At 48.4% G+C, this 124,300-nt stretch overlaps 5 protein-coding genes across 11 annotated transcripts; 2 read left to right on the top strand and 3 right to left on the bottom strand.

Annotated features, from left to right (window-relative positions):
- Positions 1–3,869: 3,869 nt before the first annotated feature.
- Positions 3,870–15,735, bottom strand: SIX5 (SIX homeobox 5). The gene is made up of 3 exons (XM_061597211.1): positions 14,902–15,735; positions 8,148–9,433; positions 3,870–7,201 (listed from the first exon to the last, which is right to left on the bottom strand). Exons 1-3 carry the CDS (start codon positions 15,672–15,674, stop codon positions 6,576–6,578), a joined length of 2,685 nt encoding a protein of 894 aa, XP_061453195.1. The 5' UTR covers positions 15,675–15,735; the 3' UTR covers positions 3,870–6,575.
- A 9,034-nt stretch (positions 15,736–24,769) lies between these two features.
- DMPK (DM1 protein kinase) lies at positions 24,770–67,625 on the top strand. Of its 5 annotated transcripts, none has more exons than XM_061597053.1 (15): positions 24,770–25,392; positions 47,493–47,584; positions 48,606–48,689; positions 49,933–50,028; positions 51,578–51,726; positions 54,468–54,561; positions 56,391–56,591; positions 56,709–56,957; positions 58,390–58,475; positions 60,081–60,189; positions 60,292–60,434; positions 62,217–62,314; positions 64,010–64,086; positions 64,637–64,713; positions 65,894–67,625. In XM_061597053.1, exons 1-15 carry the CDS (start codon positions 25,233–25,235, stop codon positions 66,042–66,044), a joined length of 1,866 nt encoding a protein of 621 aa, XP_061453037.1. In that variant the 5' UTR covers positions 24,770–25,232; the 3' UTR covers positions 66,045–67,625. The 5 variants fall into 5 exon arrangements, with proteins under 5 accessions (XP_061453037.1, XP_061453036.1, XP_061453038.1 ...); XM_061597052.1 differs by having other exon boundaries at positions 56,709–56,972; XM_061597054.1 differs by having other exon boundaries at positions 56,709–56,972; positions 64,633–64,713.
- Positions 67,243–79,320, bottom strand: DMWD (DM1 locus, WD repeat containing). Of its 2 annotated transcripts, XM_061597051.1 has the most exons (5): positions 78,741–79,320; positions 77,265–77,447; positions 75,118–76,371; positions 71,605–71,687; positions 67,243–68,204 (listed from the first exon to the last, which is right to left on the bottom strand). In XM_061597051.1, the coding sequence occupies exons 1-4, from the start codon at positions 79,179–79,181 to the stop codon at positions 71,640–71,642; spliced, it is 1,926 nt and encodes a 641-aa protein (XP_061453035.1). In that variant the 5' UTR covers positions 79,182–79,320; the 3' UTR covers positions 67,243–68,204; positions 71,605–71,639. The 2 variants fall into 2 exon arrangements, with proteins under 2 accessions (XP_061453035.1, XP_061453034.1); XM_061597050.1 differs by having other exon boundaries at positions 67,243–71,687; positions 78,741–79,318.
- Positions 79,321–79,860: 540 nt separating this feature from the next.
- Positions 79,861–104,115, bottom strand: SYMPK (symplekin scaffold protein). Of its 2 annotated transcripts, none has more exons than XM_061597049.1 (27): positions 104,010–104,115; positions 103,360–103,524; positions 101,887–101,952; positions 100,829–100,882; positions 100,512–100,585; positions 100,222–100,348; positions 98,914–99,163; positions 98,046–98,216; positions 96,736–96,975; positions 96,459–96,613; positions 95,943–96,093; positions 94,878–95,094; positions 93,831–93,981; positions 93,513–93,748; positions 93,242–93,323; positions 92,407–92,520; positions 91,270–91,417; positions 90,594–90,754; positions 90,367–90,475; positions 90,054–90,154; positions 88,868–88,958; positions 88,586–88,687; positions 87,848–88,035; positions 87,074–87,250; positions 81,868–82,008; positions 80,521–80,832; positions 79,861–80,198 (listed from the first exon to the last, which is right to left on the bottom strand). In XM_061597049.1, exons 2-27 carry the CDS (start codon positions 103,471–103,473, stop codon positions 79,995–79,997), a joined length of 3,936 nt encoding a protein of 1,311 aa, XP_061453033.1. In that variant the 5' UTR covers positions 103,474–103,524; positions 104,010–104,115; the 3' UTR covers positions 79,861–79,994. The 2 variants fall into 2 exon arrangements, with proteins under 2 accessions (XP_061453033.1, XP_061453032.1); XM_061597048.1 differs by lacking the exon at positions 104,010–104,115 and adding an exon at positions 103,866–104,003.
- A 688-nt stretch (positions 104,116–104,803) lies between these two features.
- On the top strand, positions 104,804–114,364 carry LOC133370569 (homeobox protein MSX-1-like). Its single transcript, XM_061597058.1, has 6 exons — positions 104,804–104,822; positions 105,892–105,936; positions 108,343–108,725; positions 110,700–110,866; positions 113,308–113,473; positions 114,187–114,364. Exons 3-5 carry the CDS (start codon positions 108,395–108,397, stop codon positions 113,446–113,448), a joined length of 639 nt encoding a protein of 212 aa, XP_061453042.1. The 5' UTR covers positions 104,804–104,822; positions 105,892–105,936; positions 108,343–108,394; the 3' UTR covers positions 113,449–113,473; positions 114,187–114,364.
- The last annotated feature ends 9,936 nt before the right edge of the window (positions 114,365–124,300 follow it).

Genomic DNA, 124,300 nt, shown 5'->3' with positions numbered 1-124,300 from the left:
TAGGGCTTTATGCATCAAACCCAGCAACTTGCAACTTGCTCAGCTGGGAGCACTGCCTCCCCCGCTTTGCTGGGCTCCCCTTCCTATCCCCACCACCTAATCTCCTGCAGTAATGATGAGACTCCTCTGTGTTCAGCAGGTGACAAACGGGCAGTGGTGTCTCAGAGAAGAGGAGCAAGGCACCGCTCCTTACTGCCGCAGAAAGAGAGAGAGAAGGCAGGCAGCTAAAAACATTCCACCAATGATCTCAAGGTTGCCAGGAACAATATATTTTAGCCATCAAAAGCCTGAGTAAACAAGAATGTTTTTATATTCCTCCTGAAAGTAAATAATGAGGGAGACAAATATACCTCACCAGGGAGGGTGTTCCACAAATGGGGAACTGCAACTGAGAAGTCCCTCCTGTTGCAGGTTGTAGTCCAAAATATCTGGAGGGTACCTGGTTGATGAAGGCTGATTTAGGGGAACATGCTTGAAAGGAAATAATTTCTGCAACCGCTATACATAATGTGAATGTACATCTGCATGCCTGATGAACACGATTTGTTCTGCTTCCACTAGACAGAGCTCTGCTTTCTCTTACTGCTGGAAATTGAATTAGGTCCTCTGTCCCATTGCAGAAAAAGATTGTTTTAATATGATAAATTCTGCACTCAGTATTGCTGTTGGCACTTGGGTGTGGACCAGAGCTGTGAAAGCCTGGGAAAAAATAGAAAAATGTAGAACCCCTCCCCCGTTTCTTCCTTAAAAAAACAACAAAGAAGGCTTTGGGGGAAAATGTATTCTCCCCCCCCCCAAAAAAAAAATTTTTTTTTTCCCCCAGACCTTCACACCTTTAGTGTGGACAATTGCAGAGTACATGTAGATTTGGCCTTTTCAGCATCTTTAGACCTCCATATACCTTAATATGAGTCAAGTAGCTGGGCCTTCTTGTCCCCTCACTGGGTACTGCTACCTACATACCTCAGTCAGTGTGCTTTCCGCCTCCTCCCGCAGCTCCCTGCTTTATTTCAATCTACCATCCCTCCTAAAGTCATTTTGCCAGAGAGGCAGGGTTAAGCCCCTTCTAAAGTATTACAAAGGGTTAATCTTGCCTGATGAGGTCTGGTTCCCTCCTCCTCCGCGTTCCCACCTACTTCAGGAGACAAGAAAAAACCCCTAAATACTCCCAACCCAGACGGTGTTGCTTACACAGCCATCCGAGTAATACTATCCAACCTGGATCACCTTACTTCTTCCCAGCAACATGGCAGCCTCTCGGGAGGGGGAAAGCTTTGTTTTGGAGCCCAGACAGCAGCAGCTACAGCAGAAAACCTGCTGTGCAGAAAATTAGTCGAAAGCACTGGCTCCGTTTCCATAGCCTGTTTTTCCAAAGGAGCCAGTCAGCCTCTTGTCTTCCACCATGATCAGACAAATGCCTGGCGGACAGCACTTTCAGTGGCTACTAGCCATGATGGCTATATTCTGCCTCCACTGTCAGAGGAGGTATGCCTCTCTGAATACCTGTTTCTGGGAATCACAAGTGGTGAGAAGGCTGTTGCACTCGAGTCCTACTTGTGGGGTTCCCACAGGGGCATCTGTCTGGCCCATGGCCACTGATAGCACAGGATGCAGGACTAGATGGGCCCTTGGTCTGACCTAGCAGGGCTGTCCTTTTGTTCTTTCTCTGTTGCTCCTGAAGGCCACCTTGTACCTTTGCTCCAGCCTTACTCCTTATGCTCATGTATCTCAAGAAAAGAACTATTTAGCTTGTGAATTTCAATATGGCATGGCACAGTGGCAGCTGGTGGCTCCATGTCAGTGGGACAGTGGAATCCACTCCAGGTTTTAGGCCAAACTGCTCTAGCACCTTGGACAGCTTCTTGAAAGTTTGAACTAAAACCCGGCGCAGATTCCACTCTCCCCGACACGAAGCCACCAGCTGCCACTGGTTTTGGCTGTTTTAAAAAGGGCAGTTTTTAAAAACTTCTAAATACATGTTAGGCCAGGGTTCACCAATCTGATCCCCTCCGGATGTTTTGAACTACAACCAGATTGGCAAAGGCTTCATTAGCCAATGAATGCAAAATGTCCACATTCAGAGGCAGCATCCCTTGAGTCCTAGTTGCAGGAGCCGCCCCTGGGGATAGCTATTGCCTTCCTGGCCTTCTTCAGCTTTCAGAGGTCCCCAGCTAGCTGCTGTTGGACATACAATGCTTAACCTTGGATCTGATTTAGCAGAGCTCTTAAGGTCTCGAAGTGTGGAACCTCAGTGGCTGGCACCCTTGGCAAAGCAGTAGGTGCAGTGGACAGAAGATGGTGTTGGGGGTAGCAACTCTGCATGGAGTATTGAGGGGCTGCTCTAGCCATTGGTCAGCAGCAGTGTTTCTCTAAAGCTGCAGTGGGAACGTCTGGTCTGCGCCCTTCAGATCTGGCTCACCTCCTTCCTCAGCCCCACTCCCGGCCCAGAGCAATGCGGCTGGGGATGGGCGAGTCTGATGCTCACCAATGGTGGGCCCTTTTCTCCAACCCTAATTGCTGCATGGGGGGTGGGAGAAAAGGAATTTGGAAGAGACCAGGGGAGATGGAGAGAGCGAGGGAAAAGCCAGAGCCTCAAATGACTTTTGCCTTGAACTTACATTTTGTATAAGCTAAACTCCTGCATTAGCCTTTAGCGTCCTTGGCTTTCACTGTAGTTTCAAGCTTGTGCTTAATTTCCCAGCAAGCGAAGTCTAACGGCTATTAGAGACCAACATGTACCCAGCTGAGGGAAGGCTTCTGGGCGGGTAAAGTCCAACAGCCCCAGCCCTCATCAGTCGCCACACCAAATGTATGTTTGAGCTTCTTTGTTGGTTCTGCACAGATGAAGTGCCCGTACCGCCAACTGCATAGACAACAAAAGAACTATGGCAGAGATGGGAGACCTCTTTCAGCCAGAGGGCCACATTCCCTTCTAGGCAACCTTCCGAGGGCCACATATCAGTAGCGGGTGGGGCCGGAAACAAAAGTGAGCAGGGCAATGACTGCACATGCTACATTTATACCAATGGAGACTGGTGACTCCAATGTCAGCGGGGCAGTAAATCCGCTCTGGGTTTTAGTCCCTTTCAGCACCTTGGACAGCTCGTTGAAAGTTGGGACTAAAACCCGGAGTGGATTCATGCCCCACTGACATTGGAGCCACCCATCTCCACTGCTTTATACAGCAGGCTAGTTTCTACAGAATGCCCTTCTCTAGCCTCCATCCAAGGGAGATTGTGAGACTTCAAGGACACATTCCAGCCACAAAAAAACCCACTCAAGCAGGGGCAGTGAGGAGCATGACCTGGGGAGGTTCAGAGGGCCAGATAAAGAGGCCTGGAGGGCCACATTCAGCCCCCAGAACTGAGCTCGCCCACAGCTATGCAAGCCGTTCTTATCTGTGCAGCCTTATGGAGTCCATATTTGGAATGAAAACAATAAAACCCTAAGACAGCAACTGGATTCAAGATCCTGGAATTCCTGCCCCATACCAGTTTCTGCACTTGTGATTACACAACAGGAATGGGAGGACCGGTGGCTCTCCAGGTGCTGCTGAACTCCTGCTTCCATCAGCTGCAGCCAACATACCCAACAGCCAGGAGTGATGGAGCTGGTACAGGTTATAGTCCCAACCATATCTGGAGGGCACCAATTTCTCTATAACTATTGTAGAATATACACAAACCTGAAGATGATATTTAAATACTGGGAATAGTCCTTGAAGTGGAAAGGGGATCCCAGCTCTCACGTTTGGCTTATTATGTGAATTTCCAACAGCGCTCGATACAAGAGGAGTACACACAAATACACAGACAGAGCTTTAGGATAAAATATATTTATATATATAAAATATATATAAAAGACACACACACATAAAAAAACCAAAGAAAGGATATAAAAATATCTTGTAGAAATGATTGCTTCTCACAAACTGTGGGAAAAGGTGTGATGCTGTAGTACCTGGTTGGAAAGGGGGTGGGGTGGGGAAGACCCATTCAGACAACTGGAACACTCTGCTTGGATCCCATCACAGAGACAACAGCTGCGGGAAAGGAACAGCCATCCCATCATGTTGCAGTAGTGAGATGCGTACTGTAACATTTTCCCGTTTCTTCAGAATGAAATATATCAATTGACACAGACTGGGGAGCCCCAACTGACAGCTGTTTTCAAAGAATGTGCCATCCAACCTCAGTGAAAAGCTTTGTGGATAGTTCTGTAACAGGCTCTCGTTATGGCCACAAAACCAAGAAGAAACTCTAGCCAGGAATTTCTGTCCTGGAGGACTGAGACTATTCTCTTCTGCAGGACTGTCTACACTGTCATCTAGTGCTAAAGCGTTAGGGAGCTCCCCCAGGGTACATTCTGATCACTGGTCTACTGAGCTTAGTGGCCACAATGGTGCCCCCCACATGTTACTGGGCCGCAACTAGCCATCATCTTTGACCATTGGCCCTAATGGTGGGGGCTGAGGGAAGTTATCATTTAAAAACATCTGGAAGGCACCAGGTTGGCGAAGGATGGTCTATGCTGACTGACAGAGGCCCTCCAGGGTATCAGACAGATTTTCCCCAGCCCTACCTGGAGATGCTGGGGATTGAATGTGGGACCTTCTGCATGCAAAGCCACAGCCCTACAATAATTTAGAACAAGATATTTATAAATAATGTGCTATTTTTAAAAAAATGCAAGGGAGGAAATCATGGTGTTTCTGGCAGAGAATAGAAGGGAAAGATGAAAACAGCCTGTTGTGATTCTTGGTTACACCATGAGGCTCAATATCCCCACCCCCATTCCAAAACAGGCTCAATGGAGGCATTTTGAATTTATGGAATATTCCTCCAGGCCCACTCCAGGGTCTTCAATCTCCTACGTTGCTCATGATTTAAAGATTCCCCATCAATTCCATGAATGTAGCGTGAGACGTTATACACCTTTAAAAAAAAATCTTTTATCCTCCTGATGACAAGACCATAAAATATGATGGAAGTAGAGAGGCCACTGGCTTACAGAAAATGAGGAGAAAGAATGGATTTTAAATTACCTTTTTTCTAAAAAATAGATTATTAAATATATTTATATAGAACTTCTTCTCTAAAAAGTCAGATCACTTGCTAAATTTAGCATTCAGAGATTACAAAGGAAATGTTAGCCCCAGGGAATGTTTGGGAGGAACTCAGGTTTGCAAACCATATTTTATGGGGGTAATTCTCCGTTATGTCTGACTGCATGACATTTCTGTCTTTTAGGATGGCAGCACCCCCAGCCCCAACCCTGAGTGCCCCTGATTAACGTGTGGCTTCTGCTCCCAACCCCAAAGATTGGGGATTTTTACAGTGTGGTTAAAATTCATCTTACTGTGGCTTAAGAGACTGCAAAACCCTATCTAAAGTTGACTTGCATGTACCTTTGATGGCAGGACTAACTTGTGCTGAAGCCAATCCCACATTAACAAATGTGCTTCTTACACTGCTCACACCCAGAAAGAACCGATTAGTCCAGACTCTCCTTTCCTCTACTGCCTGCACTGAGTGCTGTTCCACAAACAAAGCATGGGCCCATAAAGAAAAAAGAGACACTCTAGCCAGCAGACTTTTCTGCCCAGAGGGCAGGAACAATGTACTACGTTGTTTTCTAGGGCTGAAGCATTTGAATTTAGAACGTGGTATTTCAACTCTCTAGGACAGCACTGACACCTCTAAATACAAGAGTAAAAGCCAATGAGAAGCAATGCATGGACACCTGACCCCCTCCCCGTAACACCCCTCCAAGCAAAGCCCAGTCACTCCCTAACTGGAACAGGAGACAGACAATGGGAAGTTGCTTATTCTCTTTGCCCCTCTGAAGTGAGATCAGACTAGCAGCTGAAGCCCATCCCTAGCACCATGGATGAGGGACAAGGAAGATTCTTCTTATGGTGTAAGCCAGCCTTCGCCAACCTGTGCTAGCTGGGGCTCATGAGGGTTGTAGTCCAAAACACTTGGAAGGACGCCAGGTTGGCAAAGGGTGGTCTAAGTGCTCCCTGCCCCAGTTAATGGAAATTCCTAAACTTTCCCACCTGCATCACGACTTGGGCAACCCTAGACAAGTTTCTAAATAGGCAGGAAGGCTCAGCAGGGAGTGAAGGGAGAATACCTTAACATCCCGTGTGAGCTGGCAGGGAGGGCAGCGAGAAACAAGGCAAATAATAAAGACCTCCAAATAAAAAACAGGTGAAGCTAGTGTTTGCTACTCTACTGGTAACCACAAGGTGGCACTGGAGTTGCTGGACAGGCAGTTGCACAAGGTGGTTAACATAAAGGGGGGTACGGGAATCGTCCCTGTGTTTCTCTTACGTAGTGCTTGTTCACCCCTGCAAAAAAGAAAAAGGAAGATGCAGCTACAGCCCTGACTGCAGGGGGTAAGGGCTCATATAGGAGGGAAAAGGTTTCCCTTATCAAGGCACTTCTAGCATTCCCAAGCCAGGACCTGGTCTGGAAAACAGCACGAGAGGAGGTCCAAGGGCAAGAAGTGAAAAAGACTGTTCCACGGGCAGGTTGATGATCCTTCAACCCATCTCACTGGTGCTGCCTGTTTTATAAGTCCAGAGGCTCCTCCACTGGCACCGATTGCAGCTGCGTCAGCACTTTCTCATCTGAGTCAAGAGCTTCAGGGCCCATGGGGTCACCCCCAGAAGCATCCAGCAAAAGGCCTTCGCCCTCGGAAAGCCGGAGCAAGCCGCCCTGCTCCTCCATGGAGCTCTTGTCCATCTCGAACAGCCCCACGGAGGTTGTCCCTTGGAGGTCCATGCTGACGGGGCTGGACCATACCACCTGCTGCTGGGACAGGGTCAGGCTCTCTTGCTGGGAGAAGTTTGAAAGGAGGCCGGCGGGGCCAGAGTCTGTGCCAAATGCCAATCCAGTTGGCCCAGGGCCCTCGGCTGCGGAAAGAGGGGAGGCTCCGGACGGGAGCACAGCAGGAACCCCTGGCAGCAACACACCACTACCGTCGCCTTCGCTGGCCCCCAGAGTTGCTGGTGCCGTTGCCACCACTTCCTGCTTGATGGGGAGGGCCAGGGCTGGGGCTGCGGAGGCTGAGAGGATGGGTGTCATCAGCATGCCAGCCGGGAACGTGGCAGTCAGGATCAGCTTGCCCTGCTGCAGAGCCATGCCAGTGACGATGGTGCTGCTGCCTGTTGCCGGGTTAGTCAAGAGGATATTACCTAAGTTGGAGGCAAAAAAGGAGGGGAATCCAACCCATGTCTCAAAAAAGGAAAGCTGGGCAGAGCCCTAACCTCCTGCCTCTACCCATCCACCCAACCTGTAAATCTCTCTCACTCTCCAACATGGTCCTCACCTGTCTGCCCAGTTTTAACTAGTGAGGGTCTTTGGAGACTTATCTGTCAGGGCAACATCATCAGAGATCCTCTAGAGTGGCGCTGCCAGGGATCTGGTACTGAACTTCCTACATCTGCCTACAAATTAAACCTCTTCAGCTGTGCAGCTGCATCTTTAAATAAAATAATTTTGTTATTATGTTATTTGTTATTTTTGTAAATTGCATTGTTTTTATTGTATTTTTATACCTGTGTTTATTTTTCTTTGTAAGCCATCTTAGGGGCTTTGGCTGAAAGGCGGGGTATAAATAAAATAATAACAATAACAATAACAATAATAATCTGCCTTTGCTGGCCTGGTGCCCTTCAGAGGTTTTTGACTATAACTCTTTTGTCAGCCACAGCCTGCACAGCTGTGCTGGCTGGGGCAAATGGGAGTCCAAAACATCTGGAAGGCACCTAGCTGGCAAAAGCTGCTCTACGTCCAAAGCCCACGTTCTCCAATGGAGCTTTCCCACCTCCACCTATTGGACCTGTTGCAGTGGGCCATGCCTTGCTTCTGCACCCTGTTAGCCACGCTGGTCTATTTTATTGTTGCCACTCTTGCTTCTCCTTAACAGTCAGTCATACTGCCTGCCTGTTTGGCACAGGGACTGCCGTGCTGGTGGCTGCAGCCCACCCTGCATAGGGTTTTGCAATCCTCATCAATAAAGTTAGGATTACCGTCAGAGGGTGACTAGTCCCCACTCCCCACTGAGAGTCCTTGACTGAGCACTGCCATCGCCACAATCAACTCCCTTGCCATGCGTTTAAGCCTTCCCACGGTGGGTACCTGGTGTGGTGCCCGGAAGCTGCAGTGCCGTCATGCCTACGTTGGCATTGATGAGATGCACGTTGCTCTGGCCGAGGTTCCCACCTGCCGCCATTGTTGCCTGCGGCGTCCCTGTCATGGGCCCCACTTTGATGGGGGCAGCGCTCGTCAGGATCTGGATGGGGCTGCCCAAGCTCTGTTGCAGTGTCATGACCTGGGAGGTGGGCACCACTTGTGGCAGAGAGATTATCTGGGAGCCTTGGGCCATTTGGGGGAGGGAGAGCAGCTGAGGGGCGGGTGCTCCCTGGGGCACCGTGTAGATCTGGGTGGGGGACACGGGCACCATTTGAGATGGGGAGAGCACCTGGGTCCCCGAAACAGGCTGGGACAAAGGTACCACCTGGGAGGAGGGCGACACTTGGGCGATGGGGACCAAAGACGGGGCAGGAACATGGAGGACTGTGGCCTGGGCTGAAGAGGACCCCGGGATGGAAAGCAGTGGTGTGGCCGCCGTAACAGGAGATGGTGTTGCCTGGGTAACCTGCCCACTGACGCTTGCCACGGTCATCTGGGGAGCGGGCAGGGCTTGAGTACCAGGGACTAATTTGGCGAGGGGAACAATCTGAGGACTGGGTGTGGCTGCTGGCTGAGGTGCTGCGGGCAGCTGAGCGGCTGTGGGGGCCTCTTCGTTCGATGGGACTACTTGGGGCATCGAAACAGCTGCCAAGAGGGCCCCCTTGTGTTCAGAGAGGAGCGTGGAGGTGTCAGGGAGAGACAAGAGAGGCGGGACCGCCATCTGCCCATCTTCCGACTTCACTTCCACGCCAAATGCTAGTGCCTCTGCGGTACTTTCTGACTTCACTTCCCCCTGAAGAGCTGCTGGGCTGAGGATGACCGTGGCAGGGGGAAGGGACTCCGGGGGAGCCTTGGACAGCTCGTGGCTGCTGGGGGTGGAGGGCTTGCCACTCAACAGGGCGGTGGAGCCGTTGAGGAGGATGGGTGGGCTGGGAGCGGCCACAGGGCTGAGGGTAATGGTCTGGCTATCCCCTAGAGCCAGCCCATTCAGGATCACCCCTCCGCTGGGGGTCTGGATAACCGATCCACCGTTAAGGAACATGGTTGGGGAGCTGGCTGTTATGAAGTTGCCGTTGAGAAGGATGGAAGAGGCGCTGGAGCAAGCAGCTGGCAGGAAAAGGCTGCTGGAGGTTGGGACCCCTTCGGGCGTAGTGGAAATCCCCACGGGAGCTTCAGTTTCCTCAGGGCCGTGACTGGATTCATCCTCCGTGCTGGGGTTCCCATCAGATTCACTGGCGGAGGAGAGGAGAGAGACAGCTGATTTATATTTTGAAAGCAACTGTGTTAGTGTTTTATACATTTGCAGCAACAGTCTAACGGCATCTCAGAGCAGCCTTCCTCAATCTGGTGCCCTCCAGATGTTTTGGACTACAACACCTCAGCCCCCAGGACTGGCTGGAGCTGATGGGAGCTGTAGTCCAAAATGTCTGGCGGGCACCAGGTTGAGGATGGCTGCCTTGAAAGACTCAGGGCAGGTTCATATGAATATCTGCTTGAAGTTAACAAACCTCAGAGTGAGGGCTGAGCAGGACAGACCCTTCATTCATTCCTTGAATGCTACCAAAGTGGGGCTGACTCTGCCCTGTTTCCAGAGCATCCACCCCAGAGAAATCCCTCCTGGAGAGGTAACTCTTTGCTCTTGGTCCTGTGAATGCAGCCTGACTGGTCTGTTGTGGGATGAGCTTCCATGGTTGGCAGAAATCACAAAGTGAATGAAGAAATGCAGAATAGTGCTTTCAGTGTCAAGGCCGGGAGATCAGAAATCCTGACTCAGCCATGAAGCTCAATGGGTGACCTTGGGCCAGTCAGTCTCTCTCAGCCTAACCAACCTCACAGGGTTGTTGTGAGGATAAAATAGACAGCGGGAGAACTATGTAGGCCACCTTAAGCTCCTCGGAGGAAAGGTAGGATATATAAACATAACAAATAAAACAAATTGAAAACGGACAGAATAGACAGTCTAGCACCCTGCCAATCAGTGGTGGCCCCCCAGTTGTGGAATGCTCTTCCCAGGGAGGCATACCTGGCACCTTCTCTGTCCACCTTTAGGCGCCAGGCAAAGACCTTCCTTTGCACTTGGCCTTCGGTATGCTGTCTTAGTCCTTTTTGTTTGGGTTTTTTAATTCATTTTATATTGTATGTTTTTACAATGTGTTATAAGTTGTCTAGAGACCACTGGGTATGAGGCGACGAACAAATTAATTAATTCATTAATTAATAATCAAGGAATGACTCATCCAGATGATAAGACACTCTCCACTCTCTTTTATATCTACATGTCCTCTTTCTAACCTTAGATAGCCACCCCATTCCATTCCCCCTCCCATTTGGTTTCCATTTTCCCCCCTCTCAGCCGTCAGTTAGCATTCTGTGCCCACTGCACGTGCTCAGTCCTCACTGGGTTGTTTTTTGCCCCCGCTCATTAGGGTTTTTTCCTTCTAAAAAAAAATTAATGCTTCTGCAAACCTCAGGTTTACTCCGAGTCTGTACAGGGCTGTTGCTGTTTTGCCTATGCAACTTGGGAGAATTGAATCGGAATTAGAACAGAGGATGATATTGCCTCTGAGAACAGAGGATCAATTTAGGTATCATGGTTAATAGCCTTTGACGGACATCTCCTCCATGTATTGGTGTAATCCCTTTTTAAAGGCATGTAAGCTAGTGGCCATCATTACATCTTGTGGCAGGGGATTCCATAAGTTAATTACATAGTAAGGCCCTTCCTTTTGTCTGCACTGAACCTCCTGCCAATTTCACTTAAAGGCAATTTCCAGTATCCTGAGAGAGGCGGAGGAGCCTTCCTCTCTGTCCACTTTCCCCACACTGTGAATCGTTTTTATTAACCGTTTTTGTCTTTCCCCTCCCCCACCGCTGTTGTCAATTTGATGAAACCAAATTGCTCAGGGTGGCTGAAACAAAAAGGGATTGCAAAGAGCTCCAAAAGAATAGCTTCAGACTATGGAGTGAGCAGCAAAATGGGAAATGCAATTCAATGTAAGCAAGTGTAAAGTGATGCATATTGGGGCAAAAAAATCTCAGTTTCACATACACGCTCAGGGGGGTCTGAACTAATGAATATGTCAACCCAGTGTGCGGCAGCTGTGAAAAAGGCAAATTCCATGCTAGGAATCATAAGGAAAGCAGCTGAAATAGAACTGCAAATATTGTAATTCTCTTATACAAATCTATGTTGCAAGCACAGTTGGAATATTGTGTACAGTTCTGGTTGCCTGACCTCAAAAAAGTTATTGTAGAGCTGGAAAAGGTTCAGAAAAGGGCAACCAGAATGATCAAGGGGACGGAGCGACTCTCCTACGAGGAAAGGCTGCAGCATTTGGGGCTTTTTAGTTTAGAGAAGAGACAAGTAAGAGGAGACATGACAGGTGTATAAAATTATACACGGCATGGAGAAAGTGGATAGGGAAAAGTTTTTTCTCCCACTCACACAATATTAGAACGCAGGTACACTGAATGAAGCTGAATGTTGGGAGATTCAGGACAGACAAAAGAAAGGACTTCTTCACACAGCACAGTTAAAACTGTGGAATTTGCTCCCACAAGAGGCAGGGATGGCCACCAACTTGGATGGCTTTAAAAGATTAGGCAAACTCATGGAGAATAAGGCTATCAGTGGCTACTGACTCTGATGGTTATGAGTACCAGTTGCTGGGAATCACAAGTGGGGAGACAGCTCTTGCGCTCATGTTCTGCTTGTGGGCTTTCCAGGGGCATCTGGTTGGCTGTGAGAACAGGGTGTTGGACTAGACGACCATTGGCCTGAGTCAGTAGGCTCTCCTTATGTATTTCTCTCCGCACAACTAAAAAAAGTTCCATAGCCTGCCCTTGTAGGGAAAATACTGCAAGCCTGTGATCATTTGCCCTTTCTTGCGCTCTTTACCAGGTCTGCAACATCCTTTAGATGAGAAATTGAAGCTGGATTTCTGAGAAATGCTACTCAGAATGCTCCTCCATGCATACAACTTCCCTGCACACAGAAAACTAGTAAATCTGGGGGAAAGATTTCCCCAAGTATTCTTCTCTTCAGTGTTGTTTTTCTGTGTGAATATTTACGCACACCACACACAGACACTGAGCATTCAATCAGGTGAGCCCCTACCTGCAATCTAAGTAGTGCAGATACAGGTTTTCTGTGGGAAGGGCTGTTGCTCACTGCTAGAGGCCTCGCTTCACAAGCCAGAGATAACAGGTTCAATCCCAGTTAAAAGGATCAGGTAAGAAGTGACGGAAAAGACCTCTGTCTGAAACCCTGATTGCTGACAGTCAGTGTGTGCTGAACTAGATGGAGCAATCGACTGACTGCAAAAGTCAGCTTTGTATGTACTACCCCAGTGAGAAGTTGGGAGATGAAGGCCGGGTTCTGTCGGCAAAGTGGCGGCTGAGGCTGAGGTTTCGGCCCTCCCAGGAGGAAGGGTGGGGAGAAAATAAAAGGCCAAAGGAAATTCAAAGCCAGGGACTCACATTTCACAACAAAGGGGAAGAGTTAAGAGCCTGCCCCTTCCACGTTGCTCCTGTTAACTTCAGGCAAAGTTATTCTCCTGGGGGAGAGAGCCAGCTGCAGGAACATCTGGAGCAGCCAGCTTTGCTGTTCCCCACCCCCTTGAACGGTTTGTAACAGAAGAACAAATGAGAACTTTCTCAAACTTAAGTGCTTTCTCCTTTTTCTTTGTGGAGGGAAGGGGGGGGGCGAGCTGGCAACGGCAGCCTTTTTTGTAACCTCCTCTGTTCCCAGGGGAGGCAGCTAGAGGAGGCCTTCTCCTGCCTTCTTCGTTCTTACTTCTGAATGGGCATGTCTTGGGTTGCAGCTGCAATCCAATACATGTCAACTCAGCTCCATTGGGTTCCATGGGACTTACTCCCAGGTAAGCGTGTACTGGGTTGCAGCCTAATGGCTTGAAATGGAAATGGACTGCCTTCAAGTCGATCCCGACTTATGGCGACCCCATGAACAGGGTTTTCATGGTAAGCGGTATTCAGAGGTGGTTTTACCATTGCCTTCCTCTGAGGCTGAGAGGCAGTGACTGGCCCAAGGCCACCCAGGGAGCTTCGTGGCTGTGTGGGGATTCAAACCCTGGTCTCCCAGGTCGTAGTTCAGCACCTTAGCCACTACACCACACTGCCTCTCTTAGTGGGCTTAAGCCTTGCAAAAACAAAGCTGTGTATGTGTATTGTCTCTCTACCAGACTCACACACAAGGCAGAGTTCGGCTTCAGAGTATCAAGTCTTCGCTATACCTTGCTATTCTTGATTTGACTAGAACTGGGGAGGACGTCACCACTGTGCATGCAACAAGGGTAACTTACAGAGGATACACCTGCCTCTGCTTTGCATGCAGACGGACCCAGGTTCAATCCCCAGTCTGGCAGGGCTGGGAATGTCCCCAGTCTGAAACCCCAGAGACTTGCTGCCAGGCAGTGTAAGTAATAATGAGCTAGATGGACCTGGTAGAACCTGAGATTTAGGAATTCCTCACAGGATGCCACAATATATTTCTCCAGCTCTGTAACAACAGGCTTTACTTTTGCTGGAAGTGACTTTCTACAACTGGTTTTGGAGAGGCTTCCAATGCATACAACAGAAATCCCACAAGTTACATTAAAACAAGGGTTCTTCACCTTTTTGGGGTCATGGACCCCTTTGAGAATTTGATGAAAGCTATGGACCTCCACAAATAAATAAATAAAATCTATTTTATTGCATTGGAGTTGATCTTGTGTGTGTGCCTGGTTAAGAAGCCCTGCATTAAAGGAATCCTTATAGCAGGGGGTGGACAACGCGGTGCCCTCCTGATGCTGGACTGCAACTCCCATCATGCCTGACCACTGGCCATGCTGGCTGGGGCTGATGGGAATCACAGTCCAATAACATCTGGAGGGCACCATGTTGCCTACCCTTGCCTGAGAGGGATAGTAACTTTGTAAGGTCCAGAGTCCGTTAGAAATTCCAAAAAATATGGGGGAGTCCCCTAACAGGCTCATATACCTCCTCTACCTGGAAGTGTTTACACGGATGTACCTACAATTCAGGGATTTATCTCCCTCCCCTCACCCCAGACTTTTTCTGGAACTTGAGAAGATCCTGGAGGTCTTCAGTCTGAAGGCAACTCATCCCAAAGAAACAAGTCTCCATGGGGAGTTGGGTTCAAGTGTCTCTAGGGCATGGAGCCTTCCACACACAGGAGAACTGAGTTCCACACAGGCCCCCAAATCCTCTGGAACTTGTAAGATCCTTGAAGAGAGTACAGGACCTCTTCTCTGCCATTCTAAAAACCAAAGACACTGGCTTCAAACTTGTCTGCAAGCCCTGGCCCCTGTCTGTCTGTGTAGGAAGTGCTGTGTATGGTCTTTAAGAACATTAGAAAAGCCCGACTGGATCCGGACCCATCTGCATCGCGGTCCTCAACGGATCTCCCCAAAAGTAAGTCCTGCCAACTCCAACGGGACTCACTTTCTACTAGGGATGTTTAGGTCTGCCATCCCCGTAGGAAACCTTCCTGTTTCCCGATAGTGGCCAAGCAGATGTGCATCTGAGAGGCAGGCACTATACCCTCCCCGCAACAGGTAGCCTGCTTTTGTACGCGGAGGCTCCGCTCGGCTCTCACATGCCCAGTGGCGCCGAGCGATGATTCCGGCGGCAAGGGAGGGGCGGGAGCAGCGCTCTGCCCATGCCTAGGGGCGCTCACCTCTTGCTGGGCGTGCCGGCGCCTCCGCCGCCGCTGCGATCCCGCTGCCGCCGGTTCTTGAACCAGTTGCTGACCTGGGTGAGGGAGAGGCCGGTGTCGCGGGCCAGGCGGCGCTTTTGCTCGGGGCTCGGGTAGCGGCTGCGGCCGTAGGAGTCGCGCAGGGCGGCGCGGGAGCGGCGCTTGAAGCAGTAGACAGTCTCCTCGCCGTCCCAGATGGTGCTGGGCAGCGGGAACTTCTTGCGGAGGCGGTACTTGTCGACGGCGCCCAGCGCCCGGCCCCGCGCCGCCTCGGCCTCCCGGTAGCGGGCGCGCAGATAGAGGTCCTGCAGGAAGGGGTGGTGCGGCGCGCCGAAGGGGCGGCTCTGGACCAGGCGGTACAGCTCGGCGAAGTCCCCGCGCTGGAAGGCCAGCAGCGCCCGCGCCTTGGCCAGGCTCTCGCCCGCCTGCGCCTCCAGGCACGGCGCCTCCTCGTCGGCCGGCAGCGAGCCCAGGAAGCGGCCCAGCCGGCCGGGGTCCCCAGCTTGCAGGAGCGCCTCGCACACGCACGAGACCTGCTCCGCCGAGAAGCGCGGCGAGGACGGCGAGGACGCGGCGGCCGCAGAAGAAGCAGAAGCCGCCGCGCCGTCTGGCTCGCCGCCGGGAGGAGCCTGGGGCGACGGGGCGGGCGCCAAAGTTGGCCGAAGTTTGTGCGCCGCCGCCGCCTCCTCCTCCGGCTCTCCCGCGGGTGCGCCTCGGCCGGGAGGCTCCGCGGGATCCGCAGGGAAGGAGGCCATGTTCGGGCGCGGGATTCCGGCCCCCCCTCGCCTGCCTCCGGCCGGTTCCCCTCCCCCTCCTCTCTCCCCTAGCCGTGCGGGTCCCCTCCCCCTCGGCCGCCGTCCCCTTTCCACATCCTACAAGCCACGATCCGCCTCCCCCGCCTGAATTGGGGCCCTCCCCGCGCCCGGGGCGCCCTCCCGTCCCTGCCCCCCTTCTCCAGTCCCTGAAACTCTGCGCCACGCCGGGCTCGCCCCCGCCTCGATCTCCCTCCTTGCCAATTCTCCCCCCCCCCAGCGCGCGCCTCCCTCTCGCCTTCTTTCTCTTCTCTACCCCCCCCTCCCCCCTTTCCTCTTAACTTTCCTTTCCCCTCCCTTCGGCCTTCCTACTTTTGCGTCCGGGGCTCCTCCTCCTCCTCCCCTTCCAGCCGGAGCTTTCCCTACGGCTCGCTCGGGCGCCGCAAAGGCCGACTAAGAGAGAAGCACCTCCGCCAAAGCTGCCTTCCAGCTCTGTGCAATTTCCCCATCCCGGAGGGATCCCGCTCTCTTCCCGCCCGCCGTCCCTCCCGCTTTGCAGAAAGTGACCATTTTGCAAAATCCGAGGCTGTCAAAAAGGAAGCAAGGCCCTTTGAAGCGGGGGGGGGCTTTCTTTCCCAGTAAACGTGGCAGAGGGGATAGACTGGCCGTTGCTTTTTCTGCATCCGGCCCAGAGAATTGCACCGTCGCCCGTTGTAGACGTTGCGGATGAAAGAAATGCGTGCGTGTGGGAACTACACCAAAGCTACGTGCAGGCAGTTTGCGACCGCCAGGCTCCCTGGCTGCATCTTCAGACCTTGCAAATCCTAACATGGGTCTTTCCGCGCTGCCGTTGCCCTGTTCGGCATCTCCCTTTCACTTCTGTGGTGGGGCTCCTGGGGGAGAAGGTCTGGGTGCTTTAGAATCCTTATGAACAAGTAGGGAGCTGGAGAGCCGGTTGTATTTTCTGCCTCAGGTACTGAAATGCAGAAATGGTGGCTCCATGTCAGTGGGGCAGTGGAATCCGCTCCAGGTTTAGCTGAAGCCCCTTGGATGTTTTGGACTAAAACCCAGAGCAGATTGCACTGTCCCACTGACATGGAGCCACCCCTTGCCAGTCCTCAAACTCTCCCCTCCTCAGCAAGTCTGTCTCGCGCCTTCTGTCACAACCATCCAGGATTTCCATAGAATCATACAGTTGGAAGGAGCCTATAAAGCCATTCAGTCCAGCCCCCTGCCCAATACAAGAATCCAACTTAAAGCATTCCCGACAGATGGCTGTCCAGCTGCATCTTGAATGCCTCCGCTGTTGGAGAGCTCACCATCTCCCGTGGTCATTGGTTCCATTGTCGAACTGCTCTAACAGTCAGGAGGTTTTTCCTGATGTTCAGCTGAAATCTGGCTTCGTGCAACTTGAGCCCATTATTCCATGTCCTGCCCTCTGGGATGATCGAGATCCTGGCTCTCTATGTGGCAACCTTTCAAGTACCTTGAAAGTGCTATCCTACCCCTCAGTCTTCTCTTCTCAAGGCTAAACATGCCCAGCAATTTCAGTCTGTCTTCACAGGACTTTGTTTCCAGTTCCCTGATCATCCTTGAACTTGTTGAACCCTCCTCTCAACCTATTCCAGTTTGTCTGCATCCTTAAAGTGTGGTGCCCACAACTGGACGAAATACAGAAGATGAGGCTGAACCATTGTTGAATAGAGGAGAACTAGTACTTCACACAATTTGGAAACTATACTTCTATTAATGCAGCCTAAAACAGCATTTGCCTGTTTTGCAAATCGTGCTGTTGGCTCATATTCAGCTTGTGATCAACAAGAATCCCAAGATCCTTCACATTAGTATTGCTGAGCCAAGTATCCTCCATCTTATAACTGTGCATTTGGTTTCTTTTTCCTAGGTGTAGAACTTTGCACTTATCCCTGTTAAATTTAATTCTGTTGTTTTCAGCCCAATGCTCCAGCCTATCAAGATCCCTCTGAATTTTGTTTCTGTCTTCCGAGGTATTAGCTGTCCCAATTTTGTATCATCTGTAAATTCAGTAAGCATTCCCTGGATCCTTGACCATATATAGGACAATTGCCAATAAGAACATCCAAACAGCAGCTCTGGTAAATTGACGGTTCAGCTAGTCTAGTTTCCTGTTACCCACAGCAGCCAACCAGATGCTTCCCAGAAGCTCACAAGCAGGGCGTGGAGACAATAGCCCTCTCCTGCTGCCCCCACCAACATCTGGTATTTGTTTTTTTTTTCAATTAATTTTTATTCAAATTTTCAAAACCAAAACAATACAAAAAGAAAAAACACAAATCAATAACTAATACAATAAAAAATATATAAAAATATTGACTTCCGATTTATCATAGTTCAGCTATAAATCTATAATATATAACAAGCCTGTCTCTTAATAGATTATAAAATCACCTTCCTCCAGCGGTTATCTTAATTGGTTTCAAATCTCATTAACATCATACCATTTTATTCTTCCACAAAAAGTCAAAGAGAAGTTTCCAATCCTTGAGATATATGTCCATCAATTTTTTTTCTAAATAAACATGTCAATTAATCCAACTCATCAAGTCTACAAAGTCCAGTAATTTCAAATCGCTCTTCTTCCATTATCCGTATTGATTCCATCTTCCATCTTTACGCACCCAATAATCTTGCTGTCATAGTCATATAATAAGAGTCTGATAGGAATTTCCTTTATCACAGATATTTTCTTGCCATCAATTCCGAACGTATCACTGAAGTATTGTTGCAAAGCCACATCTCTGTTCCTCTTTTTTACATGATACACTAGCACATCTCTTGAAGATTTTTCCATTGACACAAAGCAGGGATTAATTCTGTTAACTTTCTCCATTTCAAGTTCCATCAAGTCCTTCCAGTCCAGGAATTTTTTTGAACCAATAATATCTTTATCTCCAATCTCTTCAATTCCTTCAGGGACAGCGCTGACTTCCAAAGTGTAATATTTATCTCCAGGATCCATCACAGCCAGGAAATCCAGATCTTTTTCCATGTCCATATTTCATCCAATCTCCATAGTTTGAACCTTGCCTTTAATTTCTCTTTCATCCTTTTTTGGTTTTCCAGATCTATCTTTATTCTCCTTTCTCATAGAATCCTGAATTTCTTTCAGCACCTGTCTCATTTCGTCAAATTCAATTCTCAATGCTTGACTATTATTTCTCAGTTCTTGTTTTATTGACTTAATCCCATTCATTATTTTCTGAAACATGTCTAAAGATAAAGTCCCTTCTTGTACATCCATGATCTTCTTAATTGTCATTCTTAAAACCAAAGGAACAAAACTCTTTCAATTTTCAATGTCCCAAGCAAAGAGCAGTTTATTTCTTTATCCAGTTACAAAGGAGTTAATCTTTCAAACCAACTGGCGTCACACTCTAGACAGCCCTTATCTCTTATATGCCCAGAAGTGCAAAAACAGCTTTAGTTCACAGCGTCCAAATGACTAGTAACAGAAAGAATGTGCAGATTCGTCAAAAAAAAAAAAAGTAGAACAGAAAAAATAGTCCCAGACATATATTACACAAAAGTCTTATAAATCAAAAAGATTTTTCTTTTCTCTTCCAATCAGAAACCCCTCATCCGTTGTAATCTTTATAATGCTATTTTCCATGTCAGCTTTTTGCAATAAAAAAAAGATAGGCTATTTTTATTTTCTTCTCCCTTAGTTCCGTGAGTAAAGAGAAGGAAAGTTTTGGCTCACCCAGGTTTTCTTAATTGCTGATCCTTTGACAAATCTCTTTGGCTGTATAGATAAGAAAGTAATAAGCGTAGACAGGAGAATACTTGCCTGTTAGTCCGTTTTCTTTAAAAAGAAAAAAAAAACGGATCACTTGTTCAGCTGAGCTAGCTAGAAATCCTCGCTCCGTCCGAGCTGCTGGAAGACCTTCTTTCACAGACAATTCTGACGAATTCCAGTCTCCAACAATCACAACAAAGCTATGTGGAAAATCTCACGTTTCTTCCTTATCCGGAAGAAATCCCCAGTCAAAAAAGACCCTTCTGACTGGATTTAAAGCTGAAAAAGTTTCATCCAAGACAGGAGCCCGTCTCGGAGGCTGCACAGGCGTAGGGATCCTCCTGGGAAGTCCACCAACATCTGGTATTTGGAGGTAGACTGCTTCTGAACCTGGGGGAACCTTTCTGAACTACTGTGGCTAATAGCCATTGACAGCGCACCCCTCCTGCATATGTGTGCATGCGCGTGTACGCACGCCTAGCCCCCTTTTAAAGGATGCTAGCAGCACAATCCTATCAGTAGTTTTGTACATGTAAGCCTCACTGTGTTCAGTTGGGTTACTTAATGGCATGCAGGAGTGCATATGATTGCAGACTCCTGTATATGCTTATATGGGTGTTAATCCCCATTGGACTCCCTGGCACTTTTGAGTAGACATGCATAGGATTGCGCTATAACGGGTCCTGTGGGCACATTTAAGTGCAATTGGTCCCATGGGCACATTTTCAAACTGGATAAACTGTTATGGGCACTGTGCAGATGCCACAACTGCACACGTACACATGTGGGCACATTTGCAAATCTAAAAAGCCACTGTGGGTACCACACATCATTATTAATCAATCAATTAATTTTATAACCCGCCCTTCCTCCCAGTAGGAGCCTAAAATACTAAAAAAAACTCGTAAATCATATTAAAATATAGAATATATTTTTAAATATATATATTAAAACAAAATACATTAAAACTTTAAAATATATTAAAACAAAACATCTTTTATTATCATAACCTATTATGTGGGTACAACAGAAGGCTTCTTTCAACCCTAATTTCAGCAGCGGGGTGGGAGCCAGTGGGTGTCAGGGAAGGCCTTTGCAGGGGAGGCTTTTGACGTGGTGACGGGTGCTCCTGCACCTACCTCCTCCTCATCTGAGGGTGGGGCTCCCGCTCATTCTGCTGAGGGGGGCGCCATGGGCATCTGTCCCAAAGTCCTCCCTTGACAGCACCACTGCCTAAGGCTGCGTACACAGTTACAACACCACACCTTTATTTCCCCAAAGAACTGCAGTTGAGAACTGTAGCTTGTTAAGGCATCTGAGAACTGTAACTTTATGAGGGTAAACTATAGTTCCCAGGATTCTTGGGGGGAAGCCATGTGCTTTGAATGCGTGTCCCCAGTCTAAAGTCTTGCCATTGATAAATTTCTTTCTTGCTGTGCCTCGGCCATAACTAGAGTAATTTGCAGGATGGACACAAGATGTCACTGTTGCACATAGAAAATGGGCTAGTTAAACCTCTCTGGGCTTATTTACAGAATCTTGCTGGGTGCGGGGCAGCTAGCACTACCCAAGAGTTGTTATCCTGGAGTCACAACCCCTGTTTACACAGATAAGGAAGTCTAAGGGTGTTATGCTATATCCACATAGCCACTGCTATAAGGAAAAGTCACATAACGCTGGAGGTAAAAACTGCTTAGAGAACCCTTTACCCTGGAAGTGAAACAAGTGAAGTAAAGCCTCTGATCTTGCCTTGCCAACTTCAGCTCGCTGTGCAATCTGATATTCCCCCATTATTTATCATGCATCTATGGGCCCAAGTGGACCTTCAACCCCAGCCCCCAATCCCCACTGCTGCCCTCACGAAGCCAGGCCGCTGCTGGGAGGGAATCGCTGTTCGTTATCTTTGCTTCTGACAATGGCTCCTCCTATCTTCTAGAACATAAACTACAACCCTGCCAATTTGCCCTTAGGGGAAGGGCCATAGCTCAGTGGTAGAGCACGCAGAGGGTCCCAGCTTCAGCCCCCAGCATCTCCAGGCATGGTTAGGAATCTTCCTTGCCTGAAAACCTCAAAAGTCACTGCCAGTCAGTGTAGACAATACTGAGCTGGATGGGCCAACGGTATGACTTGGCATGAGGCAGCTTCCTCTGTCCTTCTGCCTCCCTCTCCTCTTCCACTCCATTGCAGTCCTTTGCAGACACGCAGGAGCTGGGGGAAAGGGGCTCCCTGTACAGAAAAGGGAAAAACAGGAGGGAGTAGAAAAAGAGGAAGGCCAAACAAGAGATGGATTGACTCCATGAAGGAAGCCACAAACCTGAACTTACAAGATCTGAACAGGGTGGTTCATGACAGATGCGATGTGGCTTCAAAAAAGGCAAATGCTATATTAGGCTGCATTAACAGAAGTATAGTTTCCAAATCATGTGGCGTATTAGTTCCCTTCTATTCAGCACTGGTTAGGCCTCATCTTGAGTCCTGCATCCAGTTCTGGTCTCCGCACTTCAAGGATGCAGACAAACTGGAATAGGTTCAGAGGAGGGCAACGAGGATGATCAGGGGACTGGAAACAAAGCTCTATGAGGAGAGACTGAAGAACTGGGCATGTTTAGCCTGAAGAAGACTGAGAGGAGATATGATAGCACTCTTCAAGTACATGAAAGGTTGTCACACAGAGGAGGGCCGGGATCTCTTCTCGATCGTCCCATAGTGCAGGACACGGAATAATGGGCTCAAGTTGCAGGAAGCCAGATTTCAACTGAACATCAGGAAAAACCTCCTAACTGTTAGAGCCATACGACAATGGAACCAATTACCTAGAGAGGTAGTGGGCTCTCTGACACTGGAGGCATTCAAGAGGCAGCTGGAGAGCCATCTGTCGGGAATGCTTTGATTTGGATTCCTGCATTGAGCAGGGGGTTGGACTTGATGGCCTTATAGGCCCCTTCCAACTCTTCTATGATTCTATGCTGTTGGAGGTCACTGGTTCACCATAAGTCGTACTTGAAGGCACATAACAACAAAAAATTAAAAATACATATTTTAAAGATGCGTTGTTTTAATATGTTTTGTTTTAATATGTTCAGGATCATATGTTCAAGATCCTGGGTCAGGAAACAAGGAAGGGAGACAGACAGCCAGGCAGCCCAAATCCTGGTTGTTCCATCCCTCAGTTTAGACTCCAGGAATGTCTCTTGTTGTTCTAAACTTAGCTCGGTGGAGGCTGCCCAGCGAGAGGGGACAGGATGGGGAGTGAGCTTGAGGCAGCGGTGCCTGCGGCCCTGGTCCTCCCGACAGACTGCTCCACGTGACTTTGTAAAGCCCAGGCTCTCAAGACCTTCCTTGAGGTCCCGATCCACTCCCCTGGGCCCAGGAAGCCAATCCCCAAACCTCCCCAGAAGGACCAGGTGGTGAATGCTGGGCTTTCACCCTATGCCATTCATGGGGGCATCTCAAACACACAACAGAGGCAGCAGCCAGGTGCAGAGTCCAACCTTAGGCCCATCTAGCTCTGGATTGTCAGGCTGGCAGCAGCTCTCCAGGGTTTCAGGCAGGAGACATCTCCTAGAGATGCCAGGGATTGAACCTGGGACCTTTTGGGCGCAGGGCATAAGCAGAGCCGGCTGGGTGAGGCCAGTGGTCCATCTAGCTCAGCTTCCTGTTTTCACCTTGTCCAGCAGATGCCCCCCGGGGGGGGGGAGCCAGCAAGCATGCAAACCACCCAACATGCTAGTCAATGCTAGTCAATGCTAGTCCTACTCAGAGTAGACTCGTTGCACTTAATGTGCATGATGAACTCCAGTCCATTGATTTAAATGGGTCTACTCTGAGCAGGAATCTGCTGAATTCAACCTGAAGCTTCCAAAGTTTTTGTTTGTTGATTTTTGCATTTATATCCCACCTTCCCTCCAAGGAGCTCAAGGTGGCATGCAAACATGGTTCCCCCTCTCCCAATTTGATCCTCACAACAACCCTGTGAGGTGGTGAGGCTGAGAGACAGTGACTGGCCCAAGGTCCCCCAGTGACCTTTAGCTCTTCTCTGTTTAGTTAATTAGTGGCTCTTTTTTGCGGCTGTGTCCCTCTGCCTTCCTTGGTTCGCAGAAATTGGCCAGACAGTGAAGACCAAAGTGCCAATGCGAGGTGCCGCACGTCTCATGCCCACCTCAAAGCTCCCTCAGTGACTCCAGAGATAGCCAACGTGGCACCTTTCCACTGTTGCTCAACTCCAACTCCCATCATCCCCAGCCAGCATGGCCAATGGTTAGGGATGATAAAGAGTCCTGCAGCAGCGGGAGGGCACCACGTTGGCTACCCCTGCCCTAGATGCTTATACAGTAGTGTCATAACTTGTGACATTTTGCAACTAAGGGTGCTTCCAGACTATCACTATTTTTAGGTGGGATTCAATCACATGTCAGCAAATTCAGGCTGCACCATTAAAGTTGAATTGCCTTTCTTGTCCAGCCCCCAACCCCTCCAGACATTTTGCAATAGGAAAAATGACAGGAAAAATGCACCGGAAAGTGTGGGAGAGCACTTGCTGGAGCCAGCATTGTATAACCTCAGTGAACAGCCACCGCTGTCCAACCTCCCGGCCAACTGGGGTGAAACAGATCCGGATAAATGCTCAATTAACAGGCCGCCTGGACGTCACCTGAGCCCCCACTTCCTTCTGGCAACGCAGACCTGAGTCGGCTGAGTTCGGAAGGCACTCCTGCGGCCATCCAAGGGGCTTGCTTCTGAGTCAGAGGGGCCGTGGGGGAGCGTCCCTCGCCCTCGGGGGGGGGTCTGTGGGCGGAGCTGGGATCCCGCTTGCCTGGCGCTGGTTTCATCGCTGCGCCCCTCCCCACGCGGTTCGCGAAGCCGAGGGCCTTGGGAGGTGGCATGGTCGCTCTGCCTGGGGAAAGGGAGGGCGCGAAGGGGTTACAGGGGAGGCCAGCCTCCAGCCGCATTCCTGGGACCTTTAAATGGGCATGGGGTTTTTTGCGCCCGCAGCTGTCCAATCCCTGGCACGGAGGCGGGCAGAAAGGGCAGGGCAGGGCAGAAAGGGGGGGAAGGGGAGGGCCCTGGGGTAAGCTGGTGGCACGCTGAGCGGAGCCAGAGCACAGCTTGAGAGAGAGAGGAGGACTTTGCGCACGAGTGCAACCGTTGGAGTTTGCGCGCGCGCAAGGGGATGTCGTGTGCACAAAAGTAAAAGGAAGGCAGAGGGGAGGGGGAGAGTTCGGGTGTATAAGGCAGGACACCGGGCAAGGCGGGGAGGGGGGGAGGAGCGTGGGTGTGTCTTCAAGCCCCAAGAAAGGAGGGAAGCGGGGGAGGGGGTCAGCGAGAAGTGCGCCGCGGAAGGGGGAGAGGGGAAACGGCGGACCTAGGTGTGTCAGGAAGGGGCGCACTCGTCTGACGGTGCGGGGCAGTTTCGAGGGCAGACAGCGCGGCCTGGGCAAGAGGTGGGTGAGCGAGGGCAGAGTTTGCTCAGGCCGGGGAAGGCGCGTGCCCGGTGCGTGTGAAGGAGAGGGAGACGTGTGCGTGAGAAAGAAGGACGCGTCCGGATTTCCAGCTGCCGGACAGCAACTCCTCGCCATCCTGCGCGCCCCTTTGGGGCAACCGGGGGACTTTAGGAAGCTTCCTTGATAGCTCGGGAGGGAGATGGCGGGGCCCTCCGCAGGGCAGGAGGGTGCCCGCCTGGCATAGAGGACCCCAGCCCGGGCGGCGGCTGCCAGCCGTCCCTGGATGCTGCTGGAGTCGCCGCAGCCCCTGGGGTGCCCCCCGCCGCCCCCTGCGTGCCCCCCGTCATGGCTGCCGAGGTGCGACTGAAGAAGCTGGGAGAAGTGGTGCTGGACCCGCGCACGGTGGGCCTGGAGACCTTGGTGGATCTGCTGCTCTGCGTGCATCACGAGCTGAGCACCTCGCCGCTGGCCCAGGAGAAGTATATCATGGAGTTCTTACAGTGGGGTGAGTCTGCCAAGCGCTTGCTGGCACCCTGCCTAGCCTGACAGGCCCCTGCGCTTGGGAAGAGACGCCCAGCAGCCAGAGGGGTAAACCTGTTGAAACAAGAAGACAAAGAGGTGGCTTCTTGTGTTTCCGTTTGGGCTGGTGATGTGCCACAGACAACTGCCTTCTGGGGTACTAAAAATGGTCATAGGCTAGTGTCTATTTGCAAGGCAGTCTTAACCTGCGTCCTTGACTCTGGGGTTCCTTGGGCTGCCTTTTAGTCATAGAATCTGAGGCACTTTTCCCTCTTCTAAAGACACATGTGAGCTATATATACCACTTTGAGGTGATCCTTGTAAGTTATCTTGGCATTCTTTAACAGCAATTTTATAAGGCAGGTAGGAAGTGCTGTCCCCCATATTCCACAAGCAGGGCTTTCCCTGTTGCTTGTTCCCAGTGTTTTGTATTCCACGGTAGACTGCCTCTGGCCCTGGAAGCTCCATTTAGCTACCATTGCTAATAGCCATTCATAGACCTCTGTTCATCCATGAATATGTTTAAGCCCATAAAGTTCTCCACGTTACAGGTGTTCCTGTTTTACAGAGGGGAGAAGCCAAGGCCATGGGACAATTTGATTTGCAGTCTGGGCTGCAAAACCAGTGTTTCTGAAACCCCCACCCCTTTCCATCTGAACTTGATTAAGCCTTTTGCAATCCTGCCCTGCCCAATTTAGAAACTTGGCGATCTCTTACAGTGGGGCAAGTCCACCAAACGCTTGTTGGGACCCTTCCTAGCTCTCTGTGTGGCTTCCTTGACCCCCACAACCACCGGCTCAGCCCTCTTCCCTAGGCCCTTTCTTCTCTCTTTCCCCTGCACACAGAGCACTCCTCCTCCTCCGTTGTGCTATATCTTATCTTGAATCCGCTGGGTGTGCAGATGACAAAGACTTGCCTTCCAGGTAGCATCACAGCCCACACTTTGAGACACCGTACCCCCCCAGTCACATTCTTCCTATAGGGCCTATTATTGTCAATAAAATATACCTGGTTCTTCCCTCTCTCCACCACTTGCTGGTGGTTCTGTGCTCCTACATCTCCAAATCTTGCCAATCAAGTCCACAAAAGATGCTAGCCCCCATCCCCCAAGTGTCATGCTAGCCCATCTGCTCAGAGAGTGTTGGACGTGAGAAACCAGGGTTCTCTCAGCTGTGAAGCTCAGTGTACTCCACCTTAAGCCCCTTGGAGGAAAAAGGTGGGATGTAAATGCAAGAAATAAATAAATAAAATTAATTTACAGCATGTTGATAACCCAAAAGGTGAGGGGGGACCTACCCTTTTGCATTGGAGAAGCTTTCCCTGGCTGGTTGGTTGTGGTCAGTTTCTTATTCTCACTAGTGGACTGTTTGTTTACAAGCCTGAACGTGGGGTGGGGTAGTGGCGAGCACACAGGTTTATAAAACATAGAGCAACAAATTGCATCAGAAAATGCTTCCAGTTCCACTAAACTTTACATTGTTATCTATGGTGGGAATTGTCTTTTTGCCAAACGGGGCTATGAAAAGATATCTCCCCCTTGGGTGGCATCTCTGTTGTTGTTGTTGTTATGTGCCTTCAAGTCAATTACTAGTTATGGCAACCCTATGAATCTGCAACTTCCAAGAGCATCTGTCGTGAACCATCCTGTTCAGATGTTGTAAGTTCAGGTCTGTGGCTTCCTCTATGGAATCAATCCATCTCTTGTTTGGCCTTCCTCTTTTTCTACTCTTTTCTGTTTTTCCAAGCATTATTGTTTTTTCTAGTGAATCATGTCTTCTCGTTATGTGTCCGAAGTAGGATAACCTCAGTTTCATCATTTTAGCTTCTAGTGATAGTTCTGGTTTAATTTGTTCTAACACCCAATTATTTGTCTTTTTCGCAGTCCATGGTATGAGCAAAGCTCTCCTCCATCACCACATCTCAAATGAGTGGATTTTTCTCTTATCTGCTTTTTTTGACTGTCCAGCTTTCACAGCCATACATAGAGATCGGGAATACCATGGTCTGAATGATCCTGACTTTAGTCTTCGGTGATACATCTTTGCATTTGAGGACCTTTTCTAGTTCTCTCATAGCTGCCCTCCCCAGTCCTAGCCTTCTTCTGATTTCTTGACTATTATCTCCAGTTTGGTTAATGACTGTGGCATCTCTGTAGGGGGCATTAAAAAAAAAGACATGGCTCTGGTGCAATTGAGAGATTGGCGATAGGAATGTGTGCAAAGTGGCAGTCTTTGCCTTCAGTTCACAAGGTTATTGACCACCCTGGTTCCAAAACTGAATTGGAAAGTTCCTGAGGCCTGGAAGGCTGGATGGAGTTCTGTCTTTGGCTTTTGCAGCTGCCCATGCCCGCTTAAAGGGTGCTTTGTCCCTTGACTGGGGAGACAAGACCAGGTTCTAGTGCGCTGCATCTGTCCAGTTGTACCCCTCACTTCTCTTTAGTCTCACTGTAGATCCCATTTGCAGAGTAGTACAGAAGGCAAGAGTCTTGCCAAAAGGATGGGAAGTGAAGTTGCCTGCTTTTGCTCTGAATTCTCCATGTGAATCCTCCTTGCCGTCTACTTGTGAGGAAATCAGCCTGCTGGCATATGCCCAGGCTGCAAATTTCAGCATTGCCAGGGGACCAAGATATCCCAGCCCTGTTTGCCAAGATGTGGCTGTTGCTGGGGCGAAGTGCAGCAGGCCTTGAACAGTTGTGAATAACGAAGAACGGGATTTTTACCTTTCTTTGCTTTGAAGTTAGGGAGGTGGAGATAGGATGCAGTCTTCTTGCTTTTAAAAATAGAAGCAGGTTTGAATTATTTAGTGAATACTGGATGGCACTTCTTTTTAGGATTTAATTCTGAAAATTGGGATAGTTCCTGATGAATATCTGTGAACTGTCATAGGTAGATGTCGGGGGAAATGCATTTATGCACCAACAAGGAGTAATGACCCTTTCCTGTTGTCACTTCAGCCATATGTGTGTTTGTGCATCTGCATGAAAGCAGAAAATGGTCAAGATAAGCAGTGCTTAATCTGAGAGTTACTGCTGTTCAAGCATGCTTGGAATTCAAGGATTTTGATCCAGATGGCCGCTTTTTCTGGCAGGTTATGTGAATGTGAGGGGAAGTTCTAAATTACTCAATTGTGAGAGAGGCGCTTTGTACATGCTCAGAAGTATGCTCATTATTATGACTATTTATTATTACCATTATTATGAGCCAGGCACTGAACCAAGTCCTGGGGGCCAGGGAGGGGCTGAGCCCCTGGAGGTGTTGCTGACTTTTTATCGGCTTATAAATAACCCCTTGGAATGGCACATGCCTATAAAGAAGCTGACAGCTTGGGAGCCCTCTTGGCTACATGTTTTTAAATGTTCATATCTCTGGAACTGCAAAGGGAACACTTGGAAGGCCCTGAGCCCCCTTTGCAAATTAGAAACAGGGCAGTGGTGGTGGTGGTGATTATTTACGTTCTCTAGCAAGCTCTGTGTTCAACTGCAGCAGACAGAGGGAGAGAGAGAACAAACGAGGGTGTGCGGACTGTTCTGGTAACTTTCTTTTCAACACCACTGCCTGCCACCACAGCGAAACACGCACAACAATCCCACCCCTTGGCGATGCACACACTGCCTTTTGTGGACAAGGACAAGATGGCACAACCCCCCCAACCCCTTCCCAGGGAGATCTGGCTGTGTGCGTTACTGCTGCTGGGCTTGTGTGAGATGTTGCTGGACTGCTGAGACTTTGCAAAATGCCATAAAAGGCTGCCTGCTTTGGACACGCACATTGTGCCCCTATTGCTCTCCCTCTCCTTCATCTCCTCCTCCTTTCCCTGCTCCCCATCCCCCTGTCACACTGTTTACTGGGGGCTCAGTGCCAGGCTGAACACAGGCTTGCAGCATCCGCTTATTGCTGTGCTGCTTATTTCAAATCACTCCTCCGGACTACAATGCCGAGGGATTGGGTCAGGCACACCGTTAAGCAGAGTTAATGAGGGGAGTTGCCTTATACAAAGCCCATCTCTTGTTGGAGTATCCAAGATATCTGAGCGAGCCAGTGTGGCAAAGTGGTTAGAGTGTCGGATTAGGACCTGGGAGACCAGGGTTCAAATCCCCACTCAGCCATGAAGCTCGCTGGGTGACCTTGGGCCAGTCACAGTCTGTCAGCCTAACCTACCTCACAGGATTGTTGTGAGGATAGAAAGGGGAGGGAGGAGAACCAAGTATGCCACTCTGAGCTCCTTGGAGGAAGGTCGGGATATAAATGTAATACTAAATAAATACATAAATAAATAAATAAATAAAATAACGTAGTCTTGTCTGCACTGAATGGCAATGGCTCTCCAAGGCTCCAGGCAAGAGTCCCGTCCTGGAGATGCCAGGAATTGAACCTGGCACCTTCTGCATAGAATGTAGGTGCTCTACCAGTGAGTTTCAGCCCTTCCCTGGCAAGTGGCAGGCCCTCTGAGGTACTTATTAAAGGCCAGCAAACTATCAATTATATAGTCTAGTGTTATATTTTTGCTGCCTTGCCCGGGGGGGGGCATAATCTGGATTTTCTGAAGCAAGGTTAAGGCATAGGTTCCAGGAGAATGGAATGGACTGACTCTGGTGCACGGTTTCTAAACAAAACAAAAGTTAAGCACACAAAGCTATACATGTTTTGTTAAAGGTAAGCTCTGCTGATTTCATCGGGGCTGTTTAGGAGTGCATCCTAAATTTCATGCTCAGCACTAGCAGCCTGTATCCCTAATCCTTGCTGTCTGAGGACCAGATGAGGTTATTGATTGTAAAAGGCACTCTGCACATGCTCTGAAGCACTCTCTTTGATGCTGATGCGGCAAATGTTCCAGGGCTGAGGCCTGGCATGGAAAAGGTTTCTGAGGCTGAGCCAGGCTTGGATGAATCCCTGTTAGCTGCACCTTTGGCCTTCGGCATGCTTGTGTACTGAAAAAGTTTCCATGTGCAGGAATTCCACACATACACACACACCCTCCCTTCTTCAGCAGCAGGCGTGCAGTAGTCTCTGAGGGCCTTTGCTGGAATCTGAGAATTGCTGCGAGCCCAGATTCCCAACCCATCTTGCGCCCGAAATAGGAAGCCACTGTAAGGGGGGAGCAAAGAGGCTGGTTTCAACGGAATCTGGCGAACACCCCGGGTCAGCTTGGAAGGCAGCCTCACCTCAACCCTGCCTGCTCCAAGCGACAGGGCTGCATTTTTTTTAAAGTACCCCAAAATATCCAGCAATTGGATATGTCGTGTACACAGCTTTCCCTTGAAGGAGCCTGTGTGAGGCCTTTGTAGGTCACAGGCTCACCACTAGCTGATTCGCACACAGCATGCCCACCCCGGGATTACTGAACACTTGGGGCCACCCAGCTGAATGTGTGAACCGACTTGGGTTTCTTGTAGCTTCTGATCTGGGATGGCTGTGGTCACACATGCACGCCCCTGCTGGATGTTGAAGGCATGTGTGTAGTGCACATTGGAACCAGGCTGACGTGAGTGCTTAAGGTTTGGTTGGGCCCATCTCTCAGCGTGCAAAACAGAGCCTGCTGAAGACCTTCCTTTTTTAACAAGCCTTTTAAGTAGAGATCTTATCCCAGTCTGTGTCTGTGTTGCAATTACTTTTTTAGATGCTTTTAAAGCTTTTTTTAAAAAAATGTTTGTAAAAAAATTTCAGACCATAGTGTTCCGATCTCTGTGTATGAATGTATGGTCCCAGGCTATGGTCTGAAGGCACATGAGGCCAGCTCCCTGCTGATGCTAAGCAGGGTCAGTGCCTGGATGGAAGACTGCCTGGGAACCATATGTAAGCCGCCTTGGGTTTCTATCATGAAAAGAAAGGCAGGGTATAAATAAATAAATGTAAAAGTTGGACAGTGAAAAAAGCGGATAAGAGAAAAATCCACTCATTTGAAATGTGGTGTTGGAAAGCTATGGACCGCAAAAAAGACAAATAAAAAAGACAAAAGACAAAAAGAAAAGACAAACCAGGCACCTGGTTGGCCACTGTGAGAACAGGATGCTGGACTAGATGGGCCACTGCCCTGATCCAGCAGGCTCTTCTTATGTTCTTAATTGGGTATTAGAACAGATTCAACCAGAACTATCACTAGAAGCTAAAATGATGAAACTGAAGTTATCATACTTTGGACACATCATGAGAAGACATGATTCACTAGAAAAGACAATAATGCTTGGAAAAAGAGAAGGGAATAGAAAAAGAGGAAGGCCAAACAAGAGATGGATGCATTCTATCAAGGATGCCACAGATCTGAACTTACAAGTTCTAAACCGATGCTCTGCCACTGAGCTATGGCCCTTCCCATAGCAGATAAGAGGGCTAGAAATGGATCTGACTCAGTGTAGGCAATACTGGGCTAGATGGAGCGGTGGGCAATAAAGCAGCCTCTTCTGTTCTTATGGCTGTGGAAAGCCCACAAGCAGTACACAAACACAACAGCACTCTCCCAGCACATGTTCCCCAGCGACTGGTATGCAGCTGAAGAGCTGTATGGGGTGGCAAGCTTTAACTGATTGATCATTGCAATTCAGTTGACTAGCCTTTTAAACTGCAGATAAAAATCTGGCTCTCAATTCATTACTGTTTGCTTATTTATTTCATCAATGTAGATACCTAACACCATGGTTTCTATGTGGCGTACAATAACGTTACAAAAGAGATACAGTAGGAAAAAAATCAGTTAAAACAGAAAAACTTGCTTAAAATGCCTGCTGAAATAAAAAGTCATCAAGCACTGGAAGTTCAGTGTGTGTGTGTACGGACACTGTCTGATCTTAGCTGGAAGGGAGCGCTATAGACTTGGGCCCATAATCTCCTGATGGATACAAGCCATTCATCTGAGCCATGGGGGACCACTAACAGAGACTCCCCCAAAGATCTCAGTGAGTGGCCATTAATTACTAGCAAACAAAAACCCCTGCAGCTCTGGAGCTCCATGCCTTTATTAAGGTTTTACAGTACTTAATATTTTAATCGACAAATTTATCAAATAAAAGTCCGACAGTTAATCAGACAAAATGACAAACCATAGTCAGTGGCATGGTGTGCCACCATGGCATCTGATCTTTCCCTGTAATGTGCAGTCATGGGGTGGTGATGGAATTGGACATATTTTAGGGCATCCTTCCCCAACTGGGTGCCCTCCGGATGCTTTAAACGACAGCTTCCATCAACGCCAGGCCAGCATTGCCAGATGTCAGGGATGCTGGGAGTTGTAGTCCAAAACAGTCCAGGTTCCCCGTCCTTGTAGTTGGTTAGCATTTCTCCCCAACCTGGTGCCTTCACCTGCTTTGTACTACATGTCCATCAGCCCCAGCCAGCATGGCCAAAGGTCAGGGAAGGTGGCAACTGTAGTGCAAAACATCTGGAGGGCACCACCAGGTTGGGGAAGCCTGCTCAAGGGCATACTCTCAGGTCATGCAGGGCAGTGGTGACTGAGACCTCGCACGAACTATGGCATGATCCAGAACATGCAGGGGTTCTTGGGTGCAGCATAGGCCTTCCACCTCAGCAGATAAGACAGTGTGTAAATAGCTGTGATCAGGACTGCATGCATACCATGATTGTGGTCTTGGTCACAAAACGTGAGCCTCTTTATCCTGTGGATGGTGTTGGCTCACTGTTAGGGAGGGCTGGGTCAGGAGGAACTCAATATGGCTTCCAGCTCTGCCGATTGGCTTATCCCTGAGCAGTCACACTGCGGTCCCAGCCAGTCGCATCACAAGCACTGGATTCGAGTAGAGGCCCTGTACCAAATCCACTGCTTGTGACATGACATGACTACTGTACAACAGAGCCCCAAGAAACAGCATGATGAGAATCTCTGGTTACTTTTTAAAAATTGAACTGACAAGGTTAGCCCTGAAAATGTGAGGCCACCTCCAAGTGAAATCTCAGTAGTCTAAAGTAGGGGAGCTGAAAATGACTTCCATTAGTGGTATTCTGTGTAACTCATGTCCCGTTTCCATGACTAGTTGAAGGAGAATATTTACTCCAAAAGGCTCTGTGTGTGTGCGTGTGTGCGTGTAGGCATGCATAAATAGCTTATCTACTATATATATCTTGGGAAGTTGTTTGTCTGTTTACTATGCATTTGGACACCTCTTAAGCCTTAAGATATCATAACCAAATTTTGCATGTTCCTGAGATCAAGGAGCAGGTTTTTGCAGTGAAGGCTGCTCCATTAGGGCGAATGGGCCGCTTCCCCACCAGCTTCGGTCTCCCCTCAGCCAGCCTCCACCTGCTGGCCTTCTTATTGACAACCGGTCAGGGCACCTGTCACTGGCTCCAGCTCCACCTACTGTTGGTCTTCCTCCTTTCTGCCTTACCAGTCCCAACGGGCACCAGCCTCCACTGGGTTTTCTTCTGTATTTGGATGCCATTTTGAATCAAGATGGCAGACTGAGCCTTTCAGAACGGCACTGATTTGTTGGTTTCTTAGAATTCCTGAGCACCGCCAGGTAAGAGGCTGCTAGTTTTACACAATTTACACAGGCAGGGCTGGTCTTACTATTAGGCAGAGTGAGGTGACCTCCTCAGGTGACCTGTTCCTCCTGAGTCCTCCCCCCTTAACCATTACTCTCTGTTGGAGGACAGAGCTATATATACCACCCGGCCTGTCCTGTCCCCCCCCTCAAATTACCCTGCTGCTTCAGGTGCAGCAGAAGGTTTTTTCCCCCATTGTCAGTGCTGAAGTAAGATGCAACTGCCAGCCCAGTTGGCTTCTGAATGTGGAACGGAGAAGGGGCGCCATATTGCCCTTTGACAGCAAAATGTCACAAGACGGCCTTGTAGGCAGGTCACAGACCACCAGCAGCTCAAATTATGGGCAACCTTAGGGTGATATTTCAACTTTTTTTTTTAAAGAACAGAGTTTGCATAGACCAGCTCATTATAGTTCACTGGTACTAAAACTGAATTTATGACATTTCTTGCAAGCACCTCCAGTGCTTGTTCTCAAAAGAGGCTGTTCTGGACTTCACTAGGTAAGGTTGCCTTCACAGAAGGAGATGCTGGTTGGCCCCATGCCAGTAGCTGAGTCTGGCATTTTAAATGCTTCTCCTAACCTAGCCAGGAAAGCCTACACACCATACTTTTAAAGCCCCACCGCAAGAATTCAGAGAGCTGTAGTTTACCCCTCCCAGAGCTACAATTCCCAACCCCCTTAAGAAACAACTGTTCCCAGGATTCTTTGACGGGGGGGGGGAGGAAATGTGCTTTGAATTTATACTACAGGCATGATGCGTACAGGATGAAGGGAGGTTGCTTCAGCATGAAGGGTGCAAACATCCTAACAAAATTTTGAAGACAGCCTGAAGAGAGGGGAAAGAATTATTTATTTATTCATTTATTTAATTTGTATCCCGCCCTTCCTCCCAGCAAGAGCCCAGGGTGGCAAACAAAACACCAAAAAACTTTAAAACTTCATAAAAACAGATCTTAAAATACATTAATACAGAACAGCATTAAAAACAATTAAAAAAACAACCTTAAAAAAGGGTTAAAACATTATTAAAAAACATATTAAACAATTCTGACACAGATGCAGAGTTGGTGAATGGAGCACATCGCCAAGATGCCTTTGGTGCGTCTCTCCCCACATGAATAGCCATCCTTCCAGGCAGTGCGTAATTGAGAGGGCACAAGAGGTAACCAAATAGTCATCATAGCCTTCAGCAACCCCAGTGCCAGTTGCTTGTTGTTGTTGTTATGTGCCTTCAAGTTGATTATGACTTATGGCGACCCTATGAATCAGCGACCTCCAAGAGCATCTGTCATGAACCACCCTGTTCAGATCTTGTAAGTTCAGGTCTGTGGCTCAGGTTTATTTTTTAAAGTGAACACAAGTAATCCCTGTGGATTAAGCCAAAGGCTTCTCTAGTTCGGCATCCTATTCTCACAGTGGCCAACCAGATGCCCCAATGGGAAACCCCAAGCAGGAGCGATGTCCAACAATATTCTCCCCACTTGCAATTTCCAGCAACTGGTATTCACAGGTATACTGCCTCAGACGGTGGTGGTAGAACAGTCATTGTAGCCTTTGATAGCCTTAGCCTCCACCATGAATTGGTCTAATCCCCCTTCAAATCCTCCAAGTTGGTGGCTGTTGCTGCTACAACTTGGGTGAGCCAATTCCGTCGTTTAGCTATGCTTTTGGTCCGTGGCTTCTGGAGTTTTGCACCCCTGCTTGATAAGATGTAGATGAGCTTTAGCAAGCCTGGTACCTTGATTTGCATTAACAGTGTGTTCAAACAGATCTAACCCCTATGCAGACTTAAGGGTGCTTCCAGACAAGGGCTTAATATATTGCAAATGGATTTTTGGCAACTTTTAAAAAAAACTGTTTGGATTTTCTTCAGATTAAATGGTGGGGGGAGGACTGGAGTCCAGATTAAATGGTGGAGGGAGGACTGGCATTTTGATGACAATGGCATTGTGTGGACAGCTGCAACCCCCCCCCCCAAAAAAACCTTGCATGCCTAAGAAGAACTCATCCTGTATAGTTCAGCGGTAGAGCATCACTTTTGCGTGCAGAAGGTCCCAAGTTTAATCCTTGGTATCTCCAGGTAGGGCTGGGAGAGGCCGGGGTGGTGCCAGAGGGCGGCCAGGTTGGGCCCTGGCCTAGGGCCCCTCCTTAGGGTTGGTGGGTAGCGTTCCCTTCCATGATCCGCGTCAGCATCAACTCCTGACCCTGCCACCTACCTTTCCTTTGAAGTAAATGCTGGCTATGCTGTGGGCGCATGCCTGCCATGAACCAAGATGGCAGGCGAGGGTTCCCTAAGGGCCTAATGCCCCTGCCGCCGTATTGGTTGATGGCAGGCATGCATGCACAGCAGGGCCAGCATTCACTTAAAAGGAAAGGTAGGTGGGGTGTGCGGGCAGGTGCCAGGCCTGGAGCAGGCTGCTGCCCAAGGGCCCTGGCATGCCTGGCGTCAGCCTTGGGGAGAGGTCTGAAACCCAGGACAGCCGCTGCCAGTCAGTGTAGACAATTCTGAGCTAGATGGACCATTGGTCTGATTCAGGAAAAGGTAGCTAAAGTATCCCACAATAAATGCCTGTCTGGAGCACCTTGACAGGTAAGACTGGTGAAGGAACTTTTGGGAACTCTTAGCTAACTTGGCCCAAGAAGAGCCACTTCACCATTTGGGGCAGTGAGGACAGAAATGAAGGCAGGGACAGCGATGAAAGGAAGCAAGATGCATGAACAAAGGGGTTTCTCAGATGCCCCTGACGGTAGGGTGTGCACTTCTGCCGATGCCAAGTGACAGCTGACATGGTGTTGCTTACTCTCTCTTGGCAGACCTCTGAACAGGGCCAGGTGTCCCAGCAATTGACCTGCTGTGCCAACCTCTGACCTCGGATTGGGGGGGGGAGGGGGAGAAAAACTGGGCTTGACAAAAGAGAGCAAAGAGCAGCAAAGCACTGCAAGTGTGGTGAGGCCAGGGATGCAGACATTTAAAGCACATTCAAGGCACAAGACTTCCCCCAAAGAATCCTGGGAACTGTAGTTCTGTGAGGGGGAAACTACAGTTCCCTGGATTGTTTTGTGGCGGGGGGTGAGAAATGTGCTCTAAATGTGCGGTATTATTTATTCAATACCTGTCCTTCCTTTCCTCCCGAAGGAGCCCAGGGTAGCAAACACATCCATAATAATAATAAAAAAGGATTCTGAAAACAGTGGAAAAAATCCTTACATCAGGTGATCTCAGGGTTGCCTTTGAAAGTATGGCGTGTACGCAGCCCAGAATGGCGGTGGTAGAAATTTCTGGGGTTTGGACCTCTCTGGGATCCTGAAAGGTGGAGGATCAACAGGTGGTGATTCCTCGTTCGCATATACTGATTTATTTAAATCTGCACACAACTTAAAATATCGACCATGACCCTAACAAAAGTGACTGTTCTCACCACCGTTCTGCAATTTTTAGGCTCCAAAAGAACTCCAACTTCTGCAAGACTTGGCAAACACTCGGAAACTCCTCAGCTGACGGGTTGTCCTCAAGAGACACGGTTGGCTCTAGTGTATTTTTCCATGAAGCTTTTTTAAAAAAATTGCTTTGTTGTATTTGGGGTTGGAGGGGGGGTGGGAGAAATCTACTTATGTTAAGCCTTGGCCCTGCTGGCTTGCCGGGTGTGGTATGTTCTCTTGAAGAAGGCCTGCCCTGTTCTCCATCAGAGTAGCGGAGTCTGAAAGCAGACGTGATTGTGAGCAACCACCACAGAAAGAAAGATAAACTTTGCCGAACCTGAGCTGATGCATGTCTTGCACCTAAGATCTTGCAAGGCCTTAGCTCCTTTGCCAAAAAACTACAAGCCAGTGATGCCTGAATTAGAACTTTGAAATGGAGTAATCACCAAACCATAAATGTATTGCTCTGCATGAGGCACCTTAACAGGCATATGTTTAAGAGAGGATATCAGAAATAATGTGTCTATTAAAAGTGTTTCATGGAGAACAGAAAATCAGATAATAGTTGCTATGTATTTTTAAATCTGCAAAAATCTAGGGATTGTATCCAATGCTAAGCTAACACAAAGTAGGGCCATTGAAATTAGTGGGCATGACTAACTTAGGTTAATTAATGTCAGTGGGTCTACTCTGAGTAGAGTTTACCCTTCTGTATATTATTTTACTTTGCAAATATTTTATAGGAGTGAACGTAGACTCCGTACAGCTCAGTCCTGCTGAGTTCAGTGGGGCATGCTCCCAACAGCTCCAGAGGACTGCAGCGTTAGCATTTAATTATAATACTTACATAATGTTTTTATTGCAAATGTTTTTTCAATGCTATTAACTGTGTCTCTCAATAAAATTTCTTGCATCAGCTGTACCTTTAAAAATACATCCTGTTGTTCAAACTGTGGATATGTTGGAACTTTTAGAAATACAAAAAAACAAAAACAAACTCTGTTTGTTTTCTTTGCACCCTTGGATTTTGTTTCTGTTTTTGTGCATGTTTTGCTGGTGCCAAGGATCAGTTGCCTCATGCAACGGGAGGATAAAGTATGCAGTGGCTGCTTAGCAACCTCTGGGATTCAGTCCCCAAATAGAGCCATAGAGTTGGAAGGTACCTCAGTGGTCATCTAGTCCAACCACCTGCTGCTGCAGGAAATGCACTACTACATGCTCCCTGATAGGTGGCCATCAACCCTCTGTTTAAGATGCTACTTAGTTACATAGGAAAGATTCTTTGCCATCGTTGGGCAAACACAAAGGACAAATTTTATCTCCATTTCCCAGGTTGCCACTTTTTTGTTTTGCTAGTGTTCCAGTGCCTGTGACAGGGACCTAAAGTGCAAAAAATCAGCAGGTGTTTTTAGCCTGGGAAAATGATGGTGAAAGCATCATAACTATCTGCTACTGCTGAATGTGCAGGAGCCAGACCAGACAAAAAAAAGGCATTGGCAACCCTACCTCTCTTGACATGCTAGCCATTAGGACAGGCCTCAGGATGAAAGCAGCAGACCAAAAAGTCCACCGAATCTAGGTTCCTGCTTTCCACAATGGGCCACCAGAGGCCTCTGGTAAAAGCCCACAAGCACAGCATGACCATCTCCAGCATCCAATATGGAGTCAGAGTGCCTGGAGGTCCCATTTTAATGTGACAGCTCCTTATATATGACCAGTGTGGGGAACCTTTGGCCCTCCAGATGTTGCTAAACTTCCGCTCCCACCCTCCCTGGCCATTGGCCATGCTTGCTGGGGCTGATGGAAGTTGTAGTTCAGCAACATCTGGAAGACCAAAGGTTATATATATATAATTACCCTTAAGCTTGTTCAAGTCATCACCAGATGCTGAACCTGCAGAACTTGTGAGGCATCAAGCCTCACTCAGCTGCACCAGCCATGTACGGTGTCGGTGGCCCATCAAGGACTCCCATGAGCCTAACTGGGTTTTGTTGGGTTTGCTTTTGTTTTGCTGTCTGCCTGGATCGGCAAAAAACGGGGCGGAGGCAGAGAGAGCGTCCAGCCAGCGCTGGGCTGAAATCCTAGGCTGGTGGGCTTATTTCAGTTTGGAGGGTTTGTGTATCTTTAGCAGTTGAGTAGAAAAGGGGATTCCAGCAGTCCTGTTTTGAGCAGTTGAGGCAGGGAAGATTAAGTCAGGCTCACACCCTGAGCAGCTGCTGTTTTCCTCCCCCCTCTGACATGACAAGCTGGACCTGTTGAAATGGCGCACACGAAGGACTCTCGTGAGGCACGCGAGGCCTTGACCTTGGTTGCGCTGCTGCCTTTTCCTCTCTCTTACCCCCGGGGTCTGGTTCCCCTCCAGTGCCTTTATTGAGAAAGCAGGTGAAGCTTCTGCCACATGAAGATCAAGCATGGCCCCAGGCTATGGTCTGAAGGCACATGAGGCCAGCACCCTGCTGAAGTTAAGCAGGGTCAGGCCTGGTCAGTGCCTGGATGGGAGACTGCCTGGGAACCATATGTAAGCCGCCTTGGGTTTCAATCATGAAAAGAAAGGTAATAAATAAATAATTAATAAATAAGCAACAGAGAGAGCTTCACCAGGATAAATCTGTGTTCAGGCTGCATTTAAAGGGATAGGATTGAGCACCACCTCTATCTGGTCCCTGCTAGACTTGAAAAGAGGCAAGATTTGAACCAGGGGGCAGGGGCTTGAATGTGTCCATGATGTTTCGGTTGACAAGGTGGGGTAGGATGTGATAGACCAGGTGTGGGGAGCCTGTGGCCCTCCAGAAATTTCTGAATTACAACTCCCACCATCCCTGGCCATGCTTGCTGGGGCTGATGGGAATCATAGAATAGTAGAGTCAGAAGGGGCCTATAAGGCCATCAAGTCCAACCTCCTACTCAATGCAGGAATCCAGATTGTAGATCATCATCATGTGGAAGGCCAAATGTTCCCCACACCTGCTTTCATGCCCTCCTTGTGGGTTTCTCAGAGGTATCTAGGTTGGGTTAGGGCGTGGGCTGAAGCTAAGTAGGTCTGGGTCTGGCAATCAGTTCCTTGGGTGGGTGACAGCCTGTGAACCACATGTATGCCACTGGCTTCCATGGCAGAAGAAAGGCAGGATATGGATGTAAAAAGGAAAACAAAAAATAGTTGGCTACTGTGGGAACATTAAAAGAGTCCTGCTTGATCAGGCCAAAGGCCCGTTGACTCCAGCATCATTTGGCTTCTTTCCTGCCCTTTACTGTAAGGTCCCAGGGTAGGTTACAACAATAAAACGTACAATTATAAGAACAAAACAGTTGCAGGTAAAAACAGTTCCATGTATAAGAGAAAGAGAAGCAATTGCAACTGATAATCTGCTTGGAGTATTTACCCTTCAAGAGCTTTTTTGGGGGGGGGCAAGGAGCTTGAAAGGCATAAGAACATAATGGGAGCCTTCTGGATCAGGCCCATGGCCCAAATCTAGTCCAGCACCCTGTTCTCACAGTGGCCAGCCAGATGTTCCAGTGGAAAGCCCGCACTTAGGGCCAGCGTTAGGGTTACCATCATTTTGTCATTTCAAAAAGAGTACATTTGGCTTCGATAAGTGAAAAGTAAGAGTATGCTGTTGCACCATCTCAAAAAGAGTACATGTACTCTTAAAAGAGTACGGTTGGTAACCTTAGCCGGAGTGCAAGAGCCCTCTGCCCACTTGTGATTCCCAGCAACTGGTATTCAGAGGCCTACGGCTTTCAACAGTGGAGGCAGAGCGTAGCCAGAGTGGCTTGTAGCCTGTGGTAGCCTTATCTGCCATTAATGTTTCTAATCCTCCTTTAAAACCATTAAGTCTGGTGGCCATTACCACCTACTGTGGGAGCGCAGTTCATGGTTTTAACCACAAGAAACAGGGTGCTGTTGGACAAGGTGGACCGTTGGTGTGATCCAGGGAGGCTCTTGTAAGGGAGTGGGGTGGAAATGGAAGGAGATGAGCCAGAGGGCCAAGCATACCACACTTCCCCCCTATCTCTGCCACCATCTATCCTGCTTCTTTCCCCAGGTCTTTTGCAATCCCAGCTCTCCTCACCAAACAAGCCTCATTCCAACCTCCTTGGTCACATCCTTAAGCTATTTATAAACTGCTTTGCTCCCTGCCCCAGACTTCCAGCTGTCTCTCTGCCAAGCAGGCAATTGCTCCTTTCTCCCAGCATCTCTGTGCTTTATCTTTCTGTCACCATGTGAGGAAATCGTTTTGAGATCCTCGGGGTATCTTTCCCCCTAAACACCAAATCTCAAAGAAATTACTGCCTTGCAGGCTGGCAGTTGAGTCATCCAGTTGACGCCAACTGCTGAGGTCACCTGACCCGCTTGGTGGGTCACGTGAAACCCACCCATCACTTGGCTACACATTTATTTTAAGGCATGTGCTCAGGCCTCGGGTGCAGAGGGGCCATCCCTAAGAAACATCTGAGTCATGCTACCCCGTTCCAGAGTTGGCATTGCTGTATAAGGGAAGCGCTTGCCGGCTATTAATATTTGGTGAAGTGAGTGAGGCCAACACCTAGGGCCAGAGGCCACAGCAGGTGGACTCAAAAATACCATTTTTTTTCCACTTCTTGCTCATCCCAAAGGACCATCCACCATTGGGTAGCTAAGGCACGAAAATAAAAGTGAGCACATCTTCCTGTAGTGGGTATAGGACTGAAGGCACTCTAGATCAGCCTTCACCAGCCTGGGGCTCTCCAGCTTCCATCAGCCCCAGCCAGCATGGAGAAAGGTTGGCAAAGAATTATTTAGGTTTCCCTGGCTTTTTCATGTCAGTGCTCTGCAGTTCCAGCCTTGCTATTAGGCAGAATGAGACGGCCACCATGGGTGAAAGATGCTGGAGGGAGGATATTGGTGGCAAAGTGTTGATGGAGAAAGAGTTGGCCTGCCTTGAAGCTACCTTGCCGCCCTGAAGTGCGGTGTGTGTGTGGGGGAACACACTCCCATCACCAGAGCTGAAGTAAGATTCAACTGCAAATTTGGCCAGAGTCTGTACATGGGTTTGCTAGGAGATCTTGGGCCAGACACTGCTTCTCAGTTTAGCCTACCTAACAAGGTTGTTGTGAGGATAAAATGAGGAGCGGGAGAACCATGCAGGCCACCTGGTAGGAAAGGTGGGATATAAATGTAGTAATAACAATGACATCAATAATTTATTAATTAAAAGCATTTAAATACTGCTTAACATTTCAAAAATCTCTAAATGGTGTACAGTCTAAAAAGCAAACCATATATATAATTGAAAAAAATCCAAAAAGACAACCTAAAACCAATAAAACAGCAGAATAAACAACAAAAGTGAATAAAACAGAAATTCAGAGCAATCAAAGACGTCAAGCAGGGCCCAGTCTGATGGGTCAAGGAAAGCCTCAACAAAAAAATCTTTACAAGAGGAGGATGATAATGACAATAATAAAAATAAAAATAAATGTTACTGCTGTTATGGGGGGCACTTGTGATGGTTTGGTTTCTCGTATTTTTATCCTTCATCTCAACCTCACGATTTCCTGATAATGGTTTCTGAATCTGAGCATATATATATCACATTTAAATGTGGTTCCAAAGTAGTAATCTGTACTATAGCCCTATAAGGTAGGTGGGTGTTATTATTCACTAATATTCACTATTATTCACAGTCCAATCCACTTCCTGTGTAGCTTGGAAGAATTTGGTAACCTGTCTCTGAGCATATGGTGAGAGGTGGAAACGCCTGCGATCAGCCCAAATAAAAGAAACAAGACATGTGCTGTGCTGATATTGTTTTAGCAAGGAGGAAGCAATGTTGTTAGTTGATATAGTTCAGATAGTCACTTTAAATATGTTTGATTTACTTTGCAATTTTAGTGAAGTTTCCTATGGTAAATTATTATTATTAGTATTTGCTTCTGTTTCTGTGAATATGTGAAATACAACAACACTTTGCATAAGTTACACTTTAAAAATTCCAAAAACAATTGTGGAATAATGGCACTGACTATTCTGGAGAATAGTCTCCAGTGGACATGAAGAGTGTCTTGGTTTGCACAAGATAAAACAGTGAGAGGTGAAATATATTCTAGCAAATATCTAAGTGTGCTGTATGTTTTTAATTGACCATGCACACTTTTCCTCAAGTGGAGTGGTTTAAGCATAGCAGGCTGAACACATGCATCTTGGGCAGGCCAAGTTTGTTTTTTTCCAACAGCTACATTCATTGCTTAAATAGCAACATATTGTAATCAGTCTAATTTTACATCAAAGCTGCAATTTCAGATTCAACTGTTATTGCACCCAAAATAGAAATAGAATATAACCTCCAGTTTGAAACACAAAAGGATATCTTCACCATCATATGACATTGACCAATGAAAAAACTTTGAAATTAATAAAAATAGATTTGAGACAGATTTCTAGGATGAATGAGTGAAATATAATTTTCAAGGTTAGAATCTCTGTAGAAACAGTAGTAGCACAGGAAAGAAGCAAAGTAAGAACACCAACAAACATACCAAAAATGTAATTCTCCATCTTTAAAGATGCAGTCCTGATTGCAGATGTTCACACCACTCACCATATGCTCAGAGGCACGTTACCAAATTCTTCCAAGCTACACAGGAAATGGATTGGACTGTGAAAGACCAACCCAAATCGTGTCTGCATTTTTACAAATTTGTAGGGCAGTACAATATCTCCGAGGAGAGGTCAGGTCTCCTGCTCCCCTGGTGCATTCACTATAGCTGCCCAATTTCCCCACTTTTTAACGTTTGATAGAAATATATGTTGGCTATAGGTATGCTCTTAAACCATAAGAGGTTTTTTTGCTTATTAGAGAATTCCTCTGCTTTTTAATCTGGGAGGTAAGAGAGAAGATCTTGTGCAAGTTTGCTGAGAATGGATTGATCGTTTGCATGCTTATTGAATTCAATTAGGCTTAGAATATGTGAAACTGGCCATGGTGGGGGATGAAGAGAAGGGGGACGGAGGTCTGGGGAGGGGAGGAGGAAGAGGAGGAGAAAGAGGGGAGAGGAAAGGGACAAGAGGAAGGGAAGGGAGAGATAGAGAGGGGAGAAAGGGAATGGGAGGGGGAGGGGGAGAGGGGGAGGAGGTGGGGAAGAGGAGAGGGGAGGGGAAGGGAAGGGGGATAGGAGCAGGAGGGGGAAGGAAGGGGAACGGGAGGGGCAAGAGGGAGAGGGTAGGAGGGAGGAGGAGGGGAGGGCAGGTTTGATCATTTTCATGCTTATTGAGTTGAATGGGATTTACTCCTGTGCTGTCATGCTTAGGATAGGTGAAACTGACCTGGAGGAAGGGCAGGGAGGGGGAGGGGAGGGGTAGTGAGGAAGGTAGAGGGGTGGGAGGGAGGGGAAGAAGGAGGGAGAGAAGATTGAGTGGGTGGGCACTGGGCAGAAGGAAAACCCATTTCCTTTCCAAAAGGAAAACACTGTTAACAATAGTTATCTTTCAGGGTTTCTCCCATCTTTTTATTCTATAGCAGACACATGTTGTCTCCCACCCAAATTTAAACCAGAGCTGTCCCTGGCCACATTCACACTAGACATACGACTTTAAACAGTCATGGCTTCCCCCAAAGAATCCTAGGAAGTGTAGTTGTGAAGCGTGCTGAGAGTTATTAGGAGACGCCCTATTCCCCTCACACAGCTACAATCCCCAGAAGAGGAGCTGACTGTTAAACCACTCTGGCCACTGGAGCTCTGCCATGACTGTTTAAAGTGGAATCAGTGTCTGCCATGGGTGTGGCCCCCTGATTAGCCAAGCCAAACAGCTGTGAGTCTGGCTTTTAGAACACTGACAGTTGGTTCTTACTGAGCATGCCTGCACTATCTTAGACTCCAATGTTAATTTTCTTAAATTAATTAAATATCAGCCAGGCATTTTTTTAACTTTTAAACTGCAGAAAATGAAGGTCAGGGTACAGGATAAGGCCAGTAATAGGATTACATGTACTCTGTGAACATGGCTGATCTTTAATTAATTTCAACAAATTATAGGACCACTGACGGAAAAAAGTCCAATAGGGGTCTGGATTATTTTACTCTTGTTTCAGATTTTGAACTCTCTATTCTCTCTGAGTATTTTGTGTATTGCCATGACAACTTATGAGGGTTGTTAAGCAAGCGTTTCTGAGTTCAGGACTATAAGTTATGTAAAGTTTTGTTTTGAAATGAGCTTATGGGAAGCAGCAGAATGGCATGTGGGGATATTTTCAATTTAACATGGTGGAATGTGAAAAATCCATGCTGGCTATAGTATAGCCACTCTCCTGGCTGTGTAATCCTCATATTGTAGACGGGGAGAGGAGCCAAGGCTGATATAAAGGCTTCCCCAAGGCTACCTGGTGAATGCAACAGAGGTGAGATGGTTAATCATTAACTCTGATTGTTCTTGCTGTTTAAATAATGGATAACACCAGTTTTTCTCTTCAGCATTTGATGCTCAAGAGGCATACACTACTTCCATACAAGGAGATTTCCACATTTTGTGACCTTCTTTTTCAGCAAAGTGCTGAGATGCTGAATAAATATTTCCTCAAGGTTTGCCCTTAGTTTTGGCCACTTGCAAAAGCCTTGTTTAAATTAGCAGAGAAAAAGAGAAGTAGCTAATAAGAGATTTTGTGTGTGTGTAGAATTAATGCCAAGGCTTAATAAGAACATAGGAACAGCCTCGTTGGATCAGAAAAGATCAATGTATTTATTATTTATTTATTTCATTTATGTCCCACCTTTCCTCCAAGGAACTCAAGGTGTTATATATATGGTTCTCCTTCCTGTCCTCATTTTATCCTCATAACAACCCTGTGAGGTGGGTTAGGCTGAGAGATGGTGACTGGCCCAAGGTTACCCAGCAAGCTTTGTGGCTGAGTTGGGATTTGATCTCTGGTCTCCCAGGTCCTAGCCTGATACTCTAGCCATTATGCCACTCTGGCTCTCACAGGATGTAGCCCACATCCTGGCTCCAGTAGTGCCTCTGGGAAAGTGCATAAGGAGGGAGCACGAAAGTGACATCCCGATCCAACCCTTGCTGTTTGCCCAAATATAGGAACTTTGAAAGCTGCCTTGTACTGAGCTAGGTCATTGGTCCATCTAGCACAGTATTGTCATGTTTACACCAGGCGTGGGGAACCTTTGTCCCTCCAGATGTTGCTGAACGACACCTCCCATCATCCCCGGCCACTGGCCAAACTTGCTGAGGCTGATCTACAGTGACTGGCAGCAGTTATTCAGGGTTTCAGGCAGGGGTCTTCTCAACCCTATCTGGATATGCTATTGGGGATTGAACCCAAGTGCTTTTGTGTGCAAAGCAAATGCTCTACCACTGAACCATCCGGCATTTTAGAGGTACACGTCTTCTGAACATGGAGGCTTTGTTTAGTTATCCTAACAACATAACATAAGAGCATGGCATAGGAACAGAAGAAGATCCTGCCGGGTCAGTCAACATCCCATCTAGTTCAGCATCCTGTCCTCAGAGTTGCCAAATATTGTTGTTTTTTCTCTTGTTATAATTTATCTCCCTCCCAAAGAGCCCGGGGCAAACACATCAATAAAACGAACAAGAAAGCTTTCTAAAGACAGGGGTTAACACAGTCAGCAGGCCCATTTTCTTCCAATAATATGTCCCCAATAAGAAGCCACGATGGACAGTAGCCTCTGCCACATCTTGTGGCAGGGAATTCCACAAGGCAGCCTTTGCCAGCCTGGTGCCCTCCAGATAGTTTGGGCTACAACTCTCATAAGCCCTAGCTAGCTGGGCTGCATCGCATGGGGATTTAATCTGTTTTATCAGAACCAAAGTTAATGGCAAATCAACAGCACATCAGCCTCATTGAGTGATGATCTGCATGTGCTTTTCCCTTCTCTTCTGTTCCAGCAATCCCAGGGAACAGGCATGGCAGAACATGAGAAGGGAGTTTCTTTTTTTAAACCATAGTTTTCTGTCTTGCCCTATTCTGGGTGTCCTCAATGTGTGTTGTACATGCATTCCCTGAGCTCCTACTGGGAGGAAGGGCAGGATATAAGTTTAATAATAAGCAAACAAACAAACACAACATTTATTATTATCCTTATCATTATAATTATTAACAACAACAACAATAATAATAATCCCCCCCCTCCCACACCCCAAATTAATTTGCATCTCTTTCCCACCAGCGGAGCCAGTGACCTCCAGACTGAAAGAGCTCCGGCTACAACGGGATGATTTTGAGATCCTCAAAGTGATCGGGCGGGGAGCCTTCAGCGAGGTGAGAAGGGCGGAAGCCACACCCTGTTGGTGGGTCTCTCTGAACTTTTCAGCAAGGTTGCACGGACAAAAACAGAGTAGACACAAGCCCTTTGCTGTGGGGTCAGGCCAGCCTTTGCCAACCTGGTGCCCTCCAGATGTTTTGGAATACAATTCCTGTCAGTCCCAGCCAGCACAGCCTTGTATTCCAAAACATCTGGGTGGCACCAGGTTGATGAAGGCTGACGTAGGCCAAAGTTCCAGCAGGGATGACTGCAGCTGAGAACTGGATCCTGGTAATGGTGGAGGCATGCTAAACAGTTAACAAGAAGCCCCCCGGCCTGATGTCAGCAACCAGCAGGATGGGCATATCCTAGAGCCCTCATGCCCCAGGACGGCTCATGCGGGCTGACCCTGTTATCCCTTGTTTTTCTGCCGCTTTTAAGGTTTCGGGCCTGGCTCTGAAAAGAGAAGCACCAGGGCAGGTGCCGTATTTATTTCCCACATTGAGGCCCACTCCCAAGGCTACATCAGGCGTTTTGTGGAAATGAAGGGGGCAGCACCGTTATCACCTCTCTTTGCCCTAAAGTTGTATTTTAAGTGCTGGCCAGAGAACTTGGGGTGGGGGTGGGGTGTCAGCTACTAGGGTGCTGGAGAGGCACCTTGACAAGCCCTCCTCAGAACAGGCACCCGCCCTTCCCCACTCCATACACTTCTGCCTAGAATATGAGGGACTAGTGATGCACAGATCCACTCTGGTGGTTCTCCACCTGCTCCTCCCAGAGCAAGACACTCTCCGGATTCAGGGTGGATTTCTCCAGATGAGGAGGAGACTTCCTTGGAAGGCCTCTTGGCCAGCCGCGTTTTGAGCCGAGCCGACTCCTACACAAACTCTAAGGTGGACTCAATCGAAATACAACATTTTATCTGTCCTTTGGGAGGACCACAGCAGATGCCCCCTGTTCACCTCGCAGAGGGTGCTCTGTTGGTGTCATGTCCTCCCTCACAAACCCTCCCTTCCCCCTCCCATTTTATCTGTGTAGGTGGCGGTGGTGAAGCTGAAGAGGACGTCCCAGGTGTATGCCATGAAGATAATGAACAAATGGGACATGCTGAAGCGGGGTGAGGTAGGCAAGATGGTGGCAAGTTGGGCCCTGCAGGCGGCTTGGGCTTTACAGAGCAAAACTAGCCCTTTGAGTTACTGCCAGAAACATGGACGCTTGGGTGGCCTACAGCTCTGCAGTGCTTTACGCAGCAAGGATGCCGCCCTCCCAGCATCCTTTGGGGTTTCCCTCTCTTCTTCATTATTTACGTCAGGGGTGGGGAAGCATTTTCAGCCTCAGGGCCACATTCCCTTGCTGGCAACCTTCCAGGGGCCAGATGGCTGTGGTGGGCAGGGCCAGGGGTAAAAGAGTTTGTCCAGCAACTAACATGCCTCTGTACAGTCAGCTGTATTCCAGCCCTGCACAAGTCAGGGATTTCTGTTCATACGTCTCTCCGTCCATGGAAGCAAGAGGGTTGTCGCTGTTCAAGAGCATGTTCTACCCAGGCAAAACCACTCCAGGAGGCTGTGCAGCAGGGCTGGCGGGAGGTGTGCCTGGGGAACAGGAGGCCTGGGTAAAGTCCCAAGGGCCAGATTGAGAGGCCGGAGGGCCACATTGGGCCCTTGGGCCTGGGGTTCCCCACACCTGATTTATATAAACTTCTGTGGCACTTTTATTATCTTCTTTGTCCTCACAACAGCCCTGTGAGTGAGGTTGCCATATTATACATTTATATTTTGTAAATTGTGTGGCATGTGTAAACCACCCTGGGATTATATGATGAAGGGTGAACTAGAAATTCTCTCATAAAAATAAATAGAGATTGGGAGAATGGAGGCCGGCTGACAGGGACTTGCCCGAGGCAAACTCGAAATCCATGGCTGGGCTCTTATTTAATTGTGCAATAGTCTTTACAAAGCACTGAAGTCAATTCTGGGTGTCTGAGGTCCTTTTCTGTGCAGCCTGCCAAATGAGATGCGGTGGGTGGCAACCAGAGAGAGGGCCTTTTCAATGGCAGAGCGCTCTCTCCAGAGAGGCCCACCTGGCACCCACATTACGGTATTTTGGGCAGCAGGCAGAGGAGACACCTGTTCCCAGGAGTATTAATCTTTCAATGTTGAGGTCTCTAAGTGCTTTTTCCTTGTCATATTAATCTTCTGTGGCTGTTGCATTCATTTATTTCAGTTTTGTGTTGTGGCAGGTGTGTCACCTGTTTATGACTTGAACCTTATGGTTATCCACCCACAGAATATTTGCAATGGGGTGGTATACAAATATTATAAATGGAAATAAGAGAGTAAACCAGTCTCAATGCTGCATCCGCCAGGTTTCCTGTTTTCGAGAGGAGCGGGACGTCTTGGTGAATGGAGATAAGCGCTGGATCACACAGCTGCATTTTGCTTTCCAAGATGAGAATTACCTGGTGAGTGCTGCTGCTGGGTATGATTTTTTTTATATAAGTATGTGAGGGGCCATCTGGCCAGGCCAGCCTGAAGATCCACCTGGCCCACGACCCTGTCTCTGACAGAAATTCTGGCAGACAATCATAAGCAGACAACAGGAGCCAGGACTCGGCCCCAGAACCTAGTTTCTCAAGGAGAAAGTCAGGACAGAAGCATCAAAAGGAGGGGGAAGTCTGGAGGACGTCTGCAGAGTACTTTTTCTTCACCACTGGCTGGATCGTTTCAGCCATCCCACACAGGTCTGAGATTAAGGGCCTCCCCATTAAAAGGCAAATGCTTTTGCAGTTTCGAAACAAAGCACTGATGTTTCCCATCCTTTGTTGTTTGTTCCGGACGCCAGCTGATTGGTGGTATTCCGGCCCGGAACATGACAGCCATGGACAGATTTGCTCTCCAGAGTTGCCTTTTAGGGAGTTGGTGGGTGTGAGTTGGTGGGAGTCTGCACTGGGTGGTTTTGGGATTAACTGGAGCTTGGGGTGAGTCAGGATATTTTTAAAAATTGGGTGGAGAGAAGGGATGAATGATGGGGAGTGCAGCCCTGGGGTCCAGGAGGGAACTATGTAATTTTTATTGTGAGCCTTTGAGATGGAGAAGCTTTTTCATAAGGAAAGCCCTGCTGGATCAGACCAAAGGCCCATCTAGGCCCAGGTCCTGTTCTCACAGTGGCCGGCCGGATGCCGCAATGGGAAGCCCACAAGCAGGACCTGAGCACAAGAGCAGTGCTCTCCCTGCCTGCACCCCCCAGCAAGTGGTGTTCAGAGGCATATTTTGCCTCCTTCGGTGGAGGTAGTACGTAGTTTCAGTTGATTAAAACTGTCACCTGCCCTGAGCTTTGGGGGCATAAAGATAGGGAACCGTGTATTGTACAAGTGAAGCCTGGATGCCCCCCGCCTTCAAATTTCACCAGAGCCACGAATTCACAAGGTGGCCTTAGCTAAGTTTGTGGAGTTACCCTCGGCCTCAGCTTCTCCATCTGCAAAGTGGAGATCATAATATCGTTAAAGTGCAGCTGAGAGAGTTGTGTGCTTGATTTATTTATTTATCAAAGCATTTATAAACCACCATCTCACAAAACATCCGGGCGGTGTACAGCAACATAAAAACATTTAAAAGCAACACAAAACAGTCATTACAATGGTTGGCTACTCAAGAGACATTTTAAATAGGTGCACAGGCCTGTCAGCACAACAAAGTCTTCAAGAGATGCCTGAAAGTCAAAAGGGAGGATGCCTGCCAGATCTTTCTCTGTGTACGATGGTAACAGTACTGAGGCTCAAAATTCTACCTCTAGGGGTGGCAGCCTGTGAGGAAATTGGATATGGGTGGGAGCAGGCAGAAGGCTTTGATTTTTCTGGGGTCCTGATCTGCAGTTGGTGTTGTGATACAGGATAGTTGTAGTCCAAAACAGCCAGAGGGCACCAGGTTGGCAAAGGCTGGGCTATATGAACAGCCTTCAGAAGAGGAATCGCCACCCCTTCTTAAGAATTCTCACCTCCTCCTTCCCTGTAGTATTTAGTGATGGACTACTACGTTGGGGGTGACCTCCTGACGCTACTGAGCAAATTTGGGGATCGCATCCCTATGGAGATGGCCCGGTTCTACTTGGCCGAGATGGTGATGGCCATTGACTCGATCCACCGGATGGGTTATGTGCACAGGTAAGTGGAGCAGGCAGGAGCCGTGTGTGTGTGAGAGAGCGCTGGAAAGTGAGAGAGGGATGTTTCCGTGTCAGCAGAGGACACTAAATCCCAGGCGGCCCTCCAGGCCTCTCTGTCTGGTTAGCCACTAGGCTCATGCTTCACCTCTGGAATGTATGGGTTCCTATCAATGAAAGGAGTGCCTCTGATCACATGCAGAGTGTCACCCACACACTCTCACTTCTGGGTAGCCACCGCCAGCTCAGGCATCGATGGTGAGGAGTTCCAGGGTTTCACCATTGCAGTTGGCCACTCTGTTGCCATTGCCTCCCCCCCAATCTTTTGTCCTCCTCCCTAATTCTACATGCCAAAATGGGCAGAACTCAAATCCAGCACTGGTAGCTGCATAATTTGAGTTACACACTGAATTTTCTCAACTCCTCAGATCCTTCTCTGATATTCCTTCTCCTTTGCCGGTCTCTATGTCTGAAGCAGTTTTTTTGGGGGGGGATTCCAGCTTTGTTTCTGGAATTTCTGGGCTAATCTCTTTGCAAACAAACCCGTTTGACTCCTCTGTTTGCAGGCTGGATGGGGGAAGGAGAAGTGATCTCCTCCAAGCACCCCCCCTTCCTGACTCCAAAGGGTCAGAGGACCTCTGTGGGGCCAGAAGAGGTTCTGAAATAAGAGGGAGTGGGGTGGGGGAGGGATGGGGGGAGGCGAGGCGAGGAGTCTTCAGTCTTTGTGACTACATTGGCTCCCCACCCCCACCCTGGACTGCTGGGTCCATGAGGCTGGCTTGCCCTCCATGCGCACAGCCCGCCTTTCTGAGCCAAAACAGCCATAAACGTCGTCCTAGATTCATAATCGCCTAATTCATCTCAGGCCGAGCAAGACAAGCTGGGCTGCCCTCCAAACCACATGAGCAGTCAATGCTTGGGAATGCAGAGGGGCCTGCCATGGTGGAGGTGGGGGATGAGGAGGGGTGATGGAACAGAGTGAGCGAGGGCAGATGGGGCTGAGGAGGAGATGGGCACTCTAGGGTAGGGTGGCTTTCCAGTGGAGCATCCCTGCTGCAGCAGAACCCCTGGGAGCCCACGACAGAAACCCCTACACAGGCTTCTGGGACACGGTTAGATCCTGGGACCGCAGGGCACATCATCCCAGCAGAGAATGAACAGGGGGACAGGGCCTTTCTGGTGGTGACTCCATGCCTAATCCTAAGACATTTTATATTGCATTCCTTGTTTAATTGTGCCAGTTGATTCATTGCTACTGCTCAGTTGTAAGGGAGTGTAACGTGGTTTTAATTTCATGGATTTGTATGTTTTTATGGAATTGTGTACACTGCCTTAGGAGAGCAATTACACATCTGAGCCAGTTTGCACAAATTCTCTTATTTTGCATAAAATATTGTTTTTTCTTTCTTTCTTTTTAAAAAAGCCCTGTTCTGCATAATTTATTCTGGTTTTGTTAGTCAGGGAGAAGGAAGGGCAAGGAGTTATGCATGGGATGATGATGATTAATATTAAAGTTATTACCCACCTTTCATGAGTAGGTCCCAGGGTGGTTGTAAAGCCCCTGTGATCCAAAGCACGGGAACTCTTATTCAGCTACCTCCCTAGCATCTGAGACTTCTGCAGGGATTGCCCACACACTTTCAAACATACAGCTCATGAGGACTAGAACCTTCCTTTAAAAAATGAACTCTGAGAGATTCTCATTCTGCGCCTATTATCCTTTTCTGCATTGTTTTCTGCACCAAGGCAGAATTGCAGTGCGTGGCCATGAAGTTAACTGGGTGAGCTCAGGAAAATCACTCTCTGTGCCTGTTTTAATCCCCTGCCCCACCTCCAACGGCCACTGCCCAGGGCGTTTATAAAGCATTAGATAAGCCCATTGAGTCTCCCCTGAGCTCTGTGAAGATGTGGTAAGGGACTGGGTGGGTGCCTACAGTAGTGTCCTTTCCTCCAAGCCTGGATAGGCTGCCAGTGCCCTGTTCAAATTTCATGCAGTCTCCCTGCAGGGTCCCCCAGGGATTTGGTGGAGTGTCCAGTCCTCCCTCTCTGCTCCTTCTCTACTTTGCTGCATTGCTGCTGGACGAATGATTGGAAGTTGGCGAGGAGGAACACGTTGGAACTGGGGAGGGCGCTGTGGCTCAGTGGGTAGAGCACACGCTGGGCTGCACTTGCAGGAGATCCCCAGTTCAGGTCCTAGAATCTCCAGTTCATTTTTGGCAACAGGTGGTGGGAAAGGCCTCTCTCTGCCCAAGAGCCGCTACCAGTTAAGTAGGCAGTCTTGGCCTTAGAAGTTCATGTCTGGGGAAGCTTTCGCCCTCCAGGTGTTGCTGAGCTACAAGTCGCCCCAGGCCAGCATGGCCGATGGACAGGAATGACGGGAGTTGTAGTTCAGCAACATCTGGAGGGCCGCAGGTTCCCCACACCTGTTCTAGAGAAACAAATAGTCTGGCTTGGTGCAAAGCACAGCGTCATTTGTTTGTTCGTATGTGTGGAGAAACCAAAGCAGCAGGTCTCAGGATGGGCCCCTTAGCTCTGGACTGAGATCCACTGTAGAACATCTGATAGCATTGCCTCCAAGCACATGCAGAGTCTGCCTCCCTCGCTATTCGGTAGCCACGAACGGCACCTGTGGCTGTCTCTGAGCACAGCTTTGAGGAGGGCCAGAGCCCCCCCTCCAGCACTGTGCATTTCAGCTGCCCAGTTCTCCAGCCATTCTCGCTAATCTCTCTGTCTGCTCCCCAACAGAGACATCAAACCAGACAACATCCTTCTCGACCGATGTGGACACATCCGGCTCGGAGACTTTGGCTCCTGCCTCAAGCTCCGTGATGATGGGACGGTGAGACTTGAATTGGGCTGCAGTGGGGCAGGAAATGAGGGTACTCCAGGGCTCAGCTCCAGAAAGGGTTTGCTATAGGAAGGTTCAACATCAGTACAACCTTTGAAGCTGGGAGGCTCCCAGCTTTGAAGCGTGACCCCCTCGATGCATGTGCACAGGATCGGATCCATCAAAGTCATTGCATGAGAAGGACTTCTGCCCCTGCAACAGAACTTCTTTTCCTACATATGCCCCCCAAATCTGTTCTGGATGCTCCCTTGCTCCTCTGGAGCAGATTTGGGGAGGGGGGGATGGGAAGAAGGAGAGGAAGGCTACGTTCCATTGCACAAGCAAAAGTTGCTCCTCACGCGCAGTGATTACACTGGATACAACCAATGCACACGTTCTGTCACGCACACATGGGCACTGATGCATGCACACACACACACACATTAACAACCCCATGTAGTTTATTTCTGAGTTTCATGAATGCAAGGGGGGTTTTGAAGCTGAGTTTCCCATGCCACTAGGAGACTTATGCTGAATTTTGGATGGATTTGGAATTAGTGATGGAGATAGACACACCTCACTGAAGAGGGCATTCCACTAACAGGGAGCCACCACTGAAATGGCCCTGTCACAGGTCAGCATGATGGACATGACTGGGTCAGAGTAGAACTAGCATTGGATACCCACCCAATGCATGGTGTTCAATGCTAGTCCCACCTAGAGTAGACCCATTTAAGGTACAGTACGGCCCCGCTTTACAGCGCTTCGCTAATGCAGCAGTCTCAATTAGACGCAATTAGACTAAAGCCCCACTAATATGGCTCTTGTTCTACTTTAACGGTGGTTTTCGGGCATTGCGCGCCATTCTATTCAATGAGTTCCGCTTTACAGCGGTTTTCACTTTACAGCGGGGGTCCAGAACGTAACCCGCCGTATGAGTGGCGCCCTACTGTAATAGACATTATCATTATTAAATTTATCTCCCGCCTTTCCTCCCCGAGGAGCCCAGGATATGACTAACTGGGGTTCATTAATTTCAGTGGGTCTACTCTGAGTAGGACTTAGCTGAATCCAACTCAGTGTATTTAGTACATTTCTACCTTGCCTTCCTTCCTTCCTGAGAACTCAAGGCACCAGCCATGGGATTCCGAGTTGGTCTCCCATCCAGGCACTGATCAGACCGAGACTTGCGTTGCTTCAGCAAGGTGGCTGCATTCTGCACCTTCATGCCCTTGGAAAGGGCTTTAGCTCAGTGGTGGATGACCTGCTTGGCATGCAGAAGGGCCCAGGTCCAGTCCCTGCCATCTCCGGGTCCCCTGGCTGAAACCCTGGAGGGCTGTTGCGACTGTGCCTAGGCAATGCTGAGCAAGATGAACCGATGGCCCAACTCAGTATAAGGCAGCTTTCTCTACTCCTACATCTCACTCGGACCATGCTTTGGATGCTCCATCAGGAACTGAGGCGGCTGCCATATATATGGAATCAGACCCTTTCCCCGTCTAGCTCAGTGTAATCTATGCTGACTGGCAGCAGCTCTGCAAGGTTTCAGGCAGGGAGAGTTCTCCCAGACCTACCTGGAGATCCCGGAGATTGACCCTGGGACCTTCTGCAGGCCAAGCAGGTGTTCTCCCACTGAGCTCCAGCCCTTCCCCAGATGGGCCTTTTGGTCTGTCTGGGCCAGCAGTGCTGCCTTTCTGATATTTTTATTTATTTTATTTATTTATTAAATTTCTATACCGCCCCATAGCCGAAGCTCTCTGGGCGGTTCACAACAGAATAAATACATCAATATACAATTAAAACACATGATGCTCTCCTCGCCGTTCTCGTGGTGGCCGCAGGTCTGCTCGACGATAGCGGTGGGCACTCCAGATTACCTCTCCCCCGAGATCTTGCAAGCGGTGGAAGATGGAGCCCATTCCTACGGCACGGAGTGCGACTGGTGGTCCCTTGGGGTTTTTGCCTACGAGATGTTCTTTGGGCACACCCCTTTCTTCGCTGACTCCATTGTGGAGACCTATGGCAAGATCATCCATTTCAAAGTAGGTGAATGGCATCTGTCTGTGGGCCTCCTGTTCCTAGGTGGGGACCCAGGGGCGGCCCTGATCACACAATCTGGGCTTTGACCTCCTCGCTGATGCTTAGCGTTCTTTTCAAAGGAGCATTTCCGTTTCCCCCTCTCGGCCCCGGAGGTCCCGCAGGAAGCTCTGGCCTTAATCGAAGGGTTGATCTGTCCCCGGGAGATGCGGCTGGGGCAGAATGGGGTCCGGGACTTCCAGGAGCACCTCTTCTTCGCGGGCATGGACTGGGACACCCTGCGGGACTGCATGCCATCCTTTGTGCCCGAGTTTGCCAACGCCACAGACACCTGCAACTTCGACGTGGTGGACGACTGTCTCACTGACATGGTGAGCGGGGGAGGGGTACGTCACCTTTTACTTTATTTACTTTCCCTCCCCCCTTCCTTCTTTCTCCTCCACCCAATGCCAATTTATCTGGTGAAATAGCTAGATAGGTGATGTTAGACTCTGGGGACTTAATGGCCCCACTCTTGAGACGATAATGGCTTCCCCCAAAGAATCCTGGGACCACTGATCCATTTCTAGCCCAATGCCATCTACTGTGGGAAGGGCTGTAACTCAGCGGCAGAACACCTGCTTGTGTGCACAGAAGGCCCCAGGTCCTAGCTTTGCCGTCTCCAGGCAGGGTTGAGAAAGACTTCCTGTCTGAAACTCTGAAGAGCTGCTGCCAGTCAGTATAGGCAGTACTAAGCTAGATGGGCAAAAGATCAGCTTCCACTGTCCCCATGGAAACCTGTACAGACTCCTTGCTTCAGTTTTGCAAATGGATGGAACTCCTTTAAACATAACAGGACATTTCACTGCAAATTAAATCTTTTTGGGAGGAATGGACCAGGAGGTTTGGGGGCTGTGGGGAGGGGGCCTCTTGGGTGTTCTTGTTGAGGGGCAGGAACTTTAGGGGCAGGATCATGAAGACAGAGTTCAACTGGTGGTGCTGAAAGGCTTGGGAGCTCCTGCGCTGCTGTGGGTCGTAGCTAGGGTTGCCAGGTTCATGGCCTGAGACTGATCCTGTATCTTTAGGAGAAGAGAAAGTCAGCCAAGTGCAGGTGTTCTTGCAACACTGTAATGGGAAAAAACACAAGGTGGAATTCCCCCTTCCACCTGCACAACCTTTAAAGATACAGAAGACCTCTTAGAGGCTGTGAACCTGGCAACCAAGAGGTCCTTTGTATCTTTAAAAGTTGTGCAGGTGGAAGGGAGAATTCCACCTTGTGGTTTTTCCCATTACAGTGTTGCAAGAACACCTGCACTTGGCTTTCTCTTCTCCTAAAGATACAGGATCAGTCTCAGGCCATGAACCTGGCAACCCTAGTCGTAGCAGCTCTTACATGGGGATGGGAAAGGAGTGGTGTCATAATCTGTATCAGCCAACCTGGCGCCCTCCAGATGTTTTGGATGACAACTCCCATTGGCTGCAGCCAGCACATGGTTGCCTGGGGCTGATGGGAACTGCGTCCCAAAATATCTGGTGGGTCCAGGTTGGCCAAGGCTGGCCTAAATGATGCATGAACAGGACTGCCGCCATGCTTTCCCTGTGCCTTTAACAGCTGCATGATAGGCAGGAAATCAACAGGTATAGTTCCTCCATCTCTACCACCACCACCCAACATGGGAAAGTAGTGATTGTCAGCTGTTATAGGGATAGAAAACATGGGGGGCAAACCTTAAAGGTAAGGGGGGGACAATATGCCCGGCCCCCTCCTGCTCTGATTTGAACCGACTCCCCCACATTCTGTGTGCTTCTCTGCCCTTTTCCTAGGAGACCTTGTCAGATGTGATTGAGAGTTCTCCGCTCGGGGTTCACCTGCCCTTCGTGGGATATTCCTACACCTACATGGCAGCGAAGTAAGAAGCCCCTTTGGGTGCCAGGTGGTGCTTTGTTAGGGAATCCCAGTGGTGGTGTCAGACCCTGGAATGAAGGTGACAAGGAGACAGGGCTCCTGTCCCTGTGATGGGTGTCTAGAAGAGGGACCTTCTGGTGGGTGTATGTTTAGTCCCAGAAAAGAGATGTGAGGAACAACGCCTCTTCACCAGCCCTTGGATGAAACGGTCCCTGCAGTAGCGTGGAACCCCCATGAGAGGTTCACAGGGACTTTGCTTGTCCAGGAGTGGACTGGCTTCAGTCTTGCACAACCTACCATTTTGTATCTCCCGGCGCTCTCTGGGTGAGTGTTTAAATGTGCAGACCCGCCGCCGCGATCATATCACCCCAGTGCTGATTGAATTACACTGGTTGCCAGTTGTATACCAGGCCCAATTCAAGGTGTTGGTATTAACATTTAAAACCCTATACGGTTCCGGCCCAGTGTATCTGAAGGAACGCCTCCAGTATCACCAAATATGCCGCCAAACAAGATCAGCCTCACAGGACCTTCTCTCGGTCCCACCGGCGAAGACAACTAGGCTGGTGCGGACCAGGGAGAGGGCTTTTTCGATCGTGGCCCCCACCCTCTGGAACTTACTTCCCTTTGACCTTCGGCATGCCCCCTCCCTGTTGACTTTTCGCCGAGCCTTGAAGACCTGGCTCTTCAGGAAGGCCTATGGGATCTCTGGGGTGGGTTAGGTTTTATACTATGTTAGCGTAGGATGGTTCTGTTAGACGAGATGCTATGATATTAATACTGTGATGATGATTATGTATATATTGAGTGTATTTTATATTGTACGTCGCCCAGAGTGTCCGTTCAGTCGGACAGATGGGCGTCTGATAAATAAAAATTTATTATTATTATTATAAAGACAGAGCACCTACTCAGGATCTCTTAACCGTTAATATAGCCTTCCCCAACCTGGTGCCCTCCAGATGTTTAGGACTACAACTCTTATTAGCCTCAGCCGCACATAGCTGTGCTGCTGGGAGTTGTAGTCCAAAGCAACTGAAGGGCACCAGGTTGGGGAACCTGCTGCCCGCCAGGTGTTTTGGCAGTGCTGACAGGGGCTGATGGGAGTCGTAGTCCAAAACGTCTGGAGGGCACCAGGTTGGCGAGAGATTTATTAAGCCATAGCCAGTGCACCTGATGGGATCCTGTGTCTTTATTCTAACTTAAGCACCTAAAAAATGCTTTGCAAAGTCTAGTAGAGTCCAGCATTATTGGCAAGTATTTTGGCAACCATCAGATGCCTGCTGGTCTGTTGGGAAAGGGCCATAGCTCAGTGTCAGAGCACCTCCTTTGCTTGCTAAAGGTCGCAGGGTCAATTCCTGAATGCATCCCCAGGTAGGTCTGGGAGGGACCCCTGCCTGAAATTGTGGAGAGCCACTGCCAGTCAGTGTAGACAATACTGAGCTAGATGGGCAATGGTCTGACTCGGTACAAGGCCACTTCCAGCATTCCTATGACCCACATTGTATTTCCACCTGCCACTGCTGCAGAGCAGGCAAGAAAGCTGCAGGCTGGGTGCAGGTGCCATTGCTGCAAGGACAGAGTCTGTGAGGATCTCCCTTTCTCTCAGACAGAATGAGCCAGAGGAAAGAGGCCGTGCGGACATCAGCATGGAGGTTGAGAGCACTAGGAGGACCTTGGTGGGGGAACAGACACCCCAACACCCCCCTGAGGAACTGGTAGGTTGGGGAAGGGGACCTTGGGTGGGCGTTGGGGAGCTCATGTCCCGAGGCCCCTCACTGTGAGACGCTATGCAGATGCCCCTTCCTGCTCCCTACCAGGCCTGCAAACTGCCGGACGGGCAGAAGCTGAACCTGGCCACTTTCCTAGAGTTGCAGTCGGTGCTTGAGGAGGAGCTGAGGAGCCGGGAGATGCTGCATCAGGAACTCAGCATGGTCAAGGTGGCCAACCAGACCTTTGCCAGGTGAGTGTGTGATGGAGGAATCTGGGGGGGTGTCTTTCTTCCAGCCAGGTTGCCCCCTCTGGCTGTTGCCCACATGGCAAGAACAGGGAGGAGGGAGAGATCTGATTCAGTTTGCATTTAAAGGTGTACTTGCTTAATTCGCAGTTCCCAAAACAAGGTATGAACTAAAACACAGCAATCCGTCGAAAAGCTCCTGCTCCCTCCTCCAAGTTTGGCAATGCCCTTCTGCACTCATGTGATGCATACAAAAATGCACATATTGCACTAGGTAAAGTGTGCATGTAAATGCAGGTATTAGTGAAGATAACATACAAGAATCATTACACATGGGGAAATTGCTTGGCAAAAATGTTTGTATTAGGCAAAATTGCATAAAAATGTGTTTGTTAGGAAAAATTTGAACTACAACACTGATGAATGTTGAGGACTTTAAAAAAAATTGCAAACTGCCGTGGAAAGGTGGTAAATTGGATTTAGGGGTGGAAACACGAGGAAGGGAGAGAATTGAGATGGACACATTCACCGGTTTGGAAGGTACAAAAGGGCAACTATTATGCCACAAAGTAGAGAGCGGGTGGTGCATTGTTAAGAAAGAGGACTGCATAGCAAATACTTTCAGGGCGTTTCATGCAAGTGAGCGGAGTTGCACAGCAGAGGAGAAGGCCAAAAAAACTGGGGGGAAAGACACCAAATTCTGTTCACTCTTTTCAGTATTTTACATGATAGAGGCTGCAGTGCTCTATCCCTTTATGGGAGAGTAAGCCTGATTGAACACAGTGGGACTTACTTCTGAGTAGACATGTATAGCGATTGTACTGTAATAATCCTGTCCTTTAACAGATTAATCTATTAAATTTAAACAACTCTGCATACTACCACAGCTACAATATAGGTGCCTCTTAAGATGCTGAAGAAAACATAAGATACGTATAAAGAAGGAAGCGCTGCCCTGCGCTCCTTTGGGAGGAAGGGCGGGATATAAATTTAATTAATTTAGTATTTATTATTATTTATTTATTGCATTTGTATACTGCCCCATAGCCAAAGCTCTCTGGGCGGTTTATGACAATCAAAAACATTAAAAACAAATATACAAATTTAAAAACACATTTTTAAAAAGCAATTTTAATTAACAATTTAATAAGTAAAAGAGCATCTTTTATATTTTTCATTCCCTTTTCCAAGTCAGTAACACACCAGAACTAAAACAGCCTCCAAACTAATGGTGTCCTTGAATTGCAGTCCCACCCCAATTGGTCATCCACAATTTAATCTATTGATGAAACTGATTAGTTACACAACGCAATCATCTGCATCTCATCTGGGAAGCTCAATGGGACTTGTTGCAACCTAAAGCTGGCAGCACCGTGGGATTAAGTCTGCTTGTTACCTGGGCATATGGTTGTTGCATGACTGCAAACGTGACCGTTTATCACCCGGGCATTTGATGGCTGACAGATACTGGTCCCAGCAACCTTGAAATTATAAGCGATGAGGGCAATAATTTGACCTTTAAAATGTGCTTAGATGTTCTTAATTGTTTTTAGATATGTTTTTATTTTTAATTTCTTTTTTTTTACTGCTTTGTTCTTTGGTGCCTTGGGGTGTTTTGGGAGGAAGGGTGGGAAAGAAGTTCCATACAATCAAGTAATAAAATTACTAACAATACTATAACAAAATAACCAGTAAAACAAAACCCACCCCACAGCACCAGACCCCGGGGCCTCCTGCCCTTCCACTTTCCCATCTCAGATACTGATTGTCTCATCTTGTCCTGCTCAGCCAACTAAAGGAAGCCGAGAGCCGCAACTTGGAACTGGAAGCTCAAATCAAACGTTTGGAGGAGCAAATTGAAGGGATGAAACCGATGAGTGAGGAAGGCAAGTCTCACCTGAGACCGCTCCCCTGCAGACAGTGTTCCCCGCCATGACCCTTGACAGGCTGCCCCCCCCCCAGTTTCAGCTCCTCCACCCCTTCCCTTCTGCAGTTTGGAGGTGACCTTGCCAAGCTAGGGAGATCTACACCAGCAGCGGCCACCCACCTTCGCCAGCATGGTGGTTTGGACTACAACTCCCATCAGTCCCAGCCAGCACAGCTGCAGTGAGGAGAGAGCTGTAGCCCCAAACAACTGGAGGGCACCAGGTTGCCGAAGGCTGGCATACATTCTTTGGAGTCCAGTTGAAATGGGTGTAGAATGTGTGTGTGTATGGAAATACCTGTTTTTGTACATTTAGACAGGAGTAGCTTAGAATTACAGTGCGGGAAGCATCTCCCTTTCCATTCATAGCAGCCCCTCCCTTGCTGCTTTTTTGGGGATGGTGGGGGAGACGATTTGTCTAAAATTGGGGGGAAGGCTTGTGCACTTTTTTACCTTTCCCTCCATAATCCAAGAATGACTCATCATCATCATCGGATGACTCTCAGAATGAGGGAAGTTTGTGTGTGGATGGAGTGAGGTCCTTCTTGCGTTAGAAGCCTCAGCTTGCTAAAGAAACCATTTATATTGCACAGAATCTTTGCATTGGTATTAAATGATCAGTACTGTTGTTGATATAGACAGAAGAAGCCTTGTGTCTCTTAGCACAGCAGGGCTGGCCTGGTTCTTGAGCCTCGCCGGATCCATCGACAGCCCTGGGTGTTTGGCTTGGGTCCAAACAGTGGCGGCTGGTGGTTCCAAATCAGTGGGGCAGTGGAATCCACTCCGGGTTTTAGTATGGACTTTCAAGGAGCTGTCCAGCATTCTTGGGCTGCCCTACTGACATGGAGCCACCAGCCACCACTGGCTCTATAGGCCCAGCTCTATAGGCCCTTGAGGAGAGACCCCCCCCAATCTAGCAGTAGCCTAGCTTGAAAGGGTTTAACTTGGAAAGCTGGAGGTGAGAAATCAGCTTGCAAGAAGGGTTCCTTTGCCTACGTTCAGGTCTCGTCTCCTTCCCTGCTGGGTCTGTGCGTTTTCTCCCTTGCTCATCCTCCTCTCGGGTCCACCCTACCTCTTGCCCATGAGAGTGATGGGAGCTTGAAGAGTTAATTTGAGATGGGGGCTACCAGCATGCCTCCCAAATGCCAGTTGCTGAGAAACACAAGCAAGGAGAGGAGTGTTGGATTCAGGTCCTGCTTGCGGGCTTCTCCTGGGTATCTGGCTGGCCGCTCTGAGCATGGAGAGACTGCTGGACCAGATGCGCCACTGGCCTGATCTAGCTACAGGACTCTTCTTGTGTTCTTAAGTGCATTGTAGGTGGTCTGCACCTGAGCCATGCTGGTTTGAGAAATCCGGCGGTCTCTGGTGAGGAGGAACTGGCCTCTGCACATGAGGGGAAGCATAGCATCAGTGGTGGCCGGTGGCTCCATGCCAGTGGAAAGTTTGGACTAAAACCCAGAGCGAATTCCACTGCTCCTCTGACATGCAGCCACCAGCTGCCACTGCATAGCATGTGGTGTGTACAGCATGGCAGTGATCTGCTTCTTTTTCTGCATGCTTGCAGGCTAGCATCTTTCCCTGTACATCTTTCGCCTCATTCCCACCCTTTCACCTCCCCCATAGAAAACATGGCCCCACATTTCTTTTTTCCTTCCAGCTACTCTGGGGTGGAGCACTCATTGGCCCCCCAACCGCACCCACCCTTTCTTGTGCTGCGTGGAGCGCCCAGCTGATGTAAGCCTCACTCTGCAGGTTGCCATACCACATGGAGGTGGGAGAGGGGAAGGGGGCCCCCAGCCTAGGGCCCCCTCCTGGCCAACGAGGAGGCAGGCAGGGCTGTGGGGCAGGTGGCCCTTGCTGTTCTGCCCTGCTCAGACTGTCAGGTTATTGGCCTTTGTCTGGGGCTGTGTGAATTCTGTATCAACTTCCTGCACCCGCAGGTTCTGCAGGGGGTGCATCACATGTAGCATCATATGGTACCGCTTATTTCCACACTACTATGTAACTTGGCTTTCCGCTTAAGTGTTGTGTTTTGAATATTAGACTTTAAATAAATAAATAAATGGGAAAGCAATTGGAGAGGTTTCTTTCCAAGAGGACTAGGAACTTGTTTCCATAAAGACAAGGTGTTGTGGGCTGTTAGAACCCACACCAAAAATAGCAGCTGGGGGTAGGTGGGCTACTGGGGGGCATGCACATAGAAAACACACCGCTGTGCTTTGTCCCACCCCCCAGGTTGCCTGGCCCTCTGCCCCGCTGACCTCTGCTTTCTCTTTCCAGCAAGGCGGCACCGTGGTGTCTCGGCTCTGTGAATATCCGCTTGTGGTACCTCTGTACCGGCACTTGCTGCTGTTTTCCAGGGTATGTCAGCTGCTTCCTTTGTGCGTGCACACACAGCGCTCTCTCGCTCCCCTGAAGTCAGTGCTTGCTTTGGCTGATAATGACCTCTCCCTCCCCCCCCCCCGACAGCCACTGAGGGCAAACATATGTCACACACAGAGACGGGCAACAGAAAGCAACTGGAAGGCGGCATGCGCAGAACCCGGATTGACAGACCCATAGCGAAGGGATTCCTCAGCGGGGGAAATGAAAGCTTATTTAATAACCGTTTGGGAATGGTCTGGAGTCTATGGGCCAGTCTCATTAGGCTCAAGAGGCCCCATCTCATCTTATTGCTATAAGCCAGGAGATAGGCTGGCCCAGAACTGCCTGGTGCAGTTATTGCCGACACGTAAGTGCCGTAAGAGATGATGGGCTCCATTGGGCCCACGGGAGGCTGGCTGCTCTGTCTCTGCATGAGTGACTGTTCTTAACACCTTCCCACCAGCCTCCCCTCGGCCTGACCCATCCCTGTGGCCACTTCCTCACAAGGGAAAACAAATTCCCCACAGGAAGAGCCGTGTGTCAGGGAGTTTAGCCTTCTCCCCAGTATGCAAGTTTTCTGTGGGTAGGAATCTTTTTGTGTGTGTGCGTGTGTGCATGAAGGGCAGCACACTCAATTGGGAGGTTTGTCTCCTTGCAGTGGTACATCCCAGACACAGTTTGACACCCTGAGGGAGGCCTGGCCTGCACAGTATGTCCAAGTAGCAGGAGTGATTTAGTGCTAAGAGAAAGCAGGATTACCAGCCCCTCAGCAGAGCTCCCGGTTCCTATGCCATTTTATGCCATGTGCGCCTCCTTCCAATTAAGGGAAGACACCCAAATGGCAGTGCCAAATGGCAAACACAGAGGGAAGCCCTCTTCTGGGGATCCTTCCATGTCAAATGCGATATGTACCTCCCAGTTTTTAAGTGGGATAAATGTACTCTTCAGCCAACTGAAATGTTGGGAAAGAGTGGCCTCCTTTGAGTGGCACCATCTGTCCAGAAGCTCAGGCTGATCTCTTTCCTGGCTTGCGTTCACGGGATGTGGCAGGGAGTGAGCTAGGGACTCAATCTGGCCCTAGTAGGAGGGTTCTGTCCTTTCAACTCATGCTGCTGGCTCCCCCACCCCAAACTCCGGGACTTCTTTCCATCTTGACCGGCCTGTTTTTCCTTCACAGGTACATAGGCCCTGCATTGTCAAGGTGGGATACCTGCTCCTATGCACTGGTGGATTCGGACTTGAGGCCTCTACTCGGAGCCCAGTGGGAGTGGTCTGAAGGCTGTCAGTGGGGTGGGGGGTGGGAGCTCTGCTGCCGCTGGGTTTGGTGAGCCCCTGCCAGGTGTCTGGGAAACTCCTTGATCAGTCGCCAAAAGAGATCTTGGACTCGGAGGAGTGACAGCTCTGTTTTCCTTGTGCCCCAGCACAGAAGGGCACCCTTTCCAACCCAGGTGCAGGCCGAATGAATGACTGGCCGCCTCATCTCTGCTTCCTCGCTCACTCATTCCCCAGGCCTTCTCTTTCCTACTCTCACAACTCATGATCAGGACAATTGTGCTGCTGCTCAGCAAGGGATACCCCACCTTAGATGATGGGGTAGCTAAGGAGGAATTTTCTAAAGGGCTACATGGGGCTAGAGAATCCATCAGAGAGCCCCCCCTTCAACCACCACCTCCTCCCATACCTTTTATCCTTAAGACTCTGCCTAAGAGAGAGTGATGGGCAAAATCCAGGAATCCAGCCTTTGGGCAACCTGAGACCACAGACCCTGCTGTAGAACCCAGGAGCCCAGCATCCCCTGTGCTTAACCCCTTGCGGGGGGGGAATCCAGGGCTCCCACCTTCTGGCCCTTCTAGTCAACCCCAATATCCCCTCTTCAAAATGGGAAGAAAAGCCACCCATTTCCAAGCTCCCACTCTGTCTGCATTTGACTTTCAATGTGCCCTGTGGCTGTTTCCGAGAGGTGAAGGCTGCAGGGGTTTCATGGCAAGCGCCGCCTTGGGGGACTCCACTTCTGCCACTGCAGTGAGCCACTTCTGCTTCCCCATTTTGAGGGAACAGAGGGGCCCCTCTGATCACAACTGCTTACCCCGATGACCTACGGCTGCCTTGCACCAGCTTCCCCTTGGGAGTTTGGGGCCATGAAAGCCAGCAGAGGGAGGGCTGCCGGAAGAGGCCTGTCATGTCTGCTGGGCCCAGAGTCGGGCCTCCCTTCCTTCTAGAGGACATCCCTGAATTGGTGGAATGTGTGGGTCTGCACAGGCAAAGGCTATCACCGGTGCCTCCAAGTCACGCTTTGACCCTGGGATTTGCTATAGGCGAAGACGAGGACAGTCTCTGCGAGGGGAAGCACTGGCAGTGCCTGTCTGCGCTCCAAGGCTTAGGCCGGGCCTTGGACCAGAGTGGAAAACTCTTTATGCCTCAGCTCACTTGATGGTCATCAGGGCGGGATGCCAACAAAAATGACTCGCACACTTATGATACCAGGTGGCAGCACCAATCCTTTCTTGCTCCACACTGCCACACACACAAGGTTCTTAGTAATTTATTTGGAATTGTGGTGTTTAGTTGTAAATCTTATGACCCCCTTGAGCAGCAGGGGTACCTGTCTGTTCCATGCCTTTTCCAAAACCAAAGGGAAGTTGCGTGTGCATGTTTCCAAAAGGAAAGTGCACAGAACAAGACTCAGCTCGAGGGGGCAAGCCATGCTAGTTTCAGGTTTTGCACAATGCTCCTCTCGGTCTCTTGGCACCTCCCCTGCCCCCATATTTATTATTCTTCCTCTTCCTGTCCCCTCCTTTGTGAAATAATATGGTACATTGGGGATGGATGCATGAGAACACTGTACATTTGCGACAATGTGAGTTAAGGATGCTCCCTCTTCAGAGATGAAATAAAACCGAATTACTATATTCTTTGTTGAATTGCAATGTTTGGAGGGAATTGTCAGAATTGTGCAACTAAGGGCAAAACAACAACACGGCAAAGAGGAAGGCAGATGCTGAGGCTGGGTGGTGAGACACATTGCCAGCCATTTCACAAGCAACTCCGCGCTTTCACAGGTGACACAGAAACGATTATTTTACACTTTAGTTGTCTCACAATTTGATATTTGCAGAACTGAGTTCTCTCTGTTTTCTTAAAGCATCCACCATCGTGGGTCTTTACTGGCACCAGAATTTATGCTGTACAACCGTCAACTCCTCCCACATGTGCCCACCCACAATCAACATTTAGCAGGGGAGGCTGTGGTGTGAAAACTGTCTCTTTAGTATAAATAGGAGTTCACGCTTCTATAATTTAAACACTTCAGACACAACAGTAACAAACGTTTAGAGCAGGTAGTAAAGTGACGAAGGCACAGGGGGGGTGTCGGCAGCTTCTGGGCGTGTTCTTCTGCGGACTCGGGAGGGGAAGGGACTGGCTGCCAGACACCAGCTGGCAGGCAAAGGTCGCAGGGGGCCAGACTGAGTGCTGAAGGTGACATGCATCTGGGGGTGGAATAGAGGAAAAGGGAAAATGCAAAGAGCAAAATTAATACTGTTCACCAAGTTCCTTGCACCCCCTCACCAACGATCCAAGCAGACCTGGAGCCAAACCAGGCTCCTCCTCTCCTCCTGCTGCGCCAGTTCCTCTGACCAGGCTGGGATGAACAGGCGCATGTCGTGTGCAGCAGCTCTGGACCCAGTATGGCTTTTTTTTCCTGGGGGAGGGGAGCCAGTCTCGTGGTGTTAAGTCCTCATCCGTGAGAGATTTTCATCCACCCCGGTTGGAGAGGATCTCTCTGGCCGCTGGGCCAAATTCTGCAAGATGCAGGGCTGGAGATGGATTCACAGTGAGCTAGGATGACGTACAGATGGATCTCCTGCCAGCATGGAGTTCGTCTCCAAGGGTTTGATAGGTAGATGATACAGGGACCAAGGTGAAGACTCATGGTGAACGCAGGTACGTGGGGCTTAGTTTGAGCCAGGCAGAGTCCCTTGGACGCATCTGGAGAATTAAGGCTCAACCCCAGAACGTATGGAGTTATAAACAATGAGAATGCACACCTCTGGGCACGCACAGAGTATCACCACAAAACCACAGCCGGCTCACAAACACACCTAGGATTCCAGGGTAGTGTCTTCCAGACACTGTTAAGCCTACCACCCTCTTGTGTTAGAAATCAGCCACTGCAGGTAGCCTGCCCTTTGGCCCAGCTCATCCAAATGTTCACCTCAGCAAGAAATGATATAAAACGTAACTGCTTTTGAATCCATAGGGCACTGCCAGGCCTCAGACCTCCCTACTGGCTGAGTTGGGAGACTGCGACAGCCCCCCCACGCCCACCACTAGCAGCCTCGTGGGGGAACGCAGCAGCGGGCAGGATGCAGGAGGAGGTAATTCAATGTTGCTTCCACATAACCCCAGCACAATTTTCCTGCCACTGACAGCGCACATCCACAGAGCAAGAAGTTGCCATGCCACACAAGTCCCACAGACTGATGAGCCTGGCTAAGCTGTGAGGCAGGGCCTTCTCAACAGTCCCCGTCACGCACCTCCGGCAAAACTGCTTCCAGAGCCTGTTCCCTATCAGCACTCTCAAGCACAGAGGCTTCCTCTAGGTAAGTTCATGCGGGAGCGGGGGTAGAAAGGTCCAGAGATCCTCTCAGAAGCTCGTTGGCAGTTTTCAGTCCAGGCTATCAAGAAATCTTTGCCCAAAGTGGTTAGGCCGCAGCAGCCTTTAGGGCTACATCTCCCACAACCGTGCTGGCTGAGGCTGATGGGAGTTGTAGTCCAAAACATCTGGAGGGTGGCCAATGCTGCTCCGCCTGTTGGTCCCGGCATGCGGCACCAGGTGCCGAAGCCGTGTAATCCAGCACACCGATACAGGCATGGTGAAAACAGGTTCAAAGGCGGCTAAAACTTGAAGATGCGTGTGTACTTAATCCTCGCGCACCAATGAATAAAATACAACGCAGAAAATGCCTGTGTCTCTTGGCTGTCCTTAACCTTTGACAAGGGTCAATAGATGTTAAGGAAACACTGGATGAAAGACATCTGTCGGGCTTAGCTTTGAACCGGTTTTTTGGAGCAACTGTTTCTCTCCAACATATTGGGCTGTATCCAGTATCAATCCTACTCACAGCAGACTCGTTGAAGTTAATGGACCAAAGTTAGCTTTCTCCACTAATTTCAACGAGTAGGAGCAACAGTGCCTACAACCCATCATGCTGGACACACAACCCAGTAACTAAGGAAGTCCAGTTGGGAAGGCTTAGGTCTTCCAAGCAGAGTCCTTCCGCTGACTCAAACCTGCCCCAAATTGAAGACATCTCCCTAACGGTTTGTGTAGACAGACTATGGATAAACGAAGATGCTGAACTGTGCCTAAGGCATCACACAGAAACCAACCCCTTATAGACCTGGGGTCCCTGACACAGTGCCCATGGGTACTGGGTGTGCCCACAGAGAGCCACCAGGGCACCACCCACTGGTCCCTCCAACCCTCTCTGCCAGACTGTAAATCCTAACAGCTGCTCAGCTGGAGTTCCCCTCACTGTCTCTACACAGCCCATGCTGACTGCTTTTGCCCTCTACCATTCTGATGGGCCAACACACTTCAAAAAGGGGAAAGGGAACAGCTCCCTCTGCTGAGAGCCGCCAATTACATCATACGCGTTGTGCCATTATAAGTATTTCCTTCCTGCTACCGGCAACCAGCAGCCACATCCATAGTAGGATAACCACTGAGAAGTCTGGCTTTATGAGTGGCTGAAATGTCAAACTGTCTAGGGTTCCCAGCCCATCCTCAATGTTAGATGATTGGCTGTTTAATATTTGCATGACGGACTGAGTGCACGTAATAATCAATATATGGGGGGGGGGGAGTAGAGAGTAGCCATGTGGATTAGGCTAGAGTGGATCCGGCTGACCCAGTGATGAGATCTAATCTAGGGGCAGACCCCTGGAGGAGGAAAAGGGCTGGTAAACGGAGGTGTCAGTTGCCGGCAAGCCGTCTTCAAGTTCAAGGACCAGCCAGTTCAGAGAAAAAGTCCATTTAGCTTCTGAGAGAACTGTAGGGAAGTACTTCAGAGGAAGTTGTGAGGACAGGAAGAGCACGGCAGAGCAGGAGGGGTGCCGCCTGGGCCCCAAACACTGAGGAGCAATGTCGGCAAAAAGACAGCAGGAGCTGCTGGGCAGTATCTCGCTGGATCTCAAACATCAAGCAACATCTCTCTGGGGATCGGCTGGTTGCACTAGGAGAGTGGCCCCGAGGAGGAGTGCCTGCTGTTAAGACTGAAAAGACCCTGCTGGATAAAGGCTGCCACTGTTTCTTCAACAGGGCAGGCAGATTGGGATATCTTGTGCAAAACACACAAACATTTACACGAAAGTAAGAGGGGGTGAAGAAAAGTTTAAAAGACGGCTTCCTTTGTGAGGTCTTTTTGGGGGGCAGGGGGGAGTCATTTTCTCCTGTGCAAAAGAGATTGCTTCTGCTTCCTTCTAGAAGCCGGGTTTGGGCAGCTGAAAATCAAGACAGATTCCGTCCAGTCCAGGGCAGCCAAAAGGCAGCTGAAAAGCAGTGAGGAATCTCTGTCTGGGAGACCCAGGGGGAGGAGGTGGCTCACCCTTGTGCAAAATCTGCCCCTGCAGCAGCCTGTGCTAAGATCGTAGCTTTAAATGTGGTTCATTCATTAATACTTTTTTAAATAGCTGAGAAGAAGTGCAAAGGCTCCTGTGCTACATAGGTCTCAATATATTAACTCTGTTAGTCTCTCTCTTTCCATACAGTTAGTGTCATAGGCGAGGGAGAAAGGGAACAACCTGTACATACAGCAGATGCTGAAGAGTCAGAGAACTTTGCCAGCTCGGCCCAGTGGCCTTGGCAGGGCAAAGAGTCAGAGGTACCTGCTAGGAGATCAGCCAGAGGACAGAGCGCCAGGTTATACGACTGTGCCACTGGGAGAACCGCCGTTTTGGGAGTTCAGGGTCTGGAAAAAAACAACACCGGGAGAAGAGTTTAAGCACCACATACAAGAGACGACGCTGTGGACTAAGCCGAGGGATGTGAAAGCCAGGGGTGTGTGTGTGTGAGAGAGATATTGAGAGATCCATGCACATAGAAAAACAGCTTGTCAGGAAGAGCTCTTGGAATCCTTCTCCCTGACAACCTGTTTTTCTAAGTGCAGGGAGGTTTGCATAATTTATTCATTTCTAATATTTACATAGTGCTTAATAACAAAGAGAAATTTCTAAACGGCTTACATAAAATATAATCAGGAAAAATAAGTACCATTTTCATTTAAAAATAAAACAATGATCAAATAAAACTGTTTAAAAGCTAAATAAAAAAGAACAAACTATATATCATAAATAAAACTGAGGAGCACTTTAAAAAAAGGTTTAAGAACTAGCTATTAGAGTTCATGAAAACTTGGGTAAGCATAGATGTCTTTAAGAGGGGGGAGGGGGGAACCTGTGGCCCTCCAGATGTTGCTGGACTCCAACTCCCATCAGCCCCAGCCAGCATGGCCAGTGATCAGGGGGATGAAAGCGGTAGTTCAACCACATTTGGAGGGCCACAGGTTCCCCACCTCTGCTTTAAGAGGAGTTTCAAGCTGGTTATTGTTCTCCTCTCAAACCACCTGAGGGAGGGCATTCCAAAGGGTTGGGCCACCACCGAAAAAGACCACTTCCATGTTGTCACCACAAGGGAGTCCACTGGCCATGAGTCTCAGGCTCAGTTTGCTCTAGATTGGGGTGGGGTGGGGCACTCCGCCAGGTATTTGGGTCCCCAGTTGCTTTGGGCTTCAAAGGTCAACAAGAAAACCTTGAACCAGCTCAGTGTCAAGTGTATCGCGGGAAAGCACTCAAGCAGCTCAGGAAAAGCTTTTATCACTGGCTTCCATTGGTGGTCTGAACTGGTCCTTTACTTTCCCATCTGGAGAAAAAGAGTGCTGAGTTTGGATGTCTGCCGATCTGCCCCAGGACTAAAGCCTGTCAAGAAGGATGGAGAGGCAGGCATCAGCTACCCCAAGACGGCTCTTGGAGCAAGTACACCAAGAAACGGCAACAATCCTAGGGGATGAGGAGTACGGGAGGTTGGGAGGAAGTGCCAACAGAGTTCTCGACAGGCAGCTGCTTGAGGAACAGCTAGATTTGCATTCCAGTGAAGTCAGGGAGAAGAAAATCTCTCTCGAACTGCTGGTCAAGGCCCCCTAGCTCCGCTCACACCTATTTCCTCTCATCTTTGGTCAGGGCTCCTATTTCAAGAGGAGAGATGAGCACATATTAATTCCTGAGCATGTCTAGAGTGCTTTCCCCCCTCACCACTGTGATCTACAGCTTCTTCCACACATTTAGAATTCATGAACAAGGGCTTCCCCCTCAGGCACACAGTGGGGCTCCCAAACAGGGCTGAGCCCCAAAACCTCTCTCAAAATCATGTAATCACGCTGGTGTACTGTAGTGGTTAGTGTGCCAAACTAGGTCCTAGGGATAGCAGGGTTCAAATCACTACTCAGCCGTAAAGTTCACTGAATGACCCTGGGCCAGTCACTATCTCTTAGTCTAATCTACCTCATGGGGTTGTTGTGAGGAAAAAATGAGGCGGCAGGGAGAGAGCTATGTATACCACCTTGAGCTCAAGGAAATATGGGACAGAAACGTAAGAAATAAAATAAAAAACCTACTTCTCTCACACCACACACAATCTAGGAACACACAATCTTATCCCCCCCGCCCCATCTTAGACATCTGAAGCTTAGAGTTGTCCTCCTGTGTCACCACTATGTCTTCTGCTGATCTTCTTTACTTCCTCCATTTCACTACTGAATCACATGCGCTTTCCAGCCTGTGGGTCGGTGATGCTTCATCTCCTACTGCAGCACTTGGGGGCAGGGCTGGGCAGAGATCCTTTCCTCCTCCCCTCTCCAAAGCTTCCCTTCTAGCATGTGGTTCGGTTTGCTTGCCTGCGTTATCAGAAGCGATATGGTACAGAGGCAACCCTGCTCCTGTCCTGTACTTGTGACATGGCACAGAGTTAAGCTGTGGGGGATAAATCATTAGCAACATGAAAGCTGATGCACGGGCCTTACATTAGGTGCGGCAGGAGGCTGGACTCAGTAATGTTGCTTCTAACCCCAAAAATGCCACAGGTCGAATTTCTCCAAAAAGGAACCAAAAAAAAAAAAAAAAAAAAACATGATAGGATTACACGTCGAAAAGAAAACCCTGCGATGAAAAGTTCTGGGAGTGTCATGCCAGGAATCTAGAACCCTGCTGGGAGGTCTAGCAAACCCCAAGCAATTGCCTCGTATTCTCGTGGGTGATTTTTATTATTCCAAGAAACACAGGAAACTGCCTTAGGCCAAATCAGACTACTGGCCTATCCAACTCAGCATTATCTGCTCCTGGCTGTCAGTAACTCTCCAGGGCTTCAGGAAACAGCCTTTCCCATTTTGGCTCAAAGATACCATTTTAGCATATAAGCAGGATATAAAAATTAATAAATAACCACCACAGCCAGGGACCTTTTGCATCAAAGCATGTGCCTTATCACTGAGCTACAGCAGTTGACTTGGCCACAGTGACACATGCATTGGTGACATCGAGGCTTGATTACTGTAACGCTCTCTATGTGGGGCTGCCTTTGAAAACAGTTCGGAAACTGCAGTTGGTTCAAAATGCAGCAGCCAAATGTTAACTGGAGCACGACACAGGGAGCATATCACCCCTGTGCTTTATTGACTCCACTGGATCCCAATTTGTTTCCAGGTCCAATTCAAAGTGCTGGTTCTGACCTTTAAAGCCCTAGACGGCCTTGGACCAATATACCTGAGGGATCACTTGCACCCATATGTACCTGCCTGGGATTTAAGATCATCTGCCTCTGGTCTCCTCTGCGTGCCTGGAATAAAAGATGTTAGACTGACAGGCACGCTGGAGCTTTTTCAGCTGTGGCCCCCAAGCTCTGGAATACCCTAGTCTGCTCTGCTCCCTCCCTGTTGGTTTTCTGGAGACTTCTGAAAATGATCTTGTTCCAGAAAGCCTTTGGGAGGGACTGAAGGTAGAGCCTGACACTGATTTCATGCCGTCTACGTTAAATTTTACCTTTAGGACCACCCCCTATATATGTGTGTGTGTATATATATTGTATTTTATGTATTTTAATTGCATTTTATGTATTTTAATCTATTTTAATGTTTTTGTGATTTTACTGTTTACAATTTTATTACGTACGTGTTTGATTTTATTTTTGTAAGCCGCCCTGGGTGCCCTATTATAGGTTAGAAGGGTGGGATAGAAATATTTTAAATAAATAAATAATTGTCCAAAGTATCAGCAGCCACTTCCGAATGCAGCTGAAGCTTTGACAGGAACTGCAGCCCTCCTGCCAGCAGGGAGTGCTGTTTCACTTACCGCTTTCCCTGGTCTGGCCCAAGTGCAGATGAGACCCTCCTGGCAAGCGGTAATGATACAGTCCTCCAGGAAGAGCAACACCGTCAGTCTCTCGTGGGCGATCTTCTTGCAAACTAGGGGCTCCAGGAGGGGCACTTCATTGATGCGGGGGCACAAAGCTGTGCCCAGGACCTTGGTTGTGTCCAACTTGCTTTTGGGGACCACGTTGAGCTTGTCGTTGCTCTTGCTGATGTTGCCCAAGCTGTGGTAGCGCTTGTGCTCTTTCTCGGCGCTCTTGTCTTTCCGTTCCTGCAAGGTGAGGGTGGCAAACTTGCCGATGCTGAAGGGCACCGTGCCGTCGGCCACATGGCTCTTGGCAGCACTGGTGACGGCTGGATGGGGCAGGCTGTTGGAGCGGGACAGTGAGCGAGGGAGGCCCCCCCCACCCGATTCAGCTGCCAAGTTGCTTCCGCCGCTCCCAGAGGGGGGGATCCCAGTGCTGAAGGTGTTAGTGAGAGTTCGGGCCCGGGAGAGAGGGTGATGGGGGTACAAGACGTCCTCCGTCAGGTCCCAAAGGCAGAACTGGGTATCCTGGCCAGCAGACCCAAACCGGTAAGTCACCGAGGGGGTGCTTTTGGTGCTGTGCTTGGAGAGGTGGGACAGCGTGCTGCTGGTCCGTACCCTGCAGAAAGTGGTAGAGTCCTGGATGTCCTCGTCACTCCCACTGAACTCCCCACTCTCATCATCCTCTGTGCTAGTGGTGTAGGGATCAAAGGCCACTGCGTTGACCCATGACTTGTGGCCGTGACCCCTGGCAATGACCCTGCCCTCAGCAAAGGACCAGACCGTTACCAGGTCATCCTCGCCCCCGGTCACGATGTAGCGCCCGTCAGGGCTCCAACAGACGCACAGCAGGCCCCCAAAGTAGCTCTTCATCATCCCCTGCAGGAGCATGGAATCAAAATGGAAGACACGCAGGCAGCCATCTTGGCTGACGCAAGCCAGGTATCGCCCGTCAGGGGAGAAGGCAAACTCATTCAGTGCTCCTTCACCCACTGCCCATTTCAGCAGCGGGTTGCGGGCACTCTTGCTCTTGCAGGCGTAGACCGTGAAGCCCTCACCTTGCTTGAGGAGGGTGTATTGGGGCGGGGCTGAGCCACAGGGATGCTCCACGTTGTACAAGTACAAGTGGCCACTGGCATGAGAAGCGAGGAAGAGACTCTCTGTCTCAGGGATCCACTTCACAAAGGTGACCTTGGTCTTGTCAATCAGCCTCTGTGGGATGGAAGGTGAGAAAAGCAGGAAGGCAATATGAGAAGGACCCCCTAGAATTCCAAGCTGCCATCATCGCAATAGTAGACATTGTCTAATTGTTAGTAATTTATTAGGAAAGTGTGATTTGTTGTATTTTCATTGAAAATTGTTATTGTTGCTTTTTAATAATGTTATTGCCTTGCTATTTAATTTTTGTAAATTGTAAGTTGTGCTGTTTTTATTGATATATGAATTTCTATATTTGTGTTTATTTTTTGTAAGCTGCCTTGAGGGCCTTTTGGCCAAAAGGCGGGATAGAAATAAACAACACCACCACCACTATGCCTCCTACTCACACATGCTGGGAGCAGGCCCATAGACCTCCACCACACAGCACACTTGCTGTGAAAGATTAAGAGGCACAATTCCTATAACTGCTTTATCGACACAGGCCAGAAAGAGTCAGAAGAGGTTAGAGCTACTACTCTAGCCCTCAGCCCTGAAACGTACATTCACAAGCAGCCTCTTGTGCCTACTTTGGTTTTAACCCCTTCTTTTCCAGAGCATCTTTTCTGAGGCACAGCTCTATTGCTATTAATTTGCAAAATTTCTCAGTTGCCTTTTTGAAAAAGCTCTATAAAAGCCTAATAAATAATAAATAATAATAAATAATAATATGTGCAATGTAGAATAGAATCTACAAGTAAGCACCTTGAAACCACACTTTGATTAAAACAACTAAAAATATAGCCCTAAACATTACATGCAACAATAGCGGTAATTAAAAGAAGGCTAAAATTGAAAAAGACACCCTAACCCAACCCAACTCCAATGACGTGGGGGGAATGAAAAAGAGACTCTGATCAATCAGCATTGACTCAGAAATGTCGCGTCTGTAGAACACTGTGACTCACCTCCTCGTTAAACAGCTTACTCGTATCTTTCTTAATGAGATCCAGGTACTGTACCTGACCGGCTGAGAAGCCAACCAGTAGTGAGATGCTTTCTGAAGCAGCTGTGAACTGGTTGAAGTCATGGCAAGTGGGCTGCGTCCCTTTATAGATCCGCTTGTCAATGGGTTTCTTCAGATCGATAGACTGGAAATTCGGTGAAAATACAAATGGGCAAGAGATTACATTGCAGGAACCAAGCGCTGGAAAGGAATCTGATGCGGACTCAGAGATGACAATGCTGCCTGACAAGACTTTGTGTAAGAACTATAGAGAGTACCTACAGCTGTGTGGATCACGGTGATGGCCTTAAAGTCCACATTCTCCTCTTGCAGCTGGGCACAGATCCCACATTTCATGGCTTTCAGCAACTGTGGTTTTCAACGCCTTTTATATTAATTGCAACTACCATGCTAAAACAGTACATTTTGCACCAAGAAAAACTATTATCAACTACCTGATCAATCTGACAAGGTCACAAAAAATATTGTCCCACATTATGCAATTTAATGGGAGGTGGTATGAAGGAACCTTTATTAAGCTTTCCTGCCCAGGAATGTAGAAGCAATTCTTACTTGCCCCAGGAGACCCCAGCACCAAGTTCAGCAAATCTGTACTTTGGCCATTTTGCATAATTTATTCTGCTTTTCCAAGTCATCAGGATGAGCAAATACCTCTGCCTTTTCCAAACAGTTCAGCCCATACTCTGGCCTTTGAGATGTCTAATCCATGATTTCCTTACCTACCATCTCCACATCCCCCTTCTGAATCTTGGATCTTGCAGCACTACAGCTTTTTTTTTTTATCACCCAATGCCCACCCCATCTATTCATACACATTTCTCAACAGCCTATAGTCATTCCTTCCATCTCCAACAATCCCAGCTCTCACAACTGTCTTTTCAACATCTTCATCCCTGCATGTTCTTCTGCTACCTGACAACCCTCCCCCCAATTGTACAGCACTCTACTCCTCATCTTTTATTTCAAGCCATCACAGTAACTACGCTCCTATCTACACCCCAGGGGTAGCTAACGTGGCACCCATCAAAAATTGCTGGATTACAACTCCCATCACCCCAGCAAGTACGGCCAACGATAAGGGTTGATGGAAACTGTAGTCCAACAGCATATGGAGGGTGCCACATTAGCTATACCCGTCCTACCCTCAATGCCCTGAACTCCACTTTTCGGCATTCCTACGCACCCACACCTGAACTCAACTTGTACCTTCTGGCATTTCCAGGTCCCAGCACTCCCCCATCACTCCTTGCTAAGCCCACTCGGCTCCTCTTCCACGCCACACAGCCCCTTGCCGCCCACCCCTTCACCCAATTCCCCAACAACCTTCACTGCTCTCCGCTGATGCCTGGCCAGCCCCCGCCAGTCCCCACCCCTTCTCCGTTCTTTGACCATGGCCTCCCCCAGCCGGCGCGCTCACCCTGCGTCCCCGCCCGGGTGCGCCCCCGGACCCCGAGTAGAAGTAGAGTTCTCGGCCCAGGTTGAAGCAGACGCGGCTCCGCTCGGCGGCCAGGGCCCCCGGGTCGCCCTCCCCGCATGGGTCCCCGCCGCCCCCGCCCGCCCCCGCGCTCAGCCGCACCAGCGAGAGGCGCACGGGGGGCAGTGACGGGGCGGGCGGCACAGGGGCTCCGACGGGTATCCCCGAGGGCGGCGTTGGGGCGGCCGAGGTAGCGCTGGGGGCGGCGGCGGGCCCGGGCGGGGCGGGACGAGCGCGGGGCTCGGGCCCCCCCAGCAGCCGGTAGGAGCCCTCGCGGGTCCGGAACTGGCTCTTGATTTCGTGCGGCGGCTGCGGCGGGGACGGGCCTCCGTCGGGGACCGGCGCCGCTGGAGCTGGGGCGGGAGGAGCCAGCGCCGCCGCCATCTTCCCGCCGGGCCGGGGCCGCCGCCTCCTACAGGAAGTCGCGACCCCTTGCTCACCTCGCCGCGCCCGGAAGCTGCGCGGCGGAACCTTGGTAACGCTGGCGGGAGGAGAGGTTGCTCGGCAACGGGGGCGGGGGTAAGGCGGGCCTTGGCAACGGAGGGCGCGAGGAGGCGGTCCCTAGCAACGGGGTCTCCACTCACTGGACCACACGAGCTAGAGGGGCGTCTAGCAACAGGGCGAGGTCCTTAACAACCGAGGGAAGATACAGCCCTTAGCAACGGGGCCTGCGCTAAATAGACCTGCCTTAGCAACCGAAGGAGGAAGGGATGCTTAGCTGTAGGCCTTTTGCTGTGAACTGGGTGGAGAGCTTAAAGAATACAACAAGGCTCCTGAGGATGGGGAGGAACAGAGGTTTAGGAGCAGATTGAGGTCTTACCAGCAGCACAGGCAAGGGGGGTTTGGCTGAGGAGAACAATATGTTTGAAAAGGCAAGCAAAAGGGAAAGACTCAACTAAGCTATCTTCCCCATCCTCCTCTGCCCCATCCAACAAAAAGAACATTGTACACAATAAGTTCAAGGCAGTTTACATATTCTTTACCTTATATCTTTTTCTGAATTAAAAACAACTACCCTATTTACACAAGCAAGAAAAAAATTCCAATACAGACAGACCAGCAATTGAGATATGAGATTCTTTATTTAGAAGTCTAATCGTTGCCATTTCTTCTTCTATTTCCTTTACCAGTTAACCCAACCCCTTTTCCCCATCATTCCAAGTCTCTTTCTGTTCAAGATTTCCTTCTCCTGAATCATCAGCTGTCCATTTTCTGCTCTTGCTCTCCAGTGGGTTTTGACTGCTCTTCTGGTGGGCTAGGTGAGCTTGCTGCAGCAGGAACTGCCTGGCTGTCTGGTGTAGGCTCCTCAGGTGAGAGAGCTGCTTGTTTGGCTGTGGAGGGCTTACTGGAGGATCCCTCATCTGAGCTGCTGCTGGCTGCTGCTTCCTTGCTCTGGAGCTCCTGGGGAGAGACCAAAGAATAACCATCAGTGTACAGAAGCTCCAAGCCCTGCTCAAACCTCAGTGTGGCTGCTCTCAAACTAAAAAGGCAGAGAAACTCAGCTGATCCCCCTTGTACCAGAGGCCAACAGCAAGGAAGCTGTCACGTGGACGTCTGTCTGAACCAGATCCAGTTTAAGTGGCACACACTGCATGTATGATCCTCTTGGCAGGGAATTGCCAGAAATCTAAGGCAGAACCGCAATACTTCCACATAGGTGAAAGTACAAGCAGGCTGATGGCCCCTTGAGAGAGAAGCAAAAAAGAAAAGGGGGTGGTGGTACCTTGGCTGGCCAGGGCCCCTCCAAGCTGGAATCCAACAGGGAACCTTCTCCACCAAAGCTCTCATCTTCCTCCTGCATGCTGATGAAGATGGTGGGAGTCTCTGCTTCAGGTACCTCCTCCTGCAAGTCCACAGATTCCTCGGCAGGAAGTGGGGTTTGTGGGACTGCTGGACGGGGCTGCTGCTGTTGCTGCTGCTGCTTCAGCTTCTGCTCCTCTTCGAGCTGGCGCTTGAGGGCCTTTTCCTGTGCCAAGCGCAGGGCAATCATATCCTGGGACAAACGAGGCAGGAGCGGCTGAGGCTCCATTTCTTCCTAGGATTGGAATGGAACTGTATTAGGCCCTGCGGAAGTGGCTCCTCCTCTTCTTCCTTCTCCACCACCCCTTCAGAGTCTTCCCCTAGTTTGAGGTGTAAGTGCCACAGATTCCCAACAGTGGGTTGTATCCAATGTAAGTCCTACTCAGAGCAGACCCATTGAATCTATTTTGAGTAGGACTCAGCTGGATACAACCCAGTGGCCACTTTCTGTGGTTGATAGAGCTGGACCTCTATTTCCACCTCACCTATAGGAAAGGTAGCACTGCTTCACTCTTGTAAAAATGTTCCAAAACACATGGCAAAGGCACACTATACAAAGCCTGTTAGCATCAAAAGCAGGTCTACAAGATCGAACTAAGCTACCCTGTCTGGGAATATCGTGATCAAATGTAGGCAGACGGTGCAGGTTTGCAAAAAAAGGTTCCTTGCTCTTTTGTTCCCATTTGCAAACTTTGGCTACACATGACCAAAGTTGTTCTTTCTACCCCCTATGCATCCCCCTGTGCTCCTTCCAGTCTCTTCGTTCCATCAAACACTATTTATTTATTGCATTTATATCCCACCTTTTTTGCAAGGAGCTCAAGGTGGTGTACATGGTTCTCCCCCTCCTCATTTAATCCCCACAACAACCCTGCGAGGGTAGGTTAGACTGAGAGGTAGTGACTGGCCCAAGGCTGGCCAGTGAGCTTCATGGTCAAGCAATCCCAGGTAGACTTAGTGTAGGGCTTACTTTCAAGGTGCACACTGTGAGGGTCATAGAATCAGCAATTTGAAGAGGCCTTGTGGGCCATCGAATCCAACCCCTTCTTTGATGAAGGAAACTCAGAGCACCCCCCAAAGACAGTTGTCCAGCCTCTGCATTAAGACCTCCATTGACCCTCTAGGTTAATTATTTCTCACAGTTCTCTCTCCACCCTGCCTGCCCCGTCCTGTTCCAGCACTCACAAAAATGAATTCTCACTATATAAGTCACTGTAACCTGGCAACATCTGCATTTGTTGAGTGCAATGAACCCACTCCATGCTCTAACCTCTTTCTCTCTCCTCAACTCCTTCGTCCTGGGTGGGGCTGTGCCCCGCACCTCCTCCAATGGCTGCAACTCCTTCACTTCAACGTCTTGCTTGTTGCTGGCTTCCAGGATGGCCATGGTGGAATTGGGAATGTGAGCTTGCTGGTGGAGAAAAAGCAGAGGGGACCCCCATACCATCAGATCAATCAGTAATCAAGACAGTACTAACGTGAAGGTCCCCTGCTTGTCAGGCCAGGGGAGGAGACACCAAGGAACAACTGCAAACTTATTTGGGATTCAATTAATCCCAGTTAAAACCACACATACTACCCCCCATATTTGGATCTGCTGCAGCAGTTGCATTTGGAAGTATTCTCTCAAAGAGAGGAGTTACGCTAATCCATTTTAAATTAATATATTACACTGTTGCAGGCAAAGGGTAGAAAGTTTTCCACTGATCTATGGAAGAATTTCACAAACTTGGGGGGAAATCCCACCCAGCTCTCCCCCATTCCTAGCTAGCAAAATGCCTGCCATCCTGAGAAACTGCAATGTAAGTATTGGGTGCAGAGCTGTGCACAGCAGCCCTGCCCATAACGTCCCTGTGTGGTCACCCACTTTACAACCCAATCTTCTGCCACCAAGCAGAAAGGTCTGAAAGAGGTCTTCAGGTGTTTAGAAGCTTCCATGTAGGATTTAACTAAAACAAAAAATTATCGGCCAATATCTTTACTGAATAATGACTATAAAATTTTTACAATGATTTTGGCTGAAAGAATGAAAATAATATTGCAACAATTTATTCAGGAAGATCAAGCGGGGTTTTTACCTAAAAGACAATTACGTGATAACGTCAGGAATGTTTTGAATGTGTTGGAATATCTAGAACAATGAAATGACATACAAGCTGCTTTGATTTTCTTGGATGCTGAGAAAGCATTTGATAATTTGAATTGGAAATTTATGTTTAAGGTTCTAGAGCAAATGGACTTTGGAGATAATTTTATAAAATGGATCAGATCGATTTATACATCACAGAAGGCACAGATAATTGTCAATGGGGATTTAACGGACTCATGTGAAATACAAAAGGGTACAAGACAGGGATGTCCATTGTCCCCCCTTCTATTTATTCTGGTTTTAGAAGTGCTGCTTAGAGACATAAGGCAAGACAAAAGGATTTCGGGAATAAAGATAAAAAAAGAGGAATATAAATTGAGAGCATTTGCTGATGACTTGATAACTGTATTAGAAAATCCCTTGGAAGGAATCAAAGTATTGATGGATAAATTAGAAGAATTTGGACCATTAGCAGGATTTAAGATCAATAATCAAGAAATGAAGATGTTGGTGAAAAATTTATCTTTAAGAGATCAAAAAGAGTTAATGGAGAAGATAGATTTTAAAATAGAAGAAAAGGTGAAATATTTAGGTATCATTATGACAAATAAAAATTCAAAGTTGTTTCATAATAATTATGAAAAACTATGGACAGAGATTAAGAAAGATTTGTTAAGATGGGATAAATTACAGTTGTCATTAATGGGTAGAATATCTGTAATAAAAATGAATGTATTGCCGAGAATGATGTTTCTATTTCAAACAATACCTGTCATATCCTCTGATCTACCTTTCAAACAATGGCAAAAAGATATTTCTAAATTTGTTTGGCAGGGGAAAAAACCAAGAGTTAAATTTAAATTATTACAAGACGCCAAAGAAAGAGGAGGGCTGGGATTACCAAATTTGAGACTTTATTTTGCTGCTTGTTGCTTAGTCTGGATAAAGGAATGGATTCTATTGAGGAATAAAAGATTATTGGATTTGGAGGGTCACAACCTGAAGTGGGGATGGCATGGATATCTATGGTATGATAAAGTAAAAGTTAATGTGGATTTTAATAATCATTTTATAAGACGTCCTTTGTTGAATATATGGAATAAATACAAAACAAGGTTTTTTTTGAAAATACCACTATGTGTTTCAAGTCAAGAAGCATTTTATAGAAGAGAAATGGCTGGAAAAGAGAAATGGTTAACTTACCAAGAACTATTAGAAAATGTGCATGGTGAATATATAATGAAAGAGAGAGAACAACTAATAAAGGAAGGATATAGTTTACAATGGTTTGCCTATTTACAATTGTTAGAAAGATTTAAAATGGACAAGAAAATGTATGGGTTTGAAATAAATAAATCTGATTTTGAAATAGGTTTGTGTACAAATGATGAATGCATAATTGCAAAAATGTATAAATTTTTATTAAAAATGGACATGGAAGAAGAACAAGTAAAAGAGTGTATGGTTAAGTGGGCAAAAAATTTTGGTTATAATATACAAATGGATCAATGGGAAAATATGTGGAAAAAAGGTTTGAAATTTACATTATGCTATAATCTTAAAGAAAATTTTTATAAAATGATGTATCGTTGGTATATGACTCCAGAAAAGTTGTCAAAAATGTATAGTAATGTTTCTAATGTATGTTGGAAATGTAAACAACAAGAAGGATCTTTTTATCATATGTGGTGGTTGTGTAAACAGGCAAAATTATTTTGGGCACAGATAGGTAGGATGATGCAAAAAATCTTAAAGATAAATATTCAGTCAAAACCAGAATTTTTTTTATTGGGTTTTATGGATAAACAAAAGGAAAAGAAATATGGAAGAATAATATTATATATGATCACGGCAGCAAGATTACTATATGCACAAAAGTGGAAAATGGAATCGATACCAACAACGGAAGAATGGCTATTGAAATTAATGGACTTAGTTGAGACGGACAAATTGACATGTCTTATTAGAGAAAAAACGACAGATACATTTCTTGAGGAATGGAAGCCTCTTTTGGACTTTTTGTTGAAAGAAAAAAATGAAATGATGATAATGGGATTTGACGATTAATTAAGACAGACTTTGGAGAAAAGTGAATTTCGTATGTTCTAGGAGACAGGTTTGATATATATTATATACTTATAGCTGATCTGTGACAAATCGGAAGTCAAGTTTTTCTTTTTATTTTATTTTTTTCTGTTGTATTGTTTTTGTTTTTATAAAAATTTGAATAATAAAAATTATTATAAAAAAAAAGAAGCTTCCATGTAGGCACACAGAAGGTCCCAGGTTCAATCCTCAGAACCTCCAGGTAGAGTTGAGACTCCTTGTCTGAAACTCTGGAGAGTTGCTGCCAGTCAGTGTAGACAATACTGCGCTAGATGGACCAAAGGTCTGATTTGCTGTAAGACAGGTTCCTATATTTCCATGTGATCAGGATCCCTGTGATATCAGGATCGCTGACTGCATGGAGGTTTCTAAGCATATTTAACAGAAACCCCGCTCAGTCAGGAATGGAGCAGGTGAGGCCAGCATGCATGCCTCCCTACTCTCTACCTGTGGTGCAATTCTCTATTAAAGCACAATGCCTGAACAAAGTTAGGGTGCTTCTTGGAATATGTGTGAGGACTTTGACGGTGCCATTGTGGCCCTCTGCAGGATTTGGTCAGTGAGGCCCGGGCTACCCAATCCTGGCACAGTGATCAAATTGTGCCCACACCACAATGGTATTCCCAAATGGTAGTGCTTGATTTTTCTCTGCAGGAGTAAATGTCTGCCACTCACTTATAGGAGAAAAAGTAAAGGAGCATATTCAAGGACACCACTGGGGAGGAGGCTAAATACTCTGGAGTCTGGTAGAGTATCAGAGACTGGCCTCTACTCTATAGAGAAAGCCAAAAGGGTGCTGTGGATCCTCTCTCCTGAAAGGAGCGATTCTGTTCATGGGTCCAGTCAGTCATTCCCTCCGACCAGGACATTCCACCCCTGCCTCAATGCTTCATTTTTCTTTTCCTTCGGTTACTCTTACATTCTGTAACTGCAGAGCATGCCCTGTCCTCATTGGTTTTTCACTACCCTTAGATTTGGGGATTTTTGTTGTTGTTTTGTTCTGCAAGCCTGAGGATTCTTTCAAGCATGCTGACACTTCCTTCTTTTTTTCTCCATGGCCCTGCCTTGGCCACAGTCCTAATGTTCACCACCTGAGTTCAGTGTTAGAAGGACTGATTAAACAACAGTTCCGTATTACCTCTTGCAAGAAACCCAGAAGAACATCATGAGAGCCTGGCTGCTGGATCAGGCCAATGGCCAATCTAGTCCAGCATTCTGTTCTACCAGTGGCCACCGAGACGCCTATGTGGGAAGCCCACAACCAGCACCTGAGCGCAACAGCCCTCTTCCCACTTATGATTCCCAGCAACCGGTCTTCAGAGGTGTGCTGTCTCTGACAGTGGAGGGAAAACATGACCATCAAGGCTAGAAGTCCCTGACAGGCTTATTCTCCATGGATTGCTATAATCCTGTTTTAAATCCATCCAATTTGGTGGACATTGTTACTTCCTGTGGGAGCAAATTCCACAGTTTAACTATGCACTGTGTGAAGCAGTCCTCCCTTTCGTCTGTCCTGAATCTTCCAACATTCAGCTTCATCGGAACCCTCTGTTTTAGACTTTAAGGTCTTTCTTAAAATTATCGTTCTGGAATGGTGAGGCACGCATGCAAGAAGTGGTAAAGAACTCAGGGAATTGCTGTGGTATTGGGTTTGCTTTTATCTGTTGGCATTGGTCAGCATACACAGGGCTAACCTTCTCTATAAGGACCAGGTTTAAGGTAGAACTAAGTCTGCTAGGCCCCACCCTTTAGACGAAGGCTGGAGAACCTGTGGCCTTCCAGATGTTCGACTGTACCTCCCATCAACCCCAGTCAGTGTAGCCAATGGATGGAGATGATGGAAATGGTTGTCCAACAGTATCTAGGGGCCCCCAGGCGTTAAGCAGGTGAGTAGGTGGAAGGAAAGGTCTGCTTCTGTGGGGTCTTTGCCATCAGCAGTACCTCTCCAGGGAGGAGCCTCGAACAGACTGTGACCAGGAACCAAAAGACTGCAATAAACTGCTCCCTGTATCCTAATATATTGTCCCTTTTAGTGGGATTTTAACTGTGAACTGAATAAATAAGTTACCTCTCACCGTTCTTTATAACATGACCTTCAAACTGTGAACTGGGAAGTGTGGTTAAGGGGTAACTCTTTCAGACTGAGTGTTAAAAGGCAACCTCCAAGCCAGGCACCACCAAGGATTAGATACCCTGGATCTTGATTCGACTTAAACCATCTCTCCTCCCATTCACTGCAGGACCAGGCCCTCTATAGCTTCAGCTCCGTTTGGGGCAGTACCTGATGTGGGGTGAAGGAGCGGACGTGGGCCAGCAGAGGCTCCCGCAGCTCTGGGCACTTCTCAAAGACGGCGCTGAGCTGCTGAGGAGGTAACTGGAGGATGACTTGGAAGGACTGGGGCTTGGTGCGCTGGCAGCACTTGATGAAGCCCTCCCAGACCTTGGGGTACTTCCACACCTGAGGAGGAAGCCAAAGAGTTAAAAGCAGCAACCAGAGCCTGCTCTGGGTCTTGCCCCTCTGGTGAGAACCCAAGAACGACCTTTCTGCATCGGCCTCAGGTCCATCCAGTCAAGCACCCTATTTCCAACAGTGGCTGCTAGCCGGATGCCTCTGAACAATTCCCAAGCAGGGCATGAAGCCAATGGCCTTCCCCTATTGCTTCCTCCCCAGAAACCAGTATTTAGAGGTATCGTGTGCCTGTCCATGTCTGTTGCATTTAATAGCTACAGATCGTCCTATGCTGCATGAGTCTGTCCAATTCTTTTTTAATCCATGAACACCAGTGGCCCTGACTGCATCTTGTGTCCTGGGCTGTTCCTCCCACCCTCTAAAGATATTTCTGGCTCTATAGAATGGGGAAGAGTCAGCCATGCAATAAGAAACAACCCCCCCCATCCCAAACGGATGTGCCAAAGCTGTTCCCCTAAAGGGTGAAAGCAGTGCTCAGAAGCACTAGCCTCTGTTGTGCCCAAGAGGGGGCCTGCTGGATGACGAGAACCTGACTGCTAGGAAGGAACAAGGCAGGTCAAGGCCTCTTCTGGGCAGCCTTCTCACCTGCTTCAAGATGAGACGGGAGAGGATGTTCATGACAAAGCCACCCAGGCGCGGGTACATCGTCAGCGACTGGATCACGGTCCGCATAAGGAGCATGGGCAACGGGTTCTGTTCCATGAGCTGCTGCATCACTACAGCCAGCACCTCCGAAGTATACACGTTGCGCTCGGCAAAGCACATGTTGGTGGCTGCAAGCAGGGAAATGGAGAAGATCGGCTGCTGCAGAGGCCAAGAGCTGCCGCCACTAGTTAAAGCGGGTGGGGAAGCACCAGAGCCACAAGGAAACCATAGAGGTGAAAAGAGCCCAGTTTCGTTAGGAGGACGCCAACATTCTTGCTTCCAAGTAAAGGTACATAGGATTGGGACATAAAATAAGCTCCAGCACTGGCCCTGGTGCCATCCCCAGAGTACGAATCACAGCCAATTTTGGTGTACGAATTTCCTCCACGGACGCAGCTTGCAGGATGATACCAATGGAAAAACACATGGGGAAATTTAACCCACATGTTTGAGGGTGGTTAGTTTTTGCAACCATGGCAGCCAGAAATATTGAACACACAGAAGAGGAGAGATGCTGGGAGGATTCTAAACAGGCAACCCAATTCTGCCCCCGTGGAGTGCAACTGTGGCCGTAGAGGCTTCAGGGTGTTACAGTCCTCAGAAACCATCTTTAACTGCATCCACAAAGAACTAATCCAAGTGGAGGGCACATTGCAATATAAACAAAGGCAGCCTTACCTTTGATGATGGACTTCATGTCACACTTGGTGGAATCAATGTTGTGGAGGGCAATCAATAATTCCCCAGGATTCAGAGGGGAAACTGCAGAGTTCCCTTCTCCTGTTGGAATTGTAGCGAGAGAGAATGAGCATTGCAGGTGAAGAGATCAGCCATGGACAGAATCAGCCATTAAATTGATCTCTTACGAACTTCTCTCCCCCACCCCCCATCCTTGGAATAGGCGGTCAAAAGCAGCTGAGGAGATCCACCAGAGAAGCTCTAAATCTGCTTGTGGCCTACCATGTTGTGTTCCCAGCAGGCGGTTGAAAACCTCTTTCACAACAATGGGATTCAGCTTGATGAGTTTTGGCAGGGCCTGGATCACCTCTTTCTGGAAACGAAACAAAAATGACTGGCAAAAATGTGCATCGCAATTGACCGCACTCCCAGCGAAGAGCCCTACAGCACCATCAGACATGAGGCACCCTACACAGGGAAGGGGCATACTTGTGGAAGCTGGGGGGACTGAACTACAGGACACGGCATCCTTTATGCAAGTTGCTAGAGCACACACTTGTTTCCCTTGCCCATACTGAAGATGGAGTCCAAGCCTTCCAGCCTTCAACATTCTGACCTGAAAGAGCATGTGCAGAGCTGACATGTGGAGGCAGTATGGTGTAGTGGTTAGAGTGTCAGACTGGGACCTGCTCTGACACAGAATTTGCTGGGTGACCAGTCACTGTCTCTCAGCCTAACCTACCTCACAGGGTTATTGACCTTGGGCCAGTCACTGCCTCTCAGCCTCAGAGGGAGGCAATGGTAAATCACCTCTGAATACCGCTTACCATGAAAACCCTATTCATAGGGTCTCCATAAGTCAGGATTGACTTGAAGGCAGTCTATTTCATTTTCAAAACATGGAGGTCGGGAACTATGTTTATATGCCACCACACTGAGTACCTTGGAGGAAAGGTGGAATATAAATGTGATACGCATATACATATCTCTGGGGTTCTTTTCCCTTCCATTCCATCCTTGTGCCATCTTCCACACTGCTCCTCTCCTCTCTGCCACTCAAACCTACTCCCTCTCATTCATTAAGCCTCTTCTCAACCCCCACTTCTTACAAAGTTTCCCCCTGAATTACTTTTTTATGTCAGTACAAAAGAGAGGAGACTGAACAGTAAACCTTTAGTATCCCTTTTGCACAATCCCTGCTTTCTCCACTTTCCTTCTGTCAAATCTTAAGTTTACCCTGGGTTCACTGCAGTGTGCACATCAACAAGAAAGAAAAGCAATTCAGATTCCTAACACTTTACCATTTGCTGCCCTTCCTTCTTTCCAAATAACCTGGAAAGACACTCTCTTTCCACAGCCTTCTGAAAATGTTAACTGAAAAGGCTCAAGATCAAAATGATAACCACGGAGGGAATGGCGGCAGGGTGACAGATCATAAGCTAGCTGCATACTGGGTCTCAAAGAGTACCTTTTCCAAGCCATTGAGAACAGGGATAAGGAATCGGACGTCCGGGAGCCTCTTGTTATAGAGATCTCGAACTCGCTTCACAAGCTCTGGAGATGGAGGAACTGGGTGAAGAAAATTATGTTAGATCGTGTGACAGAACTGCAGTCATCAGACCTGGACTACTTTTGACAATACAACTCCCCCTGGATAGCCTATATCCTAGTTCTACAGTATTTGTCAGAAGCAGCCATTTGGATGGCATTGCCGTAAGCCGGGATGAGGCCATGGGGTAGAACAGCATCTAAATAATGGAACGCAGAAATGTTGCTTATACCTTTATCTGTGAGGCTGTGCAAGCAGCGGGTCACCAGAGTCTCTGCACCTTTGGGGCAGTTTTTAACCAGCTTGAGCAGCTCCCGAGAATTCATTCCCATTCCACGGATCTGCAGGAGATTGGGAAGGGGACACAAGAGGAGGATTGAGGGATAAAAACAGATTTTGAGAAAAAGAGAGCCACCTCTGAAGTAGGATGCACACTAAAGACCCCTCAAGCCCACTCACCGGCTGCTCAATAACTCTGAGGATGGTTCGCTTGATGTCAGCGATGGCCTCTGTGTACACAGATGCCAGCTCATGGATCAATTTATGGTTCTGGGGAAGGAGGGCCAAGTAGAGGTAGAGGCACTGCTTGATGGTCTCCTCTGTCCAGGGAGCAGCCACTTCTGCAAGGCAAAAGAGGTTGGGAAAGGAGGAGACCAGGGGTGCAGCATCCAGGAAACATCTCTGCAATTTTATGCTGTGTTCCACGACGGATTATGATGGGGAGCAAACAAAAAACACCCAATCGAAAGGCACCAAAGAGTGTGTGAGGTGCTGAATACCACAGAGATTAGCCTTTGCCATTCACTGAAACTATGGAAAGAGAGACGTGAAATAGGAAGAATCTCATCCCAAGTTCATGTTAGATGAGGGGGGAAAACTATGGGCCTAAATAAGGGCCTGTTTCACACAGTGATGCCGTTCCTACACAGGGAAAAGTGCCCACCATCACTTGCCACGTGTGACGCGTGCATTGTTTTGTCACATGGTGAAGGCTCCGCATAGGAAGAAATTTCACATGTGAGGCTTTCTGACTAAGTAGGTGATGGGGCTACTTCTATTTCAATGTGCTCCTGTGACTATTTTTGGCCAAGCCATGCGCCCACAGCCACAGCTTAATCTAGCCCAGCCGAGTTACCTGTATCTTTGTCGGCGCCAAAAAGGACGGAGGGAGGATTGGGGTGGACCAGAAGCTGTAAATAATTCAGTGCAAACTTCTCCACATATTCCCGCAGCTGGTCCTTCTCATACATCCGCTTGATGAACAAGAGCGCTTGCTGGCGAACCTGGGATTGAGGAGGCAGGCGCAGCACAAAGTGGGTCAGGAAGTTTCACAAATCAACTCCATTGTTTCTTTTTTAAAAAAAAAATGTTCTTGGGTTCCCTCTCTCCCTGTGGACAAGTTCCATTTGAGAAATGTTGACACTGGAGCACAAAGGCAATAACTTTAAAAGGTTTGGAGATAAAACAGCTCAGAAACAATAGAAAACCAAAACAGAGATCAACATTTTGAGCTTCACAATTCTTCATAGGAACCACAGTCCATTTTTAAGGGACTGGGACTACCAAGGCTCTCAATCACCTTGATCAACTAGGGATACAGCCTTTTCTAAGGGCATAATGTCCGAAAAGTGTTCAAAGTATCACAAAGTCCGCTATCTGTTGCCCAGCACTGGTCAGTTTGTTTATTTTATTAAAATTCTTTATTCACTCTCCAGCCACAGCTTTCAGAGCAACTTTTGCAAGACAAACATAAAAACACAATAAGATCCATTAAACAAATCATAGCAAGCAGTTAAAAATTCCAGCATAAAACTGATAATGAAATTTAAAAGGCCTGTTTCACTTAGGTCCTGCTTTTGGGTTTCCCAGAGGCAGATGGTTGGCCACTGCAAGAACAGGATGCTGAACTAGATGGACCTCTGGCGTGATCTAGCAGGGCTCTTCTTATGGAAATAAAACGTTTTTCACCAGGCACCAAAGTGATAATAATGATTGCACCAGATAACCTCTCTACGAGGTTCTAGAAACAAGGTGCCAACTGAAAAGGCCCTCCCTCCAGTCACCACCCACCTGACTTTGGATGGTAGAAGGGAACAAAGAAAGGCCTCTCAAGGGGATCTTAGTAACTAGATAACTTCATGTAAGAGCAGGTGATCCTTTAGGCACCCTGGTCAGTTAAGAGTGGTTTGCAGTTTACCCAACAGTTTCAAGCTGCGCCAAAGTATCTACACTCTGGAACACAAAATAGGCTGGTTCAGGACTCATGACTCACCTTGTCCTTCTCATGGGAGCTGAGGTCCAAAAGAACATGCAGATACTGGAACTGCCTAGATGGGCGCTTGAAGATCAGGTCCCGAAGAGTTGACATGCCCAGGTACGTCCGGCTCTGCAAGAGTCACAAAAGGAGCTCTGAACATGGGCAGTGTGCGTTTCAGACAGAAAAAAATCTGCAAGGAGCTGTCTGCTTGGGGAAAAGTCACAATTTAAAATTTTAACCTGCAGTAGGTAGGAGAGAGAGAGAGAGAGGGAGAGAGGGAGAGAGAGAGAGGGAGAGAGAGGGAGAGAGAGGGAGAGAGAGGGAGAGAGAGGGAGAGAGAGGGAGAGAGAGGGAGAGAGAGGGAGGGAGGGAGAGAGGGAGAGAGGGAGAGAGGGAGAGAGGGAGAGAGGGAGAGAGGGAGAGAGGGAGAGAGGGAGAGAGGGAGAGAGGGAGGGAGAGAGAGAGGGAGAGAGGGAGAGAGGGAGAGAGGGAGAGAGGGAGAGACTCACGCCATGTTTCCAACAGGCCATAAATATCTACTTGCCTAACTCCAGACAACTAAGTAGGGATGCTTTTGCAAAATGGGAGAAAGTTGGAAGGAGACAAGGTCAGAACAGCAAATCCCCCACATACACAATAGCAGTGTCTTTTCCGGGTGGATATTAGGGGGGTCCCAGAAGCATTAATTATGCTTCTTATAGTTTGGGAATTACTGATAGGAGGGTCTTTTATAATTGCCCTAAAATGTGTCAAGTCTGCTGTTCTGGCCAGCTCCAGGGTTGCAGCAGGTTTTCCTTCCTTGCAATCTCCTGAGGCTACAGAGGGTGCTTTAAGATGAACCCCAGCATACCTCATCTTCACAGTACTTCCGGATCACTTCCAGGGCACTCTCAGTGATCAGCGGGGCCTCAAGTACCACCTTGGTGAAGATCCTGTGCAGGGAAAAATAGAAACAGGCTTGATCACAACTAAGACCTTAGAGGAAAAAAACAGAAAGAAATAAAAGTATATAATGTTTATCATTTTGTAGTTTACTCTTCTGCGTTCGAGATGCCTGGCAACCACCCACACACACACACACACCTCCACACACACCCTACCTCTCTCGACCAACTACCTACCCATCTTTTTGGTCAGGCTTCTCTTGCAGACCAGAGAGCAGTCCGATGAGGCACTCATCATAGTTGTCAAGTGAGCCAGAGGGGTACTGGCTAAGGTAGGCATTGTACTCCTGGTACAGCCAGGCAAAGGCCAAGTCCAGGCGGTTGCGGATATCGTCCAGGATGAAGGTCAGCACCTCGCTCTTCAGAGGGACCTCAAACTGGGTCACCAGAGATGAGAGGATCTTCACCCGGGCCTGTAGGAAGAAAGCCAAGAGTGAGGTGAACATACCAAACTAAATCGGGCACCTACCATGACAAGACTGCAAACACACTTACATGGGCTGCCCCGCTGCAGGCCACAGCTTTCTCAGAGCGCAGGATCCGCTTCACAGCTGCCAGCTTCAGCTTGTCCATGTGCACGTCCGTTAGAGGCTTGATCACATCACTCAGGCGGAAAATTTTCTTGCGGCCACTGGCACCAGCCAACCTGAAAAGAGGCAGGAAGACAAAAGCAAAAACCATCAGCCTCTGAAGGCTGAACAGAGAAGGAACGCAAGTGAACAGGACACTTATACAGCGTGCTTGTGGCTGCCAAGTCCTGGTGCTTGATGTACTATGTCCTCTTTGCAGGGATCTGGGGAAACTCTTTCCAAATATGCAGTGAAATTGGAACTATAAGAACACAGCTCATGAAATCTGGAGAACCTCCAGCTGCTGGAAACAAAAGCTGCAAGGTGACCTCTGGAAGGGATTCATGAAGTCAAAAGAGACTCCCCCAAGGATGAGTAGTGGCTCCAAGCAGTTGCCCTTTGCCCTTAATCCAGCCCAGGAAAGCAGCAGGTGGCCAGTGGCAGCCACAGCCTTGGGAGGCTGTACTGACTTTTTATTTAGCACCATCCACATATATGGTATGTTTAAAAAAGAACAGAGCCCTGGTCCCTGTCCCAAGGGGCTTACAATCTAAAAAAGAGGCACAAACAAGACAGAAGATGAAGGGAAAGGAAATAGAGGCAGGAGCAAACAGGGGAAGACATAATTCCAACTTTTTCTAAAAATAAGCATTGTTCTTCACACCTGACAAATCTCCAGTTTTCATAGATATATCTATGACCTTAGGTGAGCTCAGAACATTGGGCTGTATCCAACTAAATTTTACTAACAGTAGTAAAATTTATTGGACCTAACTTAGTCATGGCCATTTATTTCAATAGGTCTACTCTGAGTAGGACTAGAACTAGCTACAGCCCATTGTGTCCATGTTGCGGCCTTGATTTGTCTCCTGGACTCCTATTACCCTGGTATCATTCCTTGAGTGAACCCATTTCCATCTCTTTCATATACACCCTCCCCCTTAAGGGACACATGGCCTTTGCTGTCTCTCACCTGGGCTGGGTGGAAGGGATGATTGGTTCTGGGCGTCGCTTGGCCTGTGGCACCCCTGGCTCCACGACACTGGGTGAGGTGGAGCCTTGAGCTCCCACCACGGAAATGGCCTGGCCTGGGTTGAGTGCAGACAAACGCCGCTTGATCAGCACACTTTCGGGTTTGGCTATTTTCTCCTCTTTTAGTGACTCCTTCACTTGTTTGATTTGCTCTACACCTGAAAGAGAGAGAGAGAGAGAGAGAGAGAGAGAGAGAGTTATAACCTGGCAAAGCACGCATTCTCCTGTGCCCCAAATTCACCCCTTTTTGAACTGCTCTTCTGGCTTCAGGGTGGAGAATTTCTACAAGTATGGACAGTTCCCACCCCACTTACAAGAAAAATATTCAGCAGAAACAGAAATGACTACAAATGTTTACTGGATTATCAGTATGTGCTTCAGTTTTATTGTTGGGTTTGGTAATAACGTATAGTATAAGGAATTAACATGCCATACCGTTACGATACAACAACGAGTACTTGAGGAATAAAATCAGGGATTGGGAACCTTAGGTCCAGGGGCCAGAAGTGGCCTTCCAGGCCTCTTCATCTGGCCCTCAGGCCTCTTCCAAAGCCATGCCCCTCATTGGCCCTGCTTCAAGCCCTCTTTGAGCGTTTTTGCCTGGCCGGAACGTGGGCTTGAGCTGGGATGATGCCTCTCGCTTGCATGGTGTGTAGAAAACTCTGGCTTTTGTGTGACTGGTGTAAAGCCTACTGTACAAAGTAAGAGTCATGCCCATAGCTCCATCCACCACTGCCCCTGAAATCTGCCCACACCGGAATGCAGCCCTTGGAATGAAAAAGGTTCCTCATCACTGAACTAAATCCACTCAGTTGTGCTTTTGGAACAGTTTATAAAATCACTCTTTCACACACCCTAATTAATTTTTCTTTACAGGCCCATGAGAAACCAAGAACCAAACCTAACCTTGCAAACACGCACACCATACGTTGCTCACAAACACCCAGAGATTGGAGCCACAACACCTGCTGTTGAAGTACATAGGAACTCTCCTTTGGGGACTTACCTGGTCCCAGCCCGGCTGATGTCATCTGGGTGGCCATGAGCCGGGCAAGGTGCTTGATCTGCACCTCAGTGCCAGCTGATTCCACTGGGGTATAGGTCGCTTGAAAGGAAGCAGGCATGTTCTCAGGCAGGTATACCATGCTGATGAGCACCTGGGGGCAGAAAGACATTGAGCAAAAGACGGTGAGAGGGCCCAGAACGTCACAGCCAAGCAGGAAAACAGACAAACCTTACTAAAAAGGGCAAAACTTGCCCCACATCTCCACTCACCCAACTTCCACAAGCAAAGGATAAGGAGCGTCAGGCTAACTTCAGCCAAGGGGCGCACACTTATCCTGCTTCTAGGATGTGCATCCTGTGACCAAGCTGAAGGTCCTCCTCTTGCCCCCTCGTCCACCAGAAATGCCCAAAGTCTAAGACCTTCTCAGCAAAAAGATTTTCCCTCCCAACACAGAAGAGGATTCAAGCACGACCAAGGAAAGAGCTTTTTTCGCCAGCTAAACCTTGGCACACGCACCAGGTTGGCCACGTTATCTGGAGTCAAAAGGGGCTGCAGAAACTCAGCCGTTATGTCGGTGTCTGACTGTGTGCTGACTTGAATGGAGGACTTGGGGGCTGGCACTGCCACCTGCTCCAGGTCTTTGTCCTCATCATCCTCCCCAAGAGATGGCTCTGCAGCCAGGAAAGAGAGATGGAGAGAGAGATGCAGTGGGACAGGTGCTACACGGCTGCAGCATTTGGAAATGACTCCGTCCCTCCAACAGACCATTCCTGCCCCTCCTTTGCCAACTCACCAATCTTCATTTTCTTCAAGGCAGGATCGCCCTCGTCCCGCGGGCGCTTGCGGAGTTCCTTCAGGTTGGGCATGTTGCGGGCAATTTCGGCCTGCTGAGTGCCGAGGTCCATCAGCAGGGTGGTGATCTGGGCCTGGAATTCTACGGATGCTGGGTGCTTCAGGACACTCAGCAGGTGGAGTTTGAGGTTCTTCCGCACGCTGCTCACCTGGGACTTGGCCAGTGTCGGAGGGAGGTTAGCTGTCAGGAGGAGGACACAGGAAATAAGTCAACAGAGACATTATTATTGCTATTACTACTACTAAATTCACCTGCCCTTCACTAGTAGGTGTCAAAAGCCAGTGTGAAGAGATGTGTCTTCGGCATGCAATGGAAGCTGTCTAATGAAAGTGCCAGATGCACCTCTGTGGGGCGGACATTCCGTAACTTAAGAGCCACCACAGAGAATGCCACCTCCCCATAGCTTCTGAGAGCAGTGGAATTAGAAAGAGGGCCTCCTCTGCAAATCTCAGCAATACCCGAGAGGGTCTGTAATAATAATAATAATAATAATAATTTAATTTATGTGTCGCCTATCTGGCCAACGGCCACTCTAGGCGACGTACAAATCAGTTGCAGTAAATGCAGCACAATAAAATACACATAAAATACAATATAACAAGGAAACTATAAATAGGAATGATAACAGTTCAGAGTAATAGGCAGTTAGTCCTGAAAATTAACCCTCCCCGGAAGTCCCAAAGGCCTGTCTGAAAAGCCAGGTCTTCAAGGCTTTGCGGAATACATTCAGGGAAAGGAAGCAGCAGCAGAGATGAGCCCAGATTCCTTCCAAGGAGAAGCACTCTATTAGAGGAAACGAAAGCAGAAGCACTGACAGTCTAGCCCTCTCCTCATTTCCACCTGGCCCTCTGCAACATCCCTATGGCACCTTTCAGTTTGGCCCTGCTAAATGATGAACAGCACAACCCTGTTAACAGATACTTAGAAGTAAGCTGTGAGGTCAGGGGACCTTCTCCAGCTAAGGGAGCATAGGTTTGCAGCCTAAACTGATTAAGCAGTGAAGCTCCTATTAAAGGCAGTCTGAACGATCAAACACTCTGGAACTGTTTGTTCATGCAAACATTGCTACAGTGCCCCTGGACCAAATACTGAGGGGGGGGAAGGGGGGGACAGGAATACCTCAAGGCCATACGGAGACATCTCATTTTTAAAGGATTGTCCTAATTACGAAAATGGATCACAGCCACTTTAGCTCAGATCACTCTTAATAGATACCCAAGTCCCGTATGCTATGAACTTGGGAGGCTTACCATGCAGCGTCTCGTAGGCCTGGATCACCTCCGACATGAACATGGGCCGCTGGCGGGCGATGGAGGCCAAGGAGCCCAGCGCTGCAGTCAGGTTGATACTAGAGATGGCCGGGTGCACCATGAACTTCAGCAGCTGATCTAGCGCTGCCTTTCCTTCTTCCCACAGAACGTCTGAGAGGACAGTCGGGTGAAAAGCAGGTGAGGGGAGGGGTTGATAGAGACATCAAGTTATTTTGGAGTCACCACCTTTGCCGGGCTGCATCCGCAGCAGATGATCCAGATGAGAGGGGAGGGGGCAAAGGGCAGACAGTCCCAAGCAAGAGGTTAGGCTTGGTCTCTCCCCAAGATGTCCAGTGACCCTCCTGCTCTGCATAAGTACATAAGAAGAGCCTGCTGGATCAGGCCAATGGCCCATCTAGTCCAGCATCCTGTTCTCACAGTGGCCAACCAGGTGCCTGGGGGAAGCCCGCAAGCAGGACCTGAGTGCAAGAACACTCTCCCCTCCTGAGGCTTCCAGCAACTGGTTTTCAGAAGCATGCTGCCTCTGACTAGGGTGGCAGAGCACAGCCATCACGGCTAGTAGCCATTGATAGCCCTGTCCTCCATGAATTTGTCTAATCTTCTTTTAAAGCCATCCAAGCTGGTGGCCATTACTGCGTCTTGTGGGAGCAAATTCCATAGTTTAACTATGCGCTGAGTAAAGAAGTACTTCCTTTTGTCTGCACTGATCCCTAACAGTTAATCCAACCCCAATTCTAGGTCAGTAGCAGAGCTTGGAAAAGTTACTTTTTTGAGCTACAACTCCCATCAGCCCCAGGCAGCATGGCCACTGAGGAGCCCTGCCGTTGCTCATCCCCCCCCCTCTTACTGTATTTGATGCAGGGGTGGTCCTCGGGGACACGGTCAAGGCTAATGTCATTCTCATGACGCTTGGGCACCTCCGAGTCGGGCATGCGGGGCGAGAGGGTGATGATCAGCCCCTCCACAAACTTGATGGCATGGGTGCGGATCCCATCATTGTCAGAATCCAGCAGCTGGATGATTTCGCTGGCCATGGCCGACACCATCTCCCAGCAGGCCTCTTGCATGTCATTGATCACTCTGGATTTCACCATCCACTGTTGGCGGGAAGGCATGGGAGGCGGGTTCATTAGTAGCCTCAAGTCTGAGAGGCAGGTAGAAACAGAGGCACAGCCCAGGCAGATTGGGAACATTTGAAGGGCTCAGAAAAAGCAGCTCTAAAGCCACCATCCCACCCTGCCTTTGTGTGTTCTTTTACCCACACTCACATTTGTGTTAGCAGAGAGTTTTGTTTTCTAGAACCAAATTCAGTAGCCTGAGAATCTCAGCTTTATATATAATTTTTTAAAAAGTTTCCTTTGGGCTGCAGAAATAAGTCTAGTGCAATAATAAGTTCTTGGTGCAAGTCTGAAAGCCAACAATTGGGGAGAAGAGTTCAGCGATTTGTGCAGCCCTAATCAGGGGTCATCTGATATGTAAACAAAGTTGCCAGAGCCAGCTGGGGCACAGCAAGAGGGAGAAATGTGATGGTGTCTTGGTTACGGCAGCCAGAGAGAGATGAGAGAGAGATAGAAGGAGGAAATCGTGGTTACAGTGGGTAGCCTTGAGCAAATGACTCCTCCACCTAAATAACTGCTGCAATAATTGTCACCCAAACCTGCATGTACTAAAAAATGTAACAGAACTTATTAACCATGGTTCCATTTGGAAGAGCAAATGGGGAGATGTGAACAGGGAGAAAAAAATTAAAAGTAAGCGCATCTGCACGATTTTGTGTGCAGTGCCGGAGGACCAGTACCAAGCTTCTGAAGTGTACTGGCATGCTTATGCTTTCTTGGAAGTTATACTGTCTCTTCTGGAAGACTTTGTTATGCATCAGCCCAGATGCGAAGGGCCTAGCTGCAGTTACTTAGCAAGGAAGGAAGCATACTCTGTACATGCTCAAAGGCGCTACTTTTATTTTGCATACTTTAGAGCTGAGACACAGCATCATAATCAGGGAACCCGTTCAAATGAGGTCCTTGGAAGGAGCGCTTTGTACAGCCTGAGTGGTCTGTGAGTGACAGCCCTCGGGATCACTGCCCTGGTTAATTATGGTGGCCGCAGGAATCATTTCCTTCCCCCGCACAGGCGTGATGCCAGAGGAGCAGCTCACCTGCAGCGCCACCTTGTAGAGCTGAGTCATGGCAAGGATGGCCTTCTTTACCACGTTGACATTCTCATCCCTCAGCAGCATGTTTAGGTTAGCAATGAGCTTGAGCAGCAGCTCAGTGTCCCGTTTGCTAGAGGTGAGAGGCAGCAGATTCAGATCAAGGGAAAGGAACGAAATGGCCCCAAACTCCCCCAGCAGGGAGCACTCGGGGGCCAGCCCAAACACCATTATCCCCAGGGCCCAGAAAAGGGAAGAGGCCAATAGCTAGGATGGCAAAGCTACATCTGCCGTACCAGGCTTCCTCTATGAACCCGATGACGAACTTCCGCACCTCTACAGATTTGTCTGCCTGGAAGGCAATGATCTCCTGCAATGCAAAAGTAAAGAGAAAGTCAGAGCCGGCCTCTCTTGGGCCTCAGGCCTGCCAACAACAGGCAGACAAGCCCCATTTGCCTCTGAGCCGGGCCAGGCCAGAACACAATGAACAGAACAGGGCAAGACCGGAGGCTGTTCCAAGCCCTTACGGGCATGAACAACCACAGGGCACAGACGGTGGGGAAAAGGTTATTTCTAGCACAGGCCCTACACATCTTCGCCAAGCAATACTCACATCCAGGAAATTATCCAGCAATGTGGGATCCTTGTTTATAATCAATTCCTGGACCTGAGAAAGAAAGGGAGGAGGGGGGGAAGGACAGATAACATTGCCAAGTAGGAAAGGAAAAAGAGAAGAACATTTGTGGTGTTATCATCAGGCAATCTGACAACTCCCTACATGCCAGCCATCAAGTCTCGCCAACAAGACCCGCAGCTTCCTCTTCCCAACGATCATCTTGGGTACCAGGTCATGGGAGAGAGATGTTTACATGATCCAGAGTCCCTAACTACTTAGAGGCAGATTAATTCATCAGACCCCAAATTGAGAAACACTCCCATGTCCTCACACACATGAACCCTATTCCAAAGCAGTTTAAAGTGCCTTCACTATCCAGTTGCATATAAAGACATATACAGACTGCAGGATGACTTCATTTTAAGCCCGCCTTGTGCACAACAGCATCATTTTTACAAGACTGATTTTATTGGAAAGAAAAATCAGCTGCGGGGCTCCTGCTTTTAAGAGACGGTTTTGGGGGAGGAGGAGCAAACTCACTCGGCTAGGGGCCACCACTGGTAGATGAAATTGCCATGATCGGGGAGAAAGCTATTTTATTTGTTTCACCCTACAAAACACCTGTCAGGACTATTTTCTGAGAATCACTCCTACTTGGAGGTCCCAGGCCAAGCTGGGGCATGCTCTTCATCTGGTTCTGTAACTAGTGGAAGCATAATTCAGCCCCCTTTCTGATTTCCAATCCTTTAAGGAGAGCTGCTTTTCTCAACAAAGATCTTTGAAAGAAAAATGAAAAGATTCTTAGGAGTCTGCAAACGCAGCAAGCTTATATCTGGAGTACTGAAGCCATCCAAATGCAAAGATATAAAAGGAGCTGCTTTTTGGGAAACCAGGTTAAGAGACCATCCAGCACAGTTCCAACATTTCTGACCGGCGGACTAGAGGTGGACCTCATACAGCCCAACTGCACACAGCCCTGCCTGATCATTTAACCAGAAAGCGTTCAGGGTTCAAACCTAAGATCTTATGAATGTCAAGGCAACAATGTCACTCACCTGCTTGAGAATTGTGATTTTAGAATCGTTGCTGATTAAAGCAGCCTGATTTAATAAATCCACAACCTAGGTTAGTTTTTAAAAAAAGGAAAGAAGAAAACAATTTTAGATACAAGAGAAGCATTTTCTGAAACATTTATCACAATCTATGTGCAAACAAACATACATAGAAATTCCTGGCATTGACCCACCATAAAGGGGGGGGGGAGAGAGGTATTAAAAGCTGTAAATAGAAACTGAGAATGGCCCAGCTTTCTATTTTTAAAAATAGGACAATGTTTTGTATTGTTGTAAAGATCTGGATTCTTCTGCACAACTAAGATCTCTTTCGGAGGCCCTGTTGAGGTGCCAGCTAGTAAAAGCTATTTAGCTGGTGCGCACAAGAAACAGGGCCTCTTCTGTGGTAACCCCCCAATTTATGGAACTCAATTTTGATGGAAGTCAGACATGTACTGTTATTGACCTCTTTGAAACAAGCTCTAAAGGCATTTTTTTTTAGAATGGCCTTTGGATATTAACATGTAAGGTCAGCGGTTGAGTTGGAATGAGTGGGCCATGTGTAGCATGCTGGTTTTAGCCCATTTCACAGAGCATTTCAAACCTCAGCTGGGCAGCACTGGGGCATGACAAACTGCTGCACCTACAGCCCCACTGATCACACTGGCTGGGACAAGAAGGTGGGAGTGCAGGCAAAAGACTGCACAAGCACGAGCTGCCATAGTCATCGGGCCCCAAACCATCAAGTGATGGCAGTGGGGCTAGGTTTGGATCCAGCAGATCTTAGGCTTGCTCAGCTCCTCCCTCACAATGACCTGTTTTGGGGCTTTCCACAGGCTACTGTCGGTGGCAAGGCTGCCAGGGATACTCTGGCCTGCCCTACACTTTCAGGGGGTGGAATGGGGACTTTCACAACAGTGGAGTGACACTAGCACCACTCAGCAGGCAGGGGCCAATGGAGTTGTTCTAGGCTGGAGAGGGGATCCCATTCACTGCTCACAGCGTGGCAATTCAGGGGTATGGATTGTGTCCTTGGTCTTTTTGTTTGCCTAACTGTAACCAGATTCAACAGTTTAATTGTTGCAGTTTTGATTATTGATGTATTTTAGCAATTGTTAACTGCTTTGAAACACAGTTGTTTTGAAACACAGCATATAAGCCTTTTAAATAAATAATAAACTAGGGCATTAGTCTTCCCTCAGCAGAAATGGGAAAGACAAACTCATAAAGCACGCCTTTATCAGAAAAACATATGAATATAGGATAGACCCCGGAGGGTGAGGAGAGGGAAAGGTGTCCTGGTTCACTGCTTTCTGCCTTTCCAGATGCCACACACGGAGGGCCCTCCACACCTCTGGTTCCAAGGCTTGAAAACTGTCAACAGTGTTTTGACCCACATGTAGACCCCGATCCTCAGCTCAGTTTCATTTAAAAAAAGTCATTTCATCACAAAACTCCACACCTCGGCAATCTTACCCTCTCTGAGGTAGTCATGGTGTCTATTCCAGTCGTCTCCTCCCCAGCAAAGAACTGGGACGCGATGCTCATGCGCGAAAGGCCTGAGTCTCCCATGCTGCTTATGTTTGCCATGGCTGCCCACACTCAATCCGTTGGGTGTGCAATCGCTAGCCAGAGTGAGGCCTAAAAAGGAAGCATACAGGGTGAGATTAGAGCAAGCAGTCTTCACCTCGGGGTGGTGATGGGGGAATCTTTTCAAGCCTTAAATGGCAAGGTTATGCAAAAAAAACTCGGTTGTTCAGGCCTGTTAGTGCAAACACCGGTACAAGTATTTCCCCAATCGTGTTATTATGGAAAATCCTAGTTCTGCCCCATTCAGCACCCCCACGAGCTGTTGCTCTTTCACCCCTCAGCCCACCCCCATCCCCGGCTGACTACCCCTTCCGTCGCCATGACAACCACTAGCACCCCCCCCCACAAGCCTGCCTCTTCTTTTTTTTACAATCATATCAACCTCCTCTTACCGACAGAGCCACACCAAGCGGAATCCCTTTATCTCAGGAAAAGGAATCGGACTACTTTCTTTACTTTTCTTTCTTTTAACCGGGTCTCTTCAAAGCCACCATATTTGCAAACCCAACTTCCTCCTCTTTTTAATTATCACCTACCACGCATGCGCACGGAGCAAAGCCTCACGGGCAATGTAGTTTTCTTTATTCAAAAGGCGATTTTTCTCTCTCTTTCTCTCTCCACCCCCTTTTCTTACCACTTAATAGCAGAAGGTGGGTGTGAACACACTGAACTCGCGGTAGGCAGCCCTGGGGCGGGCACAGCCCGTTTTCAACCTATCAAGGACAGGCGCTGCTTGCAAGGATTTATGGGCAATGTAGTTTTTCCTCGAGGCGCTTTTTTTAACGTTTGCCTACGTGTAAGCGCTGGAAGTTACATAAACTTCGGGATCCGCCGCCAAGAATGCTGGGAAGTGGCGTCCCACAGGTTCAGACTCGTTTCTCTCACTCGACCTGCAGTGCTTATGTGGGAGTAAACCATATTTGGGGATTTTTGGCAGGCTTTTTGGTAATTGGTTTTAACTGTTTTATTTGGAAAGTAAATCATTGTAATCAAAGCTGAATATACTAGCACTTCCTTTTGAGTAACCATGCATAGGATTGTGCTGCATATATGCGTGCTTGGTATTCATGGATATAAAAAAGGCCTCACCCCCATAATCACATTTTACTTCCCTAAACCTCAGGTTAGACTTTATACAGACGTATCCTTTTGTAATAAGCTCCTTCTTGTTTTATTTAACCCGAATGACAGGCAAAGGTGGCATTTACATTGATGTATTTAGTCAATAACGTCTCCCTTTCTCCTCCCTCAAATGTCAACTTCATGAAAGTGACTGCATGGGCCTCTTTCACCTTTGACCTCACACTAAACTAGAGAGCAAGAGGATAAGGTCTCCAGCTCTGCCTGAGGTGGGAAAATTATACAGTGTTTATTAGTCTTTGCCAACCTGGTGCCCTCCAGACATTTGGGATTATGACACCCATCATCCCCACCCGATGAAACCCATGTGTGTCTGACTGACTGACTGTTTGTCTACACACACACACACATGAACTCAGGATAACCTTGCATCTGATGGACTGGTCCACAACAGCTTATGCCATAATGAATGTGTTAGTCTTTAAGATGCCACAAGACTCTTTGTTGGTTTTGCTGCAAGAAGCTAATGCAGCTATCCCTCTGGTATTGTTCAAATATGGATGTTTTTTTCTCATCTTGCATAATGTAGTCTGCCATTTTTTTCTGTTTTGCATGTATTAATCTGATTCTGTTGGTCGTGGCATGAGGCAACATGGGAGCCATAGAGGATATGAAACCCCTGTTCTTTGGAAATCTCATCCAGCCATTCTTTCTGCCTTCTAAGATGTGAATTAATTTGCTTTCAACAATATCTGCAACCATGAAGGCCAGAAACATCCTCTGTTTTTTAAGTAAAAAGCTGAGATACTCAAGGAAGCTGCATTCTGTAGCCAATGCCAGTAGTGCAACTTTCCCCCCAGAATTTTAGGATGTGATGAACCCTGAGTTCAGATTGAGAGACAAAAAAGGAAGAACTTGCAGGAGAACAAAGGGGGATACTTCAGAAATGTAAAAGTCTTCCGCACAGTCAGACTGAGGGTTAATGCAATCACTCAAATTCTAATCTGCCTTTCCCTTCATTTTCTTATTCTCAAATTTCTGAAAAGGCAATTTTTTTGTGCCAACGACGTACAACTCGGTCTCTTCTCCCTGCCAGAGTCTTCTTCTACCCATTTGACCAGCCAGTCAGATGCTCTTTTAACACAGATGTTTACTTTCTTTAAGCTGGTTTCCCAGGAGCCTTATTGTGTAATGGGGTGCAGCTAAGATTGGGTTACGGGCCGCTCCTTGACTAGGGATTAGAAAGGGGGAGAGGTAATTAGTTAATTGTGCTCTCTTTTCCTGCTTTCTTTTGTGTCTCTTCTGAATCCTTAATCCTGGAACCGGCGGCTGGATCAGGCATTCTCCAACAACGGTGCTGCGGGAACCAGGGAACCGGCGGAGGTAATGGGAGCCTCTTAGGAAACATGATTCGGGTGACAAGGACACCACGAGAAGGGAAGAAGGGAGCACTGAAGAGAGGGAGAGAGGGACATGGGGTCAGAGAAAACGATGATAAGCAACAGCCTGGGAATCTCCCTTTGGGGGCAGAGGGTGGGAGTCTGGGTGCAGCTGTTAGCAAGCTTGCTGGTCCTGCTCCCGTTTGGTAGGGAAACAGTCATAAGAAAAGCCCAGTAGAAACAGGGATGCACTTAGCCCTTTTGCAGCTTCTGTAAGTGGCCTCAGTATGGTAGAGCAGCTGCTTTGCATGCAGAAGGTTCCAGGTTCAAACCTTGGCATCTGCAGGAAGGGCTGGGAATCTCTAAAATCTCGGAGAGCCACTGCCAAGCCAGTGCAGACAATACTGAACTAGATGGACCATGGTCTGACTTGGTATTAGGCAGCTTCCTATGTGTGCAGTGGAGTGCGCATCCTCGTGGGGAGTGCACTTCCTAGAGTGGTGCCACCATGGGCAAGGTGGAGAAAGCAGGCCTTGGATGGTATTCAGATGGAACTCAGAGTAGGCCCATTGAAGTTAATAGGCATGACTAACTTCTTGTTATGCACCTTCAAGTCGATTCCGATTTATGGCAACCCTATGAATCAGTGACCTCCAATAGCATCTGTCATGAACCACCCTGTTCAGATCTTGTAAGTTCAGGTCTGTGGCTTCCTCTATGGAATCAATCCATCTCTTGTTTGGCCTTCCTCTTTTTCTACTCCCTTCTCTTTTTCCCAGCATTATTGTCTTTTCTAGTGAATCATGTCTTCTCATGATGTATCCAAAGTATGATAACCTCAATTTCATCATTTTAGCTTCTAGTGACGTTTAATTTGTTCTAATGCCCAATTATTGGCCTTTTTTGCAGTCCATGGTATGAGCAGAGCTCTCCTCCAACACCACATTTCAAATGAGTTGATTTTTCTCTTTTCTGCTTTTTTCACTGTCCAACTCTCACATCCATTCATAGATGACTAACTTAGGTTCATTCATTTCAGTGGGTCTGCTCTGAGTAAAATTTAGTGGAATACAACCCTTTCCTTCAGTTATACATGCCCTGGTTACATCCAGACAGAGGCTGCGATCCTAACCCCACTCACCTGAGAGTAAGCCCCTCTGAATTCAGTAGGACTTGAGTAGGCATGGTTAAGATTGCACTGTAAACTATTATAATGCGGGGGTGCCTTTATTTTACTTATTATTAAATTTATATCTTGCCCTTCCTCCCAAAGGAGCCCAGGGCAGCAAACACACGTGATAAAACAATTTAAACATCTAAGAACAATTCTAAAGCAGATGCAGACTGGGACGAGGACTCTACTTTTTTGAAGAGGAAGGTCTTCAGTAGGCACCAAAAGGACAACAGAGATGGCGCCTGTCTAATATTTAAGGGGAGGGGATTTCACAGGGTAGGTGCTGCCACACTAAAGGCCCAATTCCTAAATTGTGCGGAATGGACTTCCTGATAAGATGATATCTGTAGGAGGCCTTCACCTGCAGAAAGGTTCAGAAACCTTGAAAAACGTTTATAAACTTCAGGTGACTGCTGCCTGGATTCTCACTGAGGTCAGATGTTTGGAAAACAAAACACCTGCATTGTATCTATCAGTTGCTCAGGCTTCTTGTTCATTTCCAGACCCCATTCAAACCACTGGTCCCTAAAGAGCTGGGGTGCCCGTTTAATCCAAGGGAATTGCAGGGTCCATTACTCCTCTCCTACGGGCTTTATCTCAGTGTTCTTAAAGCTTCATCCTGGTTTCAGAGTGGCCGTAGGAAGGCATCACTTCCTCAGGCCTACGGGTCACACAAGGAAAACTAGGATTTAACACAAGGCAAGGTTTGGGCCCCAGAACCTCTTTCCCCTCCAGAACCTTTCTCGGATGCTAAGATTGAAATGCAATTGAAATGGCTCTTGAAGCATGTGCAGAGTGCTTTCTGCCTCACTGCCGAGAGGCCGTCGCCTTGTTGAGCAGAAGGGCCTCCAGGCCCAACGGCATCAGCTCTCAAACAAGCTCCTGCACCTTTGCACCTCTTGCGCTTAGCAGTGAATTACCAAAGAAATTGATGGGAAGGAGGATTTGTTGTCACTGATTGCCACAAACTCTTTTTTGACCCGGAGGATCAGGTGTCCCATTCAAAGGCCCCCCTTCCCTGTAAGAGGAGACTTTGCCAATTGGTAGATGCCCTCCGTCCCTGACAGATCTGGCCCGTATCAGGTGATCTTATCCTTCCTGAGCAGGCCTGTGGATTGGTCCCAGGTAAATCCCTTGCAAATCTCCCTCTGCGTCCACTAGCTGTGCAGCAGGCTCTTAAATAGATGGTGCAGGGACAAGGGTGGCCGCCGTTTCCACTCTTTGCCTCTCTTCCAGAAACCCTTTGGCTGAGCTCACCGAGGAAGGCTCCATCCAGCCTTCAGGAGGGATGGCCAACCTCAGCCTCTCCAGCTTCGACAGGCCCAGAGCCCTTCTCCCGTGGCCCTTGGGCAGCAAAGAGGGGGCTGCTGCCACTTTTGCCTCCCAAATACAGCAGCCCTTCTATCACCTGGGACAATGGGGTCTCCTGGCTCCACAGAGGACAAAGCCTTCTCGGCGAGTAGCGGATTTCTCCATCCGCTCCATCCTGGCCCTGGACGGTTCTGAAGGGGAACGAGAGAGCCATGAAGAGCCAGCCGGAGGCACCATGGAGTGGGGTGGCTCCCCTCAGGGCTACACCTGGGTCCGCTGTACCCGCTTCAAGCCCCTTTCCGTTCCAAGTAAGGCATCTGCAGAAAAGTCTCCTCCTTCCCTCCCAATTAGGGAGGTTCTTATCAACAGGGTTAATTGTTTAGGGAGAGTTGTATTTTCCCCCCAACATTCATCCTGGTTTGGTTGTCCAAAGCTTGTGCAGTGGTTAGATTATGTCAGGTCTTCACTGAACATTCATTCTCTATTAAGCATTTGCAGGGAGGCAGTGTAATGTAGTGGTTAAGGTGTTGGATGAGCTGGGAGGCTAGGGTTCGAATCCCCACATAGCCATGAAGCTCACTGGGTGACCTTGGGCCAGTCACTGCCTCTCAGCCTCATGAAAACCCTATTCGTAGGGTTGCCATAAGTCGGAATCGACCTGAAGGCAGTACATTTACATTATTTATTTATGACAAGGAGCATTCATCCTGCATTCATCCTGATCTATTTATGTGCTGTTTGTATGCCTTCCTGTTGCTCATTTGTTCATCCCATGCTTTTTAGTGCATTTCCTTGTCACTTTTCAAACTGCACAAAAGTCAGTTTTTTAAAAAAACACTACAAGTGGATGTATAGTGCTTTATCACACTTTAAATGTGCAAACCTAAAGTTCTGGAATGCGGTTGAATCTCCCGCAGAATACTGACAGTCTGGAGGTTCCCTTATGTGGCATCGTCAGTGTGTTTTAAAGACTAACCTAAGAAAGAAATACAAGCGAGGTCTCTGCCCCAAGGAGCCTAAGGTCTCCATTTAGACCATGTGGGAGGGGAAAGCAGAGAGGCAAGAGTTTGCCTTCCTGGAGCTGCTTCCTAGGAGTGTCATATGTCCCAGGCCATCAGTCAGGGGTATCCCCAACCCTCTTGCGGATGTGTGGCATAGTTGGCATCTGAAGGGCATCGGCAACTGCAGGAGTCTTGGTGGGCCAAATGGACATTTGGCGAGTCACTGATAATGCAAGCCTTTTCCACACATCACAGAAAGGAGAATGAGGCTCTGTTGTGATGAAATTGGTCCTGTGGGGTGTGTCTGGTACTAATATTTGTGTCTGCTGAGTGCATTTGAAAATGGAAATGGACCGCCTTCAAGTTATTCCCGACTTATGGCGACCCTATGAACAGGGTTTTCGTGGTAAGCGGTATTCAGAGGGGGTTGACCATTGCCTTTCTCCGAGGCTGAGAGGCAGTGACTGGCCCAAGGTCACCCAGTGAGCTTTGTGGCTGTGTGGGGATTCCAACCCTGGTTTCCCAGGTCATAGTCCAGCACCTTAACCACTGCAGGCTGTCTGCAGAGCTATTAAGCAAGAGGTCTAGAAATGTGGTCAGCCCCTAGTTTTGCTGGTGGTGGGCCAATTCTCAAGGCATAAGAGGGAAAAGATCAAATCTCTCTCTCTCACGCACGCAGACAGACACACACACGCAGACAGACACACACAGACACACACACACACGGCCTCTTGGCAACTCAGATTGCAGTAAGTGGGTAGCAGCTTCTTCAGGGATCTGGTCCAGGGCTGACTTCTAGTTCAGAATCTTTCCCAGTTCCCGCAATGAATATATTACACCAATTTGGCTGAGCTGCATTTTTTTTTTTGAGTCAGCAGTCGCTGGTGGCTCCATGTCAGTGGAACAGTGGGATCTGCTTCAGGCTTTAGTCCGAACTTTCAAAGAGATCTCCAAGGTGCTGAAGCACTTTGAATGCCTCCTTGAAAGTTCAGACTAAATCCCAAAGCAGATTCCACTGCCCCACTGACATGGGGCCACCAGCCAACACTGTTTCTGGCGATACTGTATAGGGCAGTTTGTCACAGACTGGGGTGTTAAACAGGGAGGTGGGAACCATTGACCCTTTTTTGTGTAATGCAAAATTCAGCAATCTGAGTCCTGAAGGAGCAGAGTTAAGGGGATTCTCCCAGCCACAGAGATTCTGGGAAGGTGGTGCAGGAGGTTGTGCTTCAGGAACTTCTCCTGTGAAGGTGCTGACGTGGTCTTCTAACTTCCCTGCAGAGATGAAGCAGGTGGGCTGCAGCCCCCAGCTGGCCTCCCGCAGCCCCCGAGTGCCCTTCTCTGCGACTCAGCTGGGAACCCTGGAGAACAGCTTTCAACAAGCACGCTATCTTAGTACCGAGCAGGTGAGGGAGGTGGCTCTGCTGCTGGGGCTCACGGAGAACCGGGTAAGAGAGCACCTATTACTCCAACTCTTTGGGGATGGGTCGTAGCTTGGTGGGACAGTGGGCGTTTTGCAGATCCCAGGTTCAATCCTAGGCAGTGCTGGGGATGTCCAGTCTGAAAACCCAGAAGGCCACTGGCAGTCACAGTAGACAGTACTGTGCTAGATGGGCTAGCAGTCTCACTTGGTATGGGGCAGCTTCCCTATGTCAGCTGATTCAAGTGGGGAACTGGGGCCATGTGAAACCTTCTGGGCAGAACTCTCACCCACTTGCCCTTAAAGCACCTCCCGCAGCTATGGCAGTAGCCCAGAAGACAGGCTGATGCTCAGCCGTTCTTGAAGCCTCCTCCTGGGCCTCTGAGCTGCCCCTAGAGTGGCCTTCTCCTGCATTGCTCCTTTGCCCTGTGATAGCACCTCCTAGTGGAGCAACAGAGTTAATGCTGAGTTGCTCCTAAGACAGGGAGTCTGTGGCTCTCCATGTGTTGTTAGACTCCAGTTCCCATCAGCCCCAGCCAGCACAGCCCAATAGTCACGGATGATGGAAGGTGTAGTCCAACAATCTCTGGAGGGCACAAGTTCCCTATCCCTGTCCTAGAATATCCCCTGGTGCCTCTGAACTGAGGTGGGGGTTCAGCTCGAGGGTCACATTCCTTCATGGGGAACCGTCTGGGGGGCACATGCCAATGGTGGGTGTGACCAGAAGCAAGAGTGAGCAGAGCAATGAGAGTGACTCTTAACTTTATGCAGTAGGATATGTTCTAGCCATGCAGAAGGGCTTCCTTTGGGAGAAAGGGTAGGATATAAATTTAACAATTAAAAAAAAGTCAGAGTGTACATACTCACACACACACCTTTCCTTATACTGTGTCAGACCATTGTGCATCTAGCTTATTGTCTGCACTGAATGGCAGCAGCTCTGCAGCGTGTGAGGCTGTGAACACACTAGTTGCCAGATCAAAGCGTTGCCATTGGCCACACCTGGAGGGAGAATGGGTTGATCTGCCGATCAGTTGTGAAATGTCTTTGAAGCTGAGTAAAACAAACAAACACGCATTCCAGCTGCTCCCACCAGGTTTTACAGTAAAAAGGGTTTGACAAGCATCATGTGCCCCTGCTTTCAGAAGGGAGCGGTGGAGACACACTGGAACCGACAGAACAGTGAGTGTGTCTGTACCCTCAGACACAACTTTTTCTTACAATGGAGGTGTCAGGGATTGAACCTGGGACCTTTTGCATGCAGATCAGGTCCTCTACCACTGAGCTATGGCCCTTTCCTTTGATGCTCGAGATATTGAACCAGTTGAACAATCATGGCACCTGACCTAGGACCCTGGGAACTGTACTTTCAGGATGCTGTTTGATTCCGCCAACCCCTGCAAAACAACAGGAGAGTTTCTTCTTGTGAATTAACCAGTTTAAGGGCTCATCCACGCGGCAATTTAGTGTGTCTGGTGCTGCTTGCATCCCTTTGTAATTGGCATGATTCCCATGATGTTGCAGGCAAGCAGAAGCTATCACGCAGCTTTCCCCTTTAAAACTGTATTAACACAATCCGCTAATAATGTGAAAAGGAAAGGAAACCCGTCTCAGCTGCGCTGTGCTCCTCCTTGTAGGCACTTTGCTTTTATGTTTTTTTAGTGGGCGGGCTCTCTGATGCCCCATCTCCTTCTCTCTGCCACCTGCAAAAGCTGCCATAGCTGCTACCTAGTTTGCCTTTCACTCACTTCCCACCTTTCACTTTGAAAATGGAAGGGGATCTAGTCAGTTTCATTTTTCTTGTCAATTGCACATCAAGGGCTCTCCTGGCTTCAGCTTTGAACCAGAGGGAGTAAACATGTAAAATTAGGAGGGTGGGGCCGCAAGGAAACAGCGACACTAATCCTTCCCAGAGGAACGCCTACTAGTGTGAATGGAAAACAGCAGATTTGAAGCTACCAAGTGTGGATCTTGCAAATCTATCACAACTGTAAAAGCAGTGTCTTTAGTACCACGGTATGCTCCCATGTGGATAAGCCCTAAGTTACTGGCTTCTGTGTGCTCTCTTAAAGCGTCCCGTTTTGATGGAGCTGTAGAACTGTTCTTAAGAGCATTTAGAACAGGCTTTGCCAATCTGGTGCCCTCCCAATGTTGTGGGACTACAACTCCCATAACCCACAAATGTGCTTGCTGTGGATTATGGGAGTTGTAATCCAACAAGATCTGGAGGGCACCAGCTTTGCATAGGCTGATTTAGACTCATAATTGAATGAGTGCACATGTAAGACCGGACTTGCCTGGAGCCTCAACTTGTTGCTGTGGGAGAGGACATGGACCCATTTCCTCTTTTGGGACCCGTTTTTCTCTTCTGTATTTTTGTAGAAGGGGATGGGGCTTCCCAAGTGGGTAGAATTCATGGGATAAGCAGCTGATCTCCTCTTTTTCTTTCCCTTCCTTTCTTTCCCCAAGGTGAAAATTTGGTTCCAAAACCGGAGAGCCCGGGAAAGGCGAGACTTCCTGAAACAGAACACCAGCAGCAGCACCAGCAGCACCAGCATGAAGGGGAACCCACCGCAGGGCCAATCCACCTTAGGATGGCGCTCATACTAGGGGGAGGAAAGCCAGAAGGGGAGAGGTTGGTGTAAGGTAGCTTCCCCACAGCTAGGGACGGGGGAGAAATGCCATTCAGTCCACATTTAAAGCTGAATCTATCAACTTTGCACTTTCCAAAGCAATATGAGGACTGAAACACAACCATCCTTTGAAATTTGCACTTATCTGAATTTTGCAATGCAGTTTGCCAACCAACATTCCAATATTAGGGGGAAATCAACCAATCTATGTTTACAAAATGCTAATATTAGGGGAAGTTGTGCATAAAATATTAGTGAAAATAACATACAACAATGCATTCTGTTAGGAGAAATTGATTGCAAAATGCATAGAAAACTGCAGACAAAAATGTGTTTATTAGGAGAAATTCGCACTAAAATGCTGGATATTCATTAGGATTTAAAAAAAACACAACTTTCTGCAGAACTGTGGAGAACTGATGAATTTAAGACTGGAAAAATGAGAAACGGAGAGAACTGCAACTGACAGACACTTCCATCCCTGCCACTAAGCTGGTGCCTGCTCCAGATGTTTTGGACTGCAACTCCCATCAGTCCTGCCAGCACACTGGAACAGATGGGAGTTGTAGTCCAAACCACTGGATGGCACCAGGTTGGGAAAGGCTGGTGTAAGGTATACTGATTTCAGTGAGCTCTCCTATGTTCCTTAATTTTTTGACTGTTGGGTAGCCAGTGTTGGGGTCTGGACAGCCAACAAGCTCTTATTTTTTGTCAGACTGCACCTGTGATCCATCAGATTGCACCCCGAGACTCCCCTGGCACGACTTGTCAAATTTCATCTTGCCTCAGGCACCACCACCAGCCTGCCAGGATCTGCTCCGTCTCCTCCTGCCTCATTGCATCCATGGCCCAGTCCAGGCATCAGCATTTCTGCAATAAAAAGTTGGCAACTATGTTTGAGGGTGTTCACTCTTTTTTAACAGCAGAGGGTTCAAAAGAGTAGATGCGTAACAGGGGACCACTATGTAGGGCTGTCAAATGACCAGAGGGAAAACCAGCCTGGCCTGCACTTGTGCCTCAAGCAGCAGCTTGTTGTATAGTATCAGCAATAGGGTGATCTGATCAATGTTTGGCATGGGAGAGAAAAATCATCACCTGCCAGTGCCCGTACCTCAATCTGCAGAAACTGGTCGCGAGGTCGGCAATCTTCCCTCCAAAAACTCCCAGGACTGGTATGGGGAGGAGACAGAATTCCTCTGTGTGTGTGTGCTTGTGTGTAGGAAGCATGGCATCATTTCCAAAACCGAAAGAAAAGGAGACAAACCTCAAAAGATCCTGAAGCAAAACGTATGTTTTATTATTTCCCAAAACCCGCACCATTTAGAGATGTTGTGCCTACTGAGTTTCTGGTGAAATCACCCTTCATCAGGAGCAATCCTTCCTTCCCTCCCTCCTAAAAGAGACACTCCAGTCCTCTGTCTTTTAGGAGGGCACTTCTGCAAGGGGTGTGTGTGTGGTTTTTTGGCATTTATACTAGGAATGGTGCGTCTGCGTCCCCCTCAGATATTATTGGGCTCCATCTCCCACTACCCCTGACCATTGGCCATGCCGGCTGCAGCTAGGGCCGCTTTGCATGCAGACGGTCCCAGGTTCAATCCCTGCCATCTCCAGGTAGGACTGGGGGAGACTCCCTGTCTGAAACCCTGGAGAGCTGCTGCCAGCCAGTGTAAACAATACTGAGCTACATGGACCAATGGTCTGACTCAGTATAAGGCAGCTTTCTAGGTAACATCTGGAGGACCACAGAATATCTGTCCCTGATTTATACCCAGTGGTGTAGTCGTCCAGGGTCTCAGCAGCAGGGTCCCAGCAGAGTCCGTATATCTCCAGCATCCTATGAGCCAATCAACATGAAAGGGGAGTGTGTTAGCCACTGAGAAGAGTCTTCTAACATGCTTCCTTGTCCCTTCCTGCTGATTGGAGCCAATCAGGGTGAAAGGAGGTGAGTCAGCCACTGAGAAGACTCTTTTCAGTAGCTAACACACTCCTCTTTCATGCTTATTGGTTCCTAGGGATGCCAGTTGTTGTGGGAGAAGGCATTAACAAGGATCTCATTCTCAACCCAGCAGCAAAAAAGGAGGCAGGGACGTGGCTGCGACTCTCAGGAAGGGACCCTGCACTTCTGAATTTGCCATTACGCTACTGTTTGTACCCCACCTTTCTGTGACATATCCAGAGCAGCTTACAACTCCCAACTAAGTTCTGCTCTGTCTAGACCCATTGTAATGAACAAGCCTCAGTTAGTCATATCTATTTATTTCAATGGGTCTACTCTGTGTGTGACTTTTGCTGGATACAAGCAACCCAATGCATTTATTTAAGATATTTATGTTCCACCCTTCCTAATCTATTCCCCAGGGCAGTTTACAGTGCAGGACTCCATAACCACAGTAATAAAAGAGTAATCACAAGTCATCAAAATCAAAATGTGAATAGAATATTCCTGTTTGGACCGGCCTAATATAATTTTTTTCCTGCCTCTCCAACTTTCTGCAGATTCCAACACTAACCAGGATATTTATTTATTATTCATGTACTAACTGAATTTATATAGCCACCCCATGACAGGAGTTCTGTTCACAGCATCCTTAATTGAATTTACAGCTTGCTCAAAAGTGGGTGGGAAGCAGCGAACCGACTTCTGTTACTGGAGCTCCCTGTTGTGGCAGCTGGTGATAGAGGGACCACCCTTCCGCCCCCCCCTTTTTTTTAAATGTGGGCTAGTCCAATTTTTTTTCTTGGAGAGGGGAATGTTAGGGACATCTGGGGTTAAATGTTAGGGACATGGTCTTTTAATGTAATTTTATTTGCATCCCCCCCCTGCAAGATTGACAGAATCTTGAGGTTCTGATCAAGCAATTAACCAAAAGTTAATACAGGAACAGGCAACCCTTTTTATCTCAAGGACTGCATTCCCTCAATGGCAGCGTTCTGCAGCAGCCACATGCCAGAGCTGGCTGGGGGCAACGGATGCGACTCTTCTTTTTCTCCACATACGTCTCTCCTGGTATAGACTGGTGACTCCGATGCTCAGTGGGGCAGTGAATCCGCTCTGCGTTTTAGCCTGAACTTTCAAAGAGCTCCTCAGAAAGTTTGGACTAAAACCTGGAGCGGATTTACTGCCCCACTGACATCGGCGTCACCAGTCTCCACTGGTCTCTCCATCTGCACAGGCAAAAGGCATGTTTACAGTTCCATGCCACACAGGGAAACAACCTGGAAGAGGACGTGGCCCCGGGGAGAGTGCCAAAGAGGGCCAGACAGAAAGCCCTGGAGTGCCGCATTTGGCCCCCAAGTTTGGGGTTCCCCATCCCTGTGGCAACAGCATGGTTGATGAATGTTTCATTAGTAGCTGCGTTTTCCGTTAGCAGGAGTCCAGGCGAGCTTCTTTCTCCCTACCCTACCTGGAGATGCTGCCAGGGATTGAACCAGGAACCTTCTGCATGCAAAGCAGGTGTGTGTATGTACTGCCTTCAAGTCGATTCCGACTTATGGCAACCCTATGAATAGGGTTTTGCATGAGGCTGAGAGGCAGTGACTGGCCCAAGGTCACCCAGTGAGCTTCATGGCTATGTGGGGATTCGAACCCTGGTCTCCCAGGTCGTAGTCCAACACCTTAACCACTATACCACAGGTGTACTACCGCAGAGCTATGGCTGTTCCCCAGCCCCGGGACTGAACTGACTCGGGGCTTTCTGCATGCAGAGTGTGTGCTCTGCAACTGAGCTGCCTTTGGCAGGGCGTTTTACAGAAACCTCTGAAACTGGCCAGCAGAAATAGCTGGCAAGAGGCAACTATTAAATGCTCCTGTTTTACAGACATGGAACACTGAGGCTGAGAGAGAAGAGGTTAGCACAATCAGCTGGCCACGGTCCACAGCAGATAATATTTACGTGATATTGTTCAACAATCGGGCTGCAGAAACCCTTATCCAGAGTTCTACCCCCACCAGGAAATCCCAAATTACCTTCTGCCTGCCCCTGTGTTAAGGGTTAATCTGCTTGGAGTGTTACTTTATCTGTAGGTGCGTTTTGCAATGCAAACAGCGGAAGGCAGGAAGCCCCCTCCCATGCAGGGGGCTGCCCCTCTTCACTGAGCATTTTGCCCTAACCTCTGGGGATCGTCCCCCACCCCCAGCCTCCAAAGCAAAGGTAAACACTTAGCAGGCCACAAGGCCTACCGGTTTGGATCCAAAGGCTACCCTTACCTGATCAGCTTGTGCTGGCGATGTAGAATCTGCTTTTCTTACTCCCTGAATGCCTTCTCATCTTCAGACTGGGGTGGCCATGGTCGGAAGGGCCGTGATGGTCAGAAAGGGGGTGACCCACAGAAATGAGGCAGGCTAAAGTTGCTCTCGCTAGGCCAGGAAAAGAGCCACCCTCTTTTGTATGTGGCCTGTTGTTAAAAGCACAGGAGCGGGGCCATAATAAAAAGGTGGCAATCCTAAATGTGTGACTGGTGAGAAGCAACAGTATCATGGCACGTTTTAAATTATTATTATTATTTATTTGCAAATTTAACAATGAATGGAAATTAAAAAAAATTAAAATCATGAAATGAAACAAAAGTACAAAATTACAAAAGAAATAAAAAATGATATATGAATACTAGTACTACTAATAATTATTATAAACTGCCATCAGTTTACATTATAGATACAATAACCATCAGTACCTGCATCTTGAGTTAAGCATATAAATTAATACAAGCCCTCCAGATGTTCAAATCCACTCCAAATTGATGTCTATACAAAATATGTTCCAGCGTAGCTGGGCAGTGAGGTCCTCAGTCCATTGCGTAATAGATGGTGGGTATTCATCCTCTAGACTCGAAGTATCTTAGCTTGCAATAATATTATGCCATTTGAGAAAAATATGTCTCTCATCAACCCCCACCCTGACTGCTGAATTTAGAGCCCATCCTAAATTCATGGGAGTTCCAAAGCAACTTAGAAACCTGTCCAATCTCTGGGCAGCAGCCAAAGGAGAGAGCTCTTTTCCAGCAATGGGTACAACTAGCTTAAAAGTCCATTGATTCTGAGTATCTGAAAGGCCACCTCCTTCTCTACAGACCCTCGCAGGTGTTGAGATCAGCAGAGGGGGCCCTTTTGGTAGTTCCAGCACCCACGGAAATTTGGAGGGGTAGCTGGGGAGAGGGCCTTCTCTGTAGCAGCCCCTAAGCTGTGGAACTCCCCATCGAGGTGTGTCTGGTAACTTCGTTGTACAACTTTTGGTGAATGCTGAGGACACACATCTTTACCCTGGCCTTTGACCCCTGAGATGTATATTTTTAGGATCCACCCTGTTTTCTGTGATGATGTACCAGGGCAACACTGAGACTAAGGGTGTTGACAGACAGTGCCACACTGGTTGTTAAGCAAAAAGGCAGGCAGGTGGGTGGTGGCTGAGGGCAGACTGAGGGTGGTAGGGCACTGGCCCACTTGCACTAATGGACCAGCATCTGCTGCCTAACAAATGGATTATGCCATAAGCTTTTGTGGACTACAGCGACTAAAGTCCATTAAACCTGATGCCACAATCAATTTGTACGTCGTTAAGATGCTGCTTTTGCTATAACATACTGCTCCGGAATAGTTCCAAAATCCACAGTTAGGCAATTCCTTTTGGAAGCTGAACCAAAATGTCACAAAAATTGTGGCGAGCTTTCAAGTTTTCCAGGACTCTTCTGTCAGGCAAGAAGTTACACAAAGTTGTTTTTTTCTTCTCTGAAGGAATTGGTGGTGGCCATTAACTGATGCAAATAAACTGATTGATCGATTGACTGAGAAGGCACACAAGGAAGTAGAAAGTAACAACAAATAATAATTTTTTTAAAAGGTCCCATGATTTGCCAGGGACAGATACCAGGAACAGGATTGCCCCTGACACATAGGGACAGTTCTATCATATGACATTGGGCAATCATGACTGAACTGGCAACATCTGTGATTGTGAACAGAATGTCCAGGACAGATTATGTGACTTTCCTCAGGGCCACTCTTTCTCACAGCATAACTCCTGGACTTCCTGGGTTGAACCAATGTTAGTTCTACTCAGAGTAAACCCACTGAAAAGTATGGACATGACCAGGGCCGGCACCAGCCATGAGTGGGCTCTTGGGCACAGGATCACCATGTTCACCGCCACACGCCCCAATGCAGCCGGCATGGGCTTAATTTTTATTTATTTTATTTATTTATTTAATTACATTTCTAGACCGCCCTATAGCAGAAAGCTCTCAGGGCGGTGTACAACAAATAAAATCACAATTAAAATATGAGCAAGTGTGGAAAAAATATATATATATAGTACAATTATAAAACATTAATAAAATTGCCATTGAGATTTAAATTAAGATCATATTAAGTTTAAAATGTTAAATTAAAATATTTAAAAATTTACAAAATTTAAAAAGCCTGGGCGAAAAGGTAAGTTTTTACCTGGCGCCGAAAAGATAACAGAGAAGGCGCCAGGCGTATCTCGTCTGGGAGGGCATTCCATAGTTCGGGGGCCACCACCGAGAAGGCCCTAGATCTAGTTGTTGATCTCCGGGCCTCTTTATGGGTTGGGACCCGGAGAAGGGCCTTCGACGTCGAGCGTAGTGAATGGGTAGGTACATAGCGAGAGAGGCGCTCCATCAGGTATTGCGGTCCGATGCCGTTTAGGGCTTTATAGGTAAGAACCAACACTTTGAATCTGGCCCGGAAACATATCGGTAGCCAGTGCAGCTGGGCCAGGACAGGTGTTATATGGTCAAATTTCTTTGTCCCAGTGAGAACTCTGGCCGCAGCATTTTGCACTAGCTGAAGTTTCCGAACCGTCTTCATAGGTAGCCCCACGTAGAGTGCATTACAGTAGTCCAATCTAGAGGTTACCATAGCATGGATAACTGAGGCAAGATGCTCCTTGCTCAGATAGGGTCGTAGTTGGGCTACCAGCCGGAGCTGGTAGAATGCATTCCGTGCCACCGAGGCTACCTGAGCCTCAAGTGACAGGAGCGGATCTAATAAGACCCCCAAACTACGGACCTGTTCCTTTAGGGGGAGTGTAACCCCATCTAGGACAGGTCGAACGTCAACCATCTGGGCAGAGGGTCCTCCCACCAACAGCATCTCAGTCTTGTTAGGATTGAGTTTCAGTTTATTAGCTCTCATCCAGCCCATTATCGCGGCCAGGCAGCGGTCTAGTACATCAACAGCCTCACCTGACGAAGATGAAAAGGAGTAGTAGAGCTGCGTATCATCAGCATATTGCTGGAAACGCACTCCAAAACTCCTGATGACCTCACCCAGCGGCTTCATATAGATATTAAAAAGCATGGGGGACAGAACTGAACCCTGCGGGACCCCATGTTGGAGTACCCAGGGACTCGAGTAATGTTCCCCCAGCATCACCTTCTGGAGACGATTCCTGAGATAGGAGCAGAGCCACCGCCAAGCAGTGCCTCCCACTCCTAAATCCGTAAGTCGCTCCAGAAGGATACCATGGTCGATGGTATCAAACGCCGCTGAGAGATCAAGGAGAACCAACAGAGTTACACTCCCTCTGTCTTTCTCCCGACAGAGGTCATCATACAGGGCGACCAAGGCCGTTTCTGTACCAAACCCCGGCCGAAAGCCCGATTGAAATGGGTCTAGATAATCAGTTTCATCCAAGAGAGCCTGGAGTTGGCGAGCGACCACACGCTCTAGAACCTTGCCCAGGAATGGGACATTTGCTACTGGCCTATAGTTGTCCAAATTATCAGGGTCCAAGGAGGATTTTTTTAGGAGCGGTCTCACCACCGCCTGTTTCAGGCAGGGTGGGACCACTCCCTCTCGTAAAGAGGCATTAATCACCTCCTTGGCCCAGCCGGCTGTTCCATTCCTGCTAGCTTTTATTAGCCATGAGGGGCATGATAGGCCTGGGTGCCCTGTCTCCTGCATCGCTGCACTAGCATGCTACGTGACACACCTGCCGTCACCCAAGATGGCAGTGGGGGTGTCAACCCCTATCTGCCATCTTGAGTGATGGCAGGTGTATGCATGCAGAGTGGTAACACACTGATGAAGTGACACGAAGGTGTGGTGGCCGGGTCTATTTAAGCCCACATTGGCTGCAGGGGGGGATGTTGCCTGTAAGTGTGGGGCTGCTGCTCTGCAATCCGTGCCAGTGTTGGGTCACGGGGCATTTTGCTGGTGTGGACAGCAGAATGGGAGCTCCACCCTCCCAGCCCCAGCCTATACAATTCGGAGGGGCCCTTTGGAGCCACAGGTGCCCTCAGGTCCATACCCCCCCCCAGCCACCTACTGGGCCTGGGCCTGGACATGACTAACATGTCTACTGATTTAATGGGTCTGTTCTAACTTAGTTGGACACAATGCCCTCATGCCCAAGTCTGGAGGAAGGTGTACGGCCAGAGTCCATGTGATACAGCAGGTCTGTGAATACAGGAATTTTAAAAAATTCACAAAGGGGAAAAATCCAGTCATGAAACAGCAATCGCAAGCAGTCAAATCAGAGAGTTTAAAAACGTTTTGAAAGGATGGAAGAACAGAAAGGTCTTCAGCCTGTTGCCAAAAAACGAGAGGAAAGGATCTCTTTTGTGTGTCTTATTGAAAGGCTTATACTGGCTGGGTGTTTAGGGAAGGGGTTGCCAACTTTCTCAGGATCTATGGGCTCATTTGCAAAGTGGAGAACCTGTCTTGGGGCCCTCACCATCACCGTCGCCACCACCACCCTGCAACCAAGCATGCACCACAATATCTTCTATTTGCTAACTACAGAAGCCTTATTTCAGCGGGCGGAGAGGACCTTGTAGGGAAGGCCCTGTGGACACATGTGCACCCTCAAGTGCCACATTAGTAACTCCTGCTGTTAGCTGTGTATGCCCATATTTGGATTGGAACCACAGCACGGGGGGGGGGAGGGTGTTTTTGCTACTTTCCCCCTTCCCCTCCATTCAGTTTTCCTGATGAAAATCACCCTCCCCAAGAACAGCAGTTTGTCTGCAGGTACCATGTGGTATTTACCATTTGCTAAAGAAATCAGAGAAATGTTTATTTTGGAAGCTTCCCGGTGTTTAGGAGAAAAGTACCCTCTGTGCCCACTAGAGGGCAATAGTCTCCCACTTAGCTGAGTACAGTAATCATTCCAATGATACCCAAATAAGAGCGCTGAGTTTGAGGGTGTCCCCTTTGGGTACCGCACTGGAATGGTTAGTTGGTTGTTTGCAGACGGACAAGATTCAACAAGGTATCCTGCAGAGGGAGAGTGGGAATTCACCTCCCAGTTTTTCTTTGATGTTTTAGCATTGTGGCTGCTTAGTTGTCATTGTATAATTATTCCATAACTTCAAGCGGAAAAGCGACCTATAAAACACAATCAGAAATACAAATGCACACATTCCCAGAGCTTCTAGGAGAAAGCAGCAATCTTCTACAGACAGGCTTAAAAGAGGTGCAAGGCTTTTGTCCAGGGTAGGATGAGAGGGCTGCCAGACTTGCTCCTAATTTGGGGCAGTGGTCAACATGCCATTGCAAGTGTTGGACAGGAGGGTGGGTGAGCAAAGAGACTCCAAAAGGAGGAAGAAGACGGAGGAGGCCTTTCAGAGGCCCCCAGGCTAATCAGGAAAATCCTTACTGGGGAGGGGGGAACGACACTGGTGTGTACCCCTCCCCGGCTGTCCTGACTGCAGACCTTCCCTTCTTGCTTTAATACAAACAATGGTGCAATAGTGGCTATTCCAGGGAAGGGGAACGTGTGCCCCTCCAGATGTTGCTGGACTACAAGTCCCACCATCACTGACCATTGGCCATGCTGGCTGGGGCTGATGGGAGTTGGTGTCCAAGAGCATCTGGGGGGCCGGAGGTTCCCTGGCCCTGGTCTATTCTCAATGTTTTCAAGTTGTGGGGGTTTTGTTTTTCCAGCTGCAATTTTTATTGGTTATTGCTTTGATGAAATATTATTTAATCTGCTTCTTTTAAAAATGATATAAGCCACCCTGAGTACTGGTGGGGGTTTTTTGTTTTTGTTTTTACATTTGAACGGTGGGATATAAACTTCACAAAACAAACAAGTAAATATTTAACATAAGAACATAAGAAGAGCCTGCTGGATGAGGCCAGTGGCCCATCTAGTCCAGCACCCTGTTCTCACAGCGGCCAACCAGGTGCCCATGGGAAGCCTGCAAAGGGGACCAGAGCACAAGAGTACTCTCTGCTCCTGCCGTTTCCAGTAATTGGTATTCAGAAGCATGCTACCTCTGACTATGGTGGCAGAGCACAGCCATCATGGCTAGTAGCCACTGATAGCCTTATGCTCCATGAGTTTGGCTAATCCTCTTTTAAAGCCATCTAAGCTGGTGGCCATCCCTGCCTCTGGTGGGAGCAAATTCCGTAGCTTAACTCTGCCCTGCGTAAAGAAGTCCTTTCTTTTGTCTGTCCTGAATCTTCCGACATTCAGCATCATTGGATGCCCACGAGTTCTAGTGTTATGTGTGTGAGAGAAAAAACTTTACTCTGTCCACTTTCTCCACACCATGCATGATTTTATACACTTCTATCATGTCACCTCTGACTCGCCTTTTCTTTCAACTAAAAAGCCCCAAATGCTGCAACCTTTCCTCGCTGAGGTGTCACTCCATCCCCTTTACCATTTTCCATTTTCCCAGTGCAACGAGGAATGGAGATTGTTAATAGGATCATCCTGGGGGAGGAAACACAATCCTCTTCCCCTGCTGCACCCAACAAGATTTGGGAAGCACATGCAGACACATGATGAAGCTGCCTTGCTTTGAGTCAGATCATTGGTCCATTTAGCCTAGTATTGTCTACTCTGACTGGCAGCAGC

The sequence above is a fragment of the Rhineura floridana genome, chromosome 15 (assembly GCF_030035675.1).
Source record: "Rhineura floridana isolate rRhiFlo1 chromosome 15, rRhiFlo1.hap2, whole genome shotgun sequence".
Taxonomy (NCBI): Eukaryota; Metazoa; Chordata; class Lepidosauria; order Squamata; family Rhineuridae; genus Rhineura; species Rhineura floridana.
Note: the sequence above shows the minus strand (reverse complement) of the source record. Positions and strands in the feature narration are given on the sequence as shown.

Excerpts from the sequence above, each read along its gene's own strand:
- SIX5 (XM_061597211.1), bottom strand. The coding sequence starts at position 15,674 with ATGGCCTCCTTCCCTGCGGATCCCGCGGAGCCTCCCGGCCGAGGCGCA. Across the intron at positions 9,434-14,901 it reads GCCGGCACGCCCAGCAAGAG|TGAATCTGATGGGAACCCCA; the intron begins GTGAGCGCCCCT and ends CTCCTCCGCCAG. Across the intron at positions 7,202-8,147 it reads GCTTCCGGGCACCACACCAG|GTAATATCCTCTTGACTAAC; the intron begins GTACCCACCGTG and ends CCTCCAACTTAG.
- DMPK (XM_061597052.1), top strand. The coding sequence starts at position 25,233 with ATGGCTGCCGAGGTGCGACTGAAGAAGCTGGGAGAAGTGGTGCTGGAC. Across the intron at positions 50,029-51,577 it reads TCCAAGATGAGAATTACCTG|TATTTAGTGATGGACTACTA; the intron begins GTGAGTGCTGCT and ends CCTTCCCTGTAG. Across the intron at positions 56,592-56,708 it reads GCAAGATCATCCATTTCAAA|GAGCATTTCCGTTTCCCCCT; the intron begins GTAGGTGAATGG and ends TTCTTTTCAAAG.
- DMWD (XM_061597051.1), bottom strand. The coding sequence starts at position 79,181 with ATGGCGGCGGCGCTGGCTCCTCCCGCCCCAGCTCCAGCGGCGCCGGTC. Across the intron at positions 77,448-78,740 it reads CACCCGGGCGGGGACGCAGG|TCTATCGATCTGAAGAAACC; the intron begins GTGAGCGCGCCG and ends CCGAATTTCCAG. Across the intron at positions 76,372-77,264 it reads GTAAGCTGTTTAACGAGGAG|AGGCTGATTGACAAGACCAA; the intron begins GTGAGTCACAGT and ends TCCATCCCACAG.
- SYMPK (XM_061597049.1), bottom strand. The coding sequence starts at position 103,473 with ATGGCAAACATAAGCAGCATGGGAGACTCAGGCCTTTCGCGCATGAGC. Across the intron at positions 100,349-100,511 it reads GGGTTCATAGAGGAAGCCTG|CAAACGGGACACTGAGCTGC; the intron begins GTACGGCAGATG and ends TCTCACCTCTAG. Across the intron at positions 82,009-87,073 it reads GCTCCTTCACCCCACATCAG|CAAGCTCACATTCCCAATTC; the intron begins GTACTGCCCCAA and ends TTTCTCCACCAG.
- LOC133370569 (XM_061597058.1), top strand. The coding sequence starts at position 108,395 with ATGGCCAACCTCAGCCTCTCCAGCTTCGACAGGCCCAGAGCCCTTCTC. Across the intron at positions 108,726-110,699 it reads CAAGCCCCTTTCCGTTCCAA|AGATGAAGCAGGTGGGCTGC; the intron begins GTAAGGCATCTG and ends ACTTCCCTGCAG. Across the intron at positions 110,867-113,307 it reads TGGGGCTCACGGAGAACCGG|GTGAAAATTTGGTTCCAAAA; the intron begins GTAAGAGAGCAC and ends TCTTTCCCCAAG.